General features: G+C 41.5%; 2 protein-coding genes, 3 long non-coding RNA genes and 2 pseudogenes across 20 annotated transcripts; 4 read left to right on the top strand and 3 right to left on the bottom strand.

Moving 5' to 3' along the window:
- Positions 1 to 26,327: 26,327 nt before the first annotated feature.
- LOC144994216 (protein KRI1 homolog) lies at positions 26,328 to 45,956 on the bottom strand (annotated as a pseudogene). The gene is made up of 12 exons (XR_013657650.1): positions 45,831 to 45,956; positions 38,819 to 38,873; positions 38,590 to 38,739; positions 38,442 to 38,519; positions 38,250 to 38,362; positions 37,917 to 38,145; positions 37,693 to 37,845; positions 37,546 to 37,621; positions 32,208 to 37,340; positions 27,225 to 27,299; positions 26,862 to 26,918; positions 26,328 to 26,643 (listed from the first exon to the last, which is right to left on the bottom strand). The product of XR_013657650.1 is annotated as a protein KRI1 homolog (transcript).
- LOC110015521 (uncharacterized) lies at positions 34,787 to 40,532 on the top strand. 2 transcript variants are annotated; one of them, XR_002873756.2, is made up of 5 exons: positions 34,787 to 34,918; positions 35,655 to 39,167; positions 39,284 to 39,336; positions 39,427 to 39,479; positions 40,155 to 40,532. It is a non-coding gene; the product is annotated as an uncharacterized LOC110015521 (long non-coding RNA). The 2 variants fall into 2 exon arrangements; XR_013657656.1 differs by having other exon boundaries at positions 39,427 to 40,532.
- A 195-nt stretch (positions 45,957 to 46,151) lies between the features above and the next one.
- LOC144994217 (uncharacterized) lies at positions 46,152 to 66,563 on the top strand. Of its 9 annotated transcripts, none has more exons than XM_078951224.1 (6): positions 46,165 to 46,415; positions 52,890 to 53,038; positions 53,123 to 53,268; positions 53,363 to 53,486; positions 53,678 to 53,868; positions 53,936 to 59,218. In XM_078951224.1, the coding sequence occupies exons 2-6, from the start codon at positions 52,943 to 52,945 to the stop codon at positions 54,339 to 54,341; spliced, it is 963 nt and encodes a 320-aa protein (XP_078807350.1). In that variant the 5' UTR covers positions 46,165 to 46,415; positions 52,890 to 52,942; the 3' UTR covers positions 54,342 to 59,218. The 9 variants fall into 9 exon arrangements, 4 of the variants coding, with proteins under 4 accessions (XP_078807350.1, XP_078807346.1, XP_078807349.1 ...); XM_078951223.1 differs by lacking the exon at positions 46,165 to 46,415 and adding an exon at positions 51,569 to 52,791; XR_013657651.1 differs by having other exon boundaries at positions 46,152 to 46,415; positions 49,370 to 53,038; positions 53,123 to 53,486.
- On the bottom strand, positions 58,725 to 69,816 carry LOC144994215 (protein KRI1 homolog; annotated as a pseudogene). Its single transcript, XR_013657649.1, has 11 exons — positions 69,714 to 69,816; positions 69,485 to 69,634; positions 69,337 to 69,414; positions 69,145 to 69,257; positions 68,811 to 69,039; positions 68,587 to 68,739; positions 68,440 to 68,515; positions 68,125 to 68,234; positions 59,444 to 59,518; positions 59,081 to 59,137; positions 58,725 to 58,862 (listed from the first exon to the last, which is right to left on the bottom strand). The product of XR_013657649.1 is annotated as a protein KRI1 homolog (transcript).
- Positions 69,817 to 69,966: 150 nt separating this feature from the next.
- On the top strand, positions 69,967 to 71,419 carry LOC144994219 (uncharacterized). 2 transcript variants are annotated; one of them, XR_013657657.1, is made up of 4 exons: positions 69,967 to 70,062; positions 70,179 to 70,229; positions 70,320 to 70,372; positions 70,686 to 71,419. It is a non-coding gene; the product is annotated as an uncharacterized LOC144994219 (long non-coding RNA). The 2 variants fall into 2 exon arrangements; XR_013657658.1 differs by having other exon boundaries at positions 71,047 to 71,419.
- Positions 71,420 to 77,043: 5,624 nt separating this feature from the next.
- LOC144994214 (uncharacterized) lies at positions 77,044 to 86,294 on the top strand. 4 transcript variants are annotated; one of them, XM_078951215.1, is made up of 7 exons: positions 77,044 to 77,286; positions 80,241 to 83,527; positions 83,612 to 83,757; positions 83,852 to 83,975; positions 84,167 to 84,357; positions 84,425 to 84,767; positions 84,884 to 86,294. In XM_078951215.1, exons 2-7 carry the CDS (start codon positions 83,315 to 83,317, stop codon positions 85,262 to 85,264), a joined length of 1,398 nt encoding a protein of 465 aa, XP_078807341.1. In that variant the 5' UTR covers positions 77,044 to 77,286; positions 80,241 to 83,314; the 3' UTR covers positions 85,265 to 86,294. The 4 variants fall into 4 exon arrangements, with proteins under 4 accessions (XP_078807341.1, XP_078807342.1, XP_078807344.1 ...); XM_078951216.1 differs by lacking the exon at positions 77,044 to 77,286 and having other exon boundaries at positions 78,060 to 81,098; positions 81,171 to 83,527; XM_078951219.1 differs by lacking the exon at positions 77,044 to 77,286 and having other exon boundaries at positions 78,063 to 83,280; positions 83,379 to 83,527.
- A 47,105-nt stretch (positions 86,295 to 133,399) lies between these two features.
- LOC144994220 (uncharacterized) lies at positions 133,400 to 139,718 on the bottom strand. The gene is made up of 2 exons (XR_013657659.1): positions 139,365 to 139,718; positions 133,400 to 135,841 (listed from the first exon to the last, which is right to left on the bottom strand). It is a non-coding gene; the product is annotated as an uncharacterized LOC144994220 (long non-coding RNA).
- Positions 139,719 to 144,179: the final 4,461 nt, after the last annotated feature.

The raw sequence follows: 144,179 nt of genomic DNA on the forward strand, positions 1-144,179 counted from the left end.
CCAATTACCAGGTCTACTACTTCAGACTAGATATCCAGCTTTGCGAAACAGTTCAGCCTGAAATTCCATCATTTCAGTCTAAATATATGATTTTCACCTCTTCTGCTTCTCAAAATCAGCAAGAATCTAATGAGTGGCTTATTCGTCTCTAAAGTAAAACAATAAAATTTCTTAATAGTAATAAAGACATTTCAACTTTCAAATTTGTTTGCATCCCTGGTTTCATTTAATCTCCAAGATAAAAATTTTACTAGAAGGTATCGGACAGGCGGATGTTCAGCTTCTGCTCTGCCCGTGTCAAAGCGTCCTTGGGGAGTACACAACCTTCCATCAGTCCTAGTGGTTTGGCCAGTGCCACGAATTGGACTTTGCATATCTTTGGAGCTCAATAAGGGCAGAAAAACATTAAATAAATTCAACACATTTCCCATTTGAGGACTTCATTAAAATACGGTCACCGATGTCAAGCATCATCTCTTTGCCCTAGCTGTTCAAAACAATAGAAAAATCAGAAAATAAGACACAAAAAAAGAAAACAGAGAGGACCCGTGTTTGAATTGACAACCTTAAATGATATGAACACTAAAGAAACCAGGAAAACTCTGAAAAGATTAAAAATGGGTTTCTTTCCATTGTCTCATCATTGCAGGACGTGCTTAATTTAAATTACAAAAAAATTAGGCATCGCCTGGTAAATCAAATGTTTGTAAAAACTCTCTAAAAACTTGTCAGAGCATAAAAACGTCAAGTTTGGGTAAAAGAATGACAAGAAGTCAATTCATAGCAAAGGTGTGTTGAAAAGTTTTACTTTCATTCTTCTTAAAAACATTTCAAACATTTTAAAATGAATGCAAAAAAAATCAGCAAAAAAGTAAATACAGAGGTAAAGAACATTTATTTATTTCTCTGAGGCTTCTTATAAAGACTAAAAGCTTTTCCAGACCTAAGGAGCAGTTTCATCTGCAACCTCAGATTTAATAAATACGTTTGAACAGAAGTTGATATTTTAGTCCAGTAGGTGAATCCTATTTAACCCCAGGAAATGGATAAAGTCAGCGCAGGCTATGAAGGGGCAGTGGGAATTAGACCTGCTCCTCTCTTAGTCTGCGCTTCAGGAGTTTCTTCTTCTTTTTCTCTTCCTTCTCAATTTCTGTTACCATCTCCAGGAACTTGAGGCTGTGTCGGTCCACCGAGAACCCGAAGCGCTCCCTGGCCTCGGCCAGCAGCTTCTCTCGGCGCGCCTTCTCCTCCTTCTGCTTCTGTTTGGCCTCCCGGTTCTCTCACCCAGTCGGCCACCATCTTGGACATTTTAGCCATGTTTGCTGCGATGATTTTCTCTCTGAACAAAGAGAACAAATCTCCAAAATCACCAAATATGAAAGTTTACAGATAAGAATTGTTTTTAGAGTAAAAATGCACTAAATTTCACAATATTGGTCCCCATAACATTTCAAAGCACAACGTTTTGGGGGAATTAAGAACATTAATTATGACTGTTGAAGGGATTGAGCACCTGTCCCCGTGTCTTTTGGTTCACTCATCATGAAAAAAAGGGCTCCAACTGTCTCAGTTTAGAAAGACTACTGCAGAAAAAATGTTTACGCTTCTTCCATAGATATTCCTCAATGAAGAACACTTTAAAGCTGTTCAATTCAATTAAATTTTATTTGTATAGCCCAAAATCATAACAACAGTCGTCTCAATGGGCTTTGTGACGGTAACTGAAATTGTTAAACATACAATCAAAAGGATCATGAACACATAGAATTCAATAGTAAAATACTTTAATGAACTAACAAACTGACTAAGCTAAACTGGACATCCCTGCACTTAGATACCCCTTTGCTGTAAGGAAAAACTCCTAAAAAAACGGATTCCGGAAAACACGAAGAAACCTCAGGGGTGCCCACATGAAGGAGGGATCCACCCCCAGGATGGACAGGTGATTACCAGAACTCATAGAGAAGAATGAACTTATCTAACGCTACAACTACATATTTAAAGTCCAGCAGACGAGCTTCATCCAGCCGGAGTTGAAGGGGCCGCCGGGGCCCCGGAATAGAGCCGGAGACAGGATTCACAGCCAGGTGTAGAGGGACAGTACATGAATCACACTGCACCAAACAGAGGTATGGAGACCTAAATGATGAATAATGATCAAGAATACAGAAGAGAGGAAGGGTTGAAGTAGATGAGAAAAAAGAGGACAGAACCCGAGAACACCAGAGTTACCCCAGCTTCAACTTCTAGCAGCCTTTTAAAACAAATAGATACTGTTGTTAATTTTTATTCAAACACATTGACATTAAGTTAAATAATCTCTGAATACTAGCTAGTCTGACAATAAGCCTGTCCAAAGAGGAATGTTTTCAGTCTAACTTTGAATGTAGAAACTGAATCGGCCTCTCTAACATGAGCTGGGAGTTTATTCCATAAGACAGGGGCTTGGTGGCTAAACGCTCTACCTCCAACTGTACTTTTACTAATTCTAGAAACCACAAGCAGTCCTGCATTTTGTGAGCGAAGTGTTCTGTTTGGATGGTAATGGACTATGAGGTCCTTAATATAGAACGGGGCCATTCCATGTAAGGCCTTATAGGTTAACAGGAGGATCTTGAACTTGATTTTAGAATCAACTGGGAGCCAATGGAGCGAAACTAACACAGGAGTGATGTGATCTCTTCTGCTAGTTCCTGCTAACAATGCATTCTGAACAAGCTGGAGACGTCTTAAGGAACTCTTAGGACACGCTGCTAACAAAGAGTTACAGTAATCCAGCCTCGACGTAACAAATGCATGAATGAGTTTTTCAGCATCACTCTTAGAAAGTGGATTTCTGATCTTAGCAATATTCCGTAGGTGAAAAAAGGCAGTTCTACACGCCTGAAATATGTGAGCCTTAAATGATAAATCCTGGTCAAATAAAAACCCAAGGTGGGGGCTATACTTACACTATCCAGTGAGACTATCTGATCAGACAGAGTATCTCTGAGGTTTTTAGGACCTAGTATAATGACCCTCAATTTTTTCTGGGTTCAGGAGGAGGTAATTAATTGTCATCCAGGTCTTGATGTCTCTAATGCAGGCATTCAGTTTCCCTAATTTGTCATTCTGGTCAGGTTTCATGGATATATACAACTGCGTATCGTCAGCATAACAATGAAAATTAATGCTGCGTTTCCTGATTATGTTTTCTAGGGGTAGCATATAAAGCATAAACAGGATGGGTCCTAAAACTGAGCCCTGTGGGACTCCATAGTTAACTCGATTGCACTGAGAGGAATGTCCATTTACATGAACAAACTGATACCTATCGGATAAATAGGATTTTAACCACTGGAGGGCAGATCCTCTGATCCCTATGTCAAGCTCTAACCTTTGGAGTAAAACACTGTGGTCGATAGTGTCAAAGGCTGCACTGAGGTCTGACAGGACCAGAATAGAAAGTAGTCCCTTTTCTAAGGCCAATAACAAGTCATTAGAGACTCTAACGAGAGCAGTTTCCATGCTGTGGTGAGGCCTAAACCCCGACTGAAAGTCTTCTAAGTGGCTGTTGTCCTGCCGCCGTTGCACCGACAGCCACCTCCAGCTGTTTGATCCAGCTCTGGAAAGTCTGTCCATCATCTCCAGCGAATGGAGCAGGCAGATAAATTTGAAAGTCCCCGCAGGGGAAATGCCTGCCGGCATGTCCTGCGCATGGTTTCAACAGGTCCTCGTTTCCGACCCACATGGTTGACAAGCTAGCTCCAGAAAAAAAATTTGCTACTGCTACAAGCTGTGAAGTTATTCTTCAGCAACACACTGTCCAGAGTCGCTTGACAAAAAAATAAAACCACCGCTGCCACCAATGTAGCCGGCCTTCCAGTCGGAAAATGTGAATGAAATAATGGCATTATGGCACTTAGACACACTCGCCTATTCACTCCACAGGTCTCTTTATTATAAGTCTTGCACAGAAGAACACAGGCCCCCTACAGTCCCACTATCGTAACTGCAATGGTATATGCATGAACACAGAACATTGCATGGGCTGCTACACTTCTATATTGAACCTGCTTTGTTTCATTATTTTTATGTTTCTCCTTTCTTGAGCGAAAATCGGACCCTCGCCACATACCCGAAAACTCACCAAAATTGGCACACACCTGGGATAAATGTGAAATGAATTTTCGGCAAAGAGAACGTCACACACACCCCCTCCCCCCGCAAGATGATGACATCACGGCAAGCATTCCTGTCAAAAAAATGATTGGGCCGAAAATCGCTTATGGGGCTAAAAAGAAATATTTCAAATAAGAGCAACGAAACCAAAACACAGGTGTTAGAGGTATCCCAAAGAACCTTTGAACATCATTATGGGATGGCCACACGACCTACAGCTTGGCTGCAATTTTTTTTGTGGTGAACTTTGAGGAATGGCGATTTTCGTGTTTTTGGCAATGAGCAGAAGACTGGGCAGAGGTTTACAAAGCTCCAGTTCAGGCACTGGTATTTCCTTGTGGTAAGGCTGGGCGATATGGCCTGAAAATAAAATCTCTGGTTTAATTTTTTTTATTCGATCTTCACATTTTTCTGACCCCCTACTTAAGGAAAGCAATAAGTACAAACTGCAGACAACTTAAAGCATATTTTGCTTTTATTTAGTCAAACGCAAAACAAATGTAACCCCCATTTCTGGGATGAATAAATAAATGAACACACTCTTGGAATCAAACAGTGGTGGTCAAACAGTTATGTTATGTCTTATGTGTAACTAAAACAGTGAAAGAGTGCTTATGGAATCCAAATTAGATGATGATGTTGAGGCTAGCACTGCTAACCGACCGGGAAGCAGGAGGAAAACTCGGCGCCTTTGCAGCGGCCTTCTTCAAAGTTAAAAAAAGGACTCTACTCGGCAAAAAAGGATAGGCTGTTGACATTTCGGTTATTTGAAGCCTCAAAAGCATACTTGAGGCTGATAGGGAAACAAAAGGATAAATGTGCTTTAAAATAATATATATGTAACTGCTCTGCTGAGCCCCGGGAAACACGTCTTTACGCCATGTTGTCCATGGTGAGCCATCTTTGCAGTGTGAAGTACAGTTAACCAAGGCTCTGGTGTTTTTTAAAATCTTGATGACATCCCACACACAGCAAAGGGCCATGATACTTTTCCTGTTTTTGATGACATCACACGCACTCATTCTGGTTTTGATGACATCAGATAATTTTTTGATGACATCACACGCACTCATTCTGGTTTTGATTACATCAGATAGTTTTTTGATGACATCACCTGCACTCACTCTGGTTTTGATGACATCATTTGACATACACCCCAATTCAAGAAACATTGTCAACGAAGGCAGTTTATACATGTTATGATTGCAAGAGAAGCTAAAAGATACGGAAGAGACTCAAAAGATAAAGAGCAAACGAGAGTCAAGACAACACATTCAATTCAAAGACAAAGAGATACTCATTCTAAAAGAAAAAATGAATAATTTTATACTGCCATCAGAAGAGCAAATACGGAACAGAGGCAATTTGGCAGAAACCGAAGGAGCACTGAATAAATCCCTTAGGGAACAACTTCAACAGGAAAGAGAACAGATAAAATTACTTATGGAAAATCTTAAAGAGGAAACAACACTAAGAAAAGAAAAGGATCAAATTATTAGCTCTCTTAGGGAAGAACTGGATGATTTAAGAACACAGTTCAGAGAGAACTCTTCCCAACCAGCCAGTGGTTCACAGAAACCATCTGTATTTGCTAAAGTGATGTACACTGTAGGGGCAGTCTGTGCAGTTGGTGCAGTTGGTTCCATTTTGTATGCAACATCCAAAATGTTTTCACAGTGACAGCTTAGAGAGGGATGTTTTTAGTTTAGTTTTTCATTTTTTGTAGTTTAAGAGTTTAGCTTTTTATCCCTGTAGGTTTGGGTATTTATTCTTACGTTTTGACTTTACTGTCATGAAAAAAAAGCTTAGAAAAACAGGATTTTAATCAAACTTAACTGTGTCCCTAATTATTTTGATTTTATTTATTTCTATTTATTTATTTAATGAGTTTAGTTTTAGAGATTTAGAAACAGTAGGGTTTTGAAAGAGAACATGTTTTATTTAGGTGCTGAGACAACCTTTAGTAAGGCATGTCTTTTCATTGTAGGTATTTTAGTTTTTCATTTTTTGTAGTTTATCCAATAATTATCTTTGGGACAATCAGTTAATGATAAACGCCTTTTGTGCCACATAGGACTATTCCATATTAAAAGTAGTCTAAATACATCAAATCATAGGAGTATATTTCATGTAGTGTTTTTTTATTTCATCAGTTTAGTTCTAGAGATTTCAGACAGTAGGATTTTTAAATAAAAAACTTGTTTTATTTGGTTGCTAAGATACCAGGCAGTAAGGCATATCTGTGTTTCAAGGCTGCAAATGCTTGTAAACTGCTGTTAAGAAAAAAACACAACTACAAATCAAGCTGCAGAGTAATTCCTTACGATATAAAGCCATGAAGTTTATTGTGTACAAAGCCACTTCCTTCCACAAAATAAAGATCTGCCCATCACTCAGTATTCAGAGGCAGTGACTTCTACAGTTAAAGTTTAGAGAGAACCAAAGAACGGGGAAACAGTCTTTGTTCCCTGAGGCCATTCCACTGCAGGGCTGTGGGTAACCCACCTGCAGGATATAGCTGGTCTCTAGCAGCTCAGTGGCCTTGTGGAATAGTGTCCGCCCTGTGACTGGAAGGTCGTGAGTTCAAATCCAGAACTCTAAAAATGGGACCTTCCCTGGCCTGCGTGGCACTCAGAATAAAAGATTGGATTGGGGGTCAAACCACCAAATGGTTCCCCAACCCAGCTGTGCCCCCCCTCCCCTCCATGGCAGACAAACTCTTGGTGACAAGCCAGTCAAAGAGCTTTTCAGAATCCCTTCTAAAAGTAGTGACCATCAAGATTTTGGGAAGTATGAACTAACATCATTAAAAATAGGACAGAAAAAGCCAACATACCCAGCTGACTGTACAGATACAGAAACGTGGATCCAGAGTTGGCAGCAGGAATTCCAACCTGCAAAATCACAAAAATCCACCATGGAAAGGATCCCACACTCAATCCTTCTCTCTGATGGGAACAAAAATGAGCTGATCTCAATGTAAAACAATTAAAGAGGAAAAACTCTGAAGACTGTTAGGAAATAGATACGACAGTGGGGAAACTAAAGAAATAAATCTAAACATATATTAGAATACAACGGTAGATATTTATTGAACTGCTCCTGAACATGACCAAATTTCACTACCGTATAGAAATTTGGAGAAATAATTCTAAGAGTTCACTGCATCCTCTCTGTTTACTTCAATAACCAGCCGTCAGAATTGTGCATAAAGCTGGATATCTTGATCATACAAACAATTTATTTGATCAATCGAGACTTTGAAAACTGTTTGACCTTGTTGGTTTTTACACCAACAACTTCTAGGAACTTCAAGATCAAACTGATAAGAACCACAAAGAAAAGTTTCTGTGCGTCGGTGTGTGGCTCTAAACTCTGGAACGGGTTCAGTAATGAACTCAGACAAGAAAGTCTGAAAGAAACCCTGATTTCAGGATATAAGGATAATAATTAGGATCAGCAGGTGTTTCAATAATTGTAAATCCATTTGTGAACTTGATAGTAATGAAATAATCAAAGCTCAGTAACGCTTTATAATAAGAGTCCTTATTAAACTATATATTAGACATTGACAAGCACTAGTAAAGGGCCAAATCTGAGTGCAAACATTTTAGTTTATTAAAATTTGTTTAGTTCAAACTGTTAGAAGGCACTAAGGCACAATCTGTAAAGGACAGTAGACTGTCTCTTCTTTCACAATGTTGCTGTGATGTGTTGAAGAAAGGTCAATATTTTATATTCTGTACTTTATGGTTCTTTGTGACAAAGCATAACCCACACTTCAACTGTCAATGAAGGTTCTCATTCATCCAGGTGGTTTAGTGCTTGTCATGACGCTCAAGGCGTGAGGACCCAGACGCTGGAACCCAGAAGACAGGTAAGTGATTTTGGCGAGAAAATGATATATTGTTTCTCCAGGTATGGTAGTGTAATAAGTTGGAGGTAGTCTAGGCTTGAAGACAGCTGGTGGCGTGGCTGGTTAGTGTGGGCCGTGGGACCTTCTGGCTTCACCGAGCAAGCAGAATGGCAGGAAGCTGACATCACTCATGAGATGATGATGATGATCTGAAGCAGAGAGCAAGTATTAATGCAAGGCTGAGAGCAAAACAAGAGCATGAGAGCATAAACTGAAGACCAGGCTTAGTCACCATAAGGTGTAACGAACTGGCGTTAAACTGATTAGTGAGGTCTCCTTTTAAGCAGCATGGTAGATGAGGTGAGTGAAGTCAACTGGTGGCAATCAGGGAGCGGAGCAGGCAGGGCTGGAGGGGGAAAAGTCTGACAGGCTCCGTGACGGTGCTGAGGTTGAGTCCCATCAGCTGGACTTAAAAAAATGTACAGATAAATCCAGATTGACATGGGAACTGTTAATATGTTTATTAATCCCATACAAGCAGTTTATCATCCATATTAACCCTAACCCTAGCATCCTGTTATTTTCTGTGAATATCTATCAATGCAGCCATTAATGCAAATACCTATCGGCTTCAGTTTGTCGTAAGAATCCAAATTCCAAGTACAATTTGGACCCTTTGCAAAGTAACTGCAGCGATGTAGACGTCTGGTTCTTCAGAGTTCAATACCCTGTGGGTTGAGTTCTTGTAGAATGAGATGAGCATGTTCTTTCCTTACGTGCAGCCCATTTTGAACGCACTTTGCATGCATCCACCGATATCCATGGAGTTTTCCTGAATAAAAGTGGTAACCTGATCTAAACTGGTGTAACACTTGTGCCGAAACAAACCACATTTAAAACACGTTTAAGATGACGAGATACGTATCTCGTTCCGAGATAATATAATTGTGACAGTGAGCCAGCCAAGCTACAATGTCTTTGTAGACTGAGAGCTGAATAATACTCAATTAGCTGACATAATGCCATTCCCAGGTAACTTAGGAAAATGCCTCTGTGCACAAATGGCCAGATATTAACACCAGTTAGTAACACGTCCACATTCGAAACTAACTGGTGCGCACCAGTTTTTTGTTTGTTTTTTTCCTTCAATTTTTTTTACTGCAATGTCCCTAAAAAATGTTTAACATTTCTGGAAAAAATACAACAAATGATGCTTAAAATCTTTAATGATATCAAAGTTGATGAATGAGGAGGAGGAGCTGCAGGTGTTTCCTCAGGTGAGGAAGCAGGAAGCTTGCAGGGCATTCAGACGTTCAGGCCTTTCTACCACGGCTGATGTTGCTGTTGATGAAGGCCAAGTAGAAGGACCCCCGGGTGTAGATGCCAGGGCGGCCCAGGAGGCCACACCCATCAGGACTGCCGAAATTCATGATTCCCACCTGCACAAAGCCCCGGGGCGTACAGCACACCAGCGGGCCGCCATAGTCCCCCTGCAGGGAGGACACAGGTCAGATGCTGTGTCATCAGAGAAGGAACCAGCTGGTCCGACGCTTTCAGGAAGATGACCAGAAACTGGAGCGGGGTCGTGGACAAAGCTTTCACAGAGTTAAAGAGAGCAGAAAGTAAATGGTCCTAAATCTGCTTTACTATTCATTCTTGTTCTTTGATGGTTTTTGCCTGATCAGGTTTCACATAGTTACAGCTGACCAAAGCATTTATTGAATGATGCGTAGTAGAGGAGTATGTTGTGTTCAGAAAACTAACTTTGCAGGCGTCCTTCCTGTTAGAGTTATGTAATTATCATTTGCTTATATACTATTCCTACTACTATTGCTTATATACTAAGTTCCTAGAAGTTGTTGGTGTAAAAACCAACAAGGTCAAACAGTTTTCAAAGTCTGGATTGATGAAATAAATTGTTTGTATGATCAAGATATCCAGCTTTATGCACAATTCTGACGGCTGGTTTTTGAAGTAAACAGGGAGGATGCAGTGAACTCTTAGAATTATTTCTCCAAATTTCTATACGGTAGTGAAATATGGTCACGTTCAGGAGCAGTTCAATAAATATCTACCGTTGTATTCTAATATATGTTTAGATTTATTTCTTTAGTTTCTCCACTGTCGTATCTATATCCTAACAGTCTTCAGAGTTTTTCCTCTTAAATTGATTTACATTGAGATCAGCTCATTTTTGTTCCCATCAGAGAGAAGGATTGAGTGTGGGATCCTTTCCATGGTGGATTTTTGTTTTCCTGATTTTGCAGGTTGGAATTCCTGCTGCCAACTCTGGATCCACGTTTCTGTATCTGTACAGTCAGCTGGGTATGTTGGCTTTTTCTGTCCTATTTTTAATGATGTTAGTTCATACTTCCCAAAATCTGAATGGTCACTACTTTTAGAAGGGATTCTGAAAAGCTCTTTGACTGGCTTGTCACCTAGAGCTTGTCTGCCATGGGGGGGAGGGGGGGGGGCACAGCTGGGTTGGGGAACCATTTGGTGGTTTGACCCCCAATCCAATCTTTTATACTGAGTGTCACGCAGGGAAGGTCCCATTTTTAGAGTTCTGGATTTGAACTCACAGGGCGGACACTCTTCCACAAGGCCACTGAGCCGCTAGAGACCAGCTATATCCTGCAGGTGGGTTACCCACAGCCCTGCAGTGGAATGGCCTCAGGGAACAAAGACTGTTTCCCCGTTCTTTGGTTCTCTCTAAACTTTAACTGTAGAAGTCACTGCCTCTGAATACTGAGTGATGGGCAGATCTTTATTTTGTGGAAGGAAGTGGCTTTGTACACAATAAACTTCATGGCTTTATATCGTAAGGAATTACTCTGCAGCTTGATTTGTAGTTGTGTTTTTTTCTTAACAGCAGTTTACAAGCATTTGCAGCCTTGAAACACAGATATGCCTTACTGCCTGGTATCTTAACAACCAAATAAAACAAGTTTTTTATTTAAAAATCCTACTGTCTGAAATCTCTAAAACTAATCTGATGAAATAAAAAAACACTACATGAAATATACTCCTATGATTTGATGCATTTAGACTGCTTTTAATATGAAATAATCCTAGGTGGCGCAGAAAGAATAACATTTATAATTAAAGCCGCAAGCGGCGTTGTATGGCCCGCAGACGCAACCCGCCTTCTACGCCCAACTCTACGCACCACCGCCGCCTTCACCGCCCTCACCGCCCACAAATTAAAACCTAGTCACGGCTGAGTTTGCTAATTATGCTAACTATGCTAATTTGGCTAAAAGTGCTAGCCTAGCAATCAGCATCATCAACTCTCTCTGAAAAACACATTACCTAAAATGCTAATTATGCTAACTATGCTAGTTATGCTAACATAGCTAAAAGTGCTAGCATAGCGATCAGCATCATCAACTGACTCAGAAAAACACATTACCTAAAATGCTAATTATGCTAATTATGCTAGCTATGCTAACATAGCTAAAAGTGCTAGCATAGCGATCAGCATCATCAACTGACTCAGAAAAACACATTACCTAAAATGCTAATTATGCTAACTATGCTAATTATGCTAATTTGGCTAAAAGTGCTAGCATAGCGATCAGCATCATCAACTGACTCAGAAAAACACATTACCTAAAATGCTAATTATGCTAACTATGCTAGCTATGCTAATGTGGCTAAAATTGCTAGCATAGCGATCAACATCCTTAACTAACTCAGAAAAACACATTACCTAAAATGCTAATTATGCTAACTATGCTAGTTATGCTAAAATAGCTAAAAGTGCTAGCATAGCGATCAGCATCATCAACTGACTCAGAAAAACACATTCCTCCATTGGTGAGAGCTATACGTCATAAGTTGATAAAAAAACCACTTTTTCCAAAATGGCGGCTTTTCTGTTGATTTTATCTCCATAGCAACCATTTTATGTTTTGGTCCCCTCGGGAGGACGAACAGATTGACATCAGTTTCGGACAAATCGGTAAAAGTAAACTTTTTGTTGTCCTTAGCAACAGTGGTTTTATGCTAACCACGCCCACATTCCTTATATGTCCATATCCAGTGTTTTTCAATGTATTTAGTTTCAGGCATTAATGCATGCATTCAAATTTCACTGTATTGTATTGAAATGCATGGGAGTTATAACACTGCGCCACTTTGCTAGCTCGCCACGCGCACGCCGTTTAAAATCTACAACTTCTAATTCCAACATTTTTTCCACAGTAGCTTGCCATTGATGCCCAAAAACTTTCGAGACAATCGATGAAAATTCCAACGACAAGTTTACATTTGAATCTGGTGGTAAAGGTGTTTTTATAGAAAATTCAAGATGCCCGCCTTTTCCCGAGGTCAAAGGTCAACGAAACTCCAGAGGTGATTGTAAACTTACGCTAAGGACATGCGAGTAAAATTTCGTGAAAATGGCTCGAAAAAAAGTTCATTTTTCCATATTGTGTAAAAACGCGAAAAACTCAAAACGACAGATTTTGGCACAAAATGGCCGCCAAACCGTAGGTCGTGTCACCATCACGTAATGATTTCAAAACTTTCTTTGGATATACCCGACAAAGTTATCTGGGTTTCGTTAGCCGATTCTTAAAAATAAAATTCGAAAAAATTTTTTTTTGCCGAGTCAGCACTTTTTTTTGCGATCGTTTTTTGTTTACCACGGCCACATTCCTTTATCGATTTTGTCGTATGTGACATCGTTTTGTTCAGTGTGGGCCAGGGTATCGCATATTTCAGTTTCAGGCTATTCCGATAAAATATGTGCGAGCTAGCTAAAATGGCGACGGTTGCGAATTCGCCACGCGCACGCGTTTCAAATTCTACAACTTCTAATTCCAACATTTTGTCCACAGTAGCTTGCCATTGATGCCCGAGAAGTTTCAAAAAGATCGATAAAAATCCCTAGGACGAGTTTTCGTTTGTATCCGTTACTAAAGGTGCTTTTTTATGAAAATTCAAGATGGCCGCCCCTTCCCAAGGTCAAAGGTCAACAAAACTTCTTTGGTAGTTGTAGAATCGTGTTTTTGGCATGTGTATGAAATTTCGTGAAAATCGCTTGAACAAAAGTGTCGTTTTCCCATATTGTCAAAAAACACGGAAATCGCCATTTCTCTGAGTTCGCCACAAAATGGCCGCCAAGCCGTAGGTCGTGTGGCCATCCCTTAATGATTTCATAACTTCTTTGGGATATCTCCAACACGCTTGTTTTGGTTTCATAGCTCTACTTTGAAATATTTTTTTTTGGCCCCATAAGCGATTTTCGGCCCATTCATTTTTTTTACGGGAACGCTCGCCGTGATGTCATCGTCATGGGGGGGGTGACATTCTCTTTGCCAAAAATTCATTTCACATTTATCCCAGCTGTGTGCCAATTTTGGTGAGTTTTCGGGTATGTGGCGGGGGTCAAATTTGTGCTCAAAGTATCCGTTAGAAACCAGAAGAATAATTAAAGCCGCAAGCGGCGTTGTATGGCCCACAGACGCAACCCGCCTTCCACGCCCAACTCTACGCACCACCGCCCTCACCGCCCTCACTGCCCACTTTTAATAATGGCTAGTCAAAACTGCATATGCTAATTATGCTAACTATGCTAGCTATGCTAATGTGGCTAAAAGTGCTAGCATTGCGATCAGCATCATCAATTGACTCAGAAAAACACATTACATAAAATGCTAATTATGCTAACTATGCTAGCTATGCTAATGTGGCTAAAAGTGCTAGCTTAGCGATCAACATCATTAACTGACTCAGAAAAACACATTACTTAAAATGCTAATAATGCTAACTATGCTAGCTATGCTAATGTGGCTAAAAGTACTAGCATTGCGATCAGCATCATCAACTGACTCAGAAAAACACATTACCTAAAATGCTAATTATGCTAACTATGCTAGCTATGATAATGTGGCTAAAAGTGCTAGCATTGCGATCAGCATCATCAACTCACTCGGAAAAACACATTACCTAAAATGCTAATTATGCTAACTATGCTAGCTATGCTAATGTGGCTAAAAGTGCTAGCATAGCGATCAGCATCATCAACTGATTCAGAAAAACACATTCCTCCATTGGTGAGAGCTATATGCCATAAGTAGATAAAAACCCTACTTTTTCCAAAATGGCGGCTATTCTGTTGATTTTATCTCCATAGCAACCATTTTATGTTTTGGTCCCCTTGAGAAGACGAACAGATTGACTTCAGTTTCGGACAAATCGGTAAAAGTAAACTTTTTGTTGTCCTTAGCAACAGTGGTTTTATGCTAACCACGCCCACATTCCTTATATGTCCATATCCAGTGTTTTTCAATGTATTCAGTTTCAGGCATGAATGCATGCATTCAATTTTCACTGTATTGTATTGAAAGGCATGGGAGTTATAACAGTGCGCCACTTTGCTAGCTTGCCACATGCACGCCGTTCAAAATCTACAACTTCTAATTCCAACATTTTTTCCACAGTAGCTTGCCATTAATGCCCAAAAAGTTTCGAGACGATCGATAAAAATTCCAACGACAAGTTTACGTTTGAATCCAGTGGCAAAGGTGTTTTTCATAGAAAATTCAAGATGGCCGCCTTTTCCCGAGGTCAAAGGTCGACGAAACTCCAGAGGTTATTGTAGACTTATGCTACGGACATGCGAGTCAAATTTCGTGAAAATCGCTCAAAAAAAAGTTCCTTTTTCCATATTGTGTAAAAACGCGAAAAACTCAAAATGGCCGATTTTGGCACAAAATGGCCGCCAAACCGTAGGTCGTGTCGCCATCACGTAATGATTTCAAAACTTTGTTTGGATATACCCGACAAAGTTATCTGGGTTTCGCTAGCCGATTCATAAAAAAAAAATCCGAATTTTTTTTTTTTAGCCGAGTCAGCACTTTTTTTTGTGATCGTTTTTTGTTTACCACGGCCACATTCCTTTATCAATTTTGTCGTATCTGACATCGTTTTGTTCAGTGTGGGCCAGGGAATCGTATATTTCATTTTCACGACATTCCGATAAAATATGTGCAAGCTAGCTAAAATGGCGACGGTTGTGAATTCGCCACGCGCACGCGTTTCAAAATCTACAACTTCTAATTCCAACATTTTGTCCACAATTGATTGCCATTGATGCCAAAGAAGTTTCAAAAAGATCGATGAAAATTCCTAGGACGAGTTTTCGTTTGAATACCTTACTAAAGGTGCTTTTTTATGAAAATTCAAGATGGCCGCCCCTTCCCAAGGTCAAAGGTCAACAAAACTTCTTTGGTAGTTGTAGAATCGTGTTTGTGGCATGTGTGTGCAATTTCGTGAAAATCGCTTGAACAAAAGTGTCGTTTTCCCATATTGTGAAAAAACACGAAAATCGCCATTTCTCTGAGTTCGCCACAAAATGGCCGCCAAGCCGTAGGTCGTGTGGCCATCCCATAATGATTTCATAACTTCTTTGGGATATCTCCAACACGCTTGTTTTGGTTTTGTAACTGTATTTTAAAATATTTTTTTTTGGCCCCATAAGCGATTTTCGGCCCATTCATTTTTTTTACGGGAACGCTCGCCGTGATGTCATCGTCGTGGGGGGGGTGACGTTCTCTTTGCCGAAAATTCATTTTCAATTTATCCCAGGTGTGTGCCAATTTTGGTGAGTTTTCGGGTATGTGGCGGGGGTCAAATTTGAGCTCAAAGACGGCGTTAGAAACGAGAAGAATAATTAAAGCCGCAAGCGGCGTTGTATGGCCCGCAGGCGCTACCCGCCTTCCACGCCTTCCACGCCCAACTCTACGCACCACCGCCCTCACCGCCCTCACCGCCCTCACCGCCCTCACTGCCCACTTTTGATGAAGGCTAGTCAAAACTGCATATGCTAATTATGCTAACTATGCTAGATATGCTAATGTGGCTAAAAGTGCTAGCATAGCGATCAGCATCATCAACTGACTCAGAAAAACACATTCCTCCATTGGTGAGAGCTATATGCCATAAGTTGATAAAAAACCCACTTTTTCCAAAATGGCGGCTTTTTGGTTTATTTTATCTCCATAGCAACCATTTTATGTTATGTTCCCCTTGAGAAGACGAACAGATTGACGTCAGTTTCGGACAAATCGTTAAAAGTAAACTTTTTGTCGTCCTTAGCAACAGTGGTTTTATGCTAACCACGCCCATATTCCTTATATGTCCAGAACCAGTGTTTTTCAATGTATTCAGTTTCAGGCATGAATGCATGCATTCAATTTTCACTGTATTGTATTGAAATGCATGGGAGTTATAACAGTGCGCCACTTTGCTAGCTTGCCACGCGCACGCCGTTCAAAATCTACAACTTCTAATTCCAACATTTTTTCCACAGTAGCTTGCCATTGATGCCCAAAAAGTTTCGAGACGATCGATAAAAATTCCATAGACAAGTTTACGTTTGAATCCAGTGGCAAAGGTGTTTTTTATAGAAAATTCAAGATGGCCACCTTTTCCCGAGGTCAAAGGTCGACGAAACTCCAGAGGTAATTGTAGACTTATGCTACGGACATGCGAGTCAAATTTCGTGAAAATCGCTCAAAAAAAAGTTCCTTTTTCCATATTGTGTAAAAACGCGAAAAACTCAAAATGGCCGATTTTGGCACAAAATGGCCGCCAAACCGTAGGTCGTGTCGCCATCACGTAATGATTTCAAAAATTTGTTTGGATATACCCGACAAAGTTATCTGGGTTTCGCTAGCCGATTCATAAAAAAAAAATCCGAATTCTTTTTTTTTAGCCGAGTCAGCACTTTTTTTTGCGATCGTTTTTTGTTTGCCACGGCCACATTCCTTTATCGATTTTGTCGTATGTGACATCGTTTTGTTCAGTGTGGGCCAGGGAATCGTATATTTCATTTTCACGACATTCCGATAAAATATGTGCAAGCTAGCTAAAATGGCGACGGTTGCGAATTCGCCACGCGCACGCGTTTCAAAATCTACAACTTCTAATTCCAACATTTTGTCCACAATTGATTGCCATTGATGCCCAAGAAGTTTCAAAAAGATCGATGAAAATTCCTATGACGAGTTTTCGTTTGAATACCTTACTAAAGGTGCTTTTTTTTGAAAATTCAAGATGGCCGCCACTTCCCAAGGTCAAAGGTCAACGAAACTTCTTTGGTTATTGTAGAATCAGGGTCTTGGCATGTGTGTGCAATGTCGTGACAATCGCATAAACAAAAGTGTCGTTTTCCCATATTGTCAAAAAACACCAAAATCGCCATTTCTCTGAGTTCGCCACAAAATGGCCGCCAAGCTGTAGGTCGTGTGGCCATCCCATAATGATTTCAAATCTTCTTTGGGATATCTCCAACACGCGTGTTTTGGTTTCGTAACTGTATTCCAAAATATTTTTTTTTGGCCCCATAAGCGATTTTCGGCCCATTCATTTTTTTTACGGGAACGCTCGCCGTGATGTCATCGTCGTGGGGGGGTTGACGTTTTCTTTGCCGAAAATTCATTTTCAATTTATCCCAGATGTGTGCCAATTTTGGTGAGTTTTCGGGTATGTGGCGGGGGTCAAATTTGAGCTCAAAGACGCCGTTAGAAACGAGAATAATAATAATAATTAAAGCCGCAAGCGGCGTTGTATGGCCCGCAGAAGCAACCCGCCTTCCACGCCCAACTCTACGCACAAACGCTGACCTTACCGCCCTCACAGCCCGCAAATTAAAAGCTAGTCAAGGCTGGATTTGCTAATTATGCTAACAATGCTAACTATGCTAATATGGCTAAAAGTGCTAGCATTGCGATCAGCATCATCAACTGACTCAGAAAAACACATTATCTAAAATGCTAATTATGCTAACTATGCTAACTATGCTAATGTGGCTAAAAGTGCTAGCATAGCGATCAGCATCATCAACTGACTTAGAAAAACACATTACCTAAAATGCTAATTATGCTAACTATGCTAGTTATGCTAACATAGCTAAAAGTGCTAGCATAGCGTTCCGCATCATCAACTGACTCAGAAAAACACATTCCTCCATTGGTAAGAGTTATATGTCATAAGTTGCTAAAAAACCCACTTTTTCCAAAATGGCGGCTTTTCTGTTGATTTTATCTCCATAGCAACCATTTTATGTCTTGGTCCCCTCAGGAGGACGAACAGATTGACGTCAGTTTCGGACAAATCGGTAAAAGTAAACTTTTTGTCGTCCTTAGCAACAGTGGTTTTATGCTAACCACGCCCACATTCCTTATATGTCCATATCCAGTGTTATTCAATGTATTCAGTTTCAGGCATGAATGCATGCATTCAATTTTCACTGTATTGTATTGAAAGACATGGGAGTTATAACAGTGCGCCACTTTGCTAGCTTGCCACACGCACGCCGTTCAAAATCTACAACTTCTAATTCCAACATTTTTTCCACAGTAGCTTGCCATTGATGCCCAAAAAGTTTCGAGACGATCGATAAAAATTCCAACGACAAGTTTACGTTTGAATCCAATGGCAAAGGTGTTTTTTATAGAAAATTCAAGATGGCCGCCTTTTCCCGAGGTCAAAGGTCGATGAAACTCCAAATGTGATTGTAAACTTACGCTAGGGACATGCGCGTCAAATTTCGTGAAAATCGCTCGAAAAAAAGGAAATTTTTCCATATTGTGTAAAAACGCGAAAAACTCAAAATGGCAGATTTTGGCACAAAATGGCCGCCAAACAGTAGGTCGTGTCGCCATCAAGTAATGATTTCAAAACTTTCTTTGGATATACCCGACAAAGTTATCTGGGTTTCGTTACCCGATTCTTAAAAAAAAAATCCGAAAAAATTTTTTTTTGCCGAGTCAGCACTTTTTTTTGCGATCGTTTTTTGTTTACCACGGCCACATTCCTTTATCGATTTTGTCGTATGTGACATCGTTTTGTTCAGTGTGGGCCAGGGTATCGCATATTTCAGTTTCAGGCTATTCCGATAAAATATGTGCGAGCTAGCTAAAATGGCGTCGGTTGCGAATTCGCCACGCGCACGCGTTTCAAATTCTACAACTTCTAATTCCAACATTTTGTCCACAGTAGCTTGCCATTGATGCCCGAGAAGTTTCAAAAAGATCGATAAAAATCCCTAGGACGAGTTTTCGTTTGTATCTGTTACTAAAGGTGCTTTTTTCTGAAAATTCAAGATGGCCGCCCGTTCCCAAGGTCAAAGGTCAACGAAACTTCTTTTGTAGTTGTAGAATCGTGTTTGTGGCATGTGTGTGCAATTTCGTGAAAATCGCTTGAACAAAAGTGTCGTTTTCCCATATTGTGAAAAAACACGAAAATCGCCATTTCTCTGAGTTCGCCACAAAATGGCCGCCAAGCCGTAGGTCGTGTGGCCATCCCATAATAATTTCATAACTTTTTCAAGATATCTCCAACACCTGTGTTTTGGTTTCGTAACTGTATTCCAAAATATTTTTTTTTGGCCCCATAAACGATTTTCGGCCCATTCATTTTTTTTACGGGAACGCTCGCCATGATGTCATCATCGTGGGGGGGGTGACGTACTCTTTGCCGAAAATTCATTTTCAATTTATCCTAGGTGTGTGCCAATTTTGGTGAGTTTTCGGGTATGTGGCGGGGGTCAAATTTGAGGTCAAAGTGGAAGAAAGAAAGAAGAAGAATAATGAAACGAAGCAAAAACAATATAGAAGTTTTTGCGGTTAGGATTTCCTATGTATTTCAATGCGGCCTGTCTTTTACTATAGGCTGGGCATGTCTTTTTGGCTTTAAACCTGTCTTTTGAGGGCTTTTTGGGTCTTTTTTGTGTTTTTGTCGTCATTTTGCGATTACAACGTTGTCGTTTGTGCGATGGTGTTGTGCGTGTGTGTGTGTATTTTTGTTGCGTTACACAATTGTCGTGTCGTTGTGTGCTTTGGGCGACTTTTGACCCCATTTTTTGGTGTTTTGACGCGTTTTTTTGACGTTTTGGACCTTTTTGAGTGTTCGACCCTCGTAGCAGTTACAATATGGTCCTTGCACTCTGTGAGTGCTGCGGGCCATAATAATGAAACGAAGCAGAAACAATATAGAAGTTTTTGCGGTTAGGATTTCCCATGTATTTCAATGCGGCCTGTCTTTTACTATAGGCTGGGCATGTCTTTTTGGCTTTAAACCCTTCCTTTGAGGGCTTTTTGGGGCTTTTTTGGCTTTTTGTCGTCATTTTTGCGACTACAATTTTGTCGTTTGTGCAGGGGTGTTGTGCGTGTGTGTGTCTATTTTTGTTGTGTTACACAATTGTCGTGTCGTTGTGTGCTTTGGGCGACTTTTGACCCCATTTTTTGGCGTTTTGACGCGTTTTTTTGACGTTTTGGACCTTTTTGAGTGTTCGACCCTCGTACCAGTTACAATATGGTCCTTGCAGTCTATGACTGCTGCGGGCCATAATTAACTGATTGTCCCAAAGATAGTTATTGGATAAACTACAAAAAAATGAAAAACTAAAATACCTACAATGAAAAGATATGCCTTACTAAATGTTGTCTTAGTAACTAAATAAAACATGTTCTCTTTCAAAACCCTACTGTTTCTAAATCTCTAAAACTAAACTCATTCAGTAAATAAATAGAAATAAATAAAAACAAAATAATAAGGGACACAGTTAAGTTTCATTAAAATCCTGTTTTTCTAAGCTTTATTTTCATGACAGTAAAGTCAAAACGTAAGAATATATACCCAAACTTACAGGGATAAAAAGCTAAACTCATAAACTACAAAAAATGAATAACTAAACTAAAAACATCCCTCTCTAAGCTGTCACTGTGAAAACATCTCGTATGCTGCAATCACAATGCAAGCAGATACACAGCCTACAGCTACACTGTACATCACTTCAGCAAATGTAGATGTTTCTTCTGGTTGGGAAGAGTTCTTTCTGAGAAGTTCTTCCCTAAGTAAAGCGTTCTGTTTTCTTTCTTCTTCAAGTTGTTCCCAAAGTAAATGGTTCTGTGTTCTTAGCTCTTGAATTATTTCAGAGTTGAAATGATTAATTTGATGAAATTGGTCCTGTATTCTTTGAATTTCAAGATCATAAGATCGAAAAAGCATTTTTTCTTTCTGAATGAGTATCTCTTTGTCTTTGAATTGAATTGAATGTGTTGTGTTGTCTCTCGTTTGCCCTTTATCTTTTGAGTCTCTTCCGTATCTTTTAGCTTCTCTTGCAATCAGAACATGTATAAACTGTCTTCGTTGACAATGTTTCTTGAGTTGGGATGCATGTCAAATGATGTCAAATGATGTCATCAAAACCAGAATGAGTGCGTATGATGCCATCAAAAAACTATCTGATGTCACAAAAACAGGAAAAGTATCATGGCCCTTTGCTGTGTGTGTGATGTCATCAAGATTTTGAAAATCACCAGAGCCTTGGTTAACTGTACTTCACACTGCAGTGGTTAGATAAAGGTTTAGGTGATGAATGACCGCGGTTCCCACATCAGACATCATCAGCTGATCCCACAACAACACATGTATTTTAGACATGGAATGGAATGGAATGGAAACAAGTTTATTTCGAATATATGTATTAAAAAACAAAACAAAAAGAAAGAACACACATAATTAAAAAAAGAGAATAGAAAACGTTCACGCTCAAGAACCGTTATAAAGACAAACAGAATTTTTTTTTCTTCCATATATGAACACATATTACAAACAATTAAACAATTATACATATTTGAAAAGGAGTGAGAAGAAGTATAAACTTATATAAACTCACCTCCTATTCCTCATTAATATTAATTATATTAGCAAGCAGCTTCTTTATTTATATACAATGTTTTATAAGGAATAATAGTTTTCACAGAGTACTGTCCTAAATACTGAGCATGAATTACTATTGAAAAATACTATGCGTATATTAAGATAAGAATAATTTACACATACGTATTTTTACATATGTATACTTACATACATATATACATCTAATATCCATCCGATATATTTGAATATCGTTTTAAAATCATATTTTTACATCTTATTTTAAACAGTTTTATGTTTGGACATTGCTTTATTTCATCTTCTACACTGTTCCACAGTTTTGCTCCACAAATAGAAACACTGAAACATCTTCTATTTGTGCGTGCTTTGTGTACGTAAAAATTTTGTTTTCTTCTCAAACTGTACTCTCCCTCTCTTTTCATGAATAATTTTTGTATATTTGCTGGTAGTATGCTGTATGTGGCTTTGAACGTGATTAATGCTGTACGCAGCTCCTTTAGATCTGTAAGTTTCAATAATTTTGATTGTAGGAATAATGCATGTGTATGATCCAGATAACCCATGTTATGTATGATTCGTATTGCCCTCTTTTGAAGAATTAACAGTGAATGTAATGATGTTTTATAATTGTTTCCCCATACCTCCACACAGTAGTTTAGATACGGTAGCACCAGGGAACAGTATAGAATATAAAGGGATTTATAATTTAGTACAAAATTTGCTTTATTTAGCACTGATATGCTTTTAGACAATTTTGATTGTATGTATTTGATATGTGGATTCCAACTTAATTTATCATCAATTACAACACCAAGGAATTTACATTCATATATTCTTTCAAGTTCTACCCCCTCAATCGTTACATCAATGTGCATGCTTTTTTTACAGTTACCAAACAACATAATTTTTGTTTTGCTCAAATTCAGTGATAAATTATTAATATTAAACCATATTTTCAACTTTTTGATCTCTTTAGTTACATCTTCCAACAGTTTGTTTAAGTCATCACCATCACCGAAAATATTTTTATCGTCTGCAAATAGAACTATTTTAAATATTGTAGATACTTTGCATATATCACTAGCCGTGTTTACATGGGCAAAAGTAATCGGAAAGAACGCCTGATCGGAAAGAAAATGCTTCAAGTAAACGCGCCGTTTGGAATACTCTGCCCTGATCAGACTCATTCGGATCAGAATTTCTTTCCGATCGAGATAGGTGGGTTATACCGATCGTTTATCCGATCGTGGAGCATGTAAACGGTCATTCCGATCGTGTGTCACTATTGCTCTGGGTTACGTCATGCATAGATGGTGTGTGGCTCTGCGGACGCCCCGTGAAAAGCGCCGCTCCGCTCTCACCCCGCTGGCTCTCCCCTCTCTTTCACCCTTCACGAAGGAGATGCAGGGAAGGAGCGCTTCGTGCCCCCCGACGCTCACGCAGTCCACTGGCACCTGAGTGAACAGAGGAGCTGGATTAATAATTTTGTTTCCGAGGGGGGAGGATGCTTTGTTACGTGTGCGTTTTGTTATGTGTGGGAGAATCCAGACTGCGAGCCGCCCCGCCGCTCTGGGTTAGCGGCTGCAGGACTCAGGAGGAACCGTGTTCGAACAGAGCTCGGGCCGCCAGCTCACAGAGTGGCTTTGGGGCGGCCTGTGTGAACTTTTCAGAGCAGAAATAAATGTCGCGTGGTGTCAAGTGGATTTGTGTTTCCATTTGTGTCCCGACAAAATAAAGGCTGATGTTATTTCCATACATTTATGTGCGCTAAGATGCAAATTGCTGCGTTTCTCGCACGGTCCTGGATTTTGTGTCCATCAAGGCTAATGTTGTTAGCCCGTGTTAGCCTGTCCTAAGCCTTCTTCCAGCTCTGTTTCATTCATAAAACAGCACTGATCACACGGATTAAATATAACGATGAGCGAACAGGCACTTCATAATATTCATGACATTAATAAAAGCTCGTTTGGAAGGTCGTCTCGTATTACGGAGCTGCAGCACATGCTGTCTCTCTGTGGCAGTGGTTTGTTTACAACGGGACCTAGTTTCGCATCCGGGTGATTTTACACAACTTTGCATGCCCAGATGATTCATTCCGAATGAAAGTGTGAGCCATGGGAACATTTGTTCTAATCAGAAAAAGGTTTTGTGTGCCCATGTGCATGGGTGAATTTTAACCCGACCATTGATCCGATCAAGATATTCTGCCCATGAAACCGCGGCTATTGATATACAGAATGAATAACTTGGGGCCCAACACTGACCCCTATGGGACACCACAAGCAATGTCCAAACATCCTGAACAAACATCTCCAAGCTTCACAAACTGCTTTCTCATACTCAAGTAGCTTCTGATCCAATCTAACACTATCCCTCTAATACCATATGTTCTAATTTATTCAGTAATGTATCATGATTAATAGTATCAAAAGCCTTCTTTAGGTCAATAAAAATTCCAGCAAGATATCTTTTCTGATCAATTGCATTTGTGATTTGCTCTATAAAGTCTATGATTGCCAATGACGTTGATCTGTTTGCTCTGAATCCGTATTGACTGTCACTAAGAAGTTTGTGCTTTTCCATAAATGCATCCAATCTAGATTCAAAAAGTTTTTCCAATATTTTGGATAACTGAGGTAATAAGGATATGGGTCTGTAGTTTGTGAAGTGGTGCTTGTTCCCAGTTTTATACAGCGGTATGACTTTGGTTATTTCCATGATGTTTGGAAAGGAACCTGACTGAAAAGATAAGTTACAGATGAACAAGAGTGGTTTCAAAATACCATCAATCACTTTTTTCAATAAAGCCATGTCAATGTCATTGACATCAGTTGAATGTTTGTTACTCATCTTTTTTCCTTAGTCTAATATTTCCTTTTCTGTGACACAACTGAGAAACATTGAACTGGGATTCCGACTGATTAGTTCATGGTACTGGTATCCAGATGGTCCTGAATCAGAGAGTGTTTTTGCTAATTCTGGTCCAACATTTACAAAATACTGGTTAAAGCTTTCAGCCACATCCTCCATCTTGTAACTTTCCCTTTCATCATAAATAAAATATTTAGGATAACCATTTTCTTTGGCACCCTTTCTAATAACTGCGTTAAGAATGCTCTAGATGGGGGGGGACTCAAGATGGCAGCGTAGAAGGGTTGATTTTCTCTTAGCTCCGCACCACTTCACTGTCTTTTTCAGCATAACCCCACTAAATCTGTCATCTACATCCTTTTTAAGGAAAAATAACGAAAAACTGGTGTTTTATTGTGAGCATTGATGAGTATTTTTTGAAGTGCCAGGACAAGATGCCACCGAAAGAGAGTAGAAAATCGGCTAAGACGAGCAAGCCCGAAGTCACTGCTAGCTTGCCCGGCCAGCCTTCGATAGCCGAGGAGCAACAGGTACTAAATGACGCAGAGAGTGCTCTGGACCCGGCTTTTCGTCAAACCATACGAGTAATAACTGCAAACATAACTAATGTGTTGGACGAGAGGCTGTGCCCACTTTCAAGGTTGCTGGAGACCCATTCTCAACAGCTGAAGGAAATCGAAGAACGAACTACCGAAATGGAGGTTCGGATCTCGGCGACGGAACACATTACCGACGCGGTCATAAAACAGATCAAGGCGCTGGAAAGCCAAATACAGGCTATGACAGAGCATGTGGATGATCTGGAGAACAGAGGCAGGAGAACATATGAATATACGAATTATCGGCTTAGCAGAAGAGGCGGAGGGAGGTAACCCAACAAGGTTTTTCGAAACCTGGATCCCGAGCCTGCTCGGGATGGAAGCCAAAAACGGCCCTGTTAAAATTGAAAGGGCGCATCGCACCCTCGCTCCCAAGCCGGGCCCGAATCAGCGACCTCGCCCCGTCCTGATCAGGTTTCCCAACTTTGTTGACAAACAGAGGGTCCTGGACGCAGCAAGACACAATGGGTCTGTGAAATTTCAGGAGTCAAGCATCATGTTTTTCCAGGATCTGTCAGCTGCTGTCATGCGCAAGCGGAAAGGATTTGACGAGGTTAAAAAACATCTGCGGGACATCGGCGCTAAATACATTATGCTGTACCCTGCCACCTTGAAAATCCTACATCACGGAGAGGCCAGGATCTTTGATTCACCTGAGAAGGCCATGGCATTTGCTGTCACTCTAAAATAATCTGCACATGAGTCCCAGGCGTCTCGGGATAGTTCCTGTCTCTCCCTCTCTTACGGAGCACGGCTCAGTTTGTTACAACCGTTCAGTTGGCTATGTGCTCTACAGAAATTTGTTTGGTTATACTTTGCTCCACTGCTTCTCAGAGTGGCTTCAATTTAGTGAAGCACATGAAACATTTAATTAATGCCACATTATTACTGAACATCAGGGCCGGCCCTGGTCTTCCGGGGGCCCTAAGCGAAATTTTATTTGTGGGCCCTCCAACTGATCAGCAGCACCAACAAAACGCAACTGTTGTTGTAATATAACTGAGATCTCTCTATTAATAGATTTTGTGAATGGATTATTGTTGCTGCTGAAGAATTGAACACAGTATACTGACTGAATGTTGGATGCACATTTAGTGTTGGAAAACCAATTTTAAAAGTGAAAAAAAAAAAACATGAATGACAAATGTATATATTTTTTTTTAATGTAACATTAGGCACTTAGCAAATGACATTCCCAAAACTCCAACTTATTAAAAACAGCAACTTAATAGAAAATCAAATAACGATGAAACAATCCAAAATAAAGAACACAGCAGCTCAATGAGGGGGTTTCTGGAAAGTCAAAGTCTTTATCAGTATGAAAAGGACCTCTTTGCACCAAATCCATTCTTACTGGATCAGAGAGTGCGGTTGGCCATTCAGCTGGACCAATTGGATTTGAGGTTGGAGGAATTTTGGATCCAGTTGGTTCCTCTTCCAGACACGCCTCTCTTGGAGCCTCTGGAACATCAGAGACAGAACTTCAACAGCAAACAGTGAAAAGTCCAATCAGTCCAACAGTCCAATCAAATCTACAGAACAGTTGCTGTGATGCTGGTAGCAGAATGTTGGAAAGAAGTGCCTTCACTGTGTGTGTGTGCAAATGTATGACTATTTTTCAAGTAGTAATGAAACAATTAGTTTGATTTAGGTTCCATATTGGGTGGATTTGAACATACCAGCAGCAGCATCAACGTTGTCCATTTCAACAGTAGATGTGGTGACAGGAGTTTCTTCTGCAGATAAAAAACAAGAATCATTATTGTACAATAATCAATGATAAAGCTAATAAAATAACTACAGCAGAATACTAATAATAGTTTAGTGGCTCATTTAAAATCTATGTGCAGGTTTTTTCACAATTTCATGATCCTTTTATATATTTATGAGAGATTTATTGTTTGATTGTGTATTTGCACAAGATCATATTTATTTATTTAAATATGAACAACTCGGGATTCCATACTCTTCAGCTGCTGTTTATGAAAAAGGGGTTATGCAGAAACTGTTGTTTTAATTAATTTACATGCGGTTAAAATGACCTGAGATGACGTCTTCAGTGATGTCAGGAACATCTTGGGATGTGGACGCTGCACAACCTCCAGCACTATTTGATACTTTTTGAGAGCAGAAGAAACTGTGAAAAACATCATCATTATGTAAAACCAAAACTGCCAAATACAAATAAAAAAATAATTGTACCCATTTATAAATAATTAATGTGAACACTAATTTCAGTATAAATGGAAATATAAGCATTTATACACTTCTTTACCTATTATTTTGTATGTTCATAATTTTAAAATCAGTACATTTAATTTGTTTGTCATTTATAAATGAGAACCTGTGAGGAAACTGGATTTTCTAGAAAGGACTGTATAAAATTTTAGTTCGTTACCCCGTCAGTTTCCAGCACACAGAAATAATGAATAATGACTCAGAGACAGTTACTTATCTTTTGTGGAGGTTTTACTTCGCACAAACACGAAGGGGACAGACAGAAGTACATGGTACATTCAAAGTCCGAACCAACGAGCTCAGGGATGGGCTTTGGTATAAAAACCCTGCATTTGCATATTCAGAAGATGGTCTGAGGATCTTCGTGTGAAAATCACGCCCACAGGTTACTGCTGGAGGGAAGCTCCAAGGCTAAAGTGAAGATAAGTCTGAGGCCTGGTCAGCAGATAACATGCACAGAAAAAGGGAGGATGAGAAGAAACTGTGAGGACAATAGCTTGGTTGTGCTGTCTTAGGATGCAATATAATTTTGAGATGACAATACATGCTCAGTGAATTAAGTTTAAACCATTAGTGTAATAAAAGTTAAAGGCAGTTCCTAACTATTCCTAACATACCCCCCTGTTTGTCATATCAAAATTATATGTGTAAAGACAGCAGAACTCCTGTCATCATCAACCAAATACCATTTCACAAATATTTTCAGTATAGGCAGCATATCGGCTCTGCATCGAAAACAAAAGTTTAGAGGTACATGTAAATACAAAAGAAAACATAAAATCAACGTGAATAAATGAGCACATCAGAGGTGGTAGGTGATACATGAGTGTTGATGCGAAAACCTCCAGGGCTAAACTTATACCATCTGTGTGAAACTTTCATTGAGCAGTCAGGGAGGGCAAAACTCATCAACGACTCTGTGCCCTTCAGCAGTCATCCGTTAGGATACGCATGCATCACCAGTCCAAACCTCGGCACAAAATCATTAATTAAAGTTACATAGAACAAGAAACAAATTAAGAAATAAAGAAAAATAAAGAAAATCAAATCAAACAAAAGAAAAACAATAAAATAAATCTGTAAAGACCAGTTTCAACCACGAGCGGATGCGAATCAGGTTAATTGTAGGCATAATGCTGATAGAGTCGGCCTGACAGCGATCATTCATTTGACACATGGAATCAAACAGGTGACGAAAATAAAAAATAAAAACAAGACACAGAGAAGCGGAGTGACTAGTTTTATCAGTACACTCCACCAGAAGTAAACCAATAAAGTGGGGACCCAGACCAGTAGGCATCAGTCATCTGAGAAGAAATGTGTGATTTAAGGGCCTTGACCTCACTGATGATGTGAGTGAGATCTCCAGAGGAAGAGGGAATAAAAGTACAAGATGAAACCACGAGCAACAGCTGGACCCATGTTAGCTGGTTCGAAGCTCACTGTAGCTGGAAGAGAGCAGTGCTAGAGGAAACACACCAGGGAGCGCCCCTCGCCAGGAGTAGTGTCACACTGCGGCGGCTCCGTAGTTGGACTTCAACCAGGGGTGCGTCTCAAAATGTCAGTCTTGTAGGCTCTCAGCAATTTACAGTGGCTTACGTGAATCCAGGAGGGTCAGTCAGCAATGTGTACTGCGGTTGGCATGGTGAGGAGAACCTTGAAGGGTCCTGTCCACCTCAGGTGTGACCAATCAGTCCGTTAAATGGTCTTCAGGGTAAAGCAGGTCACCGACAGGGGCCTTCTGGTCGGGATTCAGAGTCTGTGGGGAGGAGAGAGCTGGAGGCAGACTCAATGCGTTCCTTTGTTCTCAAAGCTTTCTTCAAACAATCATGTAAATCATCAATGGTGTCAGTAGAGCCAGGCATGAGAGTAGAGAAAAAAAAAAATCAGGAAAAAAAAATAAAAGAAATAAAAATTAAAAAATAAAAATTGTGAAAAAAAAACACATCGAAAGTGAAACAGACAAGAACTGCGTCTCATTTCAACAGCAGCATGAACAGGCTGATAACAGTTTGACTAATGCTAATGCTTGGACGGAAGGGAGTGGAGCATACTGCATGTGATTCTGGAGAATTCGCACAAGAGAATCACAGGTGACATTGTTTCAACTATCAGCCGCTCAAGCAGCTGCAGCTTACAGCGAGTGAGTGAGGGTGGGGGGCTGATCAGGTCATAAGGTGGTGAGGTCCAGGGAGAGAAATAATTTCGCTAGAAACAGAAACTAAATGTCCCGAAAATTTTAACCTGTGCTTGGGCCAGCTGGAGTTTAGTTTTACCGCACTTATTGTCCTGAGAGTTGAAACTTAGAAAGATTAGCAGACATGTCCATTAAAAAAAAAATGTGAGGCGAGTTAGTGAACCAGAGATCCTTAGGAATGCTTTTAAGGGGTCAATCCTGATTTACAAGCAGAAAAAATGCAGGGACCTGAGAAGTGGGGTCAGAAGGCTGCAATCAAACTTTTTATGAACAGGGGAAAGTGAACTAAAAAAGAGAAATCGGCATGTTTATTCATGAGGGAGGTGTGTCCTGCACAAAATGATCCACTACTGCTTTGTAAGAAATGATAATGTCTATAGCTTTTTTCTGAACATCTACCTTAGTCCATGTCCTAAACATTAAAATACACACTAAAATACACAGTAAAACACAGTAAAACACAGTAAAACACATCCTATCATTATTCGGAGAGCAGAGAAAGCTGTTATATCTGCTTACAACGGAGAAATCACCCCTCCTTTCTGCGAGTCCTCATCAGCCTGTCTGCAGATCAGAGGCACGCGCACTCTGATCTATGAAGCTGTTCCCCCTCCTACTGCTCTGTCCTGCACTCTGATCTGCTTAACTTTCTATGAAATCCATAATCTTTAACCCATTTATCCAAATACTTGATTAATGTCTGCTCCTGACTTTCCACATACTTCCAAACTGTATGAAAAGTTTTCTGGACCTGATCAATGTGCCGTCTTTCTTTTTAGTGAGATTTTGTGAATGAGCCCCACCCATGTAACCCGTTTTATGGATTCTCCAGCGCTGAATCTAATCAGCAGAAAAAGCTTGGAGAATCAGAAAAGAAACCTAATTATTTGTCAACTGAGTCACTATTTTGTTTTAGAACGAGGCATTAAACAAAGCAATCATGAGGCATTAATAAAAGCGAGCACACCCCACAGAAGCCGTCGCAGAAAGCACAGTCAGACACAGACAGAGACATAAAAAACGTTACACACACATGAATTCCCCGGAGCTTCGTTTATTCCCAAACGTCGGTTCACAGAGTCATCGACGCGTTTCAACCGAACCTTTCCCTGCGTCGGAACACACAGTCATCGACGCGTTTCAACCGAACCTTTCCCTAAGTCGCGCACACAGCCTGCGACGTAACCGAATCTGTTCCTAAGCTACACACTTCTCCCTGTCATCACCCGTGAAGGAGGACACATGCACCCGCAGCAGGCTGACCGCAAGCGCTCCTGTGGTCAGCGTGCACGCGCAGCACTGTTACTGCACGCGGTTCTCTCTGTTCTTCCCCAAAAGATGATGCGCCCACACACAAGACACAGACACAGTCAACATAAAACCTTAGCAAGTAAAGAGAGGACAGACTTTCTGTGTGGCGTACTCACTTCAAGCAATGAACCCCGTTATTTGATGAGGGTCCGACACGACGTCGGGGGCATCGCCGGATCCAAAGGGCGAGGGCCGCTGATCCTGAAGGCGGATGTGTCAATACTGAGACTGTGATCTCAGACCATGCATGGTTTTCGGGCAACCCCCCCCCCCAGGGGTTCCAGCGATGTCCAGGGCGCGCGCCGGCCAGCTCGAAAGGACCAAATGTGAGGAAACTGGATTTTCTAGAAAGGACTGTATAAAATTTTAGTTCGTTACCCCGTCAGTTTCCAGCACACAGAAATAATGAATAATGACTCAGAGACAGTTACTTAGCTTTTGTGGAGGTTTTACTTCGCACAAACACGAAGGGGACAGACAGAAGTACATGGTACATTCAAAGTCCGAACCAACGAGCTCAGGGATGGGCTTTGGTATAAAAACCCTGCATTTGCATATTCAGAAGATGGTCTGAGGATCTTCGTGTGAAAATCACGCCCACAGGTTACTGCTGGAGGGAAGCTCCAAGGCTAAAGTGAAGATAAGTCTGAGGCCCGCTCAGCAGAAAACATTCACAGAAAAAGGGAGGATGAGAAGAAACTGTGAGGACAATAGCTTGGTTGTGCTGTCTTAGGATGCAATATAATTTTGAGATGACAATACATGCTCAGTGAATTAAGTTTAAACCATTAGTGTAATAAGAGTTAAAGGCAGTTCCTAACTATTCCTAACAGAACCTTTATTTCTTATTTGGCAGTTTTGATTCTCCATAATCCATGCCAATGCAAGATTTTAAGACACATTATTGAAAAAGTCAGACTACCTGACTGTCTATAACAGATAAACAGCAGTTTTTTTACTGAAACCGGAAAATGCAGAACGCATGAATGTGTGTTAGAAAAACAAACAATAAGATAACGTGAGTTAAAACCTTTTTCAGCCATCATCACCGTTGTCATTATTTACTCCTCTTCGCCGTTTTGGAAAGTCATGTCCGACCTCATTTTGGAAACTTGGGTAACAGAATTATTTTAGAGTTTTCCATTGGAAATTACGACAAACGGGATCGTTTATGTGCAATCTTCACCTCAGATCGATTAGCATTTTACGTAAATGATTCGCGAATGCACAGAAATACTGGATAATGTAAAAATACGGCCCCAACATCCTCCAAACTTACCTTGTGACTGATGTTGAAGTTCTTCCTCTTTTTCCAGCTCCTGATGATAAAGTATCTTTGGCATGAAGTTCTCTTGTTGTCGCTTTGATCAGTGTGACAAAATGCAGTCGTTTTTTTCTTTTCCCCAGCTTTATTGAAACAAAATGGGCTAGTAAATGCACACTATGCCAGGCTTAGATGCAATGATGTTGACCAATCGTTGCTAAGAATGGCGTAACGTCATTAATTGGGTTGCCAGATTGGTTCAGGTGTGTTGACAAGGTGGATCATTAAAGTGCAGGCCACTTTCTTTTGCACAACATTCAGAGCTATGAAATGGGTTGCCAGATTTGGGTCTTTTTTTATTTTTGTCGCCACTTCGGGGCCCTGGTGGTGACGGGGGCCCTACGCGGCTGCGTAATTTGCGTATAGGGAGGGCCGGCTATGCTGGTGACCTCGGCACATATTATCTGTTACTGAGGGCAGGAACCAAGCATATTTCTGCAGTACAATATACATGCATATATAGAATCCATTAAATGCATAATAACAAAAACATAGACAATATAATAGAACCCCTGTAATGCATAATGAAAAGATCATAGAAAATCATATGGAACCCCTGTTCACCTCAACACCAGGTACAAAAAAAGGACATCATGTACAGAGCCTGTGAAAGTATTTACCCCCCCCCCCCCCCCCCCCCCGAACCTTTCAACATTTTGCCACATTTCAGGCTTCAAACACAAAGATATAAAGCTGTCATTTTTTGTGAAGAATCAACATCAAGTGGGACACAATACTGAAGTGTAATAAAATTTATTGGATGTTTCAAACTTGTTTAACAACTAAAAACCGGAAATGTTGGACAAAATTATTCAGCCCCATTTACTGTCAGTGCAGCAAAGTCTCTCCTCGTGTTCAAGTGAGGATCTCTGAATGATCCAAAGTTTGACCTAAATGACTAATGAGGATAAATAGAATCCACCAAGGTCTCCGTATCAATACACCTGATATGTGTCTCAGAGAGAGCATCATGAAGAACTAGGAACACACCAGGCAGGTTCCAGAAAGTCCTTAGCAACCGTTGCTGTTTTTTTACATGAAAAATTCTTAACTGATCAAAACTGACATAGCAGGGTCGAGTGAGCAGGGATCGCAGGTACCAGGATCGACATGGGTAAGCAGAACACATTTATGTTGTGGAAGATGATGGTCTGTTTCTGATTGGACGATAGAATGGGTACCTTAAAAAATAATGAGCAAAAAGTGCGTGAATTTGGCCTGGGGGGTATTCCAGAAAGCAGGTTATGCTAGCTCCCATGGTAAGTAACATATTGTAGTATCACCGGGTTCTGTTGCTTTGTTGATGTTCTATTAGATGCTAAATTGCTCTGTTGATTACGGTGAACAGTGGGCGTGGCAGGAGCCGGGAGGAAAAGCCGCGAGACTAGGGCTGCATTTACCCTGCAGGTCTTGATGCCCAAATTCGATTTTCTGACTGATTTTCTGACAATATCCGATTTTTTTGATGACCCGCTTACATTATCTTTTAAAAGTGACCCGTATCCGATTTTTGCATTTATACTTTACAATGCTGAAACTATCAAACATAGACGTTCTGAGGACAACGTAACGTAGCAGCATTTCCGCCTTCCGCGGACCTGAGCACTGACCGCACGGATTAAAAAAATTATGAGCGAGCAGGCCCTTAATAATAATCATAACAGTAATAAAAGCACATTTAGAAGATGCGTGTTGGTCCAAACGGCAAACGTTTAGCATGGCGAAACCCTCCCCTTTTTGTTGTGTTTCTATTTTGTGAATCAATGCGGTTGTCATGGAGGCAACACAAGTGATGGAAGGAGGCGTTGCCTTGGGTGCTTGGTTGCTCCAGGATGAGGCAGGAGAGGAAAAAGGGGGCTGCTCGGCCAGCTTATGTGCTCTCTCTGAGTTTTGAACGAGGAAGTGTTTGCAGACATTGTGCTTTACTAACAGTTTGATCCAAGCAAAGAAATAAACGGCTTCTAGCCTGTTCCAGAGCAACGGTGTCCCGCTTCATTAGTTACCGTTTGCGTCCTGACCGGGACCGGACCGGAAATAACAGCGGTTTGAAGCCTGAGGCTGAAAGGTAACACGCTGATGGGGCTGTTCTGCAGTTATGTGAGGGTTGTAGGGACACTTAACCCTCTTAGGTGGCGGCAGTGTAGCGACCAGGGGGTTATCCCCGCCTCCAGCGCCTAAGGCTCATGGGAAGTGAAGAGTTTTGGGGTGAAACCTTGAGTTTAGATGGCTGGAAGTTGAACTAACCTCCATGCTGTTTTGGCTGTTTGAGTGTGCTGGAATAAACTTAATAAATAAACTAAATAAGCTTTTTGCTCTAAAGGAGATATTGTCTCTCTTTCTGATCAATCCTGCCTGAGACTGACCGGGATTGTGCAGTGTATGGAGCACAATTAGCTCTCCAAAGAAGCCTCTTCATGAGCAGCTCAGCTGTTGCTTCCCCGCTCAAGTGTTGGTTAGGCTGGATTGTTATAATACTTTTGCATCCACCATCCTTGCCAGAGTATGAAAAAATGACATCTAGATTTTTGTCTTTCAGAATCAAACACAGGCAGCTGCCCCCCAGAAACATCAAACTCCAGGCGCCTGGAGGAGCCACAAGTGGCTCCACAACCATCAAACTCCAGGCGCCTGGAGGAGCCACAAGTGGCGTCCCAGCTCTCTGTTCAGTAAGTAGACTGCCTGAAAATTAAAAAGCATTTCTAATAATCCATTTTAATCGTCAACTTAGACATTTCTAAATGAATTATGCTACACATTTAGCAGAGAACATTTTGCGGGAGCCGCTTTTGCTTGTGTTGGTTTGCGGCGCCTTCCGTCCGTGAAACCAGGGTTCGAATCCGGGCTGCTCCCTGTTCCCTTCTCTACTTCTGTGCCGGTCCCAAGCCCGGTTGCTTTGAGAAGGTTGCGTCAGGAAGGGCATCCGGCGTAAAACATTGCCAAGTTTACCATGTTCACTGTGGCGACCCCTGATGGGAAAAGCCAATAGAGTAAGAAGATTTAGCATGGAACATTTTGAAAATGAAATGTCAAATACTATTTTCATTATCATTTTAATTAAGTGACAGAATAAGCAGTGTTAAGGAAGGAAATGAAAAAGCATTTTGGCGGATTACTTTATCATTTTAATTTTGAGTCAAAAATGCAGCTTCATTTTGAAAAGGAAAAAGCATTTCTGGTTTTGACTTTACCTTACAATCGCTTCCATATCTTTACTTATTGTTTTCTATAATCTATACAAACATATCTCCAAACATTGTTTGTCCTTGTTGTGTCTTCATTTTCACTGATTCATTAGGGCGTGAACAACATCAGATGTGTCACAAGCCTCTGCCCTGTTCTGGTGAATCATTTTGGAATGACTATTTTGTATTAACTGATAACTTCATTGTCCACTTTGTTTAGACTTACTTACACGACCTATCGTGAGGAGCCGCCGAACGTAAGTGTCTAGCAGTAGTCAGTCCTCTTCTGCTATTAAAATTGATGCCTGATTGCTTTTTTTTGTCTCTAGAATCCCATCCGTCCGGCTACAACAGTTGTCAGAGGGCTGGTGATGACCTGCCTGGCGGGGGCCGCCCTCACGGCATGTCTTATGATGATCCGCTGGTACCGGCACGTGCCTTAATGGTTATCCACTGCTCCCTCTAAGCTACAGGACATGAAAACTTGAATTCGTAATAAAATAAATACATAAAAATTTATTTGGAGCTATTTTTCAATGTGAGTCAGTGAATGTGACTGGTGACTAACTGCTCCAGCCTATTATGCGGTTCACGTACGTAATGACGCAGGTAAACAACGTCACTGACAGCCTCCTTTCATGCCGCGACCAGTGTTTTGGAGGGAAGACACGTGAGTGAGTACCGTTTACGTCGACCCTTTATAACGATGGCAAAACGAACGATCAGCGGCACGTCCTCTCACCGAGCCAAAGTAAAAAAGACATGTGATTCTTTTAAGATAGAATGGCTGTCGGAGTATGTACAAATAGAAGGAAAGGCTGTGAAACTGGGTGACATTTTTTCGTTTTCGAGCGAGAAAGGCTTGCTCTGCAAGACGTGCTGCGAAGCCAAAATAGCAAGCGAGTTTTCGGAGGGAAAAGTGTGGACGACATGGAAGCTAGATTATCTCAAGCGTCACATTCAGCACAAAAGTCATTTGAAAGCAGTGGAAATTGTAAAAAGATGTAAGCTGGGAATGGGGATCGGCACGTTGTTGGGGGAGAGCTCCAAAAACAGAGAGCAGAGGATCGAGCTGTCACTCATAAATAAATCCAACCCCGAGCAAGTTAAAATTCTCATTGACAATATTCTGCTAGCCATCAACATGAACGCCTCCATGCTGTCAGTTCAACAAATTCATGATCACATGGCAAAGTATGTGAGTCTACCAGAAAGCTGGCGAAGCAAAAATTATGCCTTTGAGTTTGTGAATTCCATCAATCAAACAGTGCAGAATGAGACGATGTGTAAAATAAAAAATGCTCCTTGGCACACCCTGATTGTAGATGAGAGCACAGACATAACAGTACACAAAATGCTGGTCCTGTATATTAAATACAGAGAGGAAAACAGCGTCAACCATGCAACTGTGTTTGCTGGCTTAATCCAGCTGAGATCATGCACCGCTCAGGATATTGTACAAGCAATACGTCAGTTTTACACCAAGCATGGGCTGGATATGCAGAGAATGGTGATGCTGACCTCCGATGGTGCCTCAGTAATGTTGGGAAAGCGCAACGGAGTGTGACATGTGACCTTGAGTGCCCACTACCCTCAAAGCAACGGGGAAGCAGAAAGGGCTGTGAGGACCATCAAAGCCCTCCTGAAGAAGGGGGAAGATCCACACAAAGCTGGCAGATCCTCCATCTTCATTTTCCTCTCCTTCTTCTTAATCTTCTTGGATGCAGAGTGTTGGCTGGGGTGCATGAAACACCACTGCCAGCCCATCTCTGCATTGATGAGAAACGCTGACTCACAATAAAGTCTTCGTCATCACAGTGAGGTCCAGACGCCTCCCCGTTGTAGTCTTCCTCTGCATAGTCCTCCTCTTGGTCTTCTCCAGTCCAAGTGTCCCAATTCCAGCGATCTGAGGTAAAAACAAAACATGAATCCGATTTAGAATTGATTTTTGTTTTGTTTTACGTGAGAAACATCGATTTTCTTTAATCTGAATCACAAACTACAATAAATCAGACACATTTGACTGTAAAACAGCAGTAAAACTATGGAAAGACACACACAAGCACAGCAGGAACCTCTAATTCCAGCATGCTGATCTTGTATTGGTTTACCTTCCATTTCATCATCATCCTCAAACTGCGGCTTCTCTTCTTCCTCCTCGCCGTAGTATTCATCGCCAAAGAATTTCTGCAAATAGACTCTACAGTAACTGAAAGGCTAACAGAGGGATTGGGGTTCCAATCGACTCATCCGCTCACCTGCATGAGCCGATCGTGATGCTTCGGATCAAAGTCTCCCTCCAGGTCCTCCTGGCTGAAAGCCAGCTGCTCATTTCCCGTCAGCTCCTGCAGCTGCTTCAGCTTCTCCATGATCTCGTTCCTCTTCAGCTGCTTGCGCTTCTGCCCCTTCTCCTGCAACCATCACCATCAGCCAGGAGGTTTGGTTTCAACTCTGGAAGACTCCCATCGACTCGCTTCCAAACCTTTTGCTTCCTCTCTTTCACTTCCTCTCTCTTGCGCTTCCTGGAGTCGTCCTTGGAGCGCACGGCCGTGGCAATTTTCCGGGGATAGGTCTTCACGCGTTCCGAGTCGGGCTCTTCGAAGCGGAAGTTGTAGCTTCTCTCAAAGTCTTCCTGGCGTTCCAGAAAAGACTCGCCCTCCTCCTCAGAGTCATCCACGTCCTCCTGAACCACCTCATCGTAGGTCGGGATCCTGAAGGCATCCAGATTACATCATTTAAAAAAAAGGAATAAATCCAAAAGTTCTGACATTTCTCCAACTAAAACGAAACAGAGGAGCTCTTCTGTGGAACACACCGCTCTTCATCATCATCCTCTTCGTTCAGGTAGCCCTTGTTAAGCACATAGTCTCGGAGGAAGCGCTCCTTCTCCTCCAGCTGCGTGTTGTTCCAGTAGTCTCTTAAGTACTTCTGTCTCCACAGAAAAAGCACAAACATGAGCTGGATAGTCAGAGTCCTCCGCGCGTTTCTTCATCCTGATCAAACTCACCATGTCCTTCACCTCCTCTCCCCCCTCCAGCTCCGCCTGGCCTTTCAGCCACTCCACAAAGTCTGCCTCCTCTTCATCCTGAAACAAACGCAGCTCGGTTTTGTTTCAGCCACAGGGAGACGTTCACAGACGGGGCTTCCCATCCGACCTTCTCCTCCTGCGTCTTCATCCTCCTTGTCAGCAGCGTCGACTTCTGTCAATAAAGAGTGAGCAGGAGCGCTGGACGCCTGTAGAAGCTTTCAGCTCACCTGGCTTTCAGCTCCCGCTGCTCCTGGATGTAGCTGGGAGAAGCCGCTCTCTGCGAAGGAGGCGCAGAGAAATATTTATTTACCTCTTTACTCTCTTTAACTCCTGAATCCAAACACTTCAAGTCAAACCTGTCTTCTCTTTGCAGCTTCCTCTTCATCGCTGTCGTCGTCATCTTCGTATTTCCTGCAAAATGAAAACATTTTTACTGAATGACCCGTTTCAAATGCAACACCGAGCTGACACGGTAAACCCCAGACGTCTGCGGACTGTGCGGGCGGGTCAGCGTCGCTCAAGTAACTTTCGGTTTTTTGACCATGGCGCCATAGTAATCATATGCATGTTAAGAGAGTCTTTGCCGCTTGCCATATTTCTGTTCTCCTTTTAGAGTCTAATAGGAAGTCAGAACCGAAGGAGCATCAGACTTTGAATGCCCATAAGCAACTACTTTGTACAACTACAGGACACCTGGCCATACAGGTAATATTACAAAAAACTTTTCAAATCATTTGTAATATATGTAATAAAAAATAAATAAATATCAATCTACATCCATGAGTTAATAAGGAGTTGAAAAACAACCTTTGTTTTTCAAGAGCATGGCACATTCTGACTGCTAATCTGGACCCCCACCCCCAGCTGACACAACGTAAGACCAAATGATTAGGTTCAATTTGTCACAAGATTTGGTTGGGTGGTCGTTTGGTTTTATTCTAAATTTTTAATTGGTATGTTTCAGGTGCCACAACATGAGATGGATGTGGAGAAGTGAAGATGATCAAAGAGTATGAGGTATCTTATGATCATCATGACCATATTTCAATGATTGACTAACCTTGTAATATGGTTTTTACTTGTGATATTTTATTGAAGGTAAAATATTCTTTACACGTGATTTTTTTAAAAGAGAAAATAGGTGCATATTTTTTTCTATTAGGTTTTTAACTGATTTTTATATGCATTTTATTCTCTTACCCTTTTTAAATTATCTTTAGCTGTTGATGAATTATTACTGTTATTTTAGGAGCATAATTTTATTTCAGTTATACCTTTTTTTCCCCTGATTTGATCTCCGTTTCTTTTTTTGTTTTTTTTTTTGGCTCCAGTGTTTTTCCTCCCATCGGGACATTTCACACTGGGAATAGTTCTGGTTTACCATCACAGTTGCTGTCCCATTGACAGCTCCAGCCTGGTGACTGGAGGGCTCTGCACCACTATGTGCCCAGGCCAGGGTTGTGGGTGTTGACTCTTGGCGTGTATGGCCCCCAAACATGTCTTTGTCTCAGGGTCAGCCCCTGTGAACAATGTTGTGTGACATGAAATAAAAATAAATTGTCATATGACTATTGTTTAAATGAAACTAAATTAAGTATACTTTTAATTTTAACATTTTTTACTCTCTTGGCCATTTGTTTTTCTTGAGATCTATTCTTAATTATTTCTAATTACAGTTTTTTTTCTTCTCAGGATGTCAGCCGAGAAGCAGTGAAAGAGGACTGAACTAATCGCTTCAAGATTGTCTTGGTCCTTCCCAATGAAACACAGGACAACCAAGACCCTGTGTATGGGTCAGTCATCATTGAGGGCCCAGAATTTGAAAAATTTAAACATGCATTTGAATTTATTGTTAAATTTTTTTTAAATTCTACACTGTTTTACTTTTGCAGTTGATACTGATCTCTGTACTCCCTTTTTGCATCCATCTTCTAGACTTATATATATGTTCACTGTTTGGAAATTTGCTAACAAGAGATTATATGGCTGTGTCTGTGTGCAATGTTATGTAGATGTTTTATCTATGCGACTTCTAATGTTAAATAAACATATCTTTCAAATATTCCTTAAGCTGCAAGTATGCGTTTTGTTTTGTCTAGAGACAGCAGAACTGGATGTAGCAGAGATGAAGGGTGCTGAGGTTCTCCTTGGGAGGGACCTGGATGGATCAGGAATGAGCACATCAGAGGGGCAGTACTTGTCAGAGGTTTTGCAGATAGAGTCAGACAGATGTTTTGGGCATGTCCAGAGGTAGAAAGATGCTGAGTCTAGAGCTGCCAGAGGTCTAGAGGAAAATCAAAGACATGAAGGTAGCTGCTGTTAGAGGAGAGGATGCAGAAAAAAAAAAGGGTTAGATGGAGGAAACTGATTGGTTGTGGCGACCCCTGAAGAGGAAAACCCAAAAGAAGAAAAAATGAAACTCAGTAAATGTCATATTTGGCGTATTTAGTGCGTCTTTAGCAATTTCAGATTTGGGAAGCAATTGTTTTGGGGTGATACACATCTTTGTTTTCCAAATAAATATCTCACAGTGTGCTTTACAAATGTAAACAATAATATCCCTAACATACAGGAAAAGGTTCACTTTTCCCCACTGTGGAAAAGTGGCAGAAGACTTTGGAAAGGGGGCAAGTTTCTCTTCACCATGGACTTACAGATGCAGAAAAATAAAAAATTAAATAAATAAAAGTAAAAACAATCTGAAGATCTTGATTATAGGCTTACCCAGGGGGGTATTCCAGGAAGCAGGTTATGCTAGCTCCCACGGTAAGTTTGAGGCTAAGGAAGTTGATAACCTCAGTTTTCGGTTCCAGAAATGGAGGTATGTTTCAGGGTACGTCAAGTTGCCATGGCAACTCATGCTCTGAACATAACCTGGTCGGGAGCAGGTTTAGTTGAAGGTTAGTTTGTTTACAGAGAGGGGAAGCAGCATGCCGTGTCCATTTGAAGATGATTTAGTGGATGAAGAAGCTCAGATAATACTTTTTTCACCGTGAGAGGGTGATAAGACCACATATGGATGTTGGAAAATTTAACTTTTTTACTTTGATCTAACTTAGTTATTTGCTTCAGTTAAGATAAATCATTTGTTTTTTTAAGTCAGCTTAAAAATAACACGTAGCTTTCAGACAGTTATTTTACTTTCATTCAAATTAATTCAATTAAGTAGGTGTAACTTTGGGGCTGCCGTTAGATCGGCACCGCAAAGGATTCTGGGATATCATTCCCTTTGCCTGTCTGGACGGATTTGGGTTTAAGTGTGGGTTTTTGACCAAATGTGTTTAGTTGTTTGGCTGTTTTACTGTGTTTTGCCGTGTTTTGCTGATTTATTTTCTCATACTGTGCTTAAGTCTCTGCACCATGAGTAAGAGTGAAGGAGAGGATGATGAGTTTATATAGCACCCCTACCGAGTATTTCTGTAATGATAATGACGGATGATTCTTTAATGAATTTATGCACTACGTGCCAGGGGTTGACATAGCCCAGAAATTTGCACTGGCCCATAGGGCCAGTAGTTTTTGAAACTTACTGGCCCTGCCTGAAAGTTACTGGCCCGACACAGCGCATAGCGGGACCCGCCGCTCCGCAGGTGCTTGCAACTTTAGGGGGGTCTGGGGGCATGGCCCCCCGGAAACTTTTAATATGGTACAATTTGGTGCATTCTGGTGACATCACTTATTTCTACACTTTTCAATGACTGAAAATAGACCATATCAAACTTAAATCTGCTCTAGTCTGTTTTAGATGTTTTGAAGAGAGCACTGCAGTGTAGTAGTTAACACTAGTTAAGAAGTTTTCATGGTGCTTTTAACGGCAAATATCGCAATAAATCATAAACCTTAAATGTGTTAAAACAATCTAATGGCAGCTTGAACCATTTAACGAATCAAATAAATCCCTTAATGCATTTGACCAATCGGATGGACGCCTTCACATTGTTGACCAATCAGATGGAGCCCTGTTATGTTAGATGTTTGTAACCTATGTCAACGTGGGTCATTTGGAGTATAATTTTTAAACTGGGAATGGTTATTTGGTAATTTTGCTGTTTGTTTATATACCGCAAATTATATCGTTATCGCAATTTTAATCTCTGATATCGCATATCACGAGTTTTCCTCATATTGTGCAGGTCTAACTGAGATCATTCAGCTAACTAGAAATACTTACTGCTTACAGTGTTGTAAAGAAAAACAAAATTAAGTAGTTTAACATTCTACTGCATTTGAGTGTGAGATTCCGGTATTTGGAGTTGCCTTTGATTCTTTGACATTCAGCTTAAAGCTTAGTGGATACAGTTTCATCTTCAATGCATTCATTAAATATCTTGCTGTCCATACTACTAATTATACCCATTACTCCATCCAACATATTCCTATCTATTCCTGCCATGTCTTCCACATCTCTGACATGCTTCAGTCTCTCTTCAGTGACGGTGTCGGATTTATAATCAAATGTAATAATAACCCACTGGCTTGTGCCTTCGTTGTTGCTGTTTAACATTGTTTTGTATTGAATCGTTACATTCAATAAAGTTTGAAAAAAAAAAGTAGTGAGCGCGTGCCGCGTGGTGCTCGGCAGTGAAAGCCGAGCACCCGCGCAGGCGGGAGAGAAGGAGAAGTGATCAAAGGTTTCCCATAGAAACCCTTGAAGTTTGAACACAGGACTAGCAGAAAAACTAAATTATGAAGACGAGGTAAATCTACACGTTTTCGCAAAATTTACTTTATTGAAAAAGGTGAAGAATATATAAACCGTTAAATATTTTAGTGGCCCGAGCGGACAAGTGAAAAGTAAAGTCTTGTGGTCCGCACTGCTCGAAAAACAGGACCGGGCCAGCGGACAAATGGCTATGTCGAGCCCTGCGTGCATTTTTTACCGTCCTTTTTATTATTATAAAAATGGACATATCTGCCGGCTCATACTTAGACATATGAGAGATCAAGAAATATAATTATTTAAGATGGAAAAAATATTAAATGAATTGGAGTAATATGACATGTAGTTAGATAATACATAAATTTGAGTTGTATAAACAATTATTGAGTTTTATAGACGTAAGAAATTAGGTTGATTAAATTTAACTCAATTATTTGTTACTAATAGAAGTATTTCATTTAAGGTAGCAAAATTGGATAAGTTATATATATATATACACGTCACAAGGAAAATGGAAATAAGATCAGAAACTTGTGCAGATACTTTGTTCTTCTACTACAAGCAGAAACTCTCTTTCTTTTGCGGATGCTGCCGTGTTACTGTTTTGATGGACGTATAATCTACCTACGCCGTCTTTAAAATCTCAGACTCCGTCTCACTAAAGTATTGCGCTCTCTCTGGTTCTCCGCGCGTTTCCATGGTGACTCCGGAAATCGGCAATCTATTGAGAATGTCTTTATGTACCTTCTGTGCACGTGCATTAACCCAGGGTTATACTAAGTCGAGCGTAATTACGCCAACTCATATCCGGTCTTTTGGAACCGACATACCCAGAGTAAGCAAGTTCAGGCGGATTTCAGCCAGAGTTCAGGCTTAAAGTCAGGTTAGTTTAAACATGCTTCCTGGAATACCCCCCTGTACTCATGAATTAGACTCATCTTCCCCCAGGTACCAACAAAGTGCTCTGAGAACTGCTTCCCTTTTCTGATGAACATTGCTTGTGGTCTGTAAAGGAAAAATAAATAAATGTATCACTATAAAACTTAATCTAGTATAGTTTGTCCAGTCATCCTAGTGTAACATTGACCCAGTTATTATATCACAGACTCAAATATCTATGCAAAAATACTATTAAAAAAATAGACACTTGCCAAAAGTGAAGCATTAACTTATACTTCAAAAGCCACAGTCCAGTCTAACAAAACTTCCAGCCACTTCTACACAAAGATTTAAAGCCTTCTGGGGTCACATTTTCAGCTTTAGTACAAGTTACACCTTTACTTCCTGCAAGAAGACTCCTAAGTACATTGAGTGGGACCAATATGATTCATTTTTGTTCAAGTAACGTTGTCTAATCATGTGGAAATCATTTCCATAAGTTTTTTATGTTCATTCAAAGTGAACGTTTTTGAGTGTAGTTTACCTGCTTTGTTTTGTCCTTATTCAATAAAGGAACATAATGTTACACATTGTGTTTTCATATTTTAATGGAATGTGTATTATTTTATATGACAGAGTACTAGGGCCCACTAAGGAAAAAAGGATAAAGTCATAAATTTATGAGGCTGGTTCTTTCTGCAGAAAAGCAACATATTCTTTTTACAGTTTTGATAGTTATGAAAATGTGATACTTCATATTCTGGCACATCAGCATGTCTTCGTTTATGAAACCATACCGAAGGACAATTTCACGAAATGCCCCACATCTGTCATTTTAACAACTGTCCTCCTTTAAAACAACTGGTTACAATATTATGACTTGTCTTTTTTTCCCTCTGTGGCCCTAATATTCTATCATTTTATATATAGCCTTATAGTCTATGGGAAACTGTAAATTATCTAATGATAGCAACATCATCTAAAACTCATTATTTATCCAAAATGATTGAAATTAATGATCACAAACGTTCAAATAATGACAGGGGGTCTAGTTATATGTGATAACAATGTATAGTGAGCAGTGAAATAACTATTGGTTTCCATTTGTGGCGACAGCTGACTGACATTAGGGATGAGATTAAATAGATCCTGGAATTTAGCCTGGTCTGGAGCAGGCTAGCTCCACAGAATAAATCTCCATGGTAACTTATACCATAACATATCCTCCTGCCCCCTATCCAGCTTTAGTGCAACCGGATTGGGGATCAATTGAGCCAGGATCACCAAGATATCCTGGCTTAATCCCTTATCCTACTTTTGTGCAACAGGCCCCTGTTCACGTCGTCTGCGGATGTAAGTTAGTGAAACTCACCCACACCCCCGCTTGCTTTCCTCCCACGTTTTTCTACACAGAGAGCGTGATTATATCGTCGCTATGCAGCACCCGAGCGCGCAGTTTGTCAACTTCACGTGGCGTATTCGTTTAGAGAAACCAGCGAGAAGAGGGGGGGGGGGGGGGGGGGGGTGTCAGATTGTGCCCCGGTCAACTGCCCTACTGCTATAAGAGAGCTGCCTTTACATTTGCGGTGATAAAGTATCACTATAGTGCCAAAAACGCGGCATCTAGCTCTGCTCTACGGATTAGTCTGAAAAACAAGCTAGCTAAAGCTTAGCTATACTCAAGCATGATGCAAAATGACTAATTTGCTGGCTAAAAACAAAACTACGAGGCATTGTTAAGGCTAGTAACTTTGTGGACCAAGGTCAAACAATTGTAAAAGATTAAAGTCAAGTAAAAAGACAAAAAAAAGTTTGAAAACGTTACTTACCAAACCCAGGCAACTTCGATCAACCCGCTCCCTCTTCTGTCTGCAGTGATACTAAGGCACGCGCTTCTGATCTTAAAATGGCGGGTGCATGGTGTGCGCATGCGCAAATTAGATGACGTCATTGCAGGTTGGATGAACATAATTTTTAAAGTTATATTTACAATTTAATAACGTTGTTTTTAAAAAGAAAAAATATGTTTGACTTACTTAAATTAATTAGGTATAACCGAAAAATGTGATTAAAATAATTAAAGTGAACTAAAAAGATATTTGAAGCATTTACTAGAGGCCAGAATCACTTTTTTTAGTGGACAGTTCAGCTTCACCACAACAGTCAGGAAAACGGATGGAAAAGTATTTATTTAACATTCTGTCATGTCACTGTGTCCAACTGCATCGATCAAAAAGTCCTTAGTGTAGGCCATGTGATGTTTGTTGTGTTAATTTCACCAAAATTGCTTTTTTATCTTTAATTTGTTATTTGCATGCGAATGTTTTAAGCGGAGACTTTTATTTTGATGGTTCGCTACTTCCTGTTCTTTCGCGGCATTCTCCTCAGTCCCCCATGAGAACTTCTAAGAGTAGGTAAGCCGTAGACGTTACTCGCACTAGTTTGACTGAAAAGAGAGTTTAAATTTTAAAACATAGAAAAACAATGTTCATAACTTAAAACTCTTCTCACGCCTTTTTTGTTTTTGCCAATCATGTGAAAAAGGTTAAGGGTAAATGCAGCATTCAGAAGTGTGTTAGTGTTAGCAAGACTTAAGCTAACTTGCAGCATGGTCTCATGTGTGTCTGTGGGTTTTTTTTTTTTTTTGCCTTCCCTCAGGTGAGTGTTGGAGTGAGACCAGAAATAAAAACACATGTGCTGTATTTATTTTAGCATTAACACAGTAAAATCCCTCATTCTGGATGGCAATGATGACTTATTCATCTGAAAACACAACGCAGAAGACTTTAGCCGGCGCTGCACGCACCCCACAGCAAAAGTCTGCCCCAGCTACATTAGCAACCGCCGCTGTGCTTTTACATTAACAATTCTAAATGGATAAAAACTGTCGTAGCAGGGTGAGGGTCGACACATAGCCTGTTGGATCGCTCATAGCTCAACAAGATAACATAGGTGACATGGGTAAGCAAGATACACACACTTCCTGTTGTGGAAGATGGTTTGTTATTAACTGCTGCTCAGTGACAGTTGTTGCACAATCCCATCCTTCAGATCCTTTATTTACCAGTTTACACTAAATGGTAATGAACTCTCCCAGTAAAGAATACATTTACAAAGTGATTTCTCAATTTTTTTTAATCTAAAATCTAGTACTAATAATTACATAGTTAACAGTTGGTCTATAATTTTTCTTTTTTCAACAAACAGCAGTTTTCCTTATTACTTTAACTTGATGTTCCAAATTCCATATTTTGTTTTAGTGACAAACAAAATAAGATTTTTTTTGAAACTGTAGAAATAAAGAGAATATAGCTCTTATCTAAACAGACCATAGTATTGTAACTTGCCCATGTCTCTTCCCACTCGTGTTTTGTTACAACCTAATTAAAATAAATGTACTTTTTCACTTTGGAAACTCTGGTGAGCAAACTGTTCCTCCCAAATTAGGCCGGTCTCCAATAAAAGTCAACCTGAGCAAAGGTCGTATGAAGCTGGCTGTTTGTTTGCTGAGTATTGGGTGAGCAGTGATGTTTTATGGTTGTCTCTATAAGGCATCTGTATTCATATCAGGTCATGTTGTCATGGTGAGCCAGAGGACGCATTACAGGAAAATCTGCATCCACTGAACAAACCACATCAGCGATGCTGCTTCAAAAGTACAAAGCAGTGACCACTACAGTAAAGGATGAGTGTTCTGGTCAGTTGAAAGCAAAGCCTATAATAAATTAAAGTTAACAATGAATCTAGAAAGGACATTAAATAAACTGGAGGAAAGACAACCTCATGATGACACGTATCTTCAGCTGCCCCACAACAGTCAGGAAAACGGATGGAAAAGTATTTAATAGTACGTCATGTCACTGTGTCCAACTGCATCGATCAAAAAAGTCCTTAGCAATTACATTAACAATTCTAAACGGATCAAAACTGTCGTAGCAGGGTGAGACACAGGTGACATGGGTAAGACACTTCTTGTTGTGGAAGATGGTCTGTTTCTGATTGGACGATAGAATGGGTACCTTAAAAAAATAATAAGAAAAAAGTGCGTGAATCTGGCCTGGGGGGTATTCCAGAAAGCAGGTTATGCTAGTTCCCATGGTAAGTAACATATTGTAGTATCCCCGTGTTCTGTTGCTTTGTTGATGTTCTATTAGATGCTAAATTGCTCTGTTGATTACGGTGAACAGTGGGCGTGGCAGGAGCCGGGAGGAAAAGCCGCGAGACTAGGGCTGCATTTACACTGCAGGTCTTGATGCCCAAATTCGATTTTCTGACTATATCCGATTTTTTTGATGACCCGCTTACATTATCTTTTAAAAGTGACCCGTATCCTATTTTTGCATTTATACTTTACAATGCTGAAACTATCAAACATAGACGTTCTGAGGACTACGTAACGTAGCAGCATTTCCGCCTTCCGCGGACCTGAGCACTGACCGCACGGATTAAAAAAATTATGAGCGAGCAGGCCCTTAATAATAATCATAACAGTAATAAAAGCACATTTAGAAGATGCGTGTTGGTCCAAACGGCAAACGTTTAGCATGGCGAAACCCTCCCCTTTTTGTTGTGTTTCTATTTTGTGAATCAATGCGGTTGTCATGGAGGCAACACAGTGATGGAAGGAGGCGTTGCCTTGGGTGCTTGGTTGCTCCAGGATGAGGCAGGAGAGGGGATGCGCAGGAGAGGAAAAAGGGGGGCTGCTCTGCCAGCTTATGTGCTCTCTCTGAGTTTTGAACGAGGAAACGTTTGCAGACATTGTGCTTTACTAACAGTTTGATCCAAGCAAAGAAATAAACGGCTTCTAGCCTGTTCCAGAGCAACGGTGTCCCGCTTCATTAGTTACCGTTTGCGTCCTGACCGGGACCGGACCGGAAATAACAGCGGTTTGAAGCCTGAGGCTGAAAGGTAACACGCTGATGGGGCTGTTCTGCAGTTATGTGAGGGTTGTAGGGACACTTAACCCTCTTAGGTGGGGGCAGTGTAGCGACCAGGGGGTTATCCCCGCCTCCAGCGCCTAAGGCTCATGGGAAGTGATGAGTTTTGGGGTGAAACCTTGAGTTTAGAAGGCTGGAAGTTGAACTAACATCCATCCTGTTTTGGCTGTTTGAGAAACTTAATAAATAAACTAAATAAGCTTTTTGCTCTAAAGGAGATATTGTCTCTCTTTCTGATCAATCCGGCCTGAGACTGACCGGGATTGTGCAGTGTATGGGGCACAATTAGCTCTCCAAAGAAGCCTCTTCATGAGCAGCTCAGCTGTTGCTTCCCCGCTCAAGTGTTGGTTAGGCTGGATTGTTATAATACTTTTGCATCCACCATCCTTGCCAGAGTATGAAAAAATGACATCTAGATTTTTGTCTTTCAGAATCAAACACAGGCAGCTGCCCCCCAGAAACATCAAACTCCAGGCGCCTGGAGGAGCCACAAGTGGCGTCCCAGCTCTCTGTTCAGTAAGTAGACTGCCTGAAAATTAAAAAGCATTTCTAATAATCCATTTTAATTGTCAAATTAGACATTTCTAAATGAATTATGCTACACATTTAGCAGAGAACATTTTGCGGGAGCCGCTTTTGCTTGTGTTGGTTTGCGGCGCCTTCCGTCCGTGAAACCAGGGTTCGAATCCGGGCTGCTCCCTGTTCCCTTCTCTACTTCTGTGCCGGTCCCAAGCCCGGTTGCTTTGAGAAGGTTGCGTCAGGAAGGGCATCCGGCGTAAAACATTGCCAAGTTTACCATGTTCACTGTGGCGACCCCTGATGGGAAAAGCCAATAGAGTAAGAAGATTTAGCATGGAACATTTTGAAAATGAAATGTCAAATACTATTTTCATTATCATTTTAATTAAGTGACAGAATAAGCAGTGTTAAGGAAGGAAATGAAAAAGCATTTTGGCGGATTACTTTATCATTTTAATTTTGAGTCAAAAATGCAGCTTCATTTTGAAAAGGAAAAAGCATTTCTGGTTTTGACTTTACCTTACAATCGCTTCCATATCTTTACTTATTGTTTTCTATAATCTATACAAACATATCTCCAAACATTGTTTGTCCTTGTTGTGTCTTCATTTTCACTGATTCATTAGGGCGTGAACAACATCAGATGTGTCACAAGCCTCTGCCCTGTTCTGGTGAATCATTTTGGAATGACTATTTTGTATTAACTGATAACTTCATTGTCCACTTTGTTTAGACTTACTTACACGACCTATCGTGAGGAGCCGCCGAACGTAAGTGTCTAGCAGTAGTCAGTCCTCTTCTGCTATTAAAATTGATGCCTGATTGCTTTTTTTTGTCTCTAGAATCCCATCCGTCCGGCTACAACAGTTGTCAGAGGGCTGGTGATGACCTGCCTGGCGGGGGCCGCCCTCACGGCATGTCTTATGATGATCCGCTGGTACCGGCACGTGCCTTAATGGTTATCCACTGCTCCCTCTAAGCTGCGCGCGTGCGCAATAGCGCACTGCTGACACTCTCCGAGCACAGAAAATCTAGGCGGCGCACAGGAAAGAAAAAAAACTTGAATTCAAAATAAAATAAATACATAAAAATTTATTTGGAGCTATTTTTCAATGTGAGTCAGTGAATGTGACTGGTGACTAACTGCTCCAGCCTATTATGCGGTTCACGTACGTAATGACGCAGGTAAACAACGTCACTGACAGCCTCCTTTCATGCCGCGACCAGTGTTTTGGAGGGAAGACACGTGAGTGAGTACCGTTTACGTCGACCCTTTATAACGATGGCAAAACGAGCGTTTGTTTGTAGAGTTTGTATGCTTGCTCAGACTCGTGAAAAATTAGAGGGAACATTGGTTATAACTATTAATTAATTTTTTTAAAATTTTATTAAAAACGTTCCTAAAATATTGATACTGGACTCTTCACATTTCTCCGCTCTGATTTACCTTTTGATCCCACGGCTCCCGGTTGAAACAATGGTCACTGTTGAGACGAGACAGGAGCTGCTCCTGAGGGAAGCTGTGAAAGGCTGCTCAGTTACAAGTCTGCAACAAGGAACGAACAGCAGCAGACTTTCAGCAGCACAGCTTAACCTTTCAATGAGCAGAAGACTGGGTGGAGGTTTACAAAGCTCCAGTTCAGGCGCTGTGATTTCCTTGTGGTAAGGCTGGGCGATATGGCCTGAAAATAAAATCTCTGGTTTTATTTATTTTTTAATCGATCTTCAATTTTTTCTGACCCCCTACTTAAGGAAAGCAATAAGTACAAACTGCAGACAACTTAAAGCAGATTTTGCTTTTATTTAATCAAACGCAAGACAAATGTAACCCCCATTTCTGTGATGAATAATAAATAAATGAACACACTCTTGGAATCAAACAGTGGTGGTCAAACAGGTATGTTATGTCTTATGTGTAACTCAAACAGTGGAAGAGTGCTTATGGAATCCAAATCAGATGTTGATGTTGAGGCTAGCACTGCTAACCGACCGGGAAGCAGGAGGAAAACTCGGCGCATTTGTAGCGGCCTTCTTCAAAAGTTAAAAAAGGGACCCCTCGCGGAAAAAAAGGTTAGGCCGTTGACATCTCGATTATTTGAAGCCTCAAAAGCATACTTGAGGTGTGTAGAAAAAAAAAAGGATAAATGTGCTTTAAAATAATATATATGTAACTGCTCTGCTGAGCCCCGGGAAACACGTCTTTACGCCATGTTGTCCATGGTGAGCCATCTTTGCAGTGTGAAGTACAGTTAACCAAGGCTCTGGTGTTTTTTAAAATCTTGATGACATCCCACACACAGCAAAGGGCCATGATACTTTTCCTGTTTTTGATGACATCACACGTAATATGTTACTGCTCTGTGGAGCCTCAGGAAACATGTCTCCACGCCATGGTGTCCAACAGAATCTAAACTGTTCTTGAATCTTTGCTAAATGACTACAAAGTCCAGTTTCAACTTGAAATTGGTTTCTGCTTTTAAAATTCTGCAACATTAGTAATTTTTTACAGACTCTATGTTAATATAGTTACCATTTATGTTGATATCACAAAGATTTACATATTTATTCATTCATTAGTTAAATAGAAATCCCTTCTTCCAATAATTCCTTTTTCCACTTTGAGTGTAGTACATTTTTTTGTCCACTAGATGGTGCCAAGGAGCAGATGAAGCAGATACTTGCAACATTTAATATTTTCACGGCCAATTTTTAAAACTATGTTGAGTGATGCGTGATGCATGCACATGCGTCTGCAAGTGCATGTGCACATGCGTGTGCGTAATTGTATGTGCACATGCATGCATGTATGTGTATGCACGCGTGTGCACATGCATGTACGTAAACGTATGTGCATGCACGTGCTTTTAAAGGCCAGATGAGGATTTATAAAAGAATAATAAACATATAATGTACAGCATTTTGCAAAGCAATTACAAAGAATTTGCAAAGATATTTGAATTAAACACACTTTGAAGTCTTGCCAGCACCCAAAAATGTCCACAATATTTGGTAAACAAAGTTTTATACAGTGGGTATTGTCACCAATATCAAACTCGTCAGGTCAGCTCTGGTAATTTGATTGTTCCTTTTTCAAGATCTAACTGTATGAGAAGAACAGTGCTGGTTAGATCTTCTGTTGCATGGAATCAAGTGTGCTAGTACAAAAATGAAATTGTTTTAACTTATTTTAACATGTGAAGCTTTTAGGGTAATATTCATTCATCTTCTTGACCGCTTTTCCCTTTCGGGGTCACGGGGTTGCTGGAGCCTATCCCGGCCACTTGGGCGTAGGCAAGGGATGCCCTGGACTGGTCGCCAGAAGTCAGCCAGCCGGGTCAGCTCATCCTCATTTTCCCCCCCGGAAAGAGATGACTGCCTCATCTGCATCTTCCTCCCAGCCTCATATTGCCTCATCTGCCCCCTTTCATCCAGAGAGGACCTCTCCATCTCTATCCTCCCAGACTAAGATCAGTGGTGAGAGGCCCATGCTGCACTCAGCATCTGTTCTTCAGACCAGTGGGTTGGCCTCCACATCCCAGAGTCACGTTACTCCTGTGGAACTGCCTCCGAGTGACTCACCTGTAAGTTAGTAAATATGACTACTTTAAATCTCTTACATTTAATTCAAACTAGATCACATGTTCTGTATATAATTTGCGATGCAGGTGGAGTTCGAGGGTTGGGTGCGCCTGTGGGAAGACCCCAATAGCATCCTGCCTGCTGACGTCAACTGGCTGAAGGGGGACACAGAGAGAGGACTGTTCACAGCCGTTCAGATATTTAAAGACGTTTTCTGGCCATCTGAAAAGGAGTAGGGTGATGAAATCAGACCTGATGTGGTTTTACCCTCGGGAGCCTCCTGGTTTCATCAGCGGTGCTCTACCAGCTCCACGCCTCTTTTTCAGGAGCCGCGTCTTTGTCTGGCGTCCTGTGGGAGTGTGGAGGTACTCTCTCAAGTGTCCTTGGGGTGTTACCTGTGCAGGTGCAGGGCGAGATGTGCACCTCTACAAGTCTGGCTACCATCATCGGGTACGACTCACCTTTTTTTTCTCCTTTTTTTTTTTAAGCAGAGGTGATCAAGACAAAAGATCCAATACTAATGCCTTTTAATGGCTTTCTATACAGCTTTAGTTTTGTTCTGTTTAGTAGGTAAATATAGCCTCCAAGAGGAACACATCTGACATTGCTCAGCTTTGCTTCACGTTTTCTGATCTCTGCAGGTGCGGCACATATGTGACGTGTCCAGCTGGTACACAATGCTGACTGAGGTTTTGTTTTGTGGACCGTGCACGAAGGCAACCAGAAATAAAGAGGGGGGCACAGTGGGGCGCTGGCTTGCATGGGATCTTGTCATTCTGTCCCAGCTCAGCGAGGCTCATCCAGCCATGTTCCCTGCAGTTCTCACCTGCAAGTGAGTGTGCCCAGCAGCATGTGAAAGAATTTTAAATGAATCATCTGATGACTCTCTCTTCTCCAAGGCGCGGCGTGGACAAGAACGTTGTTCGCCTTCTGTGGGACAGAACAGAGGGCAACACCACGGTGAAGGTGTGGCGGCAGGTCCAGGAAAACCACCATGAAGAATATCTTCATCGTAAGGACCTGTACACCATCCTTCTGATGAGCACCGTGGAGCCGCGTGGCATTGTTTCCTCTTTGGGGCACACCTTCCGCCCTCCCCCTCCCCCTCCCTCCAGAGAGTTAGCCTCCACACGACTCCTGCGGCACGCCTTTCTGTTGGCAGAGGCCGACAATGTGCAGCACTACAGGAACCAGATCCTCTCCACCTTTGGCACTGTGCTGAAAATGGATTCCACCAAAAAAGTATTTCAAAGTTTCACTGTATTACCATTTCAGACATATTGCAGTCATTTTCACAACTTATGATGAAATACCCCTGTGGTTAGGGGGGGTCGTAAAGAATACTACCAACGTATTCCCTGCGTGTCGTAAAAGGCGACTAAAAGGGACGGAGCGAGAGGACTGGGAATCCTCTCCCCTGTAACTACATTCCTAATTACGGACAGGGTAGAGTTGGGAAGGGGAGATTACCTCCCCAAACCCTTAAGATTGGGTCGTTGAATGTGCGGGGGTGTAGTACAGACGGAAGCAAAAGAGATCTGATTGGAAGGATGTTTGAAAGGAGGGGAATGAGCGTGTTAGCACTGAGTGAGACAAAGATGAAAGGGAAGGGTGAGTGTGTGTTTGGAAGTGTGAGTGGGAGAATGTCTGGTGTAGAGAGCGGGAGAGCAAGAGAAGGTGTGGCTTTGCTGGTGAGCTGTGAGGTGAGACGATGTGTGGTTGAATGGAAGGAGGTTTCACCAAGACTGATATGGGTGAAAGCGAAATTTCGGAAGGAGCTGTGGGTGTTCGTGAGTGCATATGGTCCTGGCAGTGAGAGGAATGAAGAGGAGAGAGTGACCTTCTGGAACGACTTGGATGAGTGCTTGCAAGGATTTGGAGCAAATGTGAATGTAGTGCTGATGGGAGATCTGAATGCTAGAGTGGGTGATGAGAAAATTGAGGGTGTTGTTGGCGGGCATGGTGTTCCTGGAAAGAATGATAATGGTGAGAGACTGATAGGAATGTGCACTGAAAGAGAGATGGTGATTGGGAATACATGGTTCAGAAAGAAAGAGATCCATAAGTATACGTGGGTGAGGCAGAGTGGTGGAAGAGTGATTGACAAAGCACTGATGGATTATGTGGTGGTTTCAAAGGTTGCATGTAGTAGATTGCTAGATGTAAATGTGAGGAGGGGAGAGTGTGGAGGTATGTCTGATCACTATTTGGTGGAAGGAAGGTTGCGTGTGGGTATGCCATGGGTGAGATCGAGAAAGAGTGGGGAGGCAAGAAAAGTTCTGAGAGTGAGTGTTTTGAAGAACAGAGAGAAAATGTGTGAGTATCAGAAGGAATTAGGTGGCAAGTGGAATATGGTGAAGGAGCAAATGGTTGTTGGAGTGGAGGAAGAATGGCAACAGTTCAAAAGTGCAGTGGTTGGAAGTGCAGAGGAAGTGTGTGGTGTGAGACGTGTTGGGGGTGGTCTAAGAAAGGGAAGTGAATGGTGGTGCGAGGATGTAAGGTTGGCTGTAGCTGAGAAGAGATGTGCGTACGAAGTATGGCTGCAGAGAAAGGACAGGGAGTCATATGAGTGTTATAAGGAGAAGAAAAGGGATGCTAAGAGAGCTGTGCGTGAGGCAAGAGCGGCTGCGGACGAAAGGTGGGGCAGACAGTTGACTGATAATTTTCGAGAGAACAAGAAAATGTTTTGGAAGGAGGTGAAGAGGGTGCGAAAGGGAGTGTCGGGGAGGGAGGAGAAAGTGAAAACAGAGGATGGAAGGATGTTGAATGAGGGGAATGCAGTAAGGAAAAGATGGGCAGAGTATTTCGAGAGGCTGCTGAATGTGGAGGAAGATCGGGATGCTGTGATTGGGATGGATGGAAGGGAAAGTAGACTGAATGTATTGGGAGAGTTGAATGAAACGTTGATTACAGGAGAGGAAGTTGAGCAAGCTGTGGGAAAGTTGAAAGTAGGAAAGGCTGCAGGTGTGGATGGGTGTGCTGGGGAATGCCTGAAGTGTGGTGGAGCGATCGTGATTGAGTGGTTAGTGAGATTGTTGAATGTGTGTTTTGCAAATGGGCAGGTGCCGCTTGATTGGATGAGTGCGTGTGTGGTTCCCCTGTACAAGGGTAAGGGTGATAAGTATGAATGTGGTAGTTTTAGGGGTATTAGTCTGTTGAGTGTTGTAGGCAAAGTATATGGGAGAGTGCTGATTAATAGGGTAGTGGAGGGAACTGAGTGTATGATTGGTGAAGAGCAGTGTGGTTTCAGGAGAGGTAGAGGGTGTGTGGATCAGGTGTTTGTTGTGAGACAGGTGTGTGAAAAGTTTTTGGCTAAGGGGAGGGAGGTGTTTTGGGCATTCATGGATTTAGAGAAGGCGTATGATAGGATTGATAGAGAGGCGTTGTGGGTGGTGTTGAGTATGTATGGTATTGATGGTAGATTGTTGGAAGGTGTGAAGAGTTTCTATAGACACAGTAGAGCGTGTGTGAGAGTGGGAAATAGCATGAGTGAGTGGTTTCCTGTGAGGGTTGGTCTGCGTCAGGGATGCGTGATGTCTCCGTGGTTGTTTAACGTGTATATGGATGGTGTGGTAAAAGAGGTGAATGAAAGGGTGTCGGGTACGGGTGTGAGCATGATAAATACTGACGGCAGCGAATGGAGTGTGAATCAGCTGCTGTTTGCAGATGATACTGCACTAGTGGCTGACTCAGAAGAGAACTTGGGACGTCTGGTTGAGGAGTTTGGAAGGGTGTGCGACAGAAGGAAGTTGAGAGTGAATGTGGAAAAGAGTAAGGTGATGAGGTGTACGAGGTTAAAGGGTGAACGCAGATTGAATGTGGCATTAAATGGGGAGTTGTTGGAAGAGGTAGAGTGTTTTCAGTATTTAGGGTCGTGTGTCTGTGTGGATGGTGGAATGGGGGGAGAGGTAGAGTTTAGAATGAATGAAGTACGAAAGATATGGGGGGGAATGAAGAGAGTGTTTGAATGTAGATCACTGGGAAAGGATGCAAAAAGGAGATTGTATGAGGGTGTGGTGGTGCCTGCAGCGTTATATGGGGCTGAAACATGGAGTCTGAAAGTGGCGGAAAAGAGGAAGCTGAATGTAGTTGAGATGAGATGTTTGAGGAGTATGTGTGGTGTGACGCGTATGGATCGTATGAGAAATGAAGTTATCCGAGAGAGAACTGGTGTGACGCGAGAGTTGGCTGAAAGAGCAGAGCAAAAGGCACTGGGATGGTTTGGACATGTTGAAAGAATGGAAAGGGAGCGATTGGTGAAAAAGGTATATGAATCTGATGTGAGTGGAGTGAGAATGAGAGGAAGACCGCGAATGGGATGGACAGAGGGTGTAAAAAGAGCGCTGAATGCAAGAGGGATGACTGTGGTGCAGGGGAGAGAGGCTGCTCAGGACAGGGATGGGTGGAGAGAGTTTGTGTATGGATGAATGGATGGGTGTGGTAGAGGTCTGGTCTTGGGATGAAGCGGCAAGGGGAAACCAGCCCTGGCTGAGGCCCTGCAGTGGAGGTGCCCACACTGGGCTGTGCAGCTGACCCTGGTGCAGTGTGGTGTGGCTTAGACCAGATCTCAGACCAGTCGCACGCACATACGCACACACGCACTCACGCACTGAAGGAGGAGGGTTTGGGGAAGAGACAGAGGGAGCTAAAATTGTGTGCCTTGTCTAGGCTACCCCACCTTGGTGGGACACAGCCTTGGTAAATAATAATAATAATGATGAAATACACCTCATATTGCTGGGGTTTGATGAAAAACGATGGCATGTTTCAGGTGGTTAAGAAGCTGTCTGGAGAGGCTCATGGGTCAGCCGAGTGGTTCACCAGTGTTGGGAACGAACACTCCCAAATTGTGACCTTCGTGCTGACCTGCGAGGAATTCACAGACAAGCTTTGGCCTACGTTTCAAGGACTGAGAGGTTTCAGCGGGCCAATCAACCGGCTCCGAAGATCCTGTACATTGATCGGGGGTGTTGCCGCGCTCAAGGCCCAACAGCAGTGGAGACTTTGTTCCAGCCTTGGGTTGACCGTGGGATGGTGGTTCGTCTGGACATCTTCCACTGGATGCACCAGTTCGACGCAGCCATCCAGACCAACAGCCACTCCAAATGCGCTGCGTTCAAGCACTGGCTGGGGCAGTTCTGGCTTACAATAAAAGCGACCTGGATCTGCTGATAAAGGCTGTCAGGGCTAAGGGGGAAGCCTAGAAGTCTTTGTCGGATGACTGCGTTATTCAGCAGCACATCTCAAGGGAGCAGCTGAAGCCAGGGCCGACCCTGGTCTTCCGGGGGCCCTAAGCGAAATTTAATGTGTGGGCCCTCCAACTGATCAGCAGCACCAACAAAACGCAACTGTTGTTGTAATATAACTGAGATCTCTCTATTAATAGATTTTGTGAATGGATTATTGTTGCTGCTGAAGAATTGAACACAGTATACTGACTGAGTGTTGGATGCACATTTAGTGTTGGAAAACCAATTTTAAAAGTGAAAAGAAAAAAACATGAATGACAAATGTATATATTTTTTTTTAATGTAACTTTAGGCACTTAGCAAATGACATTCCCAAACTCCAACTTATTAAAAACACCAACTTAATAGAAAATCAAATAACGATAAAACAATCCAAAATAAAGAACACAGCAGCTCAATGAGGGGGTTTCTGGAAAGTCAAAGTCTTTATCAGTATGAAAAGGACCTCTTTGCACCAAATCCATTCTTACTGGATCAGAGAGTGCGGTTGGCCATTCAGCTGGACCAATTGGATTTGAGGTTGGAGGAATTTTGGATCCAGTTGGTTCCTCTTCCAGACACGCCTCTCTTGGAGCCTCTGGAACATCAGAGACAGAACTTCAACAGCAAACAGTGAAAAGTCCAATCAGTCCAACAGTCCAATCAAATCTACAGAACAGTTGCTGTGATGCTGGTAGCAGAATGTTGGAAAGAAGTGCCTTCACTGTGTGTGTGTGCAAATGTATGACTATTTTTCAAGTAGTAATGAAACAATTAGTTTGATTTAGGTTCCATATTGGGTGGATTTGAACTTACCAGCAGCAGCATCAACGTTGTCCATTTCAACAGTAGATGTGGTGACAGGAGTTTCTTCTGCAGATAAAAAACAAGAATCATTATTGTACAATAATCAATGATAAAGCTAATAAAATAACTACAGCAGAATACTAATAATAGTTTAGTGGCTCATTTAAAATCTATGTGCAGGTTTTTTCACTATTTCATGATCCTTTTATATATTTATGAGAGATTTATTGTTTGATTGTGTATTTGCACAAGATCATATTTATTTATTTAAATATGAACAACTCGGGATTCCATACTCTTCAGCTGCTGTTTATGAAAAAGGGGTTATGCAGAAACTGTTGTTTTAATTAATTTACATGCGGTTAAAATGACCTGAGATGACGTCTTCAGTGATGTCAGGAACATCTTGGGATGTGGACGCTGCACAACCTCCAGCACTATTTGATACTTTTTGAGAGCAGAAGAAACTGTGAAAAACATCATCATTATGTAAAACCAAAACTGCCAAATACAAATAAAAAAATAATTGTACCCATTTATAAATAATTAATGTGAACACTAATTTCAGTATAAATGGAAATATAAGCATTTATACACTTCTTTACCTATTATTTTGTATGTTCATAATTTTAAAATCAGTACATTTAATTTGTTTGTCATTTATAAATGAGAACCTGTGAGGAAACTGGATTTTCTAGAAAGGACTGTATAAAATTTTAGTTCGTTACCCCGTCAGTTTCCAGCACACAGAAATAATGAATAATGACTCAGAGACAGTTACTTAGCTTTTGTGGAGGTTTTACTTCGCACAAACACGAAGGGGACAGACAGAAGTACATGGTACATTCAAAGTCCGAACCAACGAGCTCAGGGATGGGCTTTGGTATAAAAACCCTGCATTTGCATATTCAGAAGATGGTCTGAGGATCTTCGTGTGAAAATCACGCCCACAGGTTACTGCTGGAGGGAAGCTCCAAGGCTAAAGTGAAGATAAGTCTGAGGCCTGGTCAGCAGATAACATGCACAGAAAAAGGGAGGATGAGAAGAAACTGTGAGGACAATAGCTTGGTTGTGCTGTCTTAGGATGCAATATAATTTTGAGATGACAATACATGCTCAGTGAATTAAGTTTAAACCATTAGTGTAATAAAAGTTAAAGGCAGTTCCTAACTATTCCTAACATACCCCCCTGTTTGTCATATCAAAATTATATGTGTAAAGACAGCAGAACTCCTGTCATCATCAACCAAATACCATTTCACAAATATTTTCAGTATAGGCAGCATATCGGCTCTGCATCGAAAACAAAAGTTTAGAGGTACATGTAAATACAAAAGAAAACATAAAATCAACGTGAATAAATGAGCACATCAGAGGTGGTAGGTGATACATGAGTGTTGATGCGAAAACCTCCAGGGCTAAACTTATACCATCTGTGTGAAACTTTCATTGAGCAGTCAGGGAGGGCAAAACTCATCAACGACTCTGTGCCCTTCAGCAGTCATCCGTTAGGATACGCATGCATCACCAGTCCAAACCTCGGCACAAAATCATTAATTAAAGTTACATAGAACAAGAAACAAATTAAGAAATAAAGAAAAATAAAGAAAATCAAATCAAACAAAAGAAAAACAATAAAATAAATCTGTAAAGACCAGTTTCAACCACGAGCGGATGCGAATCAGGTTAATTGTAGGCATAATGCTGATAGAGTCGGCCTGACAGCGATCATTCATTTGACACATGGAATCAAACAGGTGACGAAAATAAAAAATAAAAACAAGACACAGAGAAGCGGAGTGACTAGTTTTATCAGTACACTCCACCAGAAGTAAACCAATAAAGTGGGGACCCAGACCAGTAGGCATCAGTCATCTGAGAAGAAATGTGTGATTTAAGGGCCTTGACCTCACTGATGATGTGAGTGAGATCTCCAGAGGAAGAGGGAATAAAAGTACAAGATGAAACCACGAGCAACAGCTGGACCCATGTTAGCTGGTTCGAAGCTCACTGTAGCTGGAAGAGAGCAGTGCTAGAGGAAACACACCAGGGAGCGCCCCTCGCCAGGAGTAGTGTCACACTGCGGCGGCTCCGTAGTTGGACTTCAACCAGGGGTGCGTCTCAAAATGTCAGTCTTGTAGGCTCTCAGCAATTTACAGTGGCTTACGTGAATCCAGGAGGGTCAGTCAGCAATGTGTACTGCGGTTGGCATGGTGAGGAGAACCTTGAAGGGTCCTGTCCACCTCAGGTGTGACCAATCAGTCCGTTAAATGGTCTTCAGGGTAAAGCAGGTCACCGACAGGGGCCTTCTGGTCGGGATTCAGAGTCTGTGGGGAGGAGAGAGCTGGAGGCAGACTCAATGCGTTCCTTTGTTCTCAAAGCTTTCTTCAAACAATCATGTAAATCATCAATGGTGTCAGTAGAGCCAGGCATGAGAGTAGAGAAAAAAAAAAAATCAGGAAAAAAAAATAAAAGAAATAAAAATTAAAAAATAAAAATTGTGGAAAAAAAACACATCGAAAGTGAAACAGACAAGAACTGCGTCTCATTTCAACAGCAGCATGAACAGGCTGATAACAGTTTGACTAATGCTAATGCTTGGACGGAAGGGAGTGGAGCATACTGCATGTGATTCTGGAGAATTCGCACAAGAGAATCACAGGTGACATTGTTTCAACTATCAGCCGCTCAAGCAGCTGCAGCTTACAGCGAGTGAGTGAGGGTGGGGGGCTGATCAGGTCATAAGGTGGTGAGGTCCAGGGAGAGAAATAATTTCGCTAGAAACAGAAACTAAATGTCCCGAAAATTTTAACCTGTGCTTGGGCCAGCTGGAGTTTAGTTTTACCGCACTTATTGTCCTGAGAGTTGAAACTTAGAAAGATTAGCAGACATGTCCATTAAAAAAAAATGTAAGGATGAGTTAGTGAACCAGAGATCCTTAGGAATGCTTTTAAGGGGTCAATCCTGATTTACAAGCAGAAAAAATGCAGGGACCTGAGAAGTGGGGTCAGAAGGCTGCAATCAAACTTTTTATGAACAGGGGAAAGTGAACTAAAAAAGAGAAATCGGCATGTTTATTCATGAGGGAGGTGTGTCCTGCACAAAATGATCCACTACTGCTTTGTAAGAAATGATAATGTCTATAGCTTTTTTCTGAACATCTACCTTAGTCCATGTCCTAAACATTAAAATACACACTAAAATACACAGTAAAACACATCCTATCATTATTCGGAGAGCAGAGAAAGCTGTTATATCTGCTTACAACGGAGAAATCACCCCTCCTTTCTGCGAGTCCTCATCAGCCTGTCTGCAGATCAGAGGCACGCGCACTCTGATCTATGAAGCTGTTCCCCCTCCTACTGCTCTGTCCTGCACTCTGATCTGCTTAACTTTCTATGAAATCCATAATCTTTAACCCATTTATCCAAATACTTGATTAATGTCTGCTCCTGACTTTCCACATACTTCCAAACTGTATGAAAAGTTTTCTGGACCTGATCAATGTGCCGTCTTTCTTTTTAGTGAGATTTTGTGAATGAGCCCCACCCATGTAACCCGTTTTATGGATTCTCCAGCGCTGAATCTAATCAGCAGAAAAAGCTTGGAGAATCAGAAAAGAAACCTAATTATTTGTCAACTGAGTCACTATTTTGTTTTAGAACGAGGCATTAAACAAAGCAATCATGAGGCATTAATAAAAGCGAGCACACCCCACAGAAGCCGTCGCAGAAAGCACAGTCAGACACAGACAGAGACATAAAAAACGTTACACACACATGAATTCCCCGGAGCTTCGTTTATTCCCAAACGTCGGTTCACAGAGTCATCGACGCGTCTTCGCCGTTTTGGAAAGTCATGTCCGACCTCATTTTGGAAACTTGGGTAACAGAATTATTTTAGAGTTTTCCATTGGAAATTACGACAAACGGGATCGTTTATGTGCAATCTTCACCTCAGATCGATTAGCATTTTACGTAAATGATTCGCGAATGCACAGAAATACTGGATAATGTAAAAATACGGCCCCAACATCCTCCAAACTTACCTTGTGACTGATGTTGAAGTTCTTCCTCTTTTTCCAGCTCCTGATGATAAAGTATCTTTGGCATGAAGTTCTCTTGTTGTCGCTTTGATCAGTGTGACAAAATGCAGTCGTTTTTTTCTTTTTCCCAGCTTTATTGAAACAAAATGGGCTAGTAAATGCACACTATGCCAGGCTTAGATGCAATGATGTTGACCAATCGTTGCTAAGAATGGCGTAACGTCATTAATTGGGTTGCCAGATTGGTTCAGGTGTGTTGACAAGGTGGATCATTAAAGTGCAGGCCACTTTCTTTTGCACAACATTCAGAGCTATGAAATGGGTTGCCAGATTTGGGTCTTTTTTTATTTTTGTCGCCACTTCGGGGCCCTGGTGGTGACGGGGGCCCTACGCGGCTGCGTAATTTGCGTATAGGGAGGGCCGGCCATGCTGGTGACCTCGGCACATATTATCTGTTACTGAGGGCAGGAACCAAGCATATTTCTGCAGTACAATATACATGCATATATAGAATCCATTAAATGCATAATAACAAAAACATAGACAATATAATAGAACCCCTGTAATGCATAATGAAAAGATCATAGAAAATCATATGGAACCCCTGTTCACCTCAACACCAGGTACAAAAAAAGGACATCATGTACAGAGCCTGTGAAAGTATTTACCCCCCCCCCCCCGAACCTTTCAACATTTTGCCACATTTCAGGCTTCAAACACAAAGATATAAAGCTGTCATTTTTTGTGAAGAATCAACATCAAGTGGGACACAATACTGAAGTGTAATAAAATTTATTGGATGTTTCAAACTTGTTTAACAACTAAAAACCTGAAATGTTGGACAAAATTATTCAGCCCCATTTACTGTCAGTGCAGCAAAGTCTCTCCTCGTGTTCAAGTGAGGATCTCTGAATGATCCAAAGTTTGACCTAAATGACTAATGAGGATAAATAGAATCCACCAAGGTCTCCGTATCAATACACCTGATATGTGTCTCAGAGAGAGCATCATGAAGAACTAGGAACACACCAGGCAGGTTCCAGAAAGTCCTTAGCAACCGTTGCTGTTTTTTTACATGAAAAATTCTTAACTGATCAAAACTGACATAGCAGGGTCGAGTGAGCAGGGATCGCAGGTACCAGGATCGACATGGGTAAGCAGAACACATTTATGTTGTGGAAGATGATGGTCTGTTTCTGATTGGACGATAGAATGGGTACCTTAAAAAATAATGAGCAAAAAGTGCGTGAATTTGGCCTGGGGGGTATTCCAGAAAGCAGGTTATGCTAGCTCCCATGGTAAGTAACATATTGTAGTATCACCGGGTTCTGTTGCTTTGTTGATGTTCTATTAGATGCTAAATTGCTCTGTTGATTACGGTGAACAGTGGGCGTGACAGGAGCCGGGAGGAAAAGCCGCGAGACTAGGGCTGCATTTACCCTGCAGGTCTTGATGCCCAAATTCGATTTTCTGACAATATCCGATTTTTTTGATGACCCGCTTACATTATCTTTTAAAAGTGACCCGTATCCGATTTTTGCATTTATACTTTACAATGCTGAAACTATCAAACATAGACGTTCTGAGGACAACGTAACGTAGCAGCATTTCCGCCTTCCGCGGACCTGAGCACTGACCGCACGGATTAAAAAAATTATGAGCGAGCAGGCCATTAATAATAATCATAACAGTAATAAAAGCACATTTAGAAGATGCGTGTTGGTCCAAACGGCAAACGTTTAGCATGGCGAAACCCTCCCCTTTTTGTTGTGTTTCTATTTTGTGAATCAATGCGGTTGTCATGGAGGCAACAGTGATGGAAGGAGGCGTTGCCTTGGGTGCTTGGTTGCTCCAGGATGAGGCAGGAGAGGGGATGCGCAGGAGAGGAAAAAGGGGGGCTGCTCTGCCAGTTTATGTGCTCTCTCTGAGTTTTGAACGAGGAAGTGTTTGCAGACATTGTGCTTTACTAACAGTTTGATCCAAGCAAAGAAATAAACGGCTTCTAGCCTGTTCCAGAGCAACGGTGTCCCGCTTCATTAGTTACCGTTTGCGTCCTGACCGGGACCGGACCGGAAATAACAGCGGTTTGAAGCCTGAGGCTGAAAGGTAACACGCTGATGGGGCTGTTCTGCAGTTATGTGAGGGTTGTAGGGACACTTAACCCTCTTAGGTGGGGGCAGTGTAGCGACCAGGGGGTTATCCCCGCCTCCAGCGCCTAAGGCTCATGGGAAGTGATGAGTTTTGGGGTGAAACCTTGAGTTTAGAAGGCTGGAAGTTGAACTAACATCCATCCTGTTTTGGCTGTTTGAGAAACTTAATAAATAAACTAAATAAGCTTTTTGCTCTAAAGGAGATATTGTCTCTCTTTCTGATCAATCCGGCCTGAGACTGACCGGGATTGTGCAGTGTATGGGGCACAATTAGCTCTCCAAAGAAGCCTCTTCATGAGCAGCTCAGCTGTTGCTTCCCCGCTCAAGTGTTGGTTAGGCTGGATTGTTATAATACTTTTGCATCCACCATCCTTGCCAGAGTATGAAAAAATGACATCTAGATTTTTGTCTTTCAGAATCAAACACAGGCAGCTGCCCCCCAGAAACATCAAACTCCAGGCGCCTGGAGGAGCCACAAGTGGCTCCACAACCATCAAACTCCAGGCGCCTGGAGGAGCCACAAGTGGCGTCCCAGCTCTCTGTTCAGTAAGTAGACTGCCTGAAAATTAAAAAGCATTTCTAATAATCCATTTTAATTGTCAAATTAGACATTTCTAAATGAATTATGCTACACATTTAGCAGAGAACATTTTGCGGGAGCCGCTTTTGCTTGTGTTGGTTTGCGGCGCCTTCCGTCCGTGAAACCAGGGTTCGAATCCGGGCTGCTCCCTGTTCCCTTCTCTACTTCTGTGCCGGTCCCAAGCCCGGTTGCTTTGAGAAGGTTGCGTCAGGAAGGGCATCCGGCGTAAAACATTGCCAAGTTTACCATGTTCACTGTGGCGACCCCTGATGGGAAAAGCCAATAGAGTAAGAAGATTTAGCATGGAACATTTTGAAAATGAAATGTCAAATACTATTTTCATTATCATTTTAATTAAGTGACAGAATAAGCAGTGTTAAGGAAGGAAATGAAAAAGCATTTTGGCGGATTACTTTATCATTTTAATTTTGAGTCAAAAATGCAGCTTCATTTTGAAAAGGAAAAAGCATTTCTGGTTTTGACTTTACCTTACAATCGCTTCCATATCTTTACTTATTGTTTTCTATAATCTATACAAACATATCTCCAAACATTGTTTGTCCTTGTTGTGTCTTCATTTTCACTGATTCATTAGGGCGTGAACAACATCAGATGTGTCACAAGCCTCTGCCCTGTTCTGGTGAATCATTTTGGAATGACTATTTTGTATTAACTGATAACTTCATTGTCCACTTTGTTTAGACTTACTTACACGACCTATCGTGAGGAGCCGCCGCACGTAAGTGTCTAGCAGTAGTCAGTCCTCTTCTGCTATTAAAATTGATGCCTGATTGCTTTTTTTTGTCTCTAGAATCCCATCCGTCCGGCTACAACAGTTGTCAGAGGGCTGGTGATGACCTGCCTGGCGGGGGCCGCCCTCACGGCATGTCTTATGATGATCCGCTGGTACCGGCACGTGCCTTAATGGTTATCCACTGCTCCCTCTAAGCTACAGGACATGAAAACCTGAATTAGGAATAAAATAAATACATAAAAATTTATTTGGAGCTATTTTTCAATGTGAGTCAGTGAATGTGACTGGTGACTAACTGCTCCAGCCTATTATGCGGTTCACGTACGTAATGACGCAGGTAAACAACGTCACTGACAGCCTCCTTTCATGCCGCGACCAGTGTTTTGGAGGGAAGACACGTGAGTGAGTACCGTTTACGTCGACCCTTTATAACGATGGCAAAACGAACGATCAGCGGCACGTCCTCTCACCGAACCAAAGTAAAAAAGACATGTGATTCTTTTAAGATAGAATGGCTGTCGGAGTATGTACAAATAGAAGGAAAGGCTGTGAAACTGGGTGACATTTTTTCGTTTTCGAGCGAGAAAGGCTTGCTCTGCAAGACGTGCTGCGAAGCCAAAATAGCAAGCGAGTTTTCGGAGGGAAAAGTGTGGACGACATGGAAGCTAGATTATCTCAAGCGTCACATTCAGCACAAAAGTCATTTGAAAGCAGTGGAAATTGTAAAAAGATGTAAGCTGGGAATGGGGATCGGCACGTTGTTGGGGGAGAGCTCCAAAAACAGAGAGCAGAGGATCGAGCTGTCACTCATAAATAAATCCAACCCCGAGCAAGTTAAAATTCTCATTGACAATATTCTGCTAGCCATCAACATGAACGCCTCCATGCTGTCAGTTCAACAAATTCATGATCACATGGCAAAGTATGTGAGTCTACCAGAAAGCTGGCGAAGCAAAAATTATGCCTTTGAGTTTGTGAATTCCATCAATCAAACAGTGCAGAATGAGACGATGTGTAAAATAAAAAATGCTCCTTGGCACACCCTGATTGTAGATGAGAGCACAGACATAACAGTACACAAAATGCTAGTCCTGTATATTAAATACAGAGAGGAAAACAGCGTCAACCATGCAACTGTGTTTGCTGGCTTAATCCAGCTGAGATCATGCACCGCTCAGGATATTGTACAAGCAATACGTCAGTTTTACACCAAGCATGGGCTGGATATGCAGAGAATGGTGATGCTGACCTCCGATGGTGCCTCAGTAATGTTGGGAAAGCGCAACGGAGTGTGACATGTGACCTTGAGTGCCCACTACCCTCAAAGCAACGGGGAAGCAGAAAGGGCTGTGAGGACCATCAAAGCCCTCCTGAAGAAGGGGGAAGATCCACACAAAGCTGGCAGATCCTCCATCTTCATTTTCCTCTCCTTCTTCTTAATCTTCTTGGATGCAGAGTGTTGGCTGGGGTGCATGAAACACCACTGCCAGCCCATCTCTGCATTGATGAGAAACGCTGACTCACAATAAAGTCTTCGTCATCACAGTGAGGTCCAGACGCCTCCCCGTTGTAGTCTTCCTCTGCATAGTCCTCCTCTTGGTCTTCTCCAGTCCAAGTGTCCCAATTCCAGCGATCTGAGGTAAAAACAAAACATGAATCCGATTTAGAATTGATTTTTGTTTTGTTTTACGTGAGAAACATCGATTTTCTTTAATCTGAATCACAAACTACAATAAATCAGACACATTTGACTGTAAAACAGCAGTAAAACTATGGAAAGACACACACAAGCACAGCAGGAACCTCTAATTCCAGCATGCTGATCTTGTATTGGTTTACCTTCCATTTCATCATCATCCTCAAACTGCGGCTTCTCTTCTTCCTCCTCGCCGTAGTATTCATCGCCAAAGAATTTCTGCAAATAGACTCTACAGTAACTGAAAGGCTAACAGAGGGATTGGGGTTCCAATCGACTCATCCGCTCACCTGCATGAGCCGATCGTGATGCTTCGGATCAAAGTCTCCCTCCAGGTCCTCCTGGCTGAAAGCCAGCTGCTCGTTTCCCGTCAGCTCCTGCAGCTGCTTCAGCTTCTCCATGATCTCGTTCCTCTTCAGCTGCTTGCGCTTCTGCTCCTTCTCCTGCAACCATCACCATCAGCCAGGAGGTTTGGTTTCAACTCTGGAAGACTCCCATCGACTCGCTTCCAAACCTTTTGCTTCCTCTCTTTCACTTCCTCTCTCTTGCGCTTCCTGGAGTCGTCCTTGGAGCGCACGGCCGTGGCAATTTTCCGGGGATAGGTCTTCACGCGTTCCGAGTCGGGCTCTTCGAAGCGGAAGTTGTAGCTTCTCTCAAAGTCTTCCTGGCGTTCCAGAAAAGACTCGCCCTCCTCCTCAGAGTCATCCACGTCCTCCTGAACCACCTCATCGTAGGTCGGGATCCTGAAGGCATCCAGATTACATCATTTAAAAAAAAAGGAATAAATCCAAAAGTTCTGACATTTCTCCAACTAAAACGAAACAGAGGAGCTCTTCTGTGGAACACACCGCTCTTCATCATCATCCTCTTCGTTCAGGTAGCCCTTGTTAAGCACATAGTCTCGGAGGAAGCGCTCCTTCTCCTCCAGCTGCGTGTTGTTCCAGTAGTCTCTTAAGTACTTCTGTCTCCACAGAAAAAGCACAAACATGAGCTGGATAGTCAGAGTCCTCCGCGCGTTTCTTCATCCTGATCAAACTCACCATGTCCTTCACCTCCTCTCCCCCCTCCAGCTCCGCCTAACCTGTCAGCCACTCCACAAAGTCTGCCTCCTCTTCATCCTGAAACAAACGCAGCTCGGTTTTGTTTCAGCCACAGGGAGACGTTCACAGACGGGGCTTCCCATCCGACCTTCTCCTCCTGCGTCTTCATCCTCCTTGTCAGCAGCGTCGACTTCTGTCAATAAAGAGTGAGCAGGAGCGCTGGACGCCTGTAGAAGCTTTCAGCTCACCTGGCTTTCAGCTCCCGCTGCTCCTGGATGTAGCTGGGAGAAGCCGCTCTCTGCGAAGGAGGCGCAGAGAAATATTTATTTACCTCTTTACTCTCTTTAACTCCTGAATCCAAACACTTCAAGTCAAACCTGTCTTCTCTTTGCAGCTTCCTCTTCATCGCTGTCGTCGTCATCTTCGTATTTCATGCAAAATGAAAACATTTTTACTGAATGACCCGTTTCAAATGCAACACCGAGCTGACACGGTAAACCCCAGACGTCTGCGGACTGTGCGGGCGGGTCAGCGTCGCTCAAGTAACTTTCGGTTTTTTGACCATGGCGCCATAGTAATCATATGCATGTTAAGAGAGTCTTTGCCGCTTGCCATATTTCTGTTCTCCTTTTAGAGTCTAACAGGAAGTCAGAACCGAAGGAGCATCAGACTTTGAATGCCCATAAGCAACTACTTTGTACAACTACAGGACACCTGGCCATACAGGTAATATTACAAAAAACTTTTCAAATCATTTGTAATATATGTAATAAAAAATAAATAAATATCAATCTACATCCATGAGTTAATAAGGAGTTGAAAAACAACCTTTGTTTTTCAAGAGCATGGCACATTCTGACTGCTAATCTGGACCCCCACCCCCAGCTGACAACGTAAGACCAAATGATTAGGTTCAATGTGTCACAAGATTTGGTTGGGTGGTCGTTTGGTTTTATTCTAAATTTTTAATTGGTATGTTTCAGGTGCCACAACATGAGATGGATGTGGAGAAGTGAAGATGATCAAAGAGTATGAGGTATCTTATGATCATCATGACCATATTTCAATGATTGACTAACCTTGTAATATGGTTTTTACTTGTGATATTTTATTGAAGGTAAAATATTCTTTACACGTGATTTTTTTAAAAGAGAAAATAGGTGCATATTTTTTTCTATTAGGTTTTTAACTGATTTTTATATGCATTTTATTCTCTTACCCTTTTTAAATTATCTTTAGCTGTTGATGAATTATTACTGTTATTTTAGGAGCATAATTTTATTTCAGTTATACCTTTTTTTCCCCTGATTTGATCCCCGTTTCTTTTTTTGTTTTTTTTTTGGCTCCAGTGTTTTTCCTCCCATCGGGACATTTCACACTAGGAATAGTTCTGGTTTACCATCACAGTTGCTGTCCCATTGACAGCTCCAGCCTGGTGACTGGAGGGCTCTGCACCACTATGTGCCCAGGCCAGGGTTGTGGGTGTTGACTCTTGGCGTGTATGGCCCCCAAACATGTCTTTGTCTCAGGGTCAGCCCCTGTGAACAATGTTGTGTGACATGAAATAAAAATAAATTGTCATATGACTATTGTTTAAATGAAACTAAATTAAGTATACTTTTAATTTTAACATTTTTTACTCTCTTGGCCATTTGTTTTTCTTGAGATCTATTCTTAATTATTTCTAATTACAGTTTTTTTTCTTCTCAGGATGTCAGCCGAGAAGCAGTGAAAGAGGACTGAACTAATCGCTTCAAGATTGTCTTGGTCCTTCCCAATGAAACACAGGACAACCAAGACCCTGTGTATGGGTCAGTCATCATTGAGGGCCCAGAATTTGAAAAATTTAAACATGCATTTGAATTTATTGTTAAATTTTTTTTAAATTCTACACTGTTTTACTTTTGCAGTTGATACTGATCTCTGTACTCCCTTTTTGCATCCATCTTCTAGACTTATATATATGTTCACTGTTTGGAAATTTGCTAACAAGAGATTATATGGCTGTGTCTGTGTGCAATGTTATGTAGATGTTTTATCTATGCGACTTCTAATGTTAAATAAACATATCTTTCAAATATTCCTTAAGCTGCAAGTATGCGTTTTGTTTTGTCTAGAGACAGCAGAACTGGATGTAGCAGAGATGAAGGGTGCCGAGGTTCTCCTTGGGAGGGACCTGGATGGATCAGGAATGAGCACATCAGAGGGGCAGTACTTGTCAGAGGTTTTGCAGATAGAGTCAGACAGATGTTTTGGGCATGTCCAGAGGTAGAAAGATGCTGAGTCTAGAGCTGCCAGAGGTCTAGAGGAAAATCAAAGACATGAAGGTAGCTGCTGTTAGAGGAGAGGATGCAGAAAAAAAAAGGGTTAGATGGAGGAAACTGATTGGTTGTGGCGACCCCTGAAGAGGAAAACCCAAAAGAAGAAAAAATGAAACTCAGTAAATGTCATATTTGGCGTATTTAGTGCGTCTTTAGCAATTTCAGATTTGGGAAGCAATTGTTTTGGGGTGATACACATCTTTGTTTTCCAAATAAATATCTCACAGTGTGCTTTACAAATGTAAACAATAATATCCCTAACATACAGGAAAAGGTTCACTTTTCCCCACTGTGGAAAAGTGGCAGAAGACTTTGGAAAGGGGGCAAGTTTCTCTTCACCATGGACTTACAGATGCAGAAAAATAAAAAATTAAATAAATAAAAGTAAAAACAATCTGAAGATCTTGATTATAGGCTTACCCAGGGGGGTATTCCAGGAAGTAGGTTATGCTAGCTCCCACGGTAAGTTTGAGGCTAAGGAAGTTGATAACCTCAGTTTTCGGTTCCAGAAATGGAGGTATGTTTCAGGGTACGTCAAGTTGCCATGGCAACTCATGCTCTGAACATAACCTGGTCGGGAGCAGGTTTAGTTGAAGGTTAGTTTGTTTACAGAGAGGGGAAGCAGCATGCCGTGTCCATTTGAAGATGATTTAGTGGATGAAGAAGCTCAGATAATACTTTTTTCACCGTGAGAGGGTGATAAGACCACATATGGATGTTGGAAAATTTAACTTTTTTACTTTGATCTAACTTAGTTATTTGCTTCAGTTAAGATAAATCATTTGTTTTTTTAAGTCAGCTTAAAAATAACACGTAGCTTTCAGACAGTTATTTTACTTTCATTCAAATTAATTCAATTAAGTAGGTGTTAAATTTGGGGCTGCCGTTAGATCGGCACCGCAAAGGATTCTGGGATATCATTCCCTTTGCCTGTCTGGACGGATTTGGGTTTAAGTGTGGGTTTTTGACCAAATGTGTTTAGTTGTTTGGCTGTTTTACTGTGTTTTGCCGTGTTTTGCTGATTTATTTTCTCATACTGTGCTTAAGTCTCTGCACCATGAGTAAGAGTGAAGGAGAGGATGATGAGTTTATATAGCACCCCTACCGAGTATTTCTGTAATGATAATGACGGATGATTCTTTAATGAATTTATGCCAGGGGTTGACATAGCCCAGAAATTTGCACTGGCCCATAGGGCCAGTAGTTTTTGAAACTTACTGGCCCTGCCTGAAAGTTACTGGCCCGACACAGCGCATAGCGGGACCCGCCGCTCCGCAGGTGCTTGCAACTTTAGGGGGGTCTGGGGGCATGGCCCCCCGGAAACTTTTAATATGGTACAATTTGGTGCATTCTGGTGACATCACTTATTTCTACACTTTTCAATGACTGAAAATAGACCATATCAAACTTAAATCTGCTCTAGTCTGTTTTAGATGTTTTGAAGAGAGCACTGCAGTGTAGTAGTTAACACTAGTTAAGAAGTTTTCATGGTGCTTTTAACGGCAAATATCGCAATAAATCATAAACCTTAAATGTGTTAAAACAATCTAATGGCAGCTTGAACCATTTAACGAATCAAATAAATCCCTTAATGCATTTGACCAATCGGATGGACGCCTTCACATTGTTGACCAATCAGATGGAGCCCTGTTATGTTAGATGTTTGTAACCTATGTCAACGTGGGTCATTTGGAGTATAATTTTTAAACTGGGAATGGTTATTTGGTAATTTTGCTGTTTGTTTATATACCGCAAATTATATCGTTATCGCAATTTTAATCTCTGATATCGCATATCACGAGTTTTCCTCATATTGTGCAGGTCTAACTGAGATCATTCAGCTAACTAGAAATACTTACTGCTTACAGTGTTGTAAAGAAAAACAAAATTAAGTAGTTTAACATTCTACTGCATTTGAGTGTGAGATTCCGGTATTTGGAGTTGCCTTTGATTCTTTGACATTCAGCTTAAAGCTTAGTGGATACAGTTTCATCTTCAATGCATTCATTAAATATCTTGCTGTCCATACTACTAATTATACCCATTACTCCATCCAACATATTCCTATCTATTCCTGCCATGTCTTCCACATCTCTGACATGCTTCAGTCTCTCTTCAGTGACGGTGTCGGATTTATAATCAAATGTAATAATAACCCACTGGCTTGTGCCTTCGTTGTTGCTGTTTAACATTGTTTTGTATTGAATCGTTACATTCAATAAAGTTTGAAAAAAAAAAGTAGTGAGCGCGTGCCGCGTGGTGCTCGGCAGTGAAAGCCGAGCGCGCGCAGGCGGGAGAGAAGGAGAAGTGATCAAAGGTTTCCCATAGAAACCCTTGAAGTTTGAACACAGGACTAGCAGAAAAACTAAATTATGAAGACGAGGTAAATCTACACGTTTTCGCAAAATTTACTTTATTGAAAAAGGTGAAGAATATATAAACCGTTAAATATTTTAGTGGCCCGAGCGGACAAGTGAAAAGTAAAGTCTTGTGGTCCGCACTGCTCGAAAAACAGGACCGGGCCAGCGGACAAATGGCTATGTCGAGCCCTGCGTGCATTTTTTACCGTCCTTTTTATTATTATAAAAATGGACATATCTGCCGGCTCATACTTAGACATATGAGAGATCAAGAAATATAATTATTTAAGATGGAAAAAATATTAAATGAATTGGAGTAATATGACATGTAGTTAGATAATACATAAATTTGAGTTGTATAAACAATTATTGAGTTTTATAGACGTAAGAAATTAGGTTGATTAAATTTAACTCAATTATTTGTTACTAATAGAAGTATTTCATTTAAGGTAGCAAAATTGGATAAGTTATATATATATATACACGTCACAAGGAAAATGGAAATAAGATCAGAAACTTGTGCAGATACTTTGTTCTTCTACTACAAGCAGAAACTCTCTTTTGCGGATGCTGCCGTGTTACTGTTTTGATGGACGTATAATCTACCTACGCCGTCTTTAAAATCTCAGACTCCGTCTCACTAAAGTATTGCGCTCTCTCTGGTTCTCCGCGCGTTTCCATGGTGACTCCGGAAATCGGCAATCTATTGAGAATGTCTTTATGTACCTTCTGTGCACGTGCATTAACCCAGGGTTATACTAAGTCGAGCGTAATTACGCCAACTCATATCCGGTCTTTTGGAACCGACATACCCAGAGTAAGCAAGTTCAGGCGGATTTCAGCCAGAGTTCAGGCTTAAAGTCAGGTTAGTTTAAACATGCTTCCTGGAATACCCCCCTGTACTCATGAATTAGACTCATCTTCCCCCAGGTACCAACAAAGTGCTCTGAGAACTGCTTCCCTTTTCTGATGAACATTGCTTGTGGTCTGTAAAGGAAAAATAAATAAATGTATCACTATAAAACTTAATCTAGTATATTTTGTCCAGTCATCCTAGTGTAACATTGACCCAGTTATTATATCACAGACTCAAATATCTATGCAAAAATACTATTAAAAAAATAGACACTTGCCAAAAGTGAAGCATTAACTTATACTTCAAAAGCCACAGTCCAGTCTAACAAAACTTCCAGCCACTTCTACACAAAGATTTAAAGCCTTCTGGGGTCACATTTTCAGCTTTAGTACAAGTTACACCTTTACTTCCTGCAAGAAGACTCCTAAGTACATTGAGTGGGACCAATATGATTCATTTTTGTTCAAGTAACGTTCTCTAATCATGTGGAAATCATTTCCATAAGTTTTTTATGTTCATTCAAAGTGAACGTTTTTGAGTGTAGTTTACCTGCTTTGTTTTGTCCTTATTCAATAAAGGAACATAATGTTACACATTGTGTTTTCATATTTTAATGGAATGTGTATTATTTTATATGACAGAGTACTAGGGCCCACTAAGGAAAAAAGGATAAAGTCATAAATTTATGAGGCTGGTTCTTTCTGCAGAAAAGCAACATATTCTTTTTACAGTTTTGATAGTTATGAAAATGTGATACTTCATATTCTGGCACATCAGCATGTCTTCGTTTATGAAACCATACCGAAGGACAATTTCACGAAATGCCCCACATCTGTCATTTTAACAACTGTCCTCCTTTAAAACAACTGGTTACAATATTATGACTTGTCTTTTTTTTCCCTCTGTGGCCCTAATATTCTATCATTTTATATATAGCCTTATAGTCTATGGGAAACTGTAAATTATCTAATGATAGCAACATCATCTAAAACTCATTATTTATCCAAAATGATTGAAATTAATGATCACAAACGTTTAAATAATGACAGGGGGTCTAGTTATATGTGATAACAATGTATAGTGAGCAGTGAAATAACTATTGGTTTCCATTTGTGGCGACAGCTGACTGACATTAGGGATGAGATTAAATAGATCCTGGAATTTAGCCTGGTCTGGAGCAGGCTAGCTCCACAGAATAAATCTCCATGGTAACTTATACCATAACATATCCTCCTGCCCCCTATCCAGCTTTAGTGCAACCGGATTGGGGATCAATTGAGCCAGGATCACCAAGATATCCTGGCTTAATCCCTTATCCTACTTTTGTGCAACAGGCCCCTGTTCACGTCGTCTGCGGATGTAAGTTAGTGAAACTCACCCACACCCCCGCTTGCTTTCCTCCCACGTTTTTCTACACAGAGAGCGTGATTATATCGTCGCTATGCAGCACCCGAGCGCGCAGTTTGTCAACTTCACGTGGCGTATTCGTTTAGAGAAACCAGCGAGAAGAGGGGGGGGGGGGGGTGTCAGATTGTGCCCCGGTCAACTGCCCTACTGCTATAAGAGAGCTGCCTTTACATTTGCGGTGATAAAGTATCACTATAGTGCCAAAAACGCGGCATCTAGCTCTGCTCTACGGATTAGTCTGAAAAACAAGCTAGCTAAAGCTTAGCTATACTCAAGCATGATGCAAAATGACTAATTTGCTGGCTAAAAACAAAACTACGAGGCATTGTTAAGGCTAGTAACTTTGTGGACCAAGGTCAAACAATTGTAAAAGATTAAAGTCAAGTAAAAAGACAAAAAAAAGTTTGAAAACGTTACTTACCAAACCCAGGCAACTTCGATCAACCCGCTCCCTTTTCTGTCTGCAGTGATACTAAGGCACGCGCTTCTGATCTTAAAATGGCGGGTGCATGGTGTGCGCATGCGCAAATTAGATGACGTCATTGCAGGTTGGATGAACATAATTTTTAAAGTTATATTTACAATTTAATAACGTTGTTTTTAAAAAGAAAAAATATGTTTGACTTACTTAAATTAATTAGGTATAACCGAAAAATGTGATTAAAATAATTAAAGTGAACTAAAAAGATATTTGAAGCATTTACTAGAGGCCAGAATCACTTTTTTTAGTGGACAGTTCAGCTTCACCACAACAGTCAGGAAAACGGATGGAAAAGTATTTATTTAACATTCTGTCATGTCACTGTGTCCAACTGCATCGATCAAAAAGTCCTTAGTGTAGGCCATGTGATGTTTGTTGTGTTAATTTCACCAAAATTGCTTTTTTATCTTTAATTTGTTATTTGCATGCGAATGTTTTAAGCGGAGACTTTTATTTTGATGGTTCGCTACTTCCTGTTCTTTCGCGGCATTCTCCTCAGTCCCCCATGAGAACTTCTAAGAGTAGGTAAGCCGTAGACGTTACTCGCACTAGTTTGACTGAAAAGAGAGTTTAAATTTTAAAACATAGAAAAACAATGTTCATAACTTAAAACTCTTCTCACGCCTTTTTTGTTTTTGCCAATCATGTGAAAAATGTTAAGGGTAAATGCAGCATTCAGAAGTGTGTTAGTGTTAGCAAGACTTAAGCTAACTTGCAGCATGGTCTCATGTGTGTCTGTGGGTTTTTTTTTTTTTTTGCCTTCCCTCAGGTGAGTGTTGGAGTGAGACCAGAAATAAAAACACATGTGCTGTATTTATTTTAGCATTAACACAGTAAAATCCCTCATTCTGGATGGCAATGATGACTTATTCATCTGAAAACACAACGCAGAAGACTTTAGCCGGCGCTGCACGCACCCCACAGCAAAAGTCTGCCCCAGCTACATTAGCAACCGCCGCTGTGCTTTTACATTAACAATTCTAAATGGATAAAAACTGTCGTAGCATGGTGAGGGTCGACACATAGCCTGTTGGATCGCTCATAGCTCAAAAAGATAACATAGGTGACATGGGTAAGCAAGATACACACACTTCCTGTTGTGGAAGATGGTTTGTTATTAACTGCTGCTCAGTGACAGTTGTTGCACAATCCCATCCTTCAGATCCTTTATTTACCAGTTTACACTAAATGGTAATGAACTCTCCCAGTAAAGAATACATTTACAAAGTGATTTCTCAATTTTTTTTAATCTAAAATCTAGTACTAATAATTACATAGTTAACAGTTGGTCTATACTTTTTCTTTTTTCAACAAACAGCAGTTTTCCTTATTACTTTAACTTGATGTTCCAAATTCCATATTTTGTTTTAGTGACAAACAAAATAAGATTTTTTTTGAAACTGTAGAAATAAAGAGAATATAGCTCTTATCTAAACAGACCATAGTATTGTAACTTGCCCATGTCTCTTCCCACTCGTGTTTTGTTACAACCTAATTAAAATAAATGTACTTTTTCACTTTGGAAACTCTGGTGAGCAAACTGTTCCTCCCAAATTAGGCCGGTCTCCAATAAAAGTCAACCTGAGCAAAGGTCGTATGAAGCTGGCTGTTTGTTTGCTGAGTATTGGGTGAGCAGTGATGTTTTATGGTTGTCTCTATAAGGCATCTGTATTCATATCAGGTCATGTTGTCATGGTGAGCCAGAGGACGCATTACAGGAAAATCTGCATCCACTGAACAAACCACATCAGCGATGCTGCTTCAAAAGTACAAAGCAGTGACCACTACAGTAAAGGATGAGTGTTCTGGTCAGTTGAAAGCAAAGCCTATAATAAATTAAAGTTAACAATGAATCTAGAAAGGACATTAAATAAACTGGAGGAAAGACAACCTCATGATGACACGTATCTTCAGCTGCCCCACAACAGTCAGGAAAACGGATGGAAAAGTATTTAATAGTCCGTCATGTCACTGTGTCCAACTGCATCGATCAAAAAAGTCCTTAGCAATTACATTAACAATTCTAAACGGATCAAAACTGTCGTAGCAGGGTGAGACACAGGTGACATGGGTAAGACACTTCTTGTTGTGGAAGATGGTCTGTTTCTGATTGGACGATAGAATGGGTACCTTAAAAAAATAATAAGAAAAAAGTGCGTGAATCTGGCCTGGGGGGTATTCCAGAAAGCAGGTTATGCTAGTTCCCATGGTAAGTAACATATTGTAGTATCCCCGTGTTCTGTTGCTTTGTTGATGTTCTATTAGATGCTAAATTGCTCTGTTGATTACGGTGAACAGTGGGCGTGGCAGGAGCCGGGAGGAAAAGCCGCGAGACTAGGGCTGCATTTACACTGCAGGTCTTGATGCCCAAATTCGATTTTCTGACTATATCCGATTTTTTTGATGACCCGCTTACATTATCTTTTAAAAGTGACCCGTATCCTATTTTTGCATTTATACTTTACAATGCTGAAACTATCAAACATAGACGTTCTGAGGACTACGTAACGTAGCAGCATTTCCGCCTTCCGCGGACCTGAGCACTGACCGCACGGATTAAAAAAATTATGAGCGAGCAGGCACTTAATAATAATCATAACAGTAATAAAAGCACATTTAGAAGATGCGTGTTGGTCCAAACGGCAAACGTTTAGCATGGCGAAACCCTCCCCTTTTTGTTGTGTTTCTATTTTGTGAATCAATGCGGTTGTCATGGAGGCAACACAGTGATGGAAGGAGGCGTTGCCTTGGGTGCTTGGTTGCTCCAGGATGAGGCAGGAGAGGGGATGCGCAGGAGAGGAAAAAGGGGGGCTGCTCTGCCAGCTTATGTGCTCTCTCTGAGTTTTGAACGAGGAAACGTTTGCAGACATTGTGCTTTACTAACAGTTTGATCCAAGCAAAGAAATAAACGGCTTCTAGCCTGTTCCAGAGCAACGGTGTCCCGCTTCATTAGTTACCGTTTGCGTCCTGACCGGGACCGGACCGGAAATAACAGCGGTTTGAAGCCTGAGGCTGAAAGGTAACACGCTGATGGGGCTGTTCTGCAGTTATGTGAGGGTTGTAGGGACACTTAACCCTCTTAGGTGGGGGCAGTGTAGCGACCAGGGGGTTATCCCCGCCTCCAGCGCCTAAGGCTCATGGGAAGTGATGAGTTTTGGGGTGAAACCTTGAGTTTAGAAGGCTGGAAGTTGAACTAACATCCATCCTGTTTTGGCTGTTTGAGAAACTTAATAAATAAACTAAATAAGCTTTTTGCTCTAAAGGAGATATTGTCTCTCTTTCTGATCAATCCGGCCTGAGACTGACCGGGATTGTGCAGTGTATGGGGCACAATTAGCTCTCCAAAGAAGCCTCTTCATGAGCAGCTCAGCTGTTGCTTCCCCGCTCAAGTGTTGGTTAGGCTGGATTGTTATAATACTTTTGCATCCACCATCCTTGCCAGAGTATGAAAAAATGACATCTAGATTTTTGTCTTTCAGAATCAAACACAGGCAGCTGCCCCCCAGAAACATCAAACTCCAGGCGCCTGGAGGAGCCACAAGTGGCGTCCCAGCTCTCTGTTCAGTAAGTAGACTGCCTGAAAATTAAAAAGCATTTCTAATAATCCATTTTAATTGTCAAATTAGACATTTCTAAATGAATTATGCTACACATTTAGCAGAGAACATTTTGCGGGAGCCGCTTTTGCTTGTGTTGGTTTGCGGCGCCTTCCGTCCGTGAAACCAGGGTTCGAATCCGGGCTGCTCCCTGTTCCCTTCTCTACTTCTGTGCCGGTCCCAAGCCCGGTTGCTTTGAGAAGGTTGCGTCAGGAAGGGCATCCGGCGTAAAACATTGCCAAGTTTACCATGTTCACTGTGGCGACCCCTGATGGGAAAAGCCAATAGAGTAAGAAGATTTAGCATGGAACATTTTGAAAATGAAATGTCAAATACTATTTTCATTATCATTTTAATTAAGTGACAGAATAAGCAGTGTTAAGGAAGGAAATGAAAAAGCATTTTGGCGGATTACTTTATCATTTTAATTTTGAGTCAAAAATGCAGCTTCATTTTGAAAAGGAAAAAGCATTTCTGGTTTTGACTTTACCTTACAATCGCTTCCATATCTTTACTTATTGTTTTCTATAATCTATACAAACATATCTCCAAACATTGTTTGTCCTTGTTGTGTCTTCATTTTCACTGATTCATTAGGGCGTGAACAACATCAGATGTGTCACAAGCCTCTGCCCTGTTCTGGTGAATCATTTTGGAATGACTATTTTGTATTAACTGATAACTTCATTGTCCACTTTGTTTAGACTTACTTACACGACCTATCGTGAGGAGCCGCCGAACGTAAGTGTCTAGCAGTAGTCAGTCCTCTTCTGCTATTAAAATTGATGCCTGATTGCTTTTTTTTGTCTCTAGAATCCCATCCGTCCGGCTACAACAGTTGTCAGAGGGCTGGTGATGACCTGCCTGGCGGGGGCCGCCCTCACGGCATGTCTTATGATGATCCGCTGGTACCGGCACGTGCCTTAATGGTTATCCACTGCTCCCTCTAAGCTGTGCGCGTGCGCAATAGCGCACTGCTGACACTCTCCGAGCACAGAAAATCTAGGCGGCGCACAGGAAAGAAAAAAAACTTGAATTCAAAATAAAATAAATACATAAAAATTTATTTGGAGCTATTTTTCAATGTGAGTCAGTGAATGTGACTGGTGACTAACTGCTCCAGCCTATTATGCGGTTCACGTACGTAATGACGCAGGTAAACAACGTCACTGACAGCCTCCTTTCATGCCGCGACCAGTGTTTTGGAGGGAAGACACGTGAGTGAGTACCGTTTACGTCGACCCTTTATAACGATGGCAAAACGAACGATCAGCGGCACGTCCTCTCACCGAGCCAAAGTAAAAAAGACATGTGATTCTTTTAAGATAGAATGGCTGTCGGAGTATGACTTTCAGCAGCACAGCTTAACCTTTCAATGAGCAGAAGACTGGGTGGAGGTTTACAAAGCTCCAGTTCAGGCGCTGTGATTTCCTTGTGGTAAGGCTGGGCGATATGGCCTGAAAATAAAATCTCTGGTTTTATTTATTTTTTAATCGATCTTCAATTTTTTCTGACCCCCTACTTAAGGAAAGCAATAAGTACAAACTGCAGACAACTTAAATCAGATTTTGCTTTTATTTAATCAAACGCAAGACAAATGTAACCCCCATTTCTGTGATGAATAATAAATAAATGAACACACTCTTGGAATCAAACAGTGGTGGTCAAACAGGTATGTTATGTCTTATGTGTAACTCAAACAGTGGAAGAGTGCTTATGGAATCCAAATCAGATGTTGATGTTGAGGCTAGCACTGCTAACCGACCGGGAAGCAGGAGGAAAACTCGGCGCATTTGTAGCGGCCTTCTTCAAAAGTTAAAAAAGGGACCCCTCGCGGAAAAAAAGGTTAGGCTGTTGACATCTCGATTATTTGAAGCCTCAAAAGCATACTTGAGGTGTGTAGAAAAAAAAAAGGATAAATGTGCTTTAAAATAATATGTTACTGCTCTGTGGAGCCTCAGGAAACATGTCTCCACGCCATGGTGTCCAACAGAATCTAAACTGTTCTTGAATCTTTGCTAAATGACTACAAAGTCCAGTTTCAACTTGAAATTGGTTTCTGCTTTTAAAATTCTGCAACATTAGTAATTTTTTACAGACTCTATGTTAATATAGTTACCATTTATGTTGATATCACAAAGATTTACATATTTATTCATTCATTAGTTAAATAGAAATCCCTTCTTCCAATAATTCCTTTTTCCACTTTGAGTGTAGTACATTTTTTTGTCCACTAGATGGTGCCAAGGAGCAGATGAAGCAGATACTTGCAACATTTAATATTTTCACGGCCAATTTTTAAAACTATGTTGAGTGATGCGTGATGCATGCACATGCGTCTGCAAGTGCATGTGCACATGCGTGTGCGTAATTGTATGTGCACATGCATGCATGTATGTGTATGCACGCGTGTGCACATGCATGTACGTAAACGTATGTGCATGCACGTGCTTTTAAAGGCCAGATGAGGATTTATAAAAGAATAATAAACATATAATGTACAGCATTTTGCAAAGCAATTACAAAGAATTTGCAAAGATATTTGAATTAAACACACTTTGAAGTCTTGCCAGCACCCAAAAATGTCCACAATATTTGGTAAACAAAGTTTTATACAGTGGGTATTGTCACCAATATCAAACTCGTCAGGTCAGCTCTGGTAATTTGATTGTTCCTTTTTCAAGATCTAACTGTATGAGAAGAACAGTGCTGGTTAGATCTTCTGTTGCATGGAATCAAGTGTGCTAGTACAAAAATGAAATTGTTTTAACTTATTTTAACATGTGAAGCTTTTAGGGTAATATTCATTCATCTTCTAGACCGCTTTTCCCTTTCGGGGTCACGGGGTTGCTGGAGCCTATCCCGGCCACTTGGGCGTAGGCAAGGGATGCCCTGGACTGGTCGCCAGAAGTCAGCCAGCCGGGTCAGCTCATCCTCATTTTCCCCCCCGGAAAGAGATGACTGCCTCATCTGCATCTTCCTCCCAGCCTCATATTGCCTCATCTGCCCCCTTTCATCCAGAGAGGACCTCTCCATCTCTATCCTCCCAGACTAAGATCAGTGGTGCGAGGCCCATGCTGCACTCAGCATCTGTTCTTCAGACCAGTGGGTTGGCCTCCACATCCCAGAGTCACGTTACTCCTGTGGAACTGCCTCCGAGTGACTCACCTGTAAGTTAGTAAATATGACTACTTTAAATCTCTTACATTTAATTCAAACTAGATCACATGTTCTGTATATAATTTGCGATGCAGGTGGAGTTCGAGGGTTGGGTGCGCCTGTGGGAAGACCCCAATAGCATCCTGCCTGCTGACGTCAACTGGCTGAAGGGGGACACAGAGAGAGGACTGTTCACAGCCGTTCAGATATTTAAAGACGTTTTCTGGCCATCTGAAAAGGAGTAGGGTGATGAAATCAGACCTGATGTGGTTTTACCCTCGGGAGCCTCCTGGTTTCATCAGCGGTGCTCTACCAGCTCCACGCCTCTTTTTCAGGAGCCGCGTCTTTGTCTGGCGTCCTGTGGGAGCGTGGAGGTACTCTCTCAAGTGTCCTCGGGGTGTTACCTGTGCAGGTGCAGGGCGAGATGTGCACCTCTACAAGTCTGGCTACCATCATCGGGTACGACTCACCTTTTTTTTCTCCTTTTTTTTTTTAAGCAGAGGTGATCAAGACAAAAGATCCAATACTAATGCCTTTTAATGGCTTTCTATACAGCTTTAGTTTTGTTCTGTTTAGTAGGTAAATATAGCCTCCAAGAGGAACACATCTGACATTGCTCAGCTTTGCTTCACGTTTTCTGATCTCTGCAGGTGCGGCACATATGTGACGTATCCAGCTGGTACACAATGCTGACTGAGGTTTTGTTTTGTGGACCGTGCACGAAGGCAACCAGAAATAAAGAGGGGGGCACAGTGGGGCGCTGGCTTGCATGGGATCATGTCATTCTGTCCCAGCTCAGCGAGGCTCATCCAGCCATGTTCCCTGCAGTTCTCACCTGCAAGTGAGTGTGCCCAGCAGCATGTGAAAGAATTTTAAATGAATCATCTGATGACTCTCTCTTCTCCAAGGCGCGGCGTGGACAAGAACGTTGTTCGCCTTCTGTGGGACAGAACAGAGGGCAACACCACGGTGAAGGTGTGGCGGCAGGTCCAGGAAAACCCCCATGAAGAATATCTTCATCGTAAGGACCTGTACACCACCCTTCTGATGAGCACCGTGGAGCCGCGTGGCATTGTTTCCTCTTTGGGGCACACCTTCCGCCCTCCCCCTCCCCCTCCCTCCAGAGAGTTAGCCTCCACACGACTCCTGCGGCACGCCTTTCTGTTGGCAGAGGCCGACAATGTGCAGCACTACAGGAACCAGATCCTCTCCACCTTTGGCACTGTGCTGAAAATGGATTCCACCAAAAAAGTATTTCAAAGTTTCACTGTATTACCATTTCAGACATATTGCAGTCATTTTCACAACTTATGATGAAATACACCTCATATTGCTGGGGTTTGATGACAAACGATGGCATGTTTCAGGTGGTTAAGAAGCTGTCTGGAGAGGCTCATGGGTCAGCCGAGTGGTTCACCAGTGTTGGGAACGAACACTCCCAAATTGTGACCTTCGTGCTGACCTGCGAGGAATTCACAGACAAGCTTTGGCCTACGTTTCAAGGACTGAGAGGTTTCAGCGGGCCAATCAACCGGCTCCGAAGATCCTGTACATTGATCGGGGGTGTTGCCGCGCTCAAGGCCCAACAGCAGTGGAGACTTTGTTCCAGCCTTGGGTTGACCGTGGGATGGTGGTTCGTCTGGACATCTTCCACTGGATGCACCAGTTCGACGCAGCCATCCAGACCAACAGCCACTCCAAATGCGCTGCGTTCAAGCACTGGCTGGGGCAGTTCTGGCTTACAATAAAAGCGACCTGGATCTGCTGATAAAGGCTGTCAGGGCTAAGGGGGAAGCCTAGAAGTCTTTGTCGGATGACTGCGTTATTCAGCAGCACATCTCAAGGGAGCAGCTGAAGCCAGGGCCGACCCTGGTCTTCCGGGGGCCCTAAGCGAAATTTAATGTGTGGGCCCTCCAACTGATCAGCAGCACCAACAAAACGCAACTGTTGTTGTAATATAACTGAGATCTCTCTATTAATAGATTTTGTGAATGGATTATTGTTGCTGCTGAAGAATTGAACACAGTATACTGACTGAGTGTTGGATGCACATTTAGTGTTGGAAAACCAATTTTAAAAGTGAAAAGAAAAAAACATGAATGACAAATGTATATATATTTTTTTAATGTAACATTAGGCACTTAGCAAATGACATTCCCAAACTCCAACTTATTAAAAACACCAACTTAATAGAAAATCAAATAACGATAAAACAATCCAAAATAAAGAACACAGCAGCTCAATGAGGGGGTTTCTGGAAAGTCAAAGTCTTTATCAGTATGAAAAGGACCTCTTTGCACCAAATCCATTCTTACTGGATCAGAGAGTGCGGTTGGCCATTCAGCTGGACCAATTGGATTTGAGGTTGGAGGAATTTTGGATCCAGTTGGTTCCTCTTCCAGACACGCCTCTCTTGGAGCCTCTGGAACATCAGAGACAGAACTTCAACAGCAAACAGTGAAAAGTCCAATCAGTCCAACAGTCCAATCAAATCTACAGAACAGTTGCTGTGATGCTGGTAGCAGAAGGTTGGAAAGAAGTGCCTTCACTGTGTGTGTGTGCAAATGTATGACTATTTTTCAAGTAGTAATGAAACAATTAGTTTGATTTAGGTTCCATATTGGGTGGATTTGAACTTACCAGCAGCAGCATCAACGTTGTCCATTTCAACAGTAGATGTGGTGACAGGAGTTTCTTCTGCAGATAAAAAACAAGAATCATTATTGTACAATAATCAATGATAAAGCTAATAAAATAACTACAGCAGAATACTAATAATAGTTTAGTGGCTCATTTAAAATCTATGTGCAGGTTTTTTCACAATTTCATGATCCTTTTATATATTTATGAGAGATTTATTGTTTGATTGTGTATTTGCACAAGATCATATTTATTTATTTAAATATGAACAACTCGGGATTCCATACTCTTCAGCTGCTGTTTATGAAAAAGGGGTTATGCAGAAACTGTTGTTTTAATTAATTTACATGCGGTTAAAATGACCTGAGTTGACGTCTTCAGTGATGTCAGGAACATCTTGGGATGTGGACGCTGCACAACCTCCAGCACTATTTGATACTTTTTGAGAGCAGAAGAAACTGTGAAAAACATCATCATTATGTAAAACCAAAACTGCCAAATACAAATAAAAAAATAATTGTACCCATTTATAAATAATTAATGTGAACACTAATTTCAGTATAAATGGAAATATAAGCATTTATACACTTCTTTACCTATTATTTTGTATGTTCATAATTTTAAAATATGTACATTTAATTTGTTTGTCATTTATAAATGAGAACCTTTATTTCTTATTTGGCAGTTTTGATTCTCCATAATCCATGCCAATGAAAGATTTTAAGACACATTATTGAAAAAGTCAGACTACCTGACTGTCTATAACAGATAAACAGCAGTTTTTTTTACTGAAACCGGAAAATGCAGAACGCATGAATGTGTGTTAGAAAAACAATCAAACAATAAGATAACGTGAGTTAAAACCTTTTTCAGCCATCATCACTGTTGTCATTATTTACTCCTCTTCGCCGTTTTGGAAAGTCATGTCCGACCTCATTTTGGAAACTTGGGTAAGAGAATTATTTTAGAGTTTTCCATTGGAAATTACGACAAACGGGATCGTTTATGTGCAATCTTCACCTCAGATCGATTAGCATTTTACGTAAATCGCGAATGCACAGAAATACTGGATAATGTAAAAATACGGCCCCAACATCCTCCAAACTTACCTTGTGACTGATGTTGAAGTTCTTCCTCTTTTTCCAGCTCCTGATGATAAAGTATCTTTGGCATGAAGTTCTCTTGTTGTCGCTTTGATCAGTGTGACAAAATGCAGTCGTTTCTTTCTTTTTCCCAACTTTATTGAAACAAAATGGGCTAGTAAATGCACACTATGCCAGGCTTAGATGCAATGATGTTGACCAATCGTTGCTAAGAATGGCGTAATGTCATCAATTGGGTTGCCAGATTGGTTCAGGTGTGTTGACAAGGTGGATCATTAAAGTGCAGGCCACTTTCTTTTGCACAACATTCAGAGCTATGAAATGGGTTGCCAGATTTGGGTCTTTTTTTATTTTTGTCGCCACTTCGGGGCCCTGGTGGTGTATAGAGTCCTATACTGTTCATAATTAAATAAATAAATATTTGATTAAATAAATAAATGTGACCTCATGCAAATACACAACCAACCAATAAATCTCTCATAAATATATAAAAAGATCATGAAAAGGTGAAAAACCTGCACACTGATTTTAAATTAGGCATTATATTATTCAATATATTTCATTTTGCTTTAAAAACTTGTTTATTATTTTAAAACAGCATTTTAAAATATTCATTTTTTATCATGTGGAATATTATTATAATTCTTCTTTTTTCAGAACCTTAGATTTCAAAATCAATGTTTTCCAAAGTAGCTTTGTTTTTATTTCATGTTGCCGTTTTTCACAATGGCGTGTTTATTTCATGAAGAGCTTTTTCAGCAGAATGGGTCTATCTGTCAATCAGTGAAGGTGGGCGGGATCTAAACGCTCATTGGCTGATCCAAATCGACTCTTAATCCTCGATAACCGCTCTGACTGCGGTGTTCCAGTCAGAGAGATGACATATTTGAGCGATATCTGCGCGGCTTTGCTGACATTAGAGATCAAATAGAGACAAACAGTCTGTCTGCTGCAGAAGATGAAAACATGGACGACTCTGTTTTTGTAGTTGAGGGTTTGTGTGGACCAAAGGAGCTGCGGTCGTCCACATCTTGAAGTCCCCATTTGAAACACTCCTGACTGTCACGTCATTCACTCAGCTTTCCTTTGCTCTGCAGCTAACAGCTCTGCTGTCTGAGCTCACAGATCCAGTCTGACGTCATCGTGCCTTATGTCGGCTCGCAGGAGGCGAGCTGGCGGACCGAGAATCAGACCAGGCAGCAGCGGATAGCGGAACAAGCCTGCTCGGGCCTCCTGAACCTTATGATATGTTATATATTTTCATTGAGACAATGATTATAATCAGGTCAGATTTTCCCCTCTCGGGGAAAATGTTGAACCTTTCCTGCGAAAGTTTCTCTTTCTGGTTGTAAAACGCAGCGGAGATCCGGGGTTTGATTTGGGATCACTTCCCCGTTCAGACCTCTCAGAGCTGGTTATTAAAAGAATCAGTCTCTATACTTTGGATATACTTTTTTATTATTACTTTTCCGGCGAACTGAACAACAGACCCTTAACTTAACTTGCGCTCACACACACACACACACTTTTTGCGCTGGGCTCTCTGATTTATACGTAACAGACATAGTCTGAATGCAGGAGCTGAAGACTCTCTGGGACTATCTCATGAACTCAAACATGGAAACATTGTTGTGGAACTATTCCAAATAAATAAACCTGATCTCTTAACATTCTCCGTGAGCATTGTGCATCCATGCATTTTAAGTGAGATAAACACAGGCAATCGCTCCAAGTGGCTATCAGGCTAAAGCATTAGCTGCTAGCTCCTCCCACACGCGGCATGATGTGTTTAATGAACTCCAGTTCACAGAAGTTTTGTGAAAGTCCAACAGCCACTCAGCCTAACTTAGGCCACTACTAGATGTTCATGAGAAGATGAAAATTGCAGAACCAACCACAAAATCACCCGAATTATGCACACTCGCCCAAAGCCACTTTTATCCGAAAATTTAGAACCAAAACTGCCCAATTTCTGGTAACACTGTGGATGTGTTGAGGTGCACACTCCCCCCTAGTGTTGAGGAGTGGGCATCGACGGGGTGCTGCTGCTTATGTCTGAGTAAAAGGAATAGCCAATCACAAAAGTGTCTCCGCCTTGTCTGGTTTGATTGACAGATAGACCCATTCTGCTGAAAAAGCTCATGAAATAAATACGCCATTGTGAAAAACAGCAACATGAAATAAAAACAAAGCTACTTTGGAAAATATTGATTTTGAAATCCAAGGTTCTGAAAAAAGAAGTAGAATTATAATAATATTCAACATGAATAAAATGAATATTTTAAAATGCTTTTTTAAAATAATAAACAGGTTTTTAAAGCAAAATGAAATATATTGAATAATATAATGGCTAATTTAAAATCAGTGTGCAGGTTTTTCACCATTTCATGGTCTTTTTATATATTTATGAGAGATTTATTGGTTGACTGTGTATTTGCATGAGGTCACATTTATTTATTAAATCAAATATTTATTTATTTAATTATGAACAGTATAGGACTCCATAGTGGTGACGGGGGCCCTACGCGGCTGCGTAATTTGCGTATAGGGAGGAACTTGTAATTTAGAATGTGAAAACTTGTGCGTCAAAAATCTGCATCTGTGTGTAAAAATCGTCTGCTGTGAACTGACAAATTTCCATTTGCATGTGTTCATTTAGAGATACAACTTCAAATCTGTGATTACAACTGCTCAAATGTGCTTCTACGTGTGCTTGAATCTGCTGGCACAAATCACAAATGCGCTACAACTGCGCTCTGAATTCTGACATATTCCTTGCGAGAAACTTTTTTTTTTTTTTTTTTATTTGAACTTTAAACATACACATAATAACAACACACAAAGAAGAGAGAGAAAAAGAAAGAAAATAACTAAAACAAAATACATAGAATTGTAGTTTACAATACTAGGGATTGTGATACAGCTTGTGATCTTCAATGAAAATACACAGTTTTATTGCATTTTTGTTTTTCATCAATGTCAGAGATTTAAAATATAAACTGATTTCTTTAAAAAATGTATTGAATAACGGTTTGTTTTTTAAGAATCTGCACTTGTGAATGAAAAATTTACCAGATATTAACAAGGTATTGAATGTCAAATCAAATAGATTATCACCAGAAACTACTCGAAATAATATAATATGCTTTTGTAAGTGAATAGAAATAGGAAAGGGAAACTTTGAAGAGCACCAAAAAAAGAAATCCTCCCAAAAACTGTAAACATACATACATTCAAAGAACAGATGATCAAGTGTTTCAATATTTGTATCACAAAAAGAACAGTTATTTTCTGGAAAACCAAAACGTATGTGTAACAGTTCTTTGCACGGATAGACTGCATTCATTATTTTAAAATGGATTTCTTTGTATTTTGGGAAAATTGGATATTTAATGAACTGAGACCTCAACTTGCTTATTTCCTCTCTTGTGTAATGCTGTGACATAGAATGATTTTTGTCAGATGTTGGAAACAGTTCTCTAACAAATAAAGATTGTATAAATGAGTTTGGAAGTTTTGAATTAAGCGGTCGACCATCAAACAACAGAGAGGGAAGCTGAACTTGAACATTTTGAACCAAACTGGAGGACATTTGGATCAAAGTCTGAGGGATTGCTTTGATCACATTGTTATTTTGTTTTCTATCATTTAATTTAAACTTACTGGAAAAAGTTTCAAAAGAGATAATGTTTCCATTGTCATTCATAATATGTAGTAATGACCAAATGCCGTTATCAAACCAACTTTTGTAAAATATAGATTTGTTTCTACATAACACATACCGACAGTTCCATATGGGAGTATTATGTGGACTAAAGTTATGTTTGTATATGAGTTTCCAGTACAGTAACACCTGCTGATGATAAGTAGAAAGTTTAATAGGAAGTTTTCTGTAGTCAAAGTCACATTTTAGAAGCAACTCAATGCCCCCTAGATGAGACAAAATGTTTGAAGCAATATGAAACCAAATATTTCTTTTATTTTGCAGAAAAGACCTAAGCCAATTTATTTTAATCATACCATCCAAACTTTCAAAGTCTATGGCTTTAAGTCCACCTGCACTGTAATCCTGAATTATTGTTCCATTTTTTATGTAATGTGTTTTGTTTTTCCAGATGAAGTTGAAATTGGCCTGGTTTATTGCTTTCCTTGCAGATTTAGGAATTGGGAGTGAATATGCTGGATAAATGAATCTGGATAAACATTCTAATTTAGTTAAAAACACTCTGCCCAGAATAGAAATGTCTCGCTGTGACCACATGTTTAAATTGACTTTACATTTTTCTAAAGTTTTCCATAAGTTCATTTCCTCCATTGTTTTGCTGTCTTTGCTGATATGAACACCAAGATATTTCACAACAGTCCTAACAGGTATGTTATGAATTACTGACTGATCAGAATGGTGAACTGGCAATAATTCACATTTGCTGAGATTTAGTTTTAAACCAGATGCTTTAGAGAAGAAATCCACGGTCTGAATGATCTCTGGTATTTGATGACTGTCCTTCATGAATATGGCCGTGTCGTCTGCCAACTGAGTGATGGCTAACTGTTCTCCCAGAACATTGAGTTTACCGAAACCAGAGTTTTTAATAAGTATTGATAACATTTCTGTTGCTGTTATAAAAAGTAACGGTGAAATTGGACAACCTTGTTTAATGCCTTTGTTAATTAAAAACCTTGGAGAAATGCCATTTGGTAAAATAACTACACTGTTTGTATCATTATAGATTGTTTGAACAAAACTTATGAAATTAGGTCCAAATCCAAATATTTCTAAAGTCTGAAACATAAATTTGTGTTCAACCGTGTCAAAGGCTTTGAAGAAATCCAAAAATAAAATGAAGCCATCATCTTCAATTAATTGATTATAGTCAATCAGATCAAGAACTAACCGGATATTATTGTGAATTGAACGTCCTTTTAAGAATCCTGATTGTGTGTCTGAGATGATCTGATTCAGTCCTGTTTTTAATCTAGATGCATAAATGTTGGTTAAAATTTTATAATCACTATTAAGGAGGGATATTGGCCTCAAATTATCAATTAGCCTGGCGTCTTTCCCAGGTTTAGGAATCAGGGTGATGACGCCCTGCTTCATGGTAGTTGGAAGGATGTTAAACTCAGAAATTTCCTTTATGACCAACAGAAACTAAAAATTCTGTTGATTTTCATTTGTTAACCAAAAATCCAACCTAGATTTGGCTGATCCGTCCGGTTTAAACCAGGTGAACGCTCGAACATCAGGATTATCACGGCGCCAGACATCAGAAACATTTAAATCTCTACATAAATGAAGAAGAACTGGATTATAATGATGATTTTGAAATGCTGAGGGAAATCTGTCAATGTATTCATTTTCAACCATATTAAAATCACCTCCAATGATGAGATTATTGCTAGGATATCTTTGGTTTAGCTCTTTAACAGAATTTGTAAAATCTGAAAACATGATTTTGTTTTGCGCTGCAGAGTTATATCCATATACATTTCCCAGAATAATAAATTTATCATCTTTCATAAAAACGCAAATCAACCAGTGACCAGAACCATCTCTTTTTGTAACTAAAAGCTTGCCAGAAAAACTATTCAGTAATATAGCGACCCCTGCTGACCGATTGGTGCCATGAGAGAAAAGGATTTTATCTCCCCACTGATTGGCCCAAAACTTTTCATCAGTCTCGTTGGAGTGAGTTTCTTGTAAACAACAACATTGAACTTTTTGGTTTTTGCAAAATAAAAAAAGTGATTTTCTTTTAATAGAATTCCTAATACCCCTAGTATTTAGCGAAATGAAAGACCACACAGAACTTAAAGACATAAAATAAAACACAGAAGGATGTAAACAAAAAAAACAAAAAAAAAAAAGAGAAAATTTAAGATAAAAGAAGCTGGTGTCTTAAATTAAGGGTTAGCTGCGCCCCTAACTATTTACTAAATATGCAACTGAGAATTTTACCATTGATGATTTTCATGAAAATGTTTCACTGGAGAACAGTATAAATTGTTATAACAAATTATATAACATATTAATTAAAACCTTTCGCATCTTAGAAAAAATACTTTAAAAAAAAGGTAAAATGTAAAAATAGAGGATAAAATACTTAACTCAGATTTGCTCTATTATGTAAACAAAATGACTCAAATGTTAAAACTTAGAATAACTAGAATAAAAAACAATTTAAACAAAACGATATGAACTCTTTAGTGCAAAATAGGTAGGTCACCTCCTTGTAAATATTTCACTCCACAGTGACTCTAGTCCCGTTGATGAATCCCACATGGCCCCTGTAATAGACGTTCTTCCCTTCTGCTCGGGCCCGCTCCATCTTGGGCCAGACGGCCGCTCGAGCTTCTCGGTCTGCTTTGCTGAAGTCCTCCTTGAAGCGGATCCCCAGGTCTTTGCAGGTCTGGCAGTTCTTGGTGATCTTCCAGAAAGCATCTCTATGGCGCCTCGTGACGAACTGCAGGATCACCTGGCGATGTCTTCCTTCCTCTTTCCTCCCCAGTCGATGAACCGTGTCCACCGTCGTGTCCATCACGTCTGCCCTCTGTGGTGCGATTTTGGACAGGATTCCAACCACATGTTCCCTGATGTTCTCGTCATCTTTTTCTTTCAGTCCATGAATTTTCAAGTTCCATCTTCGTTTGTATCTTTCCAGATCGGCAACTTTTTCCTTCAGTTCCAGGTTCTCCTTCACTATCCTTGGGATTTCTCTTTCCAACGTTGCGATCTTCGTTTTGCAGTCTTTTATTTCAGCCGCGTTCATCTCAACGAGCCGGGAGATGTTTGCCACCATTACGGTGTTTTCACGCAGCTGACTTCCAAAATCTTCTATTTTGGACGTTAGCCTTTCAATTGCAGCCAAAATAGCATCTTCAGATCTGGAAGTAGACTCCTGTCCCGCTTTCACCTTCAAAGGTGGTCCCGTGGACTTTGTGGGAGTAGGTGGTGGTTTCCTTTTCCCACTAGAAGCGACGTCCATCTGGGAATAGTCATGCTCGCTCATCATGGCCGACGGCTGCAAAGTTGGAGCTTGCTTCGGACTTGTTTTTTTCGTCGCCATTAAGCAGAAAAAGGGGAACTCACCAAGATGTTTTTTTTTTCCCAAAACGAAGATAAAGTTAACGCGCAACTGCTCTCCAGTCAAACCGTTCTCTCTCAGTTTTCAAATTCTGACATTTACCATGCAGATTGGGGCAAAAGGCGAGAGCTTAGAGAGAGACGTCCGCTCAGTCCGCCATCCCAGCCGGCTCCCCCCACACCCCCTTGCGAGAAACTGATCTGTGTCCGAAAATGGAACTGGGGGGGAGGGAGGGTAAGAAGAGGCGGAGTCAACCAATCAGAGTGCAGGATTCAGAGGACTGAATAGAGGACTAGAAAGATCTTCACAGATTCGGACTTCCTGCTTCAATAACAATAACTCTTCTGATAAACGTTCAAATGTGACAGCAAGTCTCTCAATCATTTTTTTTTTGTTAACACAGAGAGTGAACTAAAATTGCATTTCTATGATCTCTTTGTGCTTTAAATGCAGACATGCAGCTACACGGCTGCGACGGACCGTCAGCAGGAAGATCATCTTTGTTGTAGCAGGACAACAGAGCAACTAGCAAGTTGTCTAGTTGCTTTCCATCATCTTCAGTCCCCAGAAGACGTGGAGGCTCTGATATTGAAAGTTTCCAAAGGTTTTGGAGCAGCAATGGAGGACAAACTGTCTAAGTTTTCTGAGACATTGGACAAAATCTCCACCACACTGGATGACCATTCAACACGCATCACAGCCGTGGAGCAGAGGGTTTCAGATGTGGAGGACGAAGTTACAGGACTAGGGAAGCGGCTGGTGGACGCAGAAAAGAAAATCGCTCATCTGGTCAGCTGCGTGGATGATTTAGAGAACAGAAGCAGACAAGACAACATTCGAACTGTCAACCTGAAAGAAGGCATAGAGGGTGAAAACCCCATTCAGTTTTTCAAAACTTGGTTGCCCTCATTTCTCGGTCTGGATAAGAGACCAAACGCGATCACGCGCGTCAAGCTGGACCGGGCACACACAGGAGCCTCGGGCCGCGGGAAGGCTGGCGTCCGCTTATAATCAAGCTTCCCAACTCAAGTGACAAGCAGCGGATCATGCCAGCGGTGAAAGCGGCACCAGTGCTGGAATACGACAGCCAGCGGATTTCTCTTCAGCGGTGCGCGAAAGGAGGCGCGCTTTCAACGATGTGTGTCGCGCGCTCATTGAGAGAGGAATCCGCTTCAACATGCGTTTCCCTGCCACACTTGCGCTAAAGCACCAAGGCGTTGAGCACAAGTTCTCTTCTTCAAAAGATGCAGAGGCTTTTGTTAAGACTTTGGGCTGAGGACATAACGGACTCACTGACCAACAGGGCCCACGTAAGTGCCTCTTGTTACAGAGACCTGAAAAACAAGTTATGCACAAGTGTGTTTGTCACCTAAGTGCGTCCACACACAGGTATGACGGGGGTTCTTAAATTCTTATTTATGGCTAAGGGTGGTCATAATATGTTTAGGTGGGTGGAGCAGGAGTGGGATAAAAACCTTTTTTTTCCTGTGGAGCAGAAGCAACTTTTGGCTGCATCGGGGGTCTCCTTACAATTTCAATTTGTTTTTTTTTATTTTTATTTCTTTGGACAGTGTACAGTTGTAATCGCTACACCACTCCTTTTTGTTTTTTTCTTTCTTTCTTTCTTTTTTTTTTTTAGATGTCTGTAATTGTTCTTTGGCCATCACTGTTTGATGGTAGTGTTTTTGCCAGCACAGCAGATCCAGGTACTGTTTTATTTTTTGAGAATGTTTTCTTTTCTCCTTTTCATGGTGCTTTACTTCATGCTGGACTGATGATTGTGTGTAATGAGTAACACAAAAATATTAACCCTTAATGTTAAGGGAATCAATCACGTTATCAAAAGGCGTAAAACTCTCACTTTGCTTAAAAAAGAATAGGTGCAAATTGCCCTATTACAGGAAACTCACCTAACTGATCATGAACACTCAAAATTAAAGCGCTACTGGGTGGGGCAGGTTTTCTATTCTTCCTATAATTCTAAAAGTAGGGGTGTAGCAATACTCATTCATAAAAACGTACCTTTTACTGTGGAAAAAATTGTTAAAGATAGAGAGGGGTGTTACGTAGCAATAACTGGAATCTTGTATGGTGAGCAAATATTGCTCGGTAATGTATATGCTCCAAATGTATGTCAGTGCATTTTATTCAAAATTTCTGGCAGAAGTTTCACCCATTTGTCCCTCTCATGTTCTAAGAGGAGGAGATTTTAACACAGGTTTGATGCCCAGCTCTGACTACAGCCCACCTAAGACCCAGTCACTCTCTAACATGGTAAAAAGCAACAAATGGGCTATGTAATGATCTGGGTCTCTTTGAAGCCTGAAGGATTTGTAATCCAAATGTAAGGGATTTTACATTTGTCTTTTTCTAGAATTGACTTTCTGTTTGTCTCCAGATCTATCCTGGATAAAACCCATCTATGTTCCATTAATCCATGTGTCTTGTCAGATCACTCCTCGGTCTTTATAGAATTATTACCACCTTATTATGATCTTTTATCAAGACAGTGGCGTTTAAACCCATCACTTCTAAGTGACCCTGTATTTATAACATATTTGGAAGACCAATGGGATTTATATATCACCACAAATGATACACCAGAGGTTAGTGCATCTGTTCTGTGGGAAGCTGGCAAGACATTTCTTAGGGGTTGCATAATTTCTTTTACAGCAGCAAAGAAGAAGAACAGTCTCACCAAACAATTAGATCTGGAACATCAAATTTGCACTCTGGAGAGAGACTTTAAACAATCAACCTCGCCATCTGTGCTTAATAAATTAGCTGCAGCCAGGTCTGCTCTGGACCAACTACTTACCCCAAAAGCAGAAACAACAATGTTTTATGCAAAACACAGACTTTTTGAATCTGGAAACAAACCTGGACGCCTCCTAGCCCGACTTGCTCAGGGGAGAAATGGGTCCTATGCAATACCTTCTCTTAGCGATTAAAGAGGTCATTTACATTTCAAATCCTATATGATATGTAAAATTATGAAAGAGTTTTATCAACATCTTTATTCCCCAGAGTGTGACAACACTGCATATCTTGTAGAACATTTTCTCAATGGAATTGATTTATCGACATTGTCCCAAAAACAAAGGTCACTGGCTGAACCCATAACATCAGAAGAAGTTCTGAAAGCCATTAATTCCCTGAAAGGTAGAAAGGCACCAGGCCTTTGGTTTGGGCCTGACTTTTATAAAAAAAAATGGCAAAAAAATTTGTCAGCCCCTTATTGAATATGTTTAGAGAATCATTTGAGCAGGGGGCATTCCCACCAACTTTAAATATGGCACATATATTCTTGATTTTAAAAAAGGACAAGCCTCCTGATGAGTGTACATCTTATAGACCTATCAGCCTACTCGGAGTGGATTGTAAGATACTATCTAAAATCTTGGCTAAGAGACTGGAGGGGGTGTTGCCGATTTTGGTGAAGCCTGACCAGACAGGTTTTGTTAATGGCAGGTAATCCCATTGCATTGGGAAGGGACCCTCCTACTAATTTTCCTTTTATGTGGTCATATGAAGCGTTTTCATACTTAGGTTTAAGGATATCTGCAAACACCTCAGGGATGTATTAATTAAACTTTAAGATGGTCTTGCAATCAGCTAAGAGTGACCTAAATACGTGGTTTGACCTCCCCCTATCGTTTATGGGCAGGATAAGCTTGATAAAAATGAACATCCTTCCCAGGTTACTCTACCCCATGCAAATGTTGCCATTCAACATTAACAAAAACACTTTTGCTGAGATTGAAAGTTTTTGTCCAAATGTATATGGCATGGAAAGAAATTTAGGCTTAAGATGAGGGTTTTGCAGCTTCCGGTTGATGGGGTGGTCAGGCATTGCCTAACCTTCAGTACTACTACTACTACTGGGCATGTCATTCACACATTATATCAGGATGGTTACACTCATTTTTGCATTAATCTGAACCGCATGTAGACAGTTGGTGTTATGAGTTTTTCTCAATACTGAGTCTATTATCCCTAGATCCAACTTCCAGTGGGGATAAAGATGTAATGTTCAGGCGTAAGAAGACGAACGATCCCTCAAGCGCTGTTTAGTGTGCATGATGCCTTGATGACTCTCATGGGCAAGAGTAATTAGCATAGGTCTCACAGAAAGTGGCGCAACAATCCTCGAACCTCTGAGGATGAATGTATCTAATGCTGAAAGTTCATCTTTGATGTTGTAATAAGGAGCAAGTGCCTCGCTGACCGACTTAATAGAAGCGGGCCAACCCTGTTCCAATTGAGAACGTAACTCAGACAATTCAGGGCAAGAAGAACATGCCAACTAGAAGTCAGACACGGAAAGTGAAGACAAAGCAGCTGAAATCTGAGCTACCATTTCTGGTTCTGGACCCAGAATGAAAGTATCAGCAACAGGCAAGGGAAGGCGGGAAAGACAATCAGTTTTATGATTCTGAGAGCCTGGTCGGTAAATGATGTTATAATCAAAACATAGTGAGTGCGCAGACCAGCGGGCAATACGCATTCCAGCTCGACCCATTCCTTTCGTGGTCAGCAGAGTTGTCAATGCTTGGTGATCTGTGCGGAGAGTAAAACGTTGTATATGTTGTATATATATAATATGTTCACCATTTCTCAGTTGCCCAGACACAAGCAAGTGCTTCTTTCTCAACAGTTGAATATTTCTGTTCTGTGGCGGTCAATGTACGTGAGGCAAAAGCCACCATTTTCTCAGTGCCATCAGGATGCACTTGAGCTAGCAAAGCACCCAGTCCACAGTCACTGGCATCAGTGGATACCACAGTGCGTAGGGTTGGATCAAAAGGAGCCAAAGCAGCACTAGTATCCAGTTTAACTTCCTTGAAACTGGCTTGGGCAGCTGAGGTCCAGGTAAATGTGTTCTTTTCCTTGGCACAGATACGCATAAGGGTCACAACGGTTGCAAAATTGGGCAGAAATTTGGAGTACCAGGAAACCAAGCCCAGAAATGATCTCAGTGAAGCAGCATCAGATGGAGGAGGGGCTTTTAATACAGCCTCAATGTGGTCCTGATCAGGAAGAATACCATCTGCACTAACGACATGACCCAAAAAGCGCAATGATGCTTTTCTGAAATTGCATTTTTGGTCTTTGAGCATGAGACCAGCTTCCTTGAGCCTCTGAAGGAGAGCATCAAGGTTCTGATCATGTTCAGAATTAGTTTTGCCAAAAACAATGAGATCATCCAAGTAATTTTGGACACCCGGAAGATCTTTGAGGATTTCTTTCATCATTTTCTGGAAAGCTGAGGGGTCAGAAGCAAGTCCGTAAGGAACCCTGCAAAATCTGAAGAGGCCATCATGAGTAATGAATGCTGTGAGGTCTCCGCTATCTTCGTGCTGTGGCAGCTGATAGTATGCATCAGCCAGGACAATTGTGGAAAACAATTTTGCAACCTGTAGGTTGGTGAAAATTTCATCCATATGTGGCAATGGATAGCAGTCAGTGATTATGGCTTTGTTCGGTTCCCTCAAATCTGCACACAACCTAATTCCACCATTTTTTTGTCCTGTGACAACAATCGGTGAAACCCAGGGTGAAGCGTCAACTTTCTCCATGACACCAGCCTTTAGTAGGCGTTCTAGTTCAGCTGACACTGAAGCCCTTTCAGCAAGTGGCAGGCGGCGCAGTTTCTGCCTTAGTGGTTTCACTGAAGAATCTATCTTCACTTTGTGCATAAAAGCATGCACGCATCCAATGTCAGGAGCAGTAGGGATGCAAGAAAGCAGTGATGGTTCTGCTGTCATCACCAGTGCAGGCAGAGCTTTGTGAGGAGAAAGGACAGTATTGCCAGAAATACAGATGTTCAAAGCCTCCATGAGATCTCGTCCCAGGAGAGGCGTGCCTTTTTTCACAATAAAGAAAGTAGCTGAAGCTGTCTTGCTTCCTCTGACCACTGTGACATTCAAGCAGCCTATGACAGGAATTAACTTCCTTGTGTACGTCACCAGTTGGAGTTCTGGTGGGCATAATGGTGTATCACAAAAATGCTGTTTGTAGATGTGATATGGCAGAATAGAGACAGCAGAGCCTGTGTCAACCGTAAGTTCAATGTCTTTAGCAGATGAGGCAGAAGTACTAACTGTAATGTCACACTGTAATTTCTTGGATGCCTGAAAAGGTTCTGTCAGATATAGTACAGTCAGTTTAGGCAATTGGACTTCAAGCACCTGTCTGGTCTTGGATGAACGACAGACACGAGCAAAATGTCCCACCTTGTGACAAAGCTTACATGCAGCCTTAGCAGCAGGGCACTGAGGAAAGTTGGCAAGGTGTCTGAACCACACCTGAAACAGTTTTGAACAATCTTTTGGGCTGCAGCAGGATGAGGACTCCGGCGACTGTCCTGCTTGTACTTCGATTTAATTAGGTGAGGATGAGGCTGTATGGCTTGGACGGCATACTGCGGTCTGCAGCTATTGCTTTAGCCTGCTGAACTGCAGACTCCAGTTGAGTTGCAAGGGTAAGGGCTTTATCCAAGGTTAAATCTTGTTCAAGCATAAGTCTGTCTCTTATGCTGGAGCTGGAAACGTGTTCGACGAGCTGGTCACGGATCATTTCGTGCATCTTGTCATCAAATCCACATTTGGAAGCAAGATCCCGTAATGCGGCCACATACTGCACAACTGTCTCATGTGGTGACTGTGTACGCTGTCTGAAAGCGTGTCTTTCTACGATGATGTTTACTTTGGGCAAGAAGTGCCTTTCCAGAGCAGCAACAGCAAAAGTGAAGCAAAAGTGTCACCTGTGTCTGGCAGAGAGTAGAACATCCGCTGTCCCTCAGTTCCAAGGCAGTGAAGTAATGTGGCTCTTCGTCTGGCATCTGGCCACGCATTCCGAGGCATTTATCACAAGCAAGTAGTTGTTGAACGAATCCACATGGCGTACGGTAGTGGCGGTTCTCCGGGACACGGCAGAAACACTGGCGGGGGGTGCGCGTTCGCCGCCATGTCGGTCAGTTGAAAAGTACGCCGGCAAAAAAACACGTAGGATCACTCGTCGCCAAAATGTAATGTTCACCACTGTGATGTGCAATTCTTTTTTTTTTTTAAGTTTTGCATATGGCGCATGATTGGAATTATAATAAACACATGCACAAAAAACATTTACATCCAACAAACTCGGGGAAAACCAATATCGAATTTTACACACAACTCAATATAGCGTTCACCTCTCTGTATAAAATGTAAAAACGCTGTTGGATCTTACTACCACTTTGTTTGTCAGTGTCAGTTCATCTTCAGATTTTGGCAAAATGTTGCTACGGAGCTCAGCTCAAATTTTCATAAATCTTTTTCCCTGGACCCTTTTTTGTTTCTTTTTGGCCAGTCGGGGAGGTTGCCTGTGTTACCTGGACAGATGAGGTTGCTCCAAAAACTTTTACTCCTGGCTAGGAGATGTATACTTCTACAATGGATACATGTGCAACCTCCATCTGTTACACAGTGGTACAGAGAGACTTTTAAAGTTTTTCCAATGGAGTGCTCTGTTAAAGGGTAACTCCGACATTTTCAACAAGACGTGGCAGCCTTATCTGGATCACCTTCCTCGAGAATTATCTGATATACTTTGTAAAGGAGACTCACTTTTTATATTTCTAAGTATTTAGTAACTGTTTTGAGAAAACATCCCAACATGTTATTGTAACCTATATTGCGTGTGCACCTTTTACTATTAGATGTCTTCTGTACTGTGCTGGTTTGTTTTCTGTGTTCTTTTCTTGAAAAGTTAATAAAGTATAATTTAAAAAAAAGAGGTTTCTGAAAAATGTTGTCTCCACACAGGGCCACACTGTGCTGCACGTCCATATCAGGTGTACCTGAGAAACGGCATTGCTCGGTGGAACTCTGACAGGAATGCAGGTGCCGTGTTTGGAGGCAGAGACACAGGACGTACTCTGCTCCGCTGATTGACAGGCTCAACAGACGAAGAAAACTTCCAAACTCCTGCTGATGTGGCCTCAAACAAGCTCCTGGGTTTGGAGTACCTCTTCAGCCATCTTAAAAGCGTATGAACGCATCCAGCATTGTCTTCCGGTGGAGGACCCAATCCTGTCCAAGGCGGGGATCCCTCTACCGAAGATAAACAGCAAGACGTTGAAAGATTTTTTACGCTTTCAGGAGAGGCTGTTGAACCTCCACGCCACCAAGCAGCCGTCCATCATCACAAAGACTACCTCCATCTCCTCCTTGGAGCTACCTCCATCACCACGTCAGCCAGCTGTGCTGCCCCCACAAGACTACCCTGTGCTTACATATGTACCAATACCAAGCACTGCTGGAACAAAAAAGCTGAAAAAGAGAACAGAAATCCCTCTGCCATCTTCCACCTCCTTCCCAAAAACACCAAGCAGAACTTTGAGCAAACCTGTCATCCGTAGCCAAACGCAACCTGCAGCTGCTTCCTCATCCATCCAGGGTGTATTTCATTCCCATACGACCTGCCCCTGACAACACCAGCACCCCCTACAGCATTAGCACCGCCTCCAGGCAAAGCACACACACCAGCATCAGCACACCCTCCTGGGCAAAAGCTATCATCTATAAAAGGAAGCTCCAAGGAAAGAGCTCAGGAGGAGACAGTAAACTGTCAAGAGTGCACAATCTCCCAGTTTGTAGTCTCTGTGGCCAAGCTCTCCAGGGACAAAAAATACAAAAAGAAAACTTTTTGCACAGTGACCAAGATGTCAACTTCAAAGGGTCTTCAAAACAGAGTTTTTGAGAGCTTCGAACATTTTACCTCTGTTGTCCATGACGTGTTGACAGATATGTTTGTGTTGCAATAAAAAAGAATTTGTGTTTTTACAGATTTGCATCATTTATTTTCTTTAGACATCAGGTCACAGGGACAGCAGTCGGAGCAAAAATGGTCAGATTTTCCTCTTCAAAGGCCACTTCCTCAGGGGAAATCCCAAGGCATTTCCAGACAGTCGCTGCAGTGTTTTCTGAGTCTTCCCTCATCACATGCAATCTTGATCTGTTCTCTGATTTGTAAGCAATAAACAGATCATATCATTAAAAAGGGAGACAGCAAATAAAAAAAGGACATAAGACACAACAAAAACTTAGATTTACCTGAATGTTTATTCAAAATAATCTGAAATACATTTTAACGTGAAAATTAGAATTTCACTGGAATGTGTATGGAAAAAAAATAAAAACTGGCTTATTCTCTATTTTGTCAGCTTATCATCTAATGGAAATTTCTCCAGAGTAAGGCAGCACATGCTGGTCAACTCCATGACCACATCATTGTCCATCTGGAGTGTTGTCCCCTAACAGACTATATCCAAATATGTTCTTTACAACTCCAATAAAACACCTCGTATGTGCCAAACACCAGCCAGAAAAGAAAACTGCCAGGACAGAAACCTTTGCTTGCAAAGCAGTAGAGACCTGGAAGACCCTGTAAATTGCAACATTAATTATTTCATTGATTGAAATTAAATCTCATTTTTTTGAATGTTTCTATTTATTTTTGATGTCTTACATTTCAGTTTATGAAGTATTTATGAACGCTGGAAAATCTCGTGTTTTTTGGCTGGGTTTTTGGATTTTCATATACATTTTTAAAAATAAAAGTGTTTTTGTTTAAAACAAGTGATGTGGTTTGACTCTGAATAAAAAATACTAAACTTTGAACTCACAAGTGTTTCATGTAATTAGACTATACAACTCCTAATCCAATGTTGAAGAAGAATGTTAAACTCTCACCCAGTAGATTGTGTAACTTTGATCACAATTAGTAACAAATGTTTAAGTTTAACTAAAAAAACAACAACTTTAAGTTCAACTCAAAAGTTGTTCATGTCTGGTCAGGGCATCCAGAGGAAATCTTCTGAGACGTCTGCTTCTCCTCCTTGCCGCACGTTTTCAGTTAGATCTCACAAAAAACGGTTGAATTATTTCCAGGAACACGGACAGATTCATATTCAAAGCCATTTTCAGAAAGGTAGAAGAGAAAACTACAGAGAAAATTGCCTCCTCCCAAGAGCCCATAAATCGTTCAGCGGCACAAAAATGAAAAATAAATATTGCCATGGCATGGACTAATTGTTACGGGGAATGGTAGGGGACGTACCCAGGCGCAGAGAGGAGAGGAGGCAGGAGGTTGCAGGGGAAACAAAGGCTTTAATAAACAAAAGACAATAAACCAAAACCACTGCATACGGCAGGCTAGAAACTCAAAACTTGAAACACATTAAACTTTAAACCAGGGAACGACACAATATGGACCAGCACAGGAGGAAGAGAAGGACAAGACTTAAATACATGCAGAGCAACAAGACACAGGTGGAAACACTCAGGACTGATGGGGACTCAAAGGAAAACTCACTACAACAACAAAACAGGAAATACTACAAAATAAAACAGGAAATCAAGGAACCAAACCCAAAGAGACTGAAACCGTTACACTAATGACTTGAGGGTTTATTTCTGAACAAAGACATTAAATAAACACCAATGTGTTTGTAATTTTATTATTTATAAATCAGCCACGTTTTCCATGATCAGAACCCAGCAGATTTATAAACAGTCTTCGTAAAATGTTCATATTTGTTATGTATTTACTTTGACAAGTAGGTGTCATTCTCCACGTTAATCTGAAGTCGTTCGCCTCCAGATCAGGTGGTGGTGGTAATGTTCCACTTTGTGCCTTATGAACAACACCCGAAAGAGAAAAATACACAGCAAATTCTACCAGACCGATTCAACTTCACAGGAGTCAATTTCAACACTTATAAAGTGTCTATATGGGTCCACACCACAAAGTGTCAAAATAACTCTTTTGAAAGTGTTGAGTCTTTTACACTTAGATTGAGTTGTTTTTTTTTACTCTGTCAGTGTAAAGAATCTAACACTTTCCAACTCTGGTCAGTGTTCGATTTTTTCAACACTTGTACATAGAGTTAAAAATTAGCACTGTCAAGAGTTCTTTTTTTTTATTAAACACCAAATATAGTTTCCAATTTGAATCTGTCAGTTTATTTCAACACTTTTAAAGTGTTTATTTGAGTCCACACCTGTTATTGTCAATTAAACTTTTTTGGGGTTGTTGGTAAATATACACCGTCATTGAAAATTGTCACAGTCACTGACCTACAGTAGGTGCATTAGATTACTAAAATAAAGAAACAGTGTTTATTTGAAATGCATTTATTTTAACTGCACTCAAAAAATGAATGAAAATATGTTCTTTCATTCTCGTTAGCACATTGCTTATCAAAAGGTCCATAGTAACTAAGATGGTCAATACAAATCACAGCATATTTATCACTCTGATCTTCAATGCAATATGCATGAAAGTGTTCATCAAAGTACAGTGTGTTGACAGCACAACCTATTATGAAAGCATCTTTTTCATGCATTACAATTGTGCAAATTTACTTAAACTCAGGTAAACCATGGGATGTTCCAGAACACAGAAATAGACCAAGGTGGTCATGTCTACAACCAGAATATTCACCATCTGCCTTCATGTTGCATCTGACAGAGTTTTAGTTTTGTCATACTTCTTGAAGATTTTCTCTCCCTTTGGGTTGGACCTTAAGGCTGAATGAACCATCTGAAAAAAAAACATAAATAAATAATACAACTCATTCCCACATGTAAAGGAATTTGTTTTGCATTATTATCATTGTTTAAATGTATTTGTTTAAATGTTGACTCAGATTGACCTTTTTACCTCTTCTAAAAACAGTTGTGTTTGTTCATCTGCTTCTCATCCCCAGCCAGTATGAGGGTGTTTTACGACACACTGTTCTGAGCTGATAAGGGATACTGTCTGAAGTTAGAATCCAACCAAATGGGTCATTATACAACACCCCCTAATGAACTTTTTCTCTTTGTCTTGAAACTGTTACCTCCTTCCTGTGTTCTTAATAAAAGGTGCACAGGAAGAGGCAGAATCTTTGAGTGGAGCAGCGTGGTGGTTGTCTTCTGTCACTCTTGCTCCTCTCTCTCGTGCATGAGAAACTTGATTCTTGCTGTGGTCTATTGTTTCTAATTGTGTTTTTCTTTAATGTCTAGATGCATTTATCTGACATTCTTTGGTCCTTTTCAGCCGGAAGACAACATATCTGTGTCCTTGGGGGAGGACCATGCCGATTGAAGTCTGTCGACAGCCCGTGAGACTAGGTCTCCGGACGAAATTCCGTCGTAATAAATTCTACCCCGGCCAATTGACTGGTCTGATCCCTGGGTCCAGATTGACATTATCCGTGAACCAGTCAGACCACAACAACAAGGCAAGTAAAGCGCTTATTCAGGGGTTCGAGTCCCCGAAGAGGCCCAGAGTTCTGAGGGAGAGGTTCCAGTCCTGTTGCCTAAAACACGTGTGGGTTTGAAGTCCCGAAAAGGTCCAGAATTCTGAATAAAGGTGTAGATTCGAGTCCTGCAGCCTAAAACGCGTAAAAGGGTTCAAGTTCCTAAAAGGCCTATAAAAATTTAAAAATAAATAAAAAATAAAAAGTTTTTTGAATGTGTGTGCATGTGTGAAAGGAGTGAACTTGTTCGAAACAGTGGGCAGCTGGAAACCTTTGGTGTTAACACAAGTCTGATTGTTGAAGTAGAACAAGATTTCATCTCTTCAGGCTTTAGGAGAAAAGAACCCAGAGTCTAAAACGGGTTTTGCTCCTGAGAGGACCCTAAACGTGTGACCGGATCAGACAATAGGTCTGACCTAGAAGCTTGTTGCACTGGGAGTGAAATTCAGTCCTGAGAGAAATTCTCTGTTGGTTCTGATCACACTCTGTGACTAACGCAAATAAAAAATAAAAAGAAACTAATGGGGAATTCAAATAGAAAAGTAGAATTAACAGGGGATTCAAAATACATGGAAAGAGCTCATCCAGGTTCAACTACATCTAATCTAAAAAAAAAATTCAAATGTTTATCCATATGATTTATAATAAAGCTCCTCAATAGCCCTGGCCCTGCTGTCCTGCTACAACAAAGATGATCATCTTCCTACTGATCCTGTCCGTTGACCGTTCGCAGCCGTCTCGCTGCATGTCTGCATTTAAAGCACGAAGAGATCATTTCTCATTAAAATGCAGAAAAAAAACTAAGTTTTTCTTTAGAAATGCATTTTTAGTTCACTCTCTGTGTTCATACAAAATGATTGAGAGACTTCCTGTTACAATTGAACCTTTATCAGAAGAGTTATTAAAGCAGGAAGTGTGAATCTGTGAAGATCTTTCTAACTTGACCAAGTTCTACGAATCCTGCACTCTGATTGGTTGACTCCGCCTCCTCTTACCCTCCCTCCCCCCTAGTTCCATTTTCGAACACAGATCAGTTTTGACACAAGTTTCTTGCAAGGAATGTGTCAAAATTCAGAGCGCAGTTGTAGCGCATTTGTGATTAGCGCCAGCAGATTCGAGCACACGCAGAAGCACATTTGAGCAGTTGTTATCACAGATTTGAAGTTGTAACTCTAAATGAACACATGCAAATGGAAATTTGTCAGTTCACAGCAGAAGATTTTTACACACAGATGCAGATTTTTGATGCACAAGTATTCAGATTCTATATTACAAGATCTCAAATCAAATTTACAATTGCGTTCTTTTTGACACATTTTTACCTTCATAACATAAGCCTACATAGTACACACGCAACATGCAGCCCACACAGCCAGGAAACGCTCACGCACACAGTGTTTCTTCATCGATCAACGGGCACGCGCACAAGGACTGGCACACGCACGATTCAGCCTTGCACTCTCCCAGTTAGAGCAGTTATGAACAGTCTTAACATCGTTAGCGGAATGTGCATGGACTTTGCTCTGGGCCAAAAAGATTGAAAGTGTTATCTCACCTGAATGATCTTAAAGCAGATATAACCTTACTGCAGGAGACCCACTTATGTAAACCATCTCATCACCTCCTGTGCTGCTCACAATTTCCAGTCATATATTCTTCTAGTTGTAACTCCAAACAAAGAGGGGTTGCTGTTTTAATTAATAAAAACGTTACATTTACTCATAAGGATACAGTTACTGACCCAGAAGGTAGATTTGTAATCATTAACATATCCATTCAGAATAAGGACTATTGCATAGCCAGTATCTATGGCCTGAATGTTGACGACTCTTCCTTCTTTCACAGATTCTTCACCTCACTCTCGGTTCACTCTGACTCCACAATCATTATAGGAGGAGATGTCAATCTGATTCTGGACCCTGAACTTGACAGACTCAGCACAGCAGTAAACCAGCGTACATGGCGGTTTGCAAGTATTCTAAAGCAGTACATGAATGATTTGGGTCTCATGTCATCTAAGCACTAAGGGGTTCACCTTTTTCTCTCCAGTTCACCACTCACACTACCGTTTAGACTATTTATTAATCAGTAAATCTCTTTTAAAAGAAATTAAAAGTTCCAACATTCATCCGATTATTATCAGTGATCATGCACCAGTCTCTGTAAATATTTCTAGGGAAATATCCACACCCTCAGGTACAACCTGGAGGTTTAATACGTCTCTGTTAAAGGACCAGGAATTTATTGAATTCTTTAAAAAAGAGTGGGCAACCTTCTTAGAATTTAACAATACTCCCGATAATTCACAATGTCTTCTTTGGGAAAAAGCAAAAGCAGTCATGAGAGGGAAAATCATCTCTTATACAACGCATAAAAAACACAAAGAGAAAGCAAATTTATCAGAATACAGTCTCCTCTGACTGCACTCCGAGTTCTGCTGTGATCTGCTGTCCGGATGTTAACAAACTGGTGAAGAGGAGGGGATGATAAGCCATGAAGGATTTTGTACATGAGACAGAGATTTGAAAATTTGACCATGTTGTCCCAACGCAGTAAACCATGTTTTTGTAATATTGGACAATGGTGAAATATGTTGGGTTTTTTATCCAAGGTTTTAACAGTTTGTTTGTATAATGTTTGGACAGGTTTTAAAGATGTATTGCAAGCCTGTGACCAGACAGGCAAACAGTAAGTGATATGAGAGAGGATCATAGAGTGCATGTACATTTTTGCTGACTGTGTGGACATCTGGTGGCGAATGTGTCTAAAATTACTGAGGTTGAATTTGATTCTGTTGCAGACTTTTTTTATGTGTGATTTGAAAGACAGCTTTGAATCCAAAATGATTTGCATAATTGCATAATTGCATAATTTTGACAGTAAGATTTTGTGATTAACAGTGTCAAAAGCCTTCCTGAGATCCAGGAAAACAGCACCTACAACCCCCCCTCGGTCCAGCAAAATCCTGATATTTTCAGTGAAAAAACAGGTAGCGGTCTCCGTGGAGTAATTGGCTCTAAAGCCAAACTGCATTGGATGGAGAGAATAGAGTGTGGTGTCGAGGTGGTTTATAATTTGTTTAGCTACCAGTTTTTCTGCAATTTTTGACACTGTCGGAAGAATGCTAATGGGTCTGTAGTTGGACATGGAATGAAGGTCTCCACTCTTAAAAATGGGAGAGACAATGGCTGGTTTCCAAGTGCTCGGGAATGTTTTTTGTGAGAGGGATAGATTGATAATTTTGGTAATGGGGCGTGTCAGTGATGAACAGAGGTCCTTGAGCATTACTGTGTCCAAGCCAAAAAGGTCTTTACATCTGGATGGTTTGAGTAAATTGATGGTCTGTGATACATCGGATTCTGTGATGTTTGTGAAACTAAATGTCGGTTGGCTTGCGTCTATTGAAAGATTGTAGGTTTCCATAGGTGTGAAACAGCTCGCTATGTTGGCCACAGAATCAATGAAATAATGGTTAAAGGCCTCTGCTATGACTTGAGCATTGTTTGTTAGTTGTCTGTTTATTTTAATTTCTAGAATGTTTTGTTCTTTAGGGCGATCACCTGTCATTTTTCTTATCTGGTTCCATATTATTTTAGAGTTTCCATGTGATTTTTCAATTATTGTGAGGAAGAAATCTGCTTTTGCTTTCCTTAATGATCTTACCACCTTATTTCTCAGTATGGCAAAAAGACCTCTGTCATGGGTTGATTTAGTTTTATTTGATTTTTTTAAGGCTTGGTCTCGTTCTTTCATGAGTTTTATGATGTCAGAGTTCATCCATGGAACAGTGTTTTTGTATGGTTTCAGCTTGATTTTTTGTGTGAATTCAGTAATTGTTCTCTCAAGTGTTTTAAGGAATAGTTTGCCATCATTTTCAGTGTCAACTGATGGTAAAATGTTGTCCCACTGAATTTGATTGGCTTCATCTACAAAGTTTTGATATTTATTTTTAGGTATTGTAATAATTTCTTTGACTCCAGCACAAGAATGGAAACGCTTTTTAGTGAGTTTTCTAGAGAGGAGAGTTAAATTATGGTCTGATAAACCGGTTAACATGTTAAATGATTTTGCAATTCTTTCTGGTCTGTTGGTAAATATGAGATCAATTTGCGTCATGGTAGATTTAGTTATTCTTGTTGGGCCACGGATGACTTGTGTTAAATTAAACCTGTCAGTGATTTGCTTGAGTTTTTTCCTTGAGGATTTGTCCTCCCAGTCAATGTTGAAATCACCCATGATAATAATTTCTTTGTCACAGTTGCTTTCTTTTAACAACTTCTCAAAGTGTTCATAAAATCTGTTATCTGCAGATGGAGGTCTGTAGATAACAACAAGGATAAATGACATTTGTGGTGAAAGGGAGATTGTGAGCCCTAAACATTCCAACTGAACATGGTTTGACCATTGAATTTTGTGGCACTGCAATGTGCTTTTTATGTAAATCAAGACTCCACCCCCCTTTTTAGATCCCTCCCTGTCTTTTCTGTAGATGTTATAACCAGGAATATTCAGAGCTGCTGATGGGGAATTCTGATTGAGCCAGGATTCAGATAAACAGAGAAAGTCCAGGTTTGAGTCCAGTAACAGATGCTGTATTTGCTCACCTTTAGAAAGGAAGCTTCTTATGTTCAGGTGTCCCCCTAGAATCCCCTTTGGTTTGGCTTTAGGGTCCCACACTGTCCGCGAATGATTGACAGTTTGAAACACCGCCCACTTCTTGTTCTTTGCGATCCCTGGGTTCAGCCGTTTTCTGTTTACATTCTGCGTCACTGTGGAGGTGCTGGAAGCGTGCTCCTTTAGCGTGGTGGTAGAAGTCTGGGGGTCCGTTGATCTTGCATACACCCCAGTCCCCGCCGAAACTCCGGGTCCAGTCGATGGTCGATGGAAGACGCCGCTCCGCCGGCTTGATCGAGGGCATCCAGCTAGGGCGCACCGCACACCCGCTCCGTCATGCGCACCCAGCGTATACGGATCCACCACGGTACCAGCAAGGCTCCCCAGCGCCCAATCTGCAGCAACACCAGGTAGTAGGGCCGTAGTTGCGCGCTTCTCCGCGGGGCCTTCCCTCGGTGTGACGTGGCGCGGTCCCGGGCATGGATGTATGTCTCCAGATAGTGTCAAACAGATCGTGATGACAAGAGCATTAGTCCATTGTAGACGTGAAGTTGTCTTGATGTTTTTTCGTTTCTTATGGTAGATGGGTGGATAAACAAGAGTCATAGCTAGCAGATGCTTCCCATAGCCAATGCTTGGCTTGACATAGTTGTTTGTGTCTTCTTTGTCCATTCTACTGAAATGCATCTTTCCATGAATGGAAAGTTGTAGCTGAATCTTGTCGTAAGCATTTTTGAGGTCTAGATCGTCGGTAGATGGTATAAACTCAATAAGCAAGGTGTAAAGAAGGAGAGCTGTGACCACACCTGCAACACCTGCGGCCATCTTTCATGACGAGCTGAAGCAACTGAGCTTTGGATGATTTGGAGAATCATTCATCAATTGGATTAAAAATATTACATCACAACCCCAATGCATCAGTTAGAACTAATAAACAGACGTCCAACAGGTTTTTTCTTGGAAGAGGAACCAGACAGGGTTGTCCACTCTCTCCTTCTCTTTTTGCTATATTTATTGAGCTTCTAGCTGCAGCAATAAGACAGAATGAGAGCATTAAAACCAAATTAAGAATTAAGTAATTAATTAATTTCTCTCTTAATTAATTAAGAGAGAATTAAAACCAAACACAGCCATCATAAAATAAGTCTGTTTTATTACCACTGAACAGTAATGCGGAGCAAAGACTCACAATACCAGCTAAATCAGGAAATATCAAATATCTAGGTATCAATTTTTCCCCCAAACTATCAGAACTGTTGCAGCTAAACTACACCCCATTACTGAAAAACATACAGGACGATCTAACACGCTGGACCAACCTGCCTCTGTCCCTTATGGGAAAGGTAGCCACGGTAAAAATGAAAATCTTACCCAAAGTTAATTATCTCTTCTCAATGATTCCAACACAACCGCCATTAAAATGGTTCAAAACATTAGACTCATCCATATCAAGCTTTTTATGGAACAATAAACCTGCAAGAATCAGTCTAAAAACTTTAAAATCTGCAAAAAGCTGTGGAGGATTAGAATTACCTAACTTCCACAATTACTTTCTTGCAAATAGATTACAATAAATCTTAAAATGGTTAAAAAATAATCCAGAAACCAACTGTTGGTTAGACTTGGAACAGGCGTTATGTGGAAAGATCAACCTGTCAGATCTTCCATTTATTAGCCAAACAGTTAAAAAACAGGACTGTTTCAAAACTATTAATATAAACGCCACTTTAACAGCCTGGTGGGAATTTCTCAAAATATCAAAATCATCAATTCAACCGTGCAAAATGACACCCATCTGGAACAACCTAGACATCCTTATAAACAAAAAAATGATCCACCTCCCAGCTCGGCAAGCAGGGGGCATAAAACAACTAGAGCACATAATTATTGATAGAAGATTCATAACTCCCCAAAAACTTCAAGACAAACATGGAATAAATAACTTCTTGGAATGTCAGCAACTTAAATCAATTATTACTAAAAAGTTTAAATACAGAGACAACGATTTAAAGCTACCAGATGTAGTTACCACTCTGATTAATTTCTCAATGAATAAAACTCTCTCCAAAATATACAAACTTTTATGTAATTAAGATAATAATATTTCACTTCCAACAACAAAATGGGATGCGGATGTGAGCATCAGCACAGATGAAAGCTTCTGGTCAGAACTTTGTCTAAACACCTTTACTGACAACAAATCCAAATCTGCAGCTAATCCATTTCAAAACTCTTCACAGAATTTACTACACTGGACAGAGGATGTTCAAGATGGGTCTCAGCAACTCAGACATTTGTAATTTGTAATATCTACCCGACAATTACATGCATGCACTATGGCTCTGCACGCCTGTCCAGGCTCTCTGGCAGCAGGTATGTGCCGATCTAAAAGTCTGGCTTAAGGTTTCAATCACGGCTTCACCGTCACTTTGTGTGCTTGGTGACATGAGTGCCATCGATGTAGAAGGAGGATTAGGCTCTATCATTTTCATAACTCTTTGTATTGCTAAAAAAACTATTTTAATAAATTGGAAAAACAAGAAAAATATAAATATAAGTCAACACAGAAATCTGCTGCTTGATCATATCAGCTTGGAAAAAATGTCAGCCCAAATTTCAAGTAACTTTGAAAGAATTCGTTCTCTCTGGTCTCCCATAGCTAACTCCATGACTTAGGGGGTGGGGGGGCCTGGTCGTCGCTTCTCCTTGCCCTTCTGCCGTGGGTCGGGGTGGGGGTCAGGGCCTCATGGCGGGGGGTGGTAGGGGCTCCGTTGGTCGAGGGGTCGGGTCCGGCGGCTGGGTGGGGCGGGCTGGGGCGCTGCGTGGTCCTCTGGGCTTGGGTGTGGGGTTGCGTGGTGGGGGGGTGGTCTGGCTTGGCTTGGGGGGTGGTCCCTTTGTCTGTGCTGGGGGGGTCCAGCGGCGCTGGATGGGCTGCCCATCTACACCTGGGGCTGGGATCGGCCCTTCCCTGGCTCTGGGACGGGACGGGACAACCCTCTTGGGGCCCCCGGTCGCTCTGGGTGTCATCCGCTTATGCTGCAAGGTCTGGGGTGGGGTGGGGGCTTTTTCGGCCCTGTCCTTTGGGGGGGCGTTCTGGGGGGGAGGGGGGGCCCACTATTGGTACGGGGCGGCGGGGGTTGACGGGTCGGGGTCTCCGCTGAGGCAATCGGCGGTTGCCCCGGCCGGTTAGCTGCCTCGGTCCCGTCGAGGCCTGACCAGAGCTCTTCTACGGTCGGCGTTTGGGGGTGAGGGCCTGGGCTTGCTCCGGGGGGGGGGTGTCGCTTTCTGGCTCCTCTCTCCCTATGTGGGGTGGGTGATGCTGGGCCTGGGGTGTCGGCGCCTCCGGGGGTGGGGCCCCTGGGCTGGGTGGGCCTGGCCCCTTTGCTGGGGTGGGGTGGGGGGGGGGGCTGGGGGACAGCTGTTTGACCACCGGGAGACAGTCTACTAGCCGTCCCCAACTTACCCCCTTCCTCATATAACCTCATATTAAGGTGACGGGGTGGGGGGTTTAGCCTGCGATGCGCTTTGGGGGGGCTACTTGGAAGTGGCCCCCCTCCTATGGTTGCCGTATGGAGAGGGCCCCCCCTCTTTCGGTTTTATTTTCACCTTAGACATGTAGGGCCCTTGGTAGGGGGGGTGCTTGGACATCACTGCCAGCAAGCAGCAGATGTCCTCCTAGCACCCTACCCGCCAATTTTAACCGCACCTTAGACATTTAGGGCCCCTTGGTGGGGAGGGTGAGGGGGCATCACTGTGAGTAATCAGGAGATGTCCCCTTAGTGCCCTACCCGCCAATTTTAACTGCACCCCCCTTAGTACACACACCCCTCCCCCCTCAATATATACATTCCAACATAAACACACACACATGCACACACACACCCTCTCAAACACACATACACGGACACAGGAAGGTGGGACCTAGGACCATCTGTCCCCTACCCCTTCCCTGGTGGGTGGTACGGGCCCCTTGGCAACGGCGGCTGTGTCCCCTGGGTGCCGGCTTCCTGGGCCCGGCGGTGCTCTCTCCGCGCGATGGGGGGGTTCACATTACACCTGAGCCGGGGGTGTTCGTGTCCCTAGGTGGGTTCTGGTCCTTGCCCCTGAGCGCTGGGCCCCGCCAAATTTCCAACTGTGGCCGAGCCTGGTCGGGCCATATTTACAACACCCCTTGTGGGCCCTCTTTTTTCCCCGGGGTTCCCCCCTCCTGGGCGGGGGCGGCGGGCCCCTGCCTTGCTCCTCCCTGGACCAACCGTGGGCCGGGTGGGTGGCTGCCTGGAGTGCGGAGCGGGTCTCCCTTGGGGGGTCCTGGCTCGTACCTGGGGTTGGGGCGGGGGGATGCCCGGAACTCCTGGGTGGTGGTGGGGTGCTCGTCTGGGGCTGTGGGCGTCCTTCTCCGGTGGGGCCCTGCGTTGGGCTCTCCCGGCGCGGCGGGGGGGGCTGCTCTCCTGGTTGGGCTGGGGCGGCGCTCTCTTTCCCTCCGTGCCTCCCTGCTCTCTGGCTCTGGGGGCCTCGCGGCGGTCCTGCTAGCCCTGGCCTGGGTGGCGGGCTTTGTCGCCTGGGGGGCGGTTGTTCCCTGCCTGTCCCCGTGTAGCGTTGGGGGGATTCCGGCTGCCGCTGCTGCTGCGGCGGGGGTCTTGGGGTGGGGATGGCTGGACGATCTCCCTCCTTCATTTCACGTTCCACCATCCATTTTAGAAGAACATAAACACTCACCTGAGCACAGGTGTTAGCTCACCTTTGCACTAATAGTTTGCATGATTTAATGACTGTTTTGTGTACATGTCGACATGTCAACATTTTTGCAGCTAGCAGGTGTGTTGATAACATTTGAGTGTGTGTGTGTGGACAGGCCCCGCCCTTTTTTACTACATTTGAACCTTACCGTAATGATAAACAACCAGTAAACTTGTTGCTTTATGCTGCTTCATGGTCTTATCCCCCCCCTCCTACCCCCCTCTCTCTAACGTCCCTCTGTCTTCTTCCCTTCTTTCCTTTTCCGTCTGGTCCAACACCCAAGATTTTCAAACATGGTTGAAATTAATAAAGTTTGACCTCAATTACAAAAGGGGTTTATTCAGACATACCTCTGGTTTGTATGAAGATTAATAACCCCTACTATTAAAGTAAAATCTGTCCAACACAAGAGGCCCTCAGCTCTCATCTGCCTGCCCAGCTGTTGGACAGGACAAGTTAAAAAAAAAAAAAAAGAAAAAAAAAAAAAGATGAATAACTGTTTCAGGGGAATTACAACCAAAACTACAAAATGTCTCAATGTTTAACTTAAATCTATTTTTGAATAAACGTTTTAGATGGATAAATTCTATGGATAATCTTAAAAGAAACTTCTTTAACCTTATTAGTGATTGAAAATTTATTGGGTATTTGCCAAACCTCCTTCCATGAGGATGCACGCAACATGCAGCTCGTTGCGTGCATCCTTCCATGAGGATGCACGCAACATGCAACTCATATAGCCAGAAAACATTCTCGTGCACACATGCACAGCGCTTCTCTGTGCAGCGGGTTTGCACAGCGGGCACGCGCACACGGACTGGCACACACGCATTATCTAGCTTTCCTGTCAGAGCAGTTATGACCAGTCTTAACATCGTTAGCTGGTATGTGCGTGGAGTTGGCTCTGGGCCAAAGACAATGACAGTGTTAAATCACCTGTATGGTCTAAAAGCAGATATAGCTCTATTTACCCCCCTCCTCATATAATCTCATATTAGGGTGAGGGGGGTATGGGGTTTAGCCTGCGATGCAACTAGGGGGGAGGAGCTACTTTGTGACACTGCCACAAACAGCATGATGAACAGTTTTAAATATTTTGCTATAAATCCCTGCAGGGGCAAAATATATGTTTCACATGCTAATTAAAATATATGTTTCACATGCTAATTTGTTAAGTATTATATGTAAACTATTTCACTCTTACTCTTTCTACTCCATTTCCCATGAGTCACTTCTGTTCCCGTGAGTCATTGTTGTATCTCTGTGTCGAGGGTTGATGACATCACTTGCTGAATGAATGAGCTCTGATGAACAAGAGACACGTTTTTGTTCCGTGCTCAATGGTCAATAAATATGCGGAGGAGGCTAAAGTTGATCCTGTCCCGGAGTCTTCTTCATCTATCCACCACGATGAAAGATCGGAGCTGCGCTCAACATAATTAAAATATATGTTTTACATGCTAATTAAAATATATGTTTTACATGTTGATTAAAATATTATGGCCATAGCTGTTTAGTGTGGGACTGTTATGATGGACATTTGTGACAGGTTTTAACGGGCATAAGTAAAGGCAGTATGCGCCTTTAAGAAAGCAACTCTGTCTATGAGGGGGCGGAGCTTCTAATGACACGGGCTGCTACGAGGGAAAACACCTGTTGTTTTAAAAACTACGTTTCCCCGGCAAACGGAGAGCCGTGTCTGAGGACTAGATTGGATGTTCCAGAGCCGCTCCATTTCAAGCTCTACACCCTCGATTACCTTTTCCTTGTCAACGGATTTTTGCATGGGTTTTTTCCTCCTCCTTTTTTTTCCTACCATTGGAATCTACACACCAAGGACTTATGGAAAGCCGGTGAGATAGAGCCTGTTTGTCTTGTTTTGGTTAAACGCAATGCATTGCTGGGACTGACAGACAGTGATACGAACTCATTTGCATCAGACTTTAGTTTTGAACGGAGACTCTTGGAATTATCTGTGTGTGTATATTTATATGGTGTTGAGTGTGTACTGTGCTTGGTGATATGTTTAAGGCCTGCTGAAACTAACTAAAATGCCAAAAAACAAACTAAAAGTGAGACTGCTGGATTTTCTATGTTTAATGTTAAGTTGCACACGCTTTGTCGTTTTCAAAGCAAGTAATATTTTAGTGGCTTTATTGTACTCTTCCTTTGCAATAAGGTAGAAGAAGTTGTTACAGAGTGGAGGCCAGTATGGGGAAATGAATTGTTTTTTTAGTGAAGCAACAAATAATACAAGCATTGAAGCAGTCTCTATTTTGTTTTGTTTTTTTTAAGTCGCAAATATTAAAATGGCAGACAGCAGAGAGTCAGCAGGGGAAAGAACATCTACATCACCTGAATTTCACCCAGGTTCCTTTGTAACATTCAGAGAGCCTGTATCAGAGGTATCTTCATTGCTAAGTGAAATGTATATTGACGATGTACGGGTTGAAAATGAAGGTGACAACAGCAGTGAGGATGAAGATGAAGCACCGGTACAGGCAGAACCTGTGGAGATTCTTGATCAAAACCAGGTTTCTCTTAACACTGTACAAGAGCAGTTAAATACTCTTAAACATTATTTCAGAGCTTCATTGGGTAGTACAATAAACAGGGAGCAGAGTTTCAGAGAATATGTTGACCAAAAGTTTGAAACACTGGAACAGTCGTTAAATGATTCATTGGCACGTTTAGAACAAGCAGTGGTGGATTGTTTCAAAAGAAGAGATGAGAAATGGAAAAATGAGTTGGGAGACATCATTAGGTGTAGCACTCCAAAATTTCCAGCATCTTTTCCTTACACCACATCTAATGTCAGTGAATTTTTACCACCTGTTAGTGCTGTGTCTGGAGCTCCTGTTCTCGGGTCCATGCCTCCTTTGCGGTTAGAGTTTCCAACATTCGGAGAATCAAGAGACACCACCAACGTACTGAACTTCATTGAGCAGGTAGAAACTTTTATCTCCCTGCGCCCCCTCACAGACAAAGAACTTCTGGCTACGTTTTCCACTGTTCTAAAAGACTCTGCCAAGAGCTGGTGGACTGCTGAAAAGATTAAAATAAGTAACTGGAAAGAGTTTAAAGAAGCCTTCCTAGCTGCTTTTTTACCCTCAGGCAACATGACAGAAGTGGAAGAACAATTGAGGGACAGAGTGCAGACACCAGGCCAGTGTTTACGGGACTTTGTATATGATTATAGAGCCCTCTGTTTGAAATGGAAACCGGACATGTCTGAAGGAGAAATAGTTAGACGCATCATGAATAACTGCAATCTCGCTCTAGTGAGTTGTCTCCGAGGGACTGTGCAGACGATGGAACAGCTGGTGAAGGTTGGATCCATGGTGGAGCGAGACTGAGCCTCCAAAAAATATTATTGGGACAGAGTTAACAGTCAAGCCGCCAGCAGCAGACTAAGAAGAAACACACCAGCAAAAGCCACCATGTCTCAGTGACTTCGGAGGGGAAAAGCAGAAAAAGTCACCACCTAGCAGTAGCCAACGCCAACCCACCTACATTGCTAGACACCTATGGGTCTCTTTCAGATCAAAGTCATGCCCTTCGGACTAAAAAATGCAGGAGCAATATTTCAGCGTCTGATGGAGACAGTGCTGGGAGATCTAAAAGGGCACATATGTTTTGTTTACATCAATGGTATCATTGTGTATTCCCCGACTCCAGAACAGCACCTGAAAGACCTTGGAGCAGTGTTTGCTCGACTTGCAGAATACAATCTCTCTTTAAATCTCAAGAAATGCCATTTCCTGAAGAACAACTTAAAGTTCCTTGGACACCTAGTCACTGAAAAGGGAGTAGAGCCGGACATTGACAAAACACTGGCAGTGACTAACTATCCCACTTCTCAGAACATCAAAGACCTTCAGAGATTTCCAGGTCTCGCAGGGTGGTACCACAAATGTATACGCCACTTTGCAGATCTTGCTGCTCCACTCAACCAACTTAAGCGGAAGGGAGTAAAGTGGGAGTGGACCACCGAATGTCAAGAGAGCTTCAACAGACTTAAACAGGCACTGCAGTCATCTTCAGTATTAGCACAGCCTGATGCATCCAAGCCATTTCAGGTACAGACGGATGCCAGCGACGTGGGGCTTGGAGCTGTGTTAACCCAGCAAAGAGAAGGAGGGGAGAAAGTGATAGCTTATGCCTCACGTCTTCTACACGGAGCAGAGCGCAACTACTCCGTGTTGTTTCTCTTTCGGCTTTACCCGTCAGGGGTCGCCACAGCGAACTAGTCGCAAGGTAAACTTGGCAATGTTTTATGCCGGATGCCCTTCCTGACGCAACCCTCTCAAAGCAACCGGGCTTGAGACCGGCACAGAAGTAGAGAAGGGAACATGGAGCAGCCCGGATTCGAACCCTGGTTTCACGGACGGAAGGCGCCGCAAACCAGCACGAGCTAAACCGGCTCCTACCTAGAGCGCAACTACTCCACTTCTGAAAAAGAATGTTTGGCTGTTGTCTGGGCTGTTGAGAAGTGGAAGCACTATTTAGAAGGCTCCAAATTCACTGTCTATACTGACCACAGTGCTCTTTCGTGGGCGTTCAACTGATCCAAAACCTCGTCTCGACTGACCAGATGGACCCTGCGGCTGCAACAATTCACCTTTGACGTTCAGTACAGAAAAGGCTGTGTGAACACTGTACCAGATGCCTTATCCCGCGCTGTCAAAGGGGACCTGTCTGCTGTGGTGGCATCTTACATCCCCGACTAACCCAATACCTGCACCATGGGTTTGCCCATTTCCTTGGCCGAAATAGCACGTGCACAACATCAAAATCCAGAGGTCTAGGAAATGCGGAATAAAGCAAGCACAACTGGACCACAGATGTCCTCTTCATTCAGTAAAGTCCACTTTCAACCGTCCTTCCGTCTCTCTGGGACCCAGTTTGACTACAGCGTTAGTGGACATTGTTGTGCCTAAAATTAGAGTGTTGTGTTTGATTTTGTTGTGTCATGGGTGTGTGAGGTGTTGCTGGCTAATTTTTTTTTTTTTTTTTTTTTTTTTTTTTTTTTTTAACTTGTCCTGTCCAACAGCTGGGCAGACAGATGAGAGCTGAGGGCCTCTTGTGTTGGACAGATTTTACTTTAACAAGAGGGGTTATTAATCTTCAGACAAACCAAAGGTATGTCTGGATAAACCCCTTTTGTAATTGAGGCCAAACTTTATTAATTTCAATCATGTCTGAAAATCTTTGGTGTTGGACCGGACGGAAAAGGAAAGAGGGGAAGAAGAGAGAGGGACGATAGAGAGAGGGGGGGTAGGGGGTGATAATAGGAGGGGAAGGGGGATAAGACCATGAAGCAGCATAAAGCAACAAGTTTACTGGTTGTTAATCATTATGGTAACGTTCAAATGTAGTACAATAAGGGCGGAGCCTGTCCACACACACACTCAAATGTTATAAACACACCTGCTAGCTGCAAAAAATGTCCACCTGTCGACATATATACAAAACAGATAGTGTTCACACGCATACTTATGCCTTAAAACCAACTAGTGTGAAATATTTCAGTCATTCAGTCATGCAAACTGTAAGTGCAAAGGTGAGCTAACACCTGTGCCCAGGTGAGTGTTTATGTTCTTCTAAAATGGATGGTGGAACGTGGAAAGAAGGAGGGAGAGTGCCCAGCCATCCCCACCCCAAGACCCCCACCGCAGCAGCAGCGGCAGCCGGAATCCCCCCAACGCCACACGGGAACCGGCAGGGAACAACCGCCGCCCGGGCGACCAAGCCCGCCACCCAGGCCAGGGCCAGCAGGACCGCCGCAAGGCCCCCAGAGCCAGAGAGCAGGGAAGCACGGAGGGAAAGAGAGCGCCGCCCCAGCCCAACCAGGAGAGCAGCCCCCCCGCCGCGCCGGGAGAACCCAACGCAGGGCCCCACCGGAGACGGACGCCCACAGCCCCAGACGAGCACCCCACCACCACCCAGGAGTTCCGGGCATCCCCCCGCCCCAACCCCAGGTACGAGCCAGGACCCCCCAAGGGAGACCCGCTCCGCGCTCCAGGCAGCCATCCGCCCGGCCCGCGGCTGGTCCAGGGAGGAGCGGGGCAGGGGCCCGCCGCCCCCGCCCAAGAGGGGGGGAACCCCGGGGAAAAAAAGAGGGCCCACAAGGGGTGTTGTAAATATGGCCCGACCAGGCTCGGCCACAGTTGGAAATATGGCGGGGCCCAGCGCCCAGGAGCAAGGACCAGAACCCACCCCCCAGGGACACGAACACTCCCGGCTCAGATGTAATGTGAACCCCCCCGCCGCGCGGAGAGAGCACCGCCGGGCCCAGGAAGCCGGCACCCCGGGGACACGGCCGCCGTTGCAAAGGGGCCCGTACCCCCCACCAGGGAAGAGGCAGGGGACAGATGGTCCTAGGTCCCACCTTCCTTGCAAAATGTGTGTGCGTGTATGTGTGTTTGAGAGGGTATGTGTGTGCATGTGTGTGTGTTTATGTTGGAATGTATATATTGAGGGGGGAGGGGTGTGTGTGCTAAGGGGGGTGCAGTTAAAATTGGCGGGTAGGGCACTGAGGGGACATCTCCTGATTACTCACAGTGACGTCCCCTCACCCTCCCCACCAAGGGACCCTAAATGTCTAAGGTGTGGTTAAAATTGGCGGGTAGGGTGCCAGGAGGACATCCGCTGCTTGCTGGCAGTGATGTCCAAGCACCCCCCCTACCAAGGGCCCTACATGTCTAAGGTGCAAATAAAACCGAAAGAGGGGGGGCCCACTCCATATGGCAACCATGGGAGGGGGGCCACTGCCTAGTAAACCCCCCCCCCCAAGGCTCATCGCAGGCTAAGCCCCCCACCCCCTCACCCTATTATGAGGTTATATGAGGAAGGGGGTAAGTTGGGGACAGCTGGTAGACTGTCCCCCGGTGGTCAGACAGCTGCCCCCCCCCCCCCCCCCCCCCCAGCAAGGGGGCCAGGCCCGTTGCTGGCTAATTTTGGATGTGAGCCATCTTTGCAGAGTGAAGTACAGTTAACCAAGGCTCTGGTGTTTTTTAAAATCTTGATGACATCACACACACAGCAAAGGGCCATGATATTTTTCCTGTTTTTATGACATCAGATAGTTTTTTGATGACATCACACGCACTCATTCTGGTTTTGATGACATCATTTGACATACATCCCAACTCAAGAAACATTGTCAACGAAGACAGTTTATACATGTTCTGATTGCAGGAGAAGCTAAAAGATACGGAAGAGACTCAAAAGATAAAGAGCAAACGAGAGACAAGACAACACATTCAATTCAATTCAATTCAAAGACAAAGAGATACTCATTCTAAAAGAAAAAATGAATGTATCTACAGATATTCGTCAAAGGCAACAAATACTGCACGAAAATAATGACATTATTAATTCACTACTCATGGATCTTCAAGACATAAAAACCCAGAACGCTTTAATTAGGGGAGATCTTCTCAGAAAGAACTCTTCCCAACCAGCCAGTGGTTCAAAGAAAAAGAAAACATCTGTATTTGCTGAAGCGATGTGGAGTTTTGGGGTAGCCTTTGCATCTACTTTAATTTTGATTGACATGTTTTCACTGCTTAGAGAGAGATATTTTTAGTTTAGTTTTTCATTTTTTGTAGTTTATGAGTTTAGCTTTTTATCCCTGTAGGTTTGAGTATTTATTCTTAAGTTTTGATTTTAATGTAGGAAATTATCATATGTGCTTTTGGATTTTGACCTTTTGTTGTTCTGAAAGTGAAATTTACACCTTAAAAATATCTGTCACAAAAATAAAGCTTAGATTAATAGGATTTTAATCAAACTTAACTGTGTCCCTAATTATTTTGATTTTATCTAAATTTAAAAAAGATATTAGAATTCTTTCTAAAGATAATCAATAGGCTCTGGAATTTGTTACTTGATAACTTGATCTGCAATGTGTAGCAATGATTACTGAATTTAATGAAATGATAGTCTGATGATAATCAATGAGTATTACATCTCTTTTACATGGTGTGTGATTCACGTTACTGTTTACTGAAATCATGAATGAATGTTTCTGAGGATGATCAATCATTACTAGACACTGATTTAATAACTTGAAAAGAGTCTATCGGATCAGAACCGGAACACAAAAGCTATGCAAAACTATAAAATGAATGAACTCAGTAGGGGGTTGGGCTTGCTTCTTCCAAGCAATAAATCCAGCTCTACTTGACTTTAGTTAATGATCGCTGTTTTGAATTAGGCATATGTGATTTAAGTGTTTTTGTTATTGTTTTGTTTTGTTTTTAATCCTATGCATTTTATCATTTCTGTCATGGGTTTGATAAATCTGTGTAAATTCTTTATTGCTTTGACTACAATCCTTGAAATAGATCCAAGCACAATTAAAATCTTTATTTAAGAGAGTCCTGTTAAAATCCTAAACCTCTATAGTGATAAACAGAAAACACCTGTTCTACACAAATCAATACAACATATCAGAGAATCTAAATGCTGTGAAATAGACATGTTAAGCTAATGAACTAATACTGCTCCAGTTTGTCTTACTGAAGATCCGATCACAGGAAACAATATGACAATTCAGTTCCTTTGTAGTGACACCAAAGAAAACAGACCATTTATGAAAACTGTACAGATGAATAAACAAAATAATGTTAGCATTTTTGATGAACCACTTACATACTAAAACAGTAGCGAAAAACAAAAAGGTGCAGATGCAGAAGTCAATTTTCTTAACAGAGCTGATTGAAAAAAAAAGAAGTCAATACACAAATTCAATTTGTTCACATCGTCGAAGCAATCAGACAAATGACAAATTTTAAATGGACAAAATGCAATATTAGGGTTAGAAAACAAAGCTAATTGTCAAAAGAAGAAAAAAAAACTCAAACAAACCAGTAAAACAGTCATCACTACTGCATAAACTTGAGTCGAATAATTGATTTACCTGCTGATCGTGATTTTTTTAAAATTTCTGCCAGATCATCTGGCGCCTGTGGAGGGTTTGCTTTGTCCAGGTCCGTAGAAGATCGTACAGAGGAGCGGTTGCATCTTTAGGGGGGAGCGCAGGTGTATCATTAGTCATCATTAGTACGGATGGCCTGCTTGACACGGCGCTTCGGCGCGCGTTTCACCTTCATGAAACTGCGTGTTTCGGCACAATGTTTCGGGGCGTGTGTCAACTAGAGCAGGTCACGTGGTTGATGACGTATGACGCGCCAAATGCTTCGTTTGGTCGAACCACCGTTCAGATGTCACTTGTGTTTTGAACAGTTGGGCGCGCTATTCTCAACAAATACGAAATTAATCCCGAACGTTTCCCGACCAGTTCTATTGTTTCCCCAGTATTGGAATGAGCATCAGTTTATTGCACTTTACCGTGGTTCTTTGTAAAAAACGTACTGTGGTTTAGGATCGTTTCAACTTGATTTCTCCAAATACAACAATACACTATGAATAAAAAAGTGTGTCAGAAAAATGAAATGTAAGTAAAGAAAGCTCAGCAGAACAAACAGTGACCACATGAGTTTAATTGTTTAGCTGTTTTACTATGTTTAGCCGTGTTTTGCCGAGTTATTTTGTCCTAAAGCCTCTGCACCATGAGTGAGAGGATGATGAGATTATATAGCACCCCTACAGTCCATTGCAGTAATGACAATGTTGAACAATTCTTAAATGAGTTTATGCACAGTGTACATATAGTTTCGTTGTTTTTATTGTTAGACAAATGAGTAAATCTGCTGGCTCAAACTTAGACATATAGGAGTTCAAAAATTATAATTAAGATGGAAAAAATATTAATTGAATTAGATTAATATGACATTTAGTTAGATAAATGTAAATTTGAGTTGTATAAACAATTACTGAGTTTTATAGACGTAAGAAATTAGGTTGAATAAATTTACTCAATTACCTCTTACCAATAGAAGTAATTCCTTTAAGTTAGCTAAATTGGATATATGCGTCACAAGGAAAATGGAAGATCAGAAACTCGTGCGTTTACTTTGTTCTTTTTCTACACGCAGAAACTCTTTTTGCTGATGCAGCCGTATTACTTTGATGGTCTTATAATCTTCATACGCCGTCATTAAAATATCCAACACTGTCTCACTGAAGTATAGTGCTCTTTTTCCACCATGCGTTTCCATGGTGACTCCGGAAATCGGCGATCCATTGAGAATGTCTGTGTACTCACCGTGCACATGCATTAACCCAGGGTTACCAAGTCGAGCCTAATTACGCCAACTCATATCCGGTCTTTTTAGAACCAACGTACTGCGTAAGCAAGTTCAGGTGGATTTCAGCCAGAGTTCAGGCTTAAAGTCAGGCTAGTTTAAACATGCTTCCTGGAATACCCCCCTCTAGGATGTCCACACAAAACGATGCTCTGATTGTCTCATCTCATTTTCAACAGCCACCTTGCATTAAAGAGCACACATGTATCACATGATCAGTGCTAACAGACTCCTTTCTCAGTGCACAGGGTTTGGGGAGATTGGGAAAAACAAAAACCATGAAAAACAAATGATTTGTACGACACGCCTGCGTGTCACTTGCTTCCCCCTTACAGGTTTTTGAAGTGTTTACATTGAAGTATGGCCCGCAGCATGCCTTCTGCATCTGCCTTCAGTGGATCCAGTCTGGCTTTATTGGTGGTAGGGGTTGATAACATAGGTAGGTCATTCAATCAAGCAGTCTTTGTGTAAAATGTAATATTAACCTCTTGGCTTGTTCCATACTTGATTTGCATTGTTGAGTATTCAGGTGTTACATTTATTAAAGTTGGGGGGGAATAAAACAGCATCTATCTGCCATTTTCGAATAATTCAAACGCAATGCATTGTGGCCCATAGGCAATGCATTATGGGCAATATTCACCAGTCGAGTGATCATCGATTCACTAGTTTTTCGCAGCGACGTCTGTACTGTAGATTCAGACACACCAACAAAATGGCTACCAATTGTGCACTACATAGGGGTTAGGGCAGTAATTTGGACACAGACTTAATGTCATGGTGCCTCTGGCAGCTTTCCTCCCCCTCCCCTATCCTGAGTCGACCAGCTGTGGCCACTCACCTCATTACCCTCTAGACCTCCATAAGGAGGTCCAGAGCCAGTATTCATGGCCAGTTTCTTACCCCTGATGATGCATAGTCTGGTCACTAAGTTTATCTTTGCCCATGTATTTATGCTCTTGTCTAACCTCCTCTTATGCCTTGTCTTCAGGACATGTAAACCACGGGTGGTCACCTGAGTCTCCGGACTTCCTGAGCCGAAGAACCTCACAGAATTCCAGGATTCATCCCATCAGGCCACAAACCACTATTCAGCTTCCTGCCTCGCCACAACTCCAAGCCACGCCGGATCAAAAAGCCTTACTAATGTGACCGAATGTCCTCTTACATTTGCACCCAAAATGGAGACTGGATTTGGTAGTGGTTAAAAGTATACAATTTATTAAAAACTTGACACAAGTTCCATAAAAGAAACGGTTAAAATAAATTCGGACAGTTGGACCGCACTCCAACACTGCATGAGGGCGGCTGCCTCCAGGATCTCCTCAGCCCCACTGCACCGGTGGGTAGCCATAAACACCACCAAGGGAGATCTCAATCCAAACCCTCACCAGGAGTACCTGCTCAGGGCCCCAATACACACACAAAAGAAACACACACACACTACAACCCAAACAGTGATTAAAAGAAAACAAAACAGAAGAGGTGCACCTGAGCAGGACAACTAATTTATAGGCCGAAAAAAGGGGGTCCCCCCTTACCCAATATTATGTATGGCACCCACCAGCTACCGTAAGGATAAAGGGAGGAGGCACCCACCTCCAGCCAGGTCCAACCACCAAGAGACTAACATGGGCCCAAAACAGTTTAAAATCGGATAAAAGCAAGTGTGTCAAGCTTGATTAATACATTAAAAACGACTAAAAACACTAAGCAAAACAGCAGTGGCAACTCTGCTGGAAAAAGACGAGTTAGTTCTCCCTGGGACAAACACATGTTTAAAAACCTTTATGTTACCTCTAATGCCCCAGGTTTAGAACTCATGCCACCACCTGTTAATATAAATACAATTTAAAATGTTAGGTTGCAAACTAGGCTGCACGGTGGCGCAGTGGTTAGCGCTCTTGCCTCACAGCAAGAAGGCCCCCCGGTTCAAGTCCCGGCTGGGGGATGTGAAAAAACAACATCAATGGGGGACCTTTCTGTGTGGAGTTTGCATGTTCTCCCCGTGCATGCGTGGGTTTTCTCCGGGATCTCTGGCTTCCTCCCACCGTCCAAAAACATGCTTCATAGGTTGATTGGCAACTCTAAATTGTCCATAGGTGTGAGTGTGAGAGTGAATGGATGTGTGATTGAGGATATTCTACCCTGTGACAGACTGGCGACCAGTCCAGGGCATCCCTTGCCTACGCCCAAGTGGCCAGGATAGGCTCCGGCAACCCCGTGACCCCGAAAGGGAAAAACGGTCAAGAAGATGAATGAATGAATGAATGTTGCAAACTCAAATGCTTAAAAGCTTTAGTAAAAGGACTTAAATGATTAAAAAATTTCATGGTTAGGTTTCATCAAAAACACAGGAAGGAGGACGTCTGCTTCATTCGTCATACTCAAAGCTGAAGCTGTCAGAGCTGCTTCAGAGAAGCTGCTGAGGGGGGAGTCAAACCTTCTTCCGTCTTCAGTCTCTTCAGCCAAGCCAGCAGAAGACTCTGACAGCAGCCAAGCACCATCTCTTCCATGACAAGACGTTCCAGGTTCACCTGTCCTCCGTTCTCCAGAACGATGACAGAAACTAGGGCAGCCTGCTCTCTCTGGCTGATCGGAGGCTTTCAGAAACTCCCCGTCAAGATCAGCCAGCTCCAGCAAACACAGACATGCTAGGTAATGAGCTGCAGGATGGAAAACACAAAGGCTACATTCACACTGCAAGGCTTGATGCTCAATTCCGATTTTTTGAAAAAAATCTGGTTTTTTTTTCAAGGCCATTCAAATTTCCAATTAAATGGGAACTTTTGTGATCTCCTGTGTGAGCGTAAAATGACCCAGAAGAGACCCGCATGCGCAGAAAGGAAGTCAACGGTGAACAAGTAGCTAACGTTAGCTATTGATGTCAGCAACAGTGTTGTCAAATCAAACCAAATCAAACTTATTTTATAAAAAACGATCAGAATTAATGAAGTTCGGCCTTAATTACAATAGGGGTTTATTCAGACATACTTCTGGTTTGTCAGAAGATTCATAACCCCTGTCGTTAAAGTAAAATATGTCCAACACAAGAGGCTTGCAGCTCTCATCTGCCTGCCCAGCTGTTGGACAGGACAGAAGAAAAAAAACAATATTTGGGAATCTCTTCATACCAGGAGCCAGGCCAGCCTGCCCCCCCCCCCCCCCCCCCCAACACTGGGGTCCACTTTAAAGCCTTGAAGCTGCAAAGTTAGACTTAGATATGTTATTACTGCGTATTAACTGCCCTGGTGGCATGGTGGCAGCATGTAGAGGTTGAACAGAAGGGGTCCTACGATTGATCCCTGGGGCACACCACAAGTCAAGGCCATGTAGTCTGAGACACAACTCCCAATTTCAACAAAATATTTCCTGTCTTCTAGATAGGACTTGAGCCAACTTAGGGCAGATCCAGAGATGCCAACCCAGTCTTGGAGTCTGTGCAAAAGGATCCCAAGATCAACAGTATCAAAGGCAGCGCTCAGGTCTAGCAGGATTAAGACAGAGACTTTGCCATCATCAGTGTTCAGGCGGATGTCGTTGGTTACCTTGATAAGAGCCGTTTCTGTGCTATGATGGGGTCTAAAACCTGACTGGAAAACTACAAATGAATTGTTTAATAAGAGAAAGTCAGTGAGCTGTTGGTAGACAACTTTTTCAAGGACTTTTCCTATAAATAGCAGATTAGAGATAGGTCTGTAATTATTCAGTACAGTGGGATCAAGACCGCTCTTCTTCAGAAGGGGTTTAATGACTGCAGTTTTTAAGGCCTCGGGAAATATTGACTCTTGATTAACACACTCTGGAGAATGTGAGGGTCAGACCGGGGAAGTGAACCCCGAGGGAGCATTCACCTTCTGTCCCCCGCGCTTTTGACCACGGTCGTAAAGAAAAACGTCATCGCGGGGAGGGTTCAACACCATGCTTGGCCATTTCGCTGGAAATATTTACAAAAACCGCCCGGTTCCGATAAGACCCCTAGAGTTTGGCCTGAATAGAGGTGTCACCCCAAATAGGAATCCAATTGGTGACCTCGCTTCCCTTCCACTGACTCGTCCACCATAGATGATGTTTATGTTTTCGTTCCCGCCTACTTCAACGCAGAATTATGACGTTTGCAGCATATCGACGACGTACGGGTCAGATTCATGTGGCCTGGCTGTTCAGACGGCGGTCGCTTTTCAAAAGATCGGATACATATCGGATTCAGGACCAGATACCCAAGTGGCCTGTGTCGCATTTGAAAAGATCGGATCTGTGTCGTTCAGCCTGTCATGAAAAGATCAGATACAGGTCGCATGGGGCAAAAACATCAGATTGGGTCATTTCAGCCTTCAGTGTGAACGTAGCCTAAGCTGGAAGGCGTTGAGACAAAATTCACTAAACTTACTAGACGACTCTGCATCCCTTCTGGCTTTTGGAAGATCTGTTCAGGAACCTGCAGACAGTTTGGAGGAAAACAAACTGCTGGGAGGAGTCTGTAGAGGGGAAGTGGGAGGGAAAGAGCAGGAAGTTCCCAAAAAGCTTTGATTTGTGACCTAATCTGATGGAATCTGAAGAGAGTGTAGTTTGATGTCTAAAATACATGTGTTGTTGTGGGATCAGCTGATGATGTCTGATGTGGGAACAGCGGTCATTCATCACCTGAACGTTATCTAACCGCTGCAGTGTGAAGTACAGTTAACCAAGTCTCTGGTGTGTTTTAAAATCATGATGACATCACACACACAGCAAAGGGCCATGATATTTTTCCTGTTTTTATGACATCAGATAGTTTTTTGATGACATCACACGCACTCATTCTGGTTTTGATGACATCATTTGACATACATCCCAACTCAAGAAACATTGTCAACGGAGACAGTTTATACATGTTCTGATTGCAAGAGAAGCTAAAAGATACGGAAGAGACTCAAAAGATAAAGAGCAAACGAGAGACAAGACAACACATTCAATTCAATTCAATTCAAAGACAAAGATACGCATTCTAAAAGAAAAAATGCTTTTTCAATCTTTTGATAATCTTGAAATGCAAAGAATACAGGACCAAATTAATCAAATTAATCATTTGAACCCTCAAATAATGCAAGAGCTATCAACACAGAACCATTTACTTTGGGAAGAAATGAAAGAGGAAAGAAAACAGTACGCTTTACTTAGGGAAGAACTTCTCAGAAAGAACTCTTCCCAACCAGCCAGTGGTTCACAGAAAACATCTGTATTTGCTAAAGTGATGTACAGTGTAGGGGCAGTCTGTGCAGTTGGTTCCATTTTGTATGTAGCATCCAAAATGTTTTCACAGTGACAGCTTAGAGAAGGGTGTTTTTAGTTTAGTTCTTCATTTTTTGTAGTTTATGAGTTTAGCTTTTTATCCCTGTAGGTTTGGGTATTTATTCTTACGTTTTGACTTTACTGTCATGAAAATAAAGCTTAGAACAACAGGATTTTAATCTAATTTAACTGTGTCCCTAATTATTTTGATTTTATTTATTTCTATTTATTTACTTAATGATTTTAGTTTTAGAGATTTAGAAACAGTAGGCTTTTGAAAGGGAACATGTTTTATTAAGTTGCCAAAACAACATTTAGTAAGGCATATCTTTTCATTGTAGGTATTTTAGTTTTTCTTTTTTTGTAGTTTATCCAATAGCTATCTTTGGGACAATCAGTTAATTATAAATGTTATTCCTTCTGCGCCACATAGGATTATTCAATATTAAAAGCAATCTAAATACATCAAGTCATAGGAGTATATTTCATGTAGTGTTTTTTTAATTCATCAGTTTAGTTTTAGACATTTCAGACAGTATGATATTTAAATAAAAATCTTGTTTTATTTGGTAGCTAAGATACCAGGCAGTAAGGCATATCTGTGTTCCAAGGCTGCAAATGCTTGTAAACTGCTGTTAAGAAAAAAACACAACTTCAAATCAAGCTGCAGAGTAATTCCTTACGATATAAAGCCATGAAGTTTACTGTGTACAAAGCCACTTCCTTCCACAAAATAAAGATCTGTCCATCACTCAGTATTCAGAGGCAGTGACTTCTACAGTTAAAGTTTAGAGAGAACTGAAGAACGGGGAAACAGTCTTTGTTCCCTGAGGCCATTCCACTGCAGGGCTGTGGGTAGCCCACCTGCAGGATATAGCTGGTCTCTAGCAGCTCAGTGGCCTTGTGGAAGAGTGTCTGCCCATTGACTGGAAAGTCGTGAGTTCAAATCCAGAACTCCTCCTGGGACCCTCCCTGTGTGATACTCAGCATAAAAGGGTTGGATTGGGGGTCAAACCACCAAATGGTTCCCCAATGCAGCTGTGCCCCCCCCCCAATGGCAGACAAGCTCTAAGGGACATGTAAAAGTAAAGTAACATGGAGCGAGTTTGGGAAATATGAACTAACATCTTTAACAATGGGACAGAAAAAGCCAACATACCCAGATGACTGTACAGATGAGAAGGGTCAAAGCTAGGACATCAACGAAGCAGCAAACAGCCTCAATTACTATTTTGTAAACGTGGATCCAGAGTTGGCAGCAGGAATTCCAGAGTGCAAAATCAGGGAAGACAAAAATCCACCATGGAAAGGATCCCACACTCAATCCTTCTCTCTGATGGGAACGAAGAGGAAAAACTCTTAAGATATGACAGTGGGGAAACTAAAGAAATAAACCTAAACATATATTAGAATACAACGGTAGATATTTATTGAACTGCTCCTTAACATGACCATATTTCACTACTGTATAGAAATTTGGAGAAATAATTCTAAGAGTTCACTGCATCCTCTCTGTTTACTTCAAAAGCCAGCCGTCAGAATTGTGCATAAAGCTGGATATCTCGATCATACACACAATTTATTTGATCAATCCAGACTTTGAAAACTGTTTGACCTTTTTTGGTTTTTACACCAACAACTTCTAGGAACTTCAAGATCAAACTGATAAGAACCACAAAGAAAAGTTTCTGTGTGTCGGTTGCTTACTATATTAAAAGATTGCTTTTAATGTGGAATAATCCTATGTGGCGCAGAAGAAATAACATTCATAATTAACTGATTGTCCCAAAGATAATTATTGGATAAATTTCAAAAAATGAAAAACTAAAATACCTACAATGAAAAGATATGCCTTACTTACGATGGAGTGTCAGATAAATGCATGTAGACATTAAAGAAAAACACAATTATAAACAACAAACCACAACAAGAATCAAGTTTCTCATGCACGAGGGAGAGGAGCAAATGTGTTGGAAAAGGTCCACCACGTTTCTCTTCTCAAAGGTCTGCCCCTCCCTGTGCTGCTTTTATTAAGAACACATGTGGGAGGTAACAATTCAAGACAAAGAGGAAAAGTTCATTAGGGGGTGTCGTCAAATGACCCTTTTGGTTGGATTCTAAGTTCAAACAGTATCCCTTATCAGCTGAGGACAGTGTGTCGTAAACCCCTCATCCTGGGTGGGAGATGAGAAGCAGATGAACAAACACACAACTGTTTTCAGAAGAGGTAAAAAGGTCAATCTGAGTTAACATTTAAACATACATTTAACCAAATACATTTAAGCAATGATAATAATAAAACAAATTCCTTCACATACTCCCTCCTTTTTATCATTGAGAAATGTCAAAATCACACATCCAATATCACATCTCTTTTCAGTTTTCTGTGACATCTTCATTTTTATAACACTTTCAATTTACACTCAGATGAGAAGTTCTTTTTTTTTTCTCTCTCAAGTCATTTCAGTTTCAAAATCATTACAGTCATCTTGTTCTCCCTTTAATAACAAGTTGTATTCTTGACTCATAAGAACACTTTGTACTCAACCATTCACTGCTCTGGAAATCATAGATTGAATACAAGGAAAAATGCACATAGTGAACACACAACATATGATCAGTACCATAAGAATAGGTGTCACTATTTTTAACAAAAGTTGCCACCAGGAACCAAAAGCAAGCCAGGAGAAGAAATCCCAAGATTGGGGTTTCCTGTCATCCTGCATTGCCTGTTGAACCTTTTCAAGTTGATGTAATGCTTCTGTGATGCTGTGACCTTCATTGGTGTTGTCAGGAATAAATGTACAACAGGTATCATTTAACATTTTACAAACACCTCCTTCCTGAGCAACCAATAAGTCCAAAACCAATCTGTTCTGTAGAACCATAAGTTTCATGCTTGACATTTCTTCATTATAGCCTTTAAATGCTTTAATTGTAGCGTTCAAAAATAAACCTAATCGATAGTCAATGGTCTCAATTCTGAGAGCGTTTTAGCATTTCCCACCTAGGGAAACAATGCCATAGTTACCTTTTCCCCAGTATTCCAGTGTTTATGGTCTCCAGGAACATCTGATCCCCAAATGGAATCATGTGGCTTGACATCAATAAGGTTACGTCTGTGACGCAGGTGAGGCTCATGGACTGCAGAAACTATGAAAGTGTGACCTGTGACCTTTACAGAAACACAAATCCCACTCCAGTCTCTAGGCAGACTGAGGTAGAGGGGCTGCCCACATAACCAAAACATTTGATGAACCACATAAGTACCATTGTTACCTGGCATTAAATCTGGATTAGATTCAACACAACGTCCTCCAGGGCAGGGAACTGCATAACCATGGTAAACTCTGTCATTGATTATCTGGACTGTGAAGGGAACAAGAAGTTCATGACACATCTTCGTCGGCAAAGTTCCTAAAAACTCTGTGCCATTTTTAGTTACGCAATGTGGAAACACAGTTCCTGGTTCCACACTAACATATGGAGCTAATGATTTTGTCAATTTCAGTTTTTTAAACTAATACAAACTCTTGCAACTCCGTCTTACAAGAGTACCATTTGAAGTGGTGATGGCTCCAGTACTAATATACCCTCTGGTACTATATTCAATAACACAGTCGCTTTTCCACTCAGAAAATTGCTTTGGCTGCAAATTAGGATGTAGGGATGAAGCTTCAATTACAGAACAAACATAGCAATCCGATCTATTCTTTTCCTTAGCCAGTAACATAACATACCTATACCAAGAATTTGTCATATACAGGTGAGTTATGTTCATTTTTGGACTATTCAAAACATCATGTTCATCAATACTCAGCCATCGTCGAGAAATGTTTTTTTCCTTGTTGGTGGTTCTTCTTGTAGGTGGATAATGATTCCAAAAGAACCAAATCCATGTGGTTGCTCCTGTCAGGAATAGCAGGAACAGTAAACAAAATAAACTGTCTCTTAGCCCAGTTGGACACGCCATGGTGGATATGTGCCTATCTTCGGGAGGGAGAGGTTACTAGCACATCACCTCCTTAAGTCCTCTAACAGTGTAGGATCCGTGTAGTGCAAAAGAGTTCTGGTGTGCTTTCTTCCCTAAAACTAGGTGGATTCCCCTGCTTCGCTGACGTTGAGACAAGCAGCTTCTATACGGCTGCCTCCCTTTGTAGTCAGACTTCCCCACCTAGCAGTTGGAATTAGCCTCACCCAGATGCTTTTTCTTGCAGTGTGACAGGTGGATCCAAGACGTCCTTTCAGCAATCTTGACAGCTGTTGGTGTAGTCAGCAGGACTTGGAATGGCCCTTCCCAACGTGGGCTGGACCAACACTTCCTTTTTATGGCCTCCACAAACACCCAGTCACCAACCTGCACTGGTGAAGTGTCCTGTGGAGATAAGAAGGAATCTGGCACTTGATTTGTCCTTTGCACATCTTTAGTGGTAAACATTTTTCTCAAATAATCCACTAAATTTGCATCATCATCTGGAGAATGTTGCTGTGTAGGATCAATGTCTGGTAACCTATAAGAACGTCCATACAACATTTCAAAAGGCGTTAAAGGTTGACCTGCTGTGCGTGTGATACGCATGCTTAGTTGAACTAAGTCTATGCAGTCAGGCCACTGTCTGTTTGTCTCTTCCATGCATTTCTTTAACTTTGATTTGATAGTGCTATTAGTTCTCTTAACTAATCCTGCACTCTGTGGGTGATAACTACAATGTCTCTTTAGATCTATCACTTGATTCACAAAATGTGTACCATTATCACTTCTTATCACTTGTGGTATGCCAAAAGTTGGGATTATTCTTTTACAAATAGCTTTAGCTACTGTAATAGCATCTTGTGTTGCACATGGAAAAATTTCAACCCATTTGGAAAATGCATTAATAATCACTAAACAATATTTCAATCCTTTACTTTAATTCAATTCAATAAAATCCATATGGATTGTATGGAAAAGAAAAGGTGGTTCAGGAAATTTTCCTCTCTTAGGTCTAACATTGCCTTGGGGATTATGACGCATACATGTTACACATTGTTTACAAAAAATTTTTTGAATAGAGAATAAATCCATAAGTTGTATAATATTTCTCTAATAAATTCATCCTCCCTGTTGAATCATGGCAAGGCCCATGACTCAAAATTGCTGCCTATTTGTACATGGATTTTGGTAAAATAGGTTCCCCTTCTGTGCTGACATAAAGACCTTGTTCAACTTTGCTCCTTTTTCAACCAAAATTTTTTTATTGTTTTGGTGCACTGGGTGGCATATCTTTTTTTAAAAAAAATCAGCGGTTGCATCTGGAGTCAAATCCTCATTAGTGCACATTCCTACATCTTTTGTTGCAGGTTGCTTTGCTGTTGCATCTGCAAAGGCATTTCCTTAAGAATTATGATCTGTTCTTCGTGTGTGTCCCTCACATTTACATATTGCCACTTTAGATGGTAACATTACAGCAGTTAATAATTCTTTCAGTAAGTCTACATGCGTTACTGGTTTTCCTGTTGACGTTTTAAACCTTCTGTTCTTCCACTGTTGACAAAATAAATGCACTGTAGCAAACGCATATTGGCTATCAGTATAGATCGTAACTGGCTTATCTTTAAACAGTTTGCATGCTTCAGTTAAAGCTGTCAACTCTGCTGATTGTGCTGAGTAATTTCCACGCAGGGGTCCTGCCTTCAAAACCTTATCTTGAGTTACAACAGCAAAACCCACTTTGTTTCTGCCTGTCTCATCTTTCTTTGCTGACCCATCAACAAAAACTATTTCTCTTTCAGTGAGATCTAAAAATTCATCACCAATTGGTTGAATTACTAGTTCTGATTAATCTTTTATCTTGTCATTTCTTTTACCATCTAATCAATCTGATTTCTTCCTTTCAGGACAATCTCTCTCTCCCAATGATCTCTCTGTCCACAAATCCAACATCCATCATCAACCTGCTCTGACCCTCTTTTGCTACTTCCTCTAAACCTTCTTCAAAAATTTTCCTTAAAATTTCCTTTCCCACGTCCACGATCTCTTCCTCTCTTCACATTCCTTCCAAAAAACACATCACTACTTTCCTCCTGCCAAAATGTATCTACACTTTGATTCCTAAATTTATTTTTATTCACCATCACTTTTTCTGCATGAACAGCAAAATTCATAAACTGTTGTAGTGCTCCTGTAGGCAGATCTATGTAAAGTGTCCTTATCTAGTCTGCAATCTCTGGTTTCATAGCTTGTAGTAAAGCTTGTTTCAGCTGCTGTCTATAGGGACTTTTATCATTATCATTATCTCTGAGTCCACAATTAGCTTTAAAACTTCTTCGAATCTGACTCTAAAATCAGACACTAACTCTCCATCTTTTTGTTTAGTTTGACCAATCTTTCCATAATCAGGTCTCATTGGAAAGGCGTCTCTAATTCTTTGTCCTAAAAGTGTAAGACTTTGAATTAACTCTTAGAATGTTATGCGGAAGATGTCTGGGTGGATCGTCATCATTCATAGGATTCCTTTTTCCCTTTACTTTTGCCCAGTCTGCTTTCATAGCATTCATACATGGTTTCTGACATTTAATGCCATTCAGATGATAAGCTCTCTGAACTTCCATCATTTGCTCATGAAAATCCTGTGGATTTTCCCTGTGAGAGATAACTCCCCTCACTGCCTTCCTAACATCCTCTAATGTCCAGGTCCTAAACACAAGAAGTGTAGGCCTCTGGCCATTTTCTCCAGCTCTGGGATTGGGCACTTCAATGATTGGAAATGTCTATGCAACTTTAGATGACTCCCAGCTTCTTCCAAACCAACCCCCATAGTTTTACTCCATTCAAGTTTTTCCCTTTTCCTCCTAACATTATTTTTTCTTTTATTTGGTTTATTTCAATCAGTCACTGGTGGGGTAAAACCCGTCAACAGAGGAGCATTTGTCCCCTGGTAGGGAGGAGGTGAGAAATCAGCTGGTTTCTGCTCTCCCCCCTTTCATCCTGCTCCTGCTCGGTCTGCAGCCTGCTGCAGCCAGCTGTTGCAGGGGTCTGAGTCTCACAACTGATTTATCCTCCTTTTTTTAGCAATCAGACATGCTTCTCTAGTTTTACTTTTCTGAATGCCATTCTTTATTTTTCGTTGCTTCATTTAAGCACAGTTTTGCACAAATTAATTCTTCACTATTTTTTTGTTTCTTTTTTAGTTTTTATTCTAGTTTTTAATTGGTAACCGTTGAACTAATTCTGTACATTCCTGTACTCCAAGATTCCCCTTAAAATTGTAATTTTTATCCCATTTTCTCAAAAATGTAGTTGAATCTGGATGAACTCTTCACACATATTTTTAATCTCATTTTAATTCAACCTTTCCATTTGAATTCCCCCATTTTTTTTTCTTTTTTCTTTTATTTATGTTAGTCACAGAGTGTGATCAGAACCAACAGAGAATTTCTCTCAGGACCGAATTTCACTCCCCGTGCAACAAGCTTCTAGGTCAGACCTATTGTCTGATCCGGTCACACGTTTAGGGTCCTCCCAGGAGCAAAACCCGTTTTAGACTCTGGGTTCTTTTCACCTAAAGCCTAATGAGATGAAATCTTGTTCTACTTCAGCAAGCAGCCTTGTGTTAACACCGCAAGGTTTCCAGCTGCTCACTGCTTCGAACAAGTTCACTCCTTTCACACATGCACACACATTCACACCAAAAAAAACTTTTTTTATTTTATTTTTGTTGTTATTCCAGGCCTTTTAGGGACTTGAACCCTCTTACGCGTTTTAGGCTGCAGGACTCGAACCTACACCTTTATTCAGAATTCTGGACTTTTCCGGGACTCCAAACCCACACGTGTTTTAGGCAACAGGACTTGAACCTGTCCCTCAGAATTCTGGGCCACTTCGGGGACTTGAACCCCTGAAAAAGCGCTGTACTTGCCTTGTCGTTGTGGTCTGACTGGTTAACGAATAACGTCAATCCGGACCCAGGGATCAGACCAGTCGATTGGCCGGCGTAGAATTCACTACGACGGACTTTCCTCCGGAGACCTGGTCTCACGGGCTGTGCACAGACTTCAATCGGCATGGTCCTCCCCCAAGGACGCAGATATGTTGTCATCCGGCTCGAATGGACCAAAGAATGTCAGATAAATGCATCTAGACATTAAAGAAAAACACAATTATAAACAACAAACCACAACAAGAATCAAGTTTCTCATGCACGAGGGAGAGGAGCAAATGTGTTGGAAAAGGTCCACCACGTTTCTCTTCTCAAAGGTCTGCCCCTCCCTGTGCTGCTTTTATTAAGAACACATGTGGGAGGTAACAATTCAAGACAAAGAGGAAAAGTTCATTAGGGGGTGTCGTATAATGACCCATTTGGTTGGATTCTAACTTCAAACAGTATCCCTTATCAGCTCAGGACAGTGTGTCGTAAACCCCTCATCCTGGGTGGGAGATGAGAAGCAGATGAACAAACACACAACTGTTTTCAGAAGAGGTAAAAAGGTCAATCTGAGTTAACATTTAAACATACATTTAACCAAATACATTTAAGCAATGATAATAATAAAACAAATTCCTTCACATGGAGTTTTAGGGCCACGGTGAGGAAAAAAACTCTGGCCAAAGTTTCGAGAAAAAACTTGTCGTGTCGAGATAAAAGGCAAAATAAAGTTTCGAGATTAAAGTCGCAAAAACTCGTAAATGCACAGGATTATTGTGGATTGATTGATTGGTTGATTTGATTGATTTGAGTGTCATGCACTAATGTGCCCAGCCCACACTGGCTTATATGACACTGAAAGACAAAATACACAATACCTAAAGATACATCCCCATCACAAAAAAAAAATCCAATAACCCCCCTAATCAGACTCTAACAGAATGCAAAGTGTCCATTCTTTTTGAAATGTGAAATGAAATTCATCCTCCACCACTTGCAGCTCACAGACCTCACAGTCTTTCCTCCTCAGGAATGCCTTTAAAGCGCCCTACTTCCACCTGTAGGGGGAGCACTCCTGCTCTCAGTTGAGCACATAAGGATCTTTGTCCTCTTTTTAAGGTATATATAACATATGGCTCAGCAGAAAATGTGTCTTTAATTTGCAAATTAAGATTAAGATTAAAATACTAGAAAACACTTTATACACGGCACTCAGAAGGCTAATGCCTCTATAATTCAGAGGGACTCTTGGGTCTGCTTGAGGGGATTTTGGAATCGGCTTGATGATCGATTTATACCAAATAGATGGTATAAAGCCATTCTTAAAACAGAATCTAAAGAGGCAATGTAAAGTATTTAACAATTTAGGACACCTAAGAACCTCGTTTGATAGTTCATCCACACCAGCCACTTTATGAAGTTTAGTTTTCTCAGTGACTTTTAGAACTTCCTCAATTGTAATATCTTGATTTATTTTGTCAGAGTAGTTCAGAGAAATTTTAAAACTATTGTCTTCAAACAGTTTTTTGGATTTGCACATATTCAGAAAAAACTGGTCATCAAACAAGTGGGAACTACTATTACAGGTAAACAAGTTCTTATAATCTGACTCCCACTTGTTTAACACTTGCTCTGTTAGAAAAACAGATTCTCCAGAGTCTGTTAAAATCTCATGTGGAATTGGCCTTCTACTTTTAGGTCCGAGTTTATTTATTTCTCTCCAAAATAACTGTGATTTATTATTTTGCAAATGCAGTTGTAGTTGAAGAGCTTTACCCCTCCTGAAACGTCTTTTAAATAATCTTAACTTTTTATCAAAATGACTCTGACAGTTTTTAAACACAGAAAGAAGTTCTCTTTTCAGAACCATTTCTTTGCATTTTAAATACTTTTTCTCTGATAAACACAATTTTCCCCATAGACTCTGCAGTTCATTGTTCCAGTAAGGTTGTTTTCTTTTACATATTCCTTTATTGCTTTTATATCTCTGTTTTGGTCTATTTTTATCCAATTCTTTATATGAAACATCACAAAACCATCCATAACAATGGTTCAGATTTTCCTGTGTTGGTTTACCTTCCCTCAGCTGAAGACTCACAACAGACTTCTGACTCCAGAAAATTAACAGGCAGTTTTCTAATTGGCGTTTTATTTTGGAAACCAACTTGCATATTATTTGAAAAATTTGTTTCAATAGTTTCAAGACGCAAATAGAGCACTGAATGATCAGGCAGTTTACTTCTGTCCTCAATGAGGTTCATCAGATCAGACTCGTTGCTTTTTATCAGCTCCAAAGAGGTGAGAACTTTAAATTCAACACATTCGTTTAAACCAGTGTGCGGGGTGACAATGTAATCCACCACAGCTTTACCCTTAAAGGACACAGAGGTGAAGCCATCGTTCTCTGGATTTACCCTCCCATTCAAAACACAACATTTAGAGTCTTTAAGAAATTCAACAAAAGCGTGTCCATGATTGTTTAATACCGTGTCTAACACGCGTGGAAGTGAGCATGCAGAGCAGCAGGTGAACGCCGCGCAGCAGCAGAGCACACCGACTAAACTCAAGTGAACAGGTGAGCTGAATGTTTATTGACAACGTTCCAAATGTCTGGAAGCTCATTTGTTTGATTTACAATTTATTAAAGTTTTATTTATTGATGGTTGGTTTGCAGGATCTCTGCAGCCCGATGAATCTGTCGGTGTCCCTGCAGCTGTTCGCTTGAATCCTTTCTTTATCCACCAAAGACAAGATCTATGTTTGTGTGATGCTTTCGTCTGAGGAAGAGCAGCACTTTTTACCTTTTTCGACGTTGTAATGCTAATATAACAGACTATTTTCATTCATCTTTGTTTTTTAATGACGAAACGGGACACTTCATATGCAGGAGGGGCGTATGCAACACTGTTTACTTCCGCATTGACAGATTCATGACTCAAGGTGACAGATGAACTTCAGGTTATGTGAATGAAAAGGAGAATAAAGGCTGCAGCGATCCTCTGCATCCAAACGTGTCTCTGAGCTCCTTATTTTCCATATGAAAGTCCGCTTTACCAACACCGAACCCCGGAAAGACGGCTCCACTAACAATAATTTGATTTTGAGTCGCCAAAAGGTTCAGAATCTCTATGTTTTAAACCTTTAATACTTTATCTTCAAGCTAGGCTCCGATAAACAGACAACTTTGGTGTTTTCCCCTTGTTAATCTTTGAATATTTCCCTGTAAATTTACGAGTTTTTATCTCGTAAATTTACTTTTTTTTTTTGGCGGCCATAAAACTCTGTCGTAAACTCTGAAGTGCAAAGCCACTAGCCCAGGGGTCGGCAACCTTTTTTACTCAAATAGCCATTTCGGACCGCCCCTAATGAAAAAAAAGCACCCGGAGCCACAACCAGTTTTGACATCATTATATATATTATGCATGTATATATTATATCAAGGGTGCTCATTACGTCGATCGCGATCGATTTTCAAGGACATAAGTTTAGATTGCGGGCCAGAAAAGATAAAAAAAAAGTACTTCTTTCTTTTCATCTTCATGTTTATTTGTTACATGTTTATTTCAACATTATTGTTTATGTACTGATGATTAAAAACTACACAGTGAGTTTACATAAAGATACTTTTGTATTAACAGATGAGGCGTTGTGAAGAATAGTTAGAAACTGCCTTTAACTTTTATTACACTAATGGTTTAAACTTAATTCACTGAGCATTTATTGTCATCTCAAAATTATATTACATTTGAAGAAAGCACAGCCAAGCTATTGTTCTAACAGTTTATTCTCATCCTCCCTCTTTTCTGTGCATGTTTTCTGCTGAGCAGGCCTCAGACTTATCTTCACTTTAGCCTTGGAGCTTCTCTCCAGCAGTAACCTGTGGGCGTGATTTTCACACGAGGTCCATCGGACGATCTTCTGAATATGCAAATGCAGGGTTTTTATACCAAAGCCCATCCCTGAGCTCGTTGGTTCGGACTTTGAATGTACCATGTTCATATGTCTGTCCCCTTCGTGTTTGTGCGAAGTAAAACCTCCACAAAAGATAAGTAACTGTCTCTGAGTAGTTATTCATTTATTTCTGTGTGCAAGAAACTGACGGGTACGAACCTAAAATTTAATACAGTCCTTTCTAGAAAATCCAGTTTCTTCACAGGCGTTTTATTACAAAGACAGAAAGCAGCGACCATCGTATTCATGCTCTGCTGTAAACGGTGCAATGCGGGGAGCGTGGCATATTGTGAGGCATTTGGCGCTGCTGGCTCCGTATTGATCAGTATTGATGGGGAACAACGACTACTAATTTAGTGCTCCGTCCTCCGAACACACAATATATTTCACGCACACACCCCCGCTCCGTGCTCACACTCCCATCTCCACCTGCACGCGCCCCTCCCTCGTGGCACGCGCGCTGCTCAGCACAAACACACACTCCGCAACAGTATAATAGCGTGCCTCACAGCTTCCTTGATGAGCTCGTATTTATCGGGCGAGAACTGCAGAGCTTATAGCAGAAGGAGAAACGCGGGGCGGCTTTAATAAACTCCGGTTGCTGGACTTCTACCGGGGACATGATGTGCCGCAGGGAGAAAAAGACGTTCTGAAGGCAGAGTTTGTCAGAGGATGTCCGATTGGCCATTCTGCATGTCAATCAAGTCCCGTACTTTTCGGTGAGGATTTTGATTGGCTGGTGGATTTTCAAGAAGCACTCTGTTCCCCTTCAATCTCCCCCACGTCCCCGAAGATGACCCGTCGATCGCGACCGACGCAACGAGCTCCCCTGCTCTGAAACACACATCACCGCACACG

This window comes from Oryzias latipes, chromosome 8 (assembly GCF_053564925.1).
Source record: "Oryzias latipes strain Hd-rR chromosome 8, Olatipes_Hd-rR_3.1".
Taxonomy (NCBI): Eukaryota; Metazoa; Chordata; class Actinopteri; order Beloniformes; family Adrianichthyidae; genus Oryzias; species Oryzias latipes.

Coding starts and splice junctions, on each gene's coding strand:
- LOC144994217 (XM_078951220.1), top strand. CDS start 52,826: ATGACTGCCTCATCTGCATCTTCCTCCCAGCCTCATATTGCCTCATCT. Junction 53,269..53,362: donor TTCTGGCCATCTGAAAAGGA/GTAGGGTGATGA, acceptor CCTCTTTTTCAG/GAGCCGCGTCTTTGTCTGGC. Junction 53,869..53,935: donor CCTGCAGTTCTCACCTGCAA/GTGAGTGTGCCC, acceptor CTCTTCTCCAAG/GCGCGGCGTGGACAAGAACG.
- LOC144994214 (XM_078951215.1), top strand. CDS start 83,315: ATGACTGCCTCATCTGCATCTTCCTCCCAGCCTCATATTGCCTCATCT. Junction 83,528..83,611: donor TGCCTCCGAGTGACTCACCT/GTAAGTTAGTAA, acceptor TTTGCGATGCAG/GTGGAGTTCGAGGGTTGGGT. Junction 84,358..84,424: donor CCTGCAGTTCTCACCTGCAA/GTGAGTGTGCCC, acceptor CTCTTCTCCAAG/GCGCGGCGTGGACAAGAACG.